Source organism: Mya arenaria, chromosome 8, assembly GCF_026914265.1.
Source record: "Mya arenaria isolate MELC-2E11 chromosome 8, ASM2691426v1".
Lineage (NCBI taxonomy): Eukaryota > Metazoa > Mollusca > Bivalvia > Myida > Myidae > Mya > Mya arenaria.
In genome coordinates, this window is record NC_069129.1 from 39,542,115 (window position 1) to 39,668,002 (window position 125,888).

At 35.7% G+C, this 125,888-nt stretch overlaps 3 protein-coding genes across 7 annotated transcripts; 2 read left to right on the top strand and 1 right to left on the bottom strand.

Moving 5' to 3' along the window:
* The first annotated feature begins 7,094 nt into the window (after positions 1-7,094).
* Positions 7,095-14,927, top strand: LOC128242189 (uncharacterized). Its single transcript, XM_052959261.1, has 4 exons — positions 7,095-7,316; positions 10,985-11,119; positions 12,047-12,178; positions 14,609-14,927. The coding sequence occupies exons 1-4, from the start codon at positions 7,175-7,177 to the stop codon at positions 14,782-14,784; spliced, it is 585 nt and encodes a 194-aa protein (XP_052815221.1). The 5' UTR covers positions 7,095-7,174; the 3' UTR covers positions 14,785-14,927.
* A 7,368-nt stretch (positions 14,928-22,295) lies between these two features.
* LOC128243377 (low-density lipoprotein receptor-related protein 12-like) lies at positions 22,296-40,705 on the bottom strand. The gene is made up of 13 exons (XM_052961130.1): positions 40,484-40,705; positions 38,321-38,347; positions 37,510-37,651; positions 36,810-37,027; positions 36,559-36,693; positions 34,268-34,450; positions 33,203-33,337; positions 31,599-31,711; positions 31,155-31,398; positions 29,145-29,264; positions 27,235-27,348; positions 26,685-26,810; positions 22,296-26,227 (listed from the first exon to the last, which is right to left on the bottom strand). Exons 1-13 carry the CDS (start codon positions 40,521-40,523, stop codon positions 25,107-25,109), a joined length of 2,718 nt encoding a protein of 905 aa, XP_052817090.1. The 5' UTR covers positions 40,524-40,705; the 3' UTR covers positions 22,296-25,106.
* Positions 40,706-42,898: 2,193 nt separating this feature from the next.
* Positions 42,899-117,847, top strand: LOC128242569 (uncharacterized). 5 transcript variants are annotated; one of them, XM_052959770.1, is made up of 19 exons: positions 42,899-42,985; positions 55,208-55,314; positions 69,434-69,531; positions 70,007-70,107; positions 78,168-79,638; positions 80,867-80,979; positions 87,569-87,679; positions 97,670-97,771; positions 98,511-98,616; positions 99,100-99,307; positions 101,630-101,758; positions 102,286-102,376; positions 103,217-103,388; positions 104,115-104,138; positions 105,427-105,495; positions 106,030-106,120; positions 107,141-107,245; positions 107,607-107,808; positions 113,634-117,847. In XM_052959770.1, the coding sequence occupies exons 3-19, from the start codon at positions 69,441-69,443 to the stop codon at positions 113,880-113,882; spliced, it is 3,435 nt and encodes a 1,144-aa protein (XP_052815730.1). In that variant the 5' UTR covers positions 42,899-42,985; positions 55,208-55,314; positions 69,434-69,440; the 3' UTR covers positions 113,883-117,847. The 5 variants fall into 5 exon arrangements, with proteins under 5 accessions (XP_052815730.1, XP_052815734.1, XP_052815732.1 ...); XM_052959771.1 differs by lacking the exons at positions 42,899-42,985; positions 55,208-55,314 and adding an exon at positions 67,164-67,302; XM_052959772.1 differs by lacking the exons at positions 42,899-42,985; positions 55,208-55,314; positions 105,427-105,495 and adding an exon at positions 62,353-62,376.
* The last annotated feature ends 8,041 nt before the right edge of the window (positions 117,848-125,888 follow it).

The following is a 125,888-nucleotide window of genomic DNA, read 5'->3' on the forward strand; positions in this document are numbered from 1 at the left end:
ACTGGCGTGAATGAGATTCAGGGCCTGTACTGGTGTGATTGAGATTCTGATCCTGAACTGGCGTGAATGAGATTCTGGATCTTAACTGGCGTGACTGAGATTCTGGGCCTGAACTTGTGTGACTGAGATTCTGGATCTGAACTGGCGTGAATGAGATTCTGATCCTGAACAGGCGTGAATGAGATTCTGATCCTGTACTGGTGTGACTGAGATTCTTATCCTGAACTGGCGTGAATGAGATTCTTATCCTGAACTGGCGTGACTGAGATTCTGGATCTTAACTGGCGTGAATGAGATTCTGGATCTGAAATGGCGTGAATGAGATTCTGATCCTGAACTGGCGTGAATGAGATTCTGATCCTGTACTAGTGTGACTAAGATTCTTATCCTGAACTGGCGTGAATGAGATTCTGATCCTGATCTCGCGTGAATGAGATTCTGGGCCTGAACTGGCGTGAATGAAATTCTGGATCTGAACTGGCGTGAATGAGATTCTGGATCTGAACTGGTGTGAATGAGATTCTGATCCTGAACTGGCGTGAATGAGATTCTGATCCTGAACTGGCGTGAATGAGATTCTGATACTGAACTGGCGTGAATGAGATTCTGGATCTTAACTGGCGTGACTGAGATTCTGATCCTGAACTGGCGTGAATGAGATTCTGTGCCTGAACTGGCGTGAATGAGATTCTGGATCTTAACTGGCGTGAATGAGATTCTGATCCTGTACTGGTGTGAATGAGATTCTGATCCTGAACTGGCGTGAATGAGATTCTGATCCTGAACTGGCGTGAATGAGATTCTGATATTGAACTGGCGTGAATGAGATTCTGGATCTGAACTGGCGTGAATGAGCTTCTGGGCCTGAACTGGCGTGAATGAGATTCTGGATCTGAACTGGCGTAACTGAGATTCTGATCCTGTACTGGTGTGACTGAGATTCTGATCCTGTACTGGTGTGAATGAGATTCTGGATCTGAACTGGCGTGAATGAGATTCTTATCCTGAACTGGCGTGACTGAGATTCTGGATCTTAACTGGCGTGAATGAGATTCTGGATCTGAACTGGCGTGAATGAGATTCTGATCCTGAACTGGCGTGAATGAGATTCTGGATCTTAACTGGCGTGACTGAGATTCTGATCCTGAACTGGCGTGAATGAGATTCTGGGCCTGAACTGGCGTGAATGAGATTCTGGATCTTAACTGGCGTGAATGGGATTCTGATCTTGTACTGGTGTGAATGAGATTCTGATCCTGAACTGGCGTGAATGAGATTCTGATCCTGAACTGGCGTGAATGAGATTCTGATCCTGAACTGGCGTGAATGAGATTCTGGATCTGAACTGGCGTGAATGAGCTTCTGGGCCTGAACTTGCGTGAATGAGATTCTGGATCTGAACTGGCGTGAATGAGATTCTGAATCTGAACAGGCGTGAATGAGATTCTGATCCTGAACTGGCGTGAATGAGATTCAGGGCCTGTACTGGTGTGATTGAGATTCTGATCCTGAACTGGCGTGAATGAGATTCTGGATCTTAACTGGCGTGAATGAGATTCTGGATCTGAACTGGCGTGAATGAGATTCTGATCCTGAACTGGCGTGAATGAGATTCTGATCCTGTACTGGTGTGACTGAGATTCTTATCCTGAACTGGCGTGAATGAGATTCTGATCCTGAACTGGCGTGAATGAGATTCTGGATCTGAACTGGCGTGAATGAGATTCTGATCCTGAACAGGCGTGAATGAGATTCTGATCCTGTACTGGTGTGACTGAGATTCTGATCCTGAACTGGCGTGAATGAGATTCTGATCCTGAACTGGCGTGAATGAGATTCTGGATCTTAACTGGCGTGACTGAGATTCTGATCCTGAACTGGCGTGAATGAGATTCTGGGCCTGAACTGGCGTGAATGAGATTCTGGATCTTAACTGGCGTGAATGGGATTCTGATCCTGTACTGGTGTGAATGAGATTCTGATCCTGAACTGGCGTGAATGAGATTCTGATCCTGAACTGGCGTGAATGAGATTCTGATCCTGAACTGGCGTGAATGAGATTCTGGATCTGAACTGGCGTGAATGAGCTTCTGGGCCTGAACTTGCGTGAATGAGATTCTGGATCTGAACTGGCGTGAATGAGATTCTGGATCTGAACTGGCGTGAATGAGATTCTGATCCTGAACTGGCGTGAATGAGATTCAGGGCCTGTACTGGTGTGATTGAGATTCTGATCCTGAACTGGCGTGAATGAGATTCTGGATCTTAACTGGCGTGAATGAGATTCTGGGCCTGAACTTGTGTGACTGAGATTCTGGATCTGAACTGGCGTGAATGAGATTCTGATCCTGAACAGGCGTGAATGAGATTCTGATCCTGTACTGGTGTGACTGAGATTCTTATCCTGAACTGGCGTGAATGAGATTCTTATCCTGAACTGGCGTGACTGAGATTCTGGATCTTAACTGGCGTGAATGAGATTCTGGATCTGAAATGGCGTGAATGAGATTCTGATCCTGAACTGGCGTGAATGAGATTCTGATCCTGTACTAGTGTGACTAAGATTCTTATCCTGAACTGGCGTGAATGAGATTCTGATCCTGATCTCGCGTGAATGAGATTCTGGGCCTGAACTGGCGTGACTGAGATTCTGGATCTGAACTGGCGTGAATGAGATTCTGGATCTTATCTGGCGTGAATGAGATTCTGATCCTGTACTGGTGTGAATGAGATTCTGATCCTGAACTGGCGTGAATGAGATTCTGATCCTGAACTGGCGTGAATGAGATTCTGGATCTTAACTGGCGTGACTGAGATTCTGATCCTGTACTGGTGTGAATGAGATTCTGGGCCTGAACTGGCGTTAATGAAATTCTGATCCTGAACTCGCGTGAATGAGATTCTGGGCCTGAACTGGCGTGACTGAGATTCTGGATCTGAACTGGCGTGAATGAGATTCTGGATCTGAACTGGCGTGACTGAGATTCTTGACCAGAATTGGCGTGCACGTGATCTCGGGTCTGAACTGGCGTGAATGCGATTCTTGATCTGAACTTGTGTGACTGAGATTCTGATCCTGAACTGGCGTGAATGAGATTCTGATCCTGAACTGGCGTGACTGAGATTCTGATCCTGAACTGGCGTGAATGAGATTCTGGATCTTAACTGGCGCGACTGAGATTCTGGGCCTGAACTTGTGTGACTGAGATTCTGGATCTGAACTGGGTGACTGAGATTCTGATCCTGAACTGGCGTGACTGAGATTCTGGGCCTGAATTGGCGTGCACGTGATCTCGGGTCTGAACTGGCGTGAATGTGATTATCGGCCTGTACTAGCGTGACTGAGATTCTGAATCTGAATTGGCGTGCACGTGATCTCGGGTCTGAACTGGCGTGAATGTGATTATCGGCCTGTACAAGCGTGACTGAGATTCTGGATCTGAATTGGCGTGCACGTGATCTCGGGTCTGAACTGGCGTGAATGTGATTATCGGCCTGTACTAGCGTGACTGAGATTCTTGATCTGACCTGGCGTGACTGAGATTCTGGGCCTGAACTGGCGTGAACTGTGGTCTTTAGGAAAACACGAATTATTGGGCAACATCATGGTTCATTCTGGTATAATGTATACTTAGTTTTTCTAAAATAATGTCATTTCTTTCATGCTTTTTGATGAAATATTGAGTTTTATCAGTGAAATAACAACAGTAAAAATATCAATTTAATATTTTCACTGCAACATAAGGAGTGAAAATATCAACTTCAGAACTTAAAATCCATTTAGTTACGTTCCCTTAATAATAATAATAATAATAATAATAATAATAATAATAATAATAATAACTTTATTTAACGAAGGTTACATACTAAGTGTACAGTCATTACAGACATACTACTAATTTCCAGTATGCCTTTCACACAAAAGTATTACAAACACGCATATACTAACTTACATATTAAGCAACATACAAAACATACAATCACACTTTCACTAGCAGACGTTTCTCATGTAATTCAACATAATTATACATGTATTCAACATTTCTTCGACAAACACAACTCAGTTTAATATGATGATTATAAATTACAATAATTTCATACTGTAAATAATGTAGATATATTCAGTAAAACCACATTCAATCAATATATTTTCAACATTTACACATTTGGTAGTATCCATTACAAGTTGTTGCAAGAATGTCATATACGTACAATAACACAATTCATGTAAACAATTCATTATAATGTGAATTAAATAAAGTGTCAAGATTTTTTTTTCATAAGTGACAATATTATTCTGCCAATAAGTAGCCTTTTAATGCATGTTTAAAGGCTGGTAGCTTATCTTGACTTTTAATGTAAGTAGGAAGAGAATTCCATATGTTCATTGCTTTATAGGCAAATGTATTTTTGATATAGTTTGTTCTAGGTTTTACAACAAAAAGATCCTTGTTATTTGAAGAACGCAAGCTATAGTGCTCATTTTGGGCAAATGATAACAATTCTGTGAAGGAGTCAAACATTTCATGCTTTTGAAAACAAGTAATGAAAGATGATAATAGCACCTGTCTTCAAAAGATAGCAACCCTGACTGTTTCAATATGTTTCCACAGTGGCTAGTTCCCGACTTCATTATTAGCTTAATCGCTCTTTTCTGAATATTAGTGATTTTTGTGGTATCTGAGGAATGTGTAAGTCCCCAGACACTACAACAGTACTCCATGTTTGACATGATATATGCATTATCATACAATAATTTCATCTCGTCTGTAAGATAATATGCTATTCTTCTTAGAAGTTCCAATTTTGAATTAAGCTTATTCACTACAGTCTTAACATGTGTATGCCATGACAATGTCTGATCAACATGCACCCCGAGGACCTTTTGACATTTCACGTTTTCTACTGACAATCCATCTATTGATAGTTCAAGTTGCATTGCATGTTTTGCCTTATAATTAGAACATAGAATCATACATTTGGTTTTTGATGGATGGATTGACATATTATTTGTCTTACACCAACAGTTCACATTCTTAAGGCTTTTCTGAAGATCTGATTGAATGCTCAATATACTTAGACCTATTTTGTATAACCAGGAATCATCTGCATATAAGTCAATACATGAATTGGAAAAAAATTAAAGGCATATCATTGATGTATATGAGAAAAAGTAAGGGACCGAGTATTGATCCTTGAGGGACACCCGACATAGTTTTCATTTTCTCAGAATTAATGTTGTTCCCTTTCACAAATTGCATCCTGTTAGTCAGATAGGACCTAAATAATTTCATAGACCTTTCTGTGAAGTGATAACGTTTAAGTTTGTGTAAGAGTATTTCATGGTCAACTAAGTCAAATGCTTGATCAAAACTCTTCAATTTGAAACAGAAAATGTTGGCAAATAAAACATTTAAATTTTAAAGAAATGTTACATAAGTTTAAATAAAGATAAATTTGGAAATTAACAATTTACCGTTTATTTAAAAAAATGGTTATCCCGTTTTTCAAACCTTTTCCTGATATTGAAGCTGAATGTTCGAACACCTGCTTTCATACCAAACAAATTACAGACGAAAACAACTGTTCGAACAAAAATAGAATGTTATATCATCGTTCAAATGTATTTTGAACTGTTTGTCGTTGTAATTCAAAGTTCCCGAAAAATTCATACAACAATTTACATATTTACTGAAAAAGAAATTTTTACCCCACCAACGCATCAAAATTTGTCCATAAACTAGCGTGGTCTTCACCATTACCTGGAAATCAACCTGTTTAAGCAAAACAGACTGGTGTCTGATAGTAAGATGACTGAATACCCATGTATCATGAAACAAACTCTAAAACTAAGAAAACTGTTTTATATCCAATGATTATCCGATATTGTTTTGCTAACACATTCGACATTTCAAATGTTCATTCAATATATGGCGGCGTAGTAATTTGGTAATGTATTCATGCCCCGCTTAAAATAAAAGTGTTTTTGTAATCTTTTGGAACATGGATGCACTAATAAAACTTCATCGATTACTGTTCATAAAATATTTGCACTAATAATAATTAACTCGTGATCACAGAAAAACTATATATTCACGAGTGGCTTCCGTTAAAATATGTATTTCTATGACACTCGTGAAATAAAATACGACACTGAAATAAACAAATATCCTCTATTTACCTTAATTTTACAATGCCCCCCTGTATCAGCTTGTGCTATCTGTGTGTCATACGACACGTGTGTGAATAGGGTTTTAACACTCCCAATTATTCATTTTTCTATTTCACATGCTAATAACGTCAATGCACATGAATTTAGTTAACATGCACATGCATCACTGGTGAGAAGGGCAACGCCCTCACAACATGTGACTCTTCAGCATCAACACATCTTTAAAATCGCTATTTCTGAATATGTTTAAGTACGAGGACGGTAATTGTACGTGCAAAGATACTTCATTCTACAAACATTGTTATGTGGGTTTCACAGCTCTATATAAGCGTGTATAACAATACGACTAAAACACTGGAAACATACGTTTTACACTTTAGGTGCCTTATTTCTTCGTGGTATATAAGTTACTAGTACTTGTAAAACACGAGCGCCGCGGAGCGAACGACGTTGCTCGCCCGATGGTTCGAAGTACGGACGTTTTTCAACAACCTAGAAAGCTGTACATGAGTGTGTGACTTGTCTCTGGCAACATCAGTACCACGTTTCAGTTGATTATCTGATGTTGAGTTATGGCCAAGTTTAACGTGTTTGCATTACGGTGACCAGGACAACGACGCCACTGCTACTACACTACCCCGATCTGTCTCCTCGAAATACCGACGAGCGAAATATGATCTTCAACATGCAAAGAAAATTTATGATTGAATTATGTTTAATGAATCTCGTTCACAATGTATGATGTCGTGTAAAAGTTGATTGTTGTTGATAGATGACAGGAGTATGGAACAGTATAAATTTGATTGATTACGATAAAGTTTAAGGGCTAAAATTGAATAGGCCTATCTGCTCTCCTATTTTAATTTTACTTACAATATTAACGCTTCCATCCATTTTCTGTGCGTTTAGCAACTACGTCAGCTAACTTAACAGCTTCATTATATTTTGTACAAACACTCCTCGTTCCGTGTAGACTTGTTACTATTGCATGTCTATATCACGATGGAAATTACAGTTAGTGTAGCTTTCTTTGTTCTGTATTTATGTTCAGTAAACGCGCATGCTACTAAGAGCAATGGATATGGATACCATTTACCAAGAGGAGGAAACAACATCATCATCATCAACAACAACATCAACAGATGTAAGTTTTACAGCTTTGGAGGAAAACAAAGATTATTTGAAAGTTATTTCAATTGTTGTGAACTGTCGTCAGTTGTTGTCACCAAACGTTCTTATTATGCGCCGTTAAATAATTTACTAATTACACCAGACCTCTCACTTGAACTGTTTTAGATTGCCAACCCGATGGGAAATACCGAGTCATTTTCGCCCTGTAAGCTTCTTAAGTTAGACATCCATGCTTTTCAAGTCTCTTCTTCAAATTTCGAGCTTTCGTTGTCATCATCGTGCTGTCGTATTATCGCGATTTTATCGTCGTACGATCGCGTTTTCATCATCGTACTGTCGCTTCTGAGTGAAAAAAATGCTTATTAAGTACAATTTATTTATCATTGTTTTAGAAGAAAACGCATATAAAAGTGCTTTGAAATAGAGTCAAGTTTAGGCCGCTTTATTATGTTAATGTATAAATAAAAAAACATTGATTTATCATTGTTTTTTTAAGAAATGCATGAACAATTGCTTTGATATAGAGAAGAAATTTAGACCGTAAAGCCGCTGGGCCGCTGGGCCGCTAGGCCACCAGACTTCAAAACCACGCCCCAATGCCGCTATCTTCACGCCGCTAGGTCGCTAGACCGCTTACTTCACGACATCTTTGCATACCACCTTAATAACATATTGGCTTAATGGAAGAGCCTGTTCTCCGACAATTCGTTACCCAGCGCCAAATCTACTAATCGCCGCAAGTATGTTTATTAAATATGTAACAAAAATAATTTTCCGTATAGGGTGTTAAATATAATAAAATATTGAAAAAGCAAATATAACTAAAAATAATACTTAATTTTGAAGAATGTAAAATCGTCTAGACTGACAGCGTTAACATATCGATATTATAAACAAAGCTAGAAAATCTACACGGTCTTAATAAAACATGAATTCGCGATGTTTTTTTTTCTTTGGAGAAGATATAAATTATATAGCCTTGTTGAAAATGGAGGTCCGCGCAATTTTAACAAATGCCTGGACGAAGCCTGTAGCGCATACACGCCCTCAAAATACAACGTACTTCATGTTATGACCTCATATGCACACATTTACGGTCAAATTCCAACGTTTTTCTCGCTCGCTCGTATGAATATTTAATCATATTTATTTATTATACCCCCTGTGAATTGTGGGTTCTATAAGAATCACGCGCGTCGTCACATCCGTCCGTTCCATTTTTGGTCCGGCCTAATCAGATTTTAAAATCATTTGGCGGAAGTGACCTACATAGTATAAGGATGTGTCGCGCACAAGATCTTCAAAGTCAAGGTCACAGCGACCTGCTGAACACAGTACGTGTTCGTCCATCCCGTTTTTTGACGTCCCGTTTTTCCGGTCCAATGTTATATTTCATGGTCGGATTAAAAAAACCATATCTGGCAGAATTGACCACCATAGCATTAGGAAATGTCACTCATAAGAACCGTGTCCCTACCTGAAAGGTCATTGTCATAGCAACTTTCTGAACCTGGTATGTATCCGTCCGTTCCGTGTTTGTCCGGTCCATCTTTCTCATTAATGGTGGCATTTTAAAATCATTTCGCAAAAATGACCACCATAGCATGAAGATATGTCGCGCACAAGACCCATGTCCATACCTTCAAGGTCAAGGCCGCAGTAACCTTCAAAGCGTAGTATGTTTTGCTACATAAGCCTTACTGATAAAAGTTTGTGTTTGTTCCATATCTCTCTCAGTCATGGTCGGATTTTAAAAATATTATGACCACCATAGCATGAGAATGTGTCGCGTACAAGACCCGTGTGCCTTCAAGGTCAAGGTCACAGTAACTATGAACCTTATATGTTTCCGTCGGTCCGTCCCGTTTTTGTCCGGTCCATATCTTCCCATGCATGGTCGGATATTTATCGGACACACAGTGCTCAGGGTGAGCTTTTCCCATTGCTCACATTCCGGCATCCGTCCGGCGTCCGTCAATAATTGCCTCAAACGACATTTTCTCCTTAACTGCTAGTTCAATTCAGACAAAACTTCACTGAGACGTTCCTTAAATGGTGCTCTTTCAAAAAAAATCAAAGACATTAATTCCATGCATAACCCACAAGGGTGCCAAGGCAACCAAAAGGGAATGCCATGCAGCCTAGAGCTTAGGTATTTGGTGTCTTACATCGTACAGTGGTTCCCTATCAAGGCTGTTCAAACTGGCCCCGTTCCTGGGTCACAAGTTTCTTACATACTTATACAGGGAACTCTTTGAAAATCTTCCTGTTTGAAACTGCTAGGCGCACACCCGTGAAATTTTGCATTTATCATCATACAGTAGTCCTCCACCAAGGTTGTTCAAATTTTACCCGGGGACAAAACTGGCCATGCAAGTTCACACGTTTCTTATAGATTTATAAAAAATATAAAATTGCTTTATCGAGAACAAGAGTATTATCTACACACAGGCTACAAGTAAAGGCAGGTAGATGGTATAAGCCAGTAGCTAATCGTTATACAGAAAGAAAATGTCTAATGTGCTCGAAGAAGAGAATCATTTTGTTTTTCCATGTAAACTCTTTACTGATAAAAGAAAAAAAAACATACAGAAATAAGATAATGTTTATATACATATTCAACCGTGGTTGTGTATTAAGCAGCTGACAGAAAATAAAAAGACACGAGCTATTTGTTAGTAAAACAGACTGTATTTTATTAAATAACCCGGCAATAAGTATTTTAGTCTGTAGATGACCCGGCTAAATACATGTCTTTTAATTGGTAGATGACCAGGCCATATTTCTTAAAGTCGATAAATAAACGGGTCATAAGTCTTTTTTGTTGGTAACTGACCTGGTCATATGAGTCTTTGAGTCGGTAGATAACCCAAGATTTTTAGTCGATGGATACCTAGCCATAAGTGTTTTTAGTCGGTAGATTATCCGGCCATAAGGCTTTTTGTCTGTGCATAACATAAGTCTTTAAGTGGGAAGATAACCAAGCCATATGTCCTTTAGTCGGTAGATAACCCAGTCATTAGTCTTTTAGTCGGTAGATAACCCAGTCATTAGTCTTTTAGTCGGTAGATAATCTAGTCATTAGTCTTTTAGTCGGTATATAACCCAGTCATAAGTCCTTTAGTCGGTAGATAACCCAGTCATTAGTCGTTAAGTCGCTAGATTAGCCAGCCATACGTCTTTAAGTCGGTGGATAACCCAGCCATAAGTCTTTTAGTCGGTAGATAACCCAGTCATTAGTCGCTTAGTCGGTAGATAACCAAGCCATAAGTCTTTTAGTCGGTAGATAACCCAGCCATAAGTCTTTTAGTTGGTAGATAACCCAGCCATAAGTATTTTAGTCGGTAGATAACCCAGCCATGAGTCTTTTAGTCGGTAGATAACCCAGCCATGTGTCTTTTAGTCTGTAGATAACCTAAACATGTGTCTTTTAGTCGGTAGATAACCCAGCCATAAACCTTTTAGTCGGTAGATAACCATAAGTCTTTGAGTCGGTAGATAACCAAGCCATAAGTCTTTTAGTCGGTAGATAACCCAGTCATATGTCTTTTAGTCGGTAGATAACCCAGCCATAAGTCTTAAAGTCGGTAGATAACCCAGCCGTAAGTCTTTTAGTCGGTAAATAACTCAGCCATAAGTCTTTTAATTGGTTGATAACCCAAAAATGCTCATCTTTAACAGACGGTTACGGAGGTGTTACATCAATGGCACAGATGTACTGCTCCTACTGCCAAGCCAGGGGCTGGACCACGTGCATGCAGCGTTTCTGTTTCGCTGGCTTCGGCCCACCCCCAACTGATGTCTCTGGTTATGGAGGTAAGATACCACCATTCGTCAAGGCTCAAAACGTTACCCCACTCGCTCTCTCTGGGTTTTGTCGTTATTCGTACTGCACGGCACAACGCTTGCGTGTCTGCAGCGAGCGGTTCTCTGGCTTAAAATCACTGCATATGTCACTTGCAATGTTGAGAAGGTGAACAGTGTGCATATATGTTAAAATGTTACCCAGTCTTATTCTGAGGTGTGACAGCACAGCGCTTAGTCGTGGGTTGGAGTATCTGAGATGAGCGGTTCTGTTTCTTTGACTTCAACCAATCCACCACTGATGCTCCTCGTTTTGGATACATGAATAATAGTGATCTCCATTTTGTCAAAATGGTACTATTACTCTCCGGGGATGACAAATATCCTTCAAACTTTTCATTCTGCCAAGCCACTGGCTGGAAAATCTGCTTGGAGCGTTTGCGGTTCGTATTTTCGAGAAACACCCCACCACCACTGATATCAATCATGGTTCAACTTATAGGAGTAACAATATTGGCCAAAATGTTACTCTGCGCACCTTGGATATGACAATTTGTCCAGACGTACTGTTTGTTATTGAGACAGATGGTACTTTTAAATGTCAAAATGTAACGCCGTTACACAATGTCAAAAATCGAGGTGAAATGGTATGGAATGGTACGGTATGGAATGGTATGGTATGGAGATCGTAAGGACTTGAGAGATCCGCCATATGTCAAATCTCACCCAACAAACATGTTGAGATTGATTAAATGGTCGAGATGGATTGGTTATTGAGCTAACCTCCAGATTTATGTCAACATGTTTCTTGTCGGTATATAACCCAGCCAAATGTATTTTAGTCGGTAAATAACCCGGCCATATGTATTTTAGTCGGTATATAACCCGGCCATATGTATTTTAATTGGTAGAGTACCTACTAATGCTCATTGTTTACAGGTTACGGAGGTGTGACATCAATGGCTCAGATGTACTGCTCCTACTGCCAAGCCAGGGGCTGGAGCACGTGCGTGCAGCGTTTCTGTTTCGCTGGCTACGGTCCACCCCCAACTGATGTCGCTGGTTATGGAGGTTAGTATAGTGAGATACCTCCATTCGTCAAAGCTTAAAACGTTACCCCCCCCCCCCCACACACACACACACTTTCTCTCTCTGTGTTGTGCCGTTATTCATACTGCACGGCATCGGGCTTGCTTGTCTGCAGCGAGCGGTTCTGTTTCTCTGGCTTAAAATCACTGCATAAGTCGACTTATTTATATTATAAGCTTTCCGTGATTAGTGTTATTACTTATTACTCATTATGCCCCGCCCCCCTTGAGCGCCATGTTGTCAGGGTTTGGGCTATTGAATGAAATTTGCATGGACCGAAATGGCAGCTGAGTTGTCATTGACATTGGATGCCTTTGAGGCAGTTTTAAGTTTGTGGGCGATGGGTGCAGGCATTGTCGTGTTATCACACAGACATTTTTTGCGTTCAAGGTTACTGTGACCTTGACCTTCGCCCGATGACCCCTAAATACAAAATGTGTCATCTACTGGTCATGCCAAACCTTCATGTTGATGAACTTAGGTCCAGGAATTGTCACTGTGACCTTGATCTTTGACTCTATGACCCCTTAAATCAATAGGGGTCATCTACTTGGTAGGCGCAACCACCTCCAAGTCGAGTTAGAGGGCCATGGGTGCAGGCAATGTCGAGTTATCACTCGGACAACCATTAAGCATTCAAGGTCACCGTGACCTTGACCTTTGACCCGATGACCCTATAAATCAAAAGGGGTCATATACTAGTCAAGCCCAGCCTCCATATCAAGTTTGATGACCATAGTTCTAAGCATTGTTGAGATATCACTCGGACAATCTTTGACAACTTTTTACCATTAAAGGTCACTGTGACCGTGACCTTTAACCCGATGATCCCGAAAAGCAATAGGGTCATCTTCTGGTCAGGCCCAACCTTCATGTCAAGTTTGATGACCGTACGTCCAGGAATTGTCGAGTTATCACTAGGACTAGCTTTGGTCTTCCGACGGAACGACCGACCGACCTACCGAACGGCCGACCGACATATGCAAAGCAATATACCCCCTCTTCTTCGAAGGGGGAATACTTATTGAGGAATACTCGCGTATTAGACCGCGGGGGATTTCGCAATGATTCCTTGTCGACACTGTTCAGATTAAACACGAATTCCTCGTGCTATTCCTGCTACCATTTAGGATGACGGGTTGGATTTCGCGAGGAAGAGGTATTGTTTACATTTGTTTGTGTACTGGAAATTTCGATAATGATAGTTGTTGACAGTAAGCTATGACCATCCGAAAAAAGTTTTTCATCATTTTTATTGTATTGGAAATATCGATACTGATAGTTGTTGACAGTAAGCTACAAGGGATGATCAATAATTACGTAGACCACAGACATTCGTCGCCTGAAAAGGTGCCCGCATCGAACGGCACTTGCAGTGAAGACATCACCGGCGGTTGAGCGGTTGAGGGGGTGGCTGTGACACATACGATGTCGCCGACCCGACCTGTCAATGAGCTGACGGGCGGATAGACGTTCACTTACATGAGCTATATTGTTGGCATTCCTCGAGCCCCGAAGAATATCTCCGTTGACTTTAAGAGCGGCAGTAAAAAGCATTTGAACATTTCTAGCACCACATTTTTTCTGTGCGTCCTTAAAATCCGCTCATAGCTATTGCTTGGCAGTGCTTATTTCAAACGGGTAGTCCGGGGTCCGCAATACTATTGTCTATTAAGTTTCCTTTCATCGACTTGGCTTTGTTTTCTATTCTTTTGTACACAAAAGGCGACGAAGGCGGCTCTCAATGACATCGGCGGACGCCTTGGAATAAAACAGACATTGTTCAACATTAGCCAGTCTGTTGTGTATTGGGCTGGTGTAAGTTATAAGATCAAATAAACAATCCAGTTAATCGGCCAACGACATTCGTGTGATATCCCTAAGCGAAGGTACCGTCTCGGAGAACACTGACCATGTCCGCCATGATGGACGATTATACTTGCCGATATCCGGACAAGTGTCCGGACATGAGCAAGCGCTTGTCGCTCTACGTTTGCGTTTCTTTTCATTTTGCCAGAAAGGAGAAAATCTGTTTGAAGTGCTAGCCGTTGTGTGATCAACCCACAAAGAAACCACACTTGATAAATCCTGTTGAACACTAAATAATAAATAATTTGCCTGGGGGAGACACCAGTGGCCGCCAGTAACCACGGCCGATAACTACACCCTTATATATTATTATGGAAGAGCATTTAAGCACAAATTACATCTTGCTTTATTACTTTTACATCTTGCATTCTGACTTTTACACTTGCATTATGACTTGAAAATCTTGCTTTCTCACATGTACATATTGCTTCGTGACATCCTCTTATTTGACCAAACCAAAGAAATTACCAGTTGTATACCGGCCATTGGCAACATATATCCAATCATTCATGCAGTTATTCTCTCTCATTTGCTTCTTTCCAGGTGGCTTCTTATCCAAACATATAACGATTGGAATCTGCAACTATTGCCGAAACTTTGGTATCTGGGACTGCGTAAACCTCTTCTGCTATGGCATCCCCGTGTATAGCCGGCATTATGCCGCCAGCAAACACAGTGGACGCCATTCACAATCATACTATGGACATCTGGCTGGTTGACCACTTTAACATGTGTATTCTTCTCCAACATGTAATGACCGATACCATTTTACCATAGAACAAGAAACCCCCAAAACGGCAAAGATAAAATACTGTTTAACATTGTAAACGTAATGTGTTTTTCAAATAAAGAAGCTTTTGTTAAAAAAGGATTTTCGTTTATTGAACTAAATGTATTACATTCAAATGCAAATTATGCATACAAGTAGTCAGGAAATATGTCACAAATTTTGGAGTGGTATCGGGCTGTTTTCAATATGCAGAAATACCAAAACAAAAAATGGTCAGTAATTAGGACAACAGCATCTGAACAGCATCTGCTAATTTGCTAAAGTAAATACCAAAAGTGATAAGAAAAAAATATAATATATAGCTTTATATAAAGGTCTCGCTTTCGGAAGGTCTTTCACAATGGACAGACTCTGGTCACGTTAAAGTAAATCTCGCTTTGAAAATGCCTATTACCGGCGGTAAAATTTAAATTGACCTTGAAAGGTACAAAAACCAATCGCATGTTTTAAGGATAAAAACTATGAAAGAAAATGATTGATTCATAAATCTGAAGTCATAATGTGACTCATTACGGATTTCTATGTTCATATAGATTTTCTTTTATAGTAAGTATTTTTGTTGTTGTTGCTGTGGGTTTTTTTTGTTTTTTTTTGTTATTTGGTGTTTTGTAAAATAATTTTGTCTAATTTTCTACCTTTAAAATTACTTTCATCAATCAAAATGAATGGTTATTTATGTTAAATGTCGCTAAGTACTATCCAAGCAGGATATGAACACATAACAAACATGTTAAATGTAGTACAGATTGGTATGAAAAAAGACATGAAGATTGATACAAATAGAAACCATAAAAAGAGATAATTCAACAACATATCGACACTTAAAAAGAAACAATTCGTTATTATTCGCAGGTATACATACATACACACACACGCACACGCACACGCACACGCACACACACACACACACACACACACATACAAACATACACACATACATACATACATATACTTTTTAAAAAAGGTGAGCATTTTCTAGAGGCGTGAACTGTACAGACCATTAGAGTTAAAGTACTCAATTTTACAGGCATTTCTTATTTCTTTAATGAATTATAAATACATTATTATAACATAAACATATAGATTGTAGTTATTCAGCATGAAACCACTTCAGAGTAGAAAATGATATTCATCTTCATTAGTATTAGTTAAACATGCTTCGCAATATATATCTACAATGAATATTTGGTAACTAACATGGATTAAACAGTACTATTTGGCCATATTGACGTGGATTAATAACCATAAATGGTGTTCAATGTTGATCTAAATAAGATCACAGAACGTTGTAGCGAATCGGATAACGTGTTATAAATGAAGAATCTGTATAGTGAATAAGTCCAATATATTTGTCCATACAATTGACTGACGCACTACAGTCAAACCTGTATTAAGTGGCCACCCGTGGGAAATGATCAAAGTGGCTGCTTAAGACAGGTGGCCACTTAATCCAGGTTTGACGTTTCCGCCACTTAAGCTATATTCAGAGATGGAGTATGTATCTTAACCACCACCTCACACCACAATCAGTAACATCTGTATCAATACAGTGTAAGGTTGAATACAAATACATTTGTATAGACTTTATTGATAAATAACTTAATTTCAAATTTATAAATGCATTAGATAAATGTCGAAACAAGGCATAAACAAAACACACCACATATCAGTCTACACATGTACACAATTACATGTACATACACATGTTTGAGTTCATTTTTTTAAGAAGTCCGTACATTATATAAATGTTGATGCAAAGCATAAACAAAACACACCACAGTCAGTCTATCAGTCTACACATTTACCCAACTACATGTACATACACATTTTAGTTAACTTTTTCCGAACTTTCGCAGTCAAATTCCTTGGGAACACTTCTTGCATTACGGCCGTTTTCTAATAACTTTATACACTCGACACATTCTTTTAGAGTCAAACACTCTCGATAAGTCTTATTTCCAGCCATAATCAACGTTCATCAAGAACAATGCATTGTAAATATACGTTCATAGAAATTTAAATCCGTGCACTTGAAAAATAATATTGAAGTGAATAAAATTAGTAACTCGTTTCAGGCCTTAGAATGACAATGCAAACTGTGAATTCATAATAACCGGTGTTTTTGTCGGTATTTAATAAATAACTTCGTAATCATTTAATTATCTTATTTATTGTGTCATTAATTGTGTCAATTCTGATCAAAACATTCGCCGACGTGTTATAAACATGATTTCTCGATGAGTAAACACGCATGGCAATGGTGTGATGCAATATTCATTTTCATTGGATGACGGAGATACCCGAGGCGGTCGTTCTTTTCCGTAAACTTCTACACGCAATTAAAGCTGTGTATTGGAAAAGTTTATAAGCGGAAGTGTCAGTGACAAGGAATTAGTGGCCGCTAATTAGTGTTTATATGGCTTCATGGGGACAAAAATTAGTGGCCGTGGCCGCGTTAGACAGTTGGCCGCTTAATGCACGTACATTATATAGTAAAAACGTACGGGGGGAATTTGGAGTGGCCCGTTAAGGCAGGTGGCCATTTAAAGCAGGTGACCGTTCAACCAGGTTTGACTGTAAGTTGTTTACTGCATCCAAACCTCATGTTATGGTGTTTGTCAAATCGTAAGATTATTATGAACGTTCTTAAAATTGTTGGCCATGTTTTATTGACTAACAAGGAAACGATTTGAGCACTCAACCTGAAGGGCGGTGACAGGGCAAAGTACAAGAACGGACTGGCATTAAGATGTTTATAAGGCACTGTACTGTTGAATCTCTGTTTTAAGTACGATTACCGCACCGAGGAGTCTTTCAAGGAAACGGACAAAGATGTTGCGTTTATATTCCGGTAACGAGACGTTGACGCTGTTTTAACCGATGTTGCGTTGCATCTATTAATAGTATTATGTGATATCAGTTTCACATAAAGAGGTCATTGCCAACTTTGGAGAAATCCGCTGAAGCGAAAGTGCCTATAGAGTTATATAGGGAAAATATGGTTAAACAGTTCTCACGACTTAGTCTTTCAACAGATCAACTTACTTCCTACATATATGTTAGGATAATTCTTGCCCTTGAAGATGATGGTTTTGTATTAATTGTATGATTTTTACATTTTGGTCATTTTTAAGGGTTTTGTTGGTCATTAAAAGTTACATTGAAATAAGAAGGAGCTAAAAATTGTTTTGCTATTTAAAGTTTTTATAGACAACCGATCGCTTAGCTTCCAGCGGATTATGATGCAGATTTTTTCTCTCTTTCAAATGCACTTTTCGAAAAAATGATTTTTTAAATATATTTTGGTCCTTTTTGAACAATTATGTAAAATTTGTAGAAAATCGATGCTCCAAAATTGTGTATTCAACTGTACGATAATGGTTTTATAGCCCTCCCCGCGGCGTATTCACAGCAGGATAGAAATAATCCATCGGCACGGTTATGACACTGGGTATGACATGTGCAACGAAGTTTGTCATTTATAGCAATAAAATTATTCCATAAGTATTTCGGATTTTTTTTTTCCTTTTATCATTATTATATAATTGAAGTTATATATGATACTCGATTATTCATTTACATTAGTAGTTAAGAAATGTCATTTAACGTTTTTGTGTAAAAAAGTAAGTAATATATTTATCAAAAATTATTCCCATTTTCATTTTTTCATTTTCATCGCAATCACTATTAAAGACAGTTAAAACGTAACACTTTCCTTATAAAATTTTAATGTTTCAAGTTTCCGATTGGCAATTTTGAAAATACATTTGGGCTACAAAACATAATAAATAAGGGTATACAAAGATAATAATTTAAATATCTACATCGAGTCAACATGTTCGTAAGTAATGCTTATTAAGTTCTATTAAACATTTTGGTCCACCATTTTGCACTCAACCAAACATGTTTGTAATTTAGCGTAAATATAATTATTTTGATTAGGCAAGAAATGTGTTACATGGAATTTTGTCAGCATAGTTTTAGTAACGAGTGCTCTAGGTTTTCATTATGTGTCAAAATGCCATTAAATCAACGTGTTGTTATGGAATAAAAGGGTATACCTCCTTATTGTCAATACAACATTAATGACATTTATACTTGTATCGTTAAAGACCGGTACTAAATGATAGCAACTGCAGTTATTATTTCATTTCAGCTGTTCCTTTCCGAAATTTCACACCCAATTTTGTGTTACTCTGCTATTAGAAAAATTACCACACTGTTAAATTAAAGCTGTGGAAATGGCCCAAATTAAATGTCTTGATAAACGATCCATTATACACTTTAACAAAAATACACGGAATATAATATGTAAAGGAAGTAAGTTTATCAGAGATGATTTGATATTTCACTTTATCAACTAACGTTTCCCCCTATAGAACATCTCCACCTAATTATGGCTAAATCTAAAATCGCCCAAAACTGAAATTTTCTATCGCAATTTAAAATAAAAAGACGGGTCGACTTTATGACCCTCATAGATTATAACAAATACATAACCATGTTATTTGAAATAAATAAGGCAAATAAAAAGTGAATTTAATTTTATTTTTTTAAATTATAATGAAGAAAGTATAAAAAAATGTTGTTGTTTTGTGTGTAAATGTGTTTTTTTTTTCGTTCTTAAACGCACTTTTAAAGCTGCACCCTCACAGATTGACATTTTTTATATTTTCTTTAGCTTCTGTCTCAGAATCAACCTAGTTTTTGGTATCAATGCCTTCAATTCAGTCATATAATGTAACTTACAACAGATCTCAATTGTAAAGAAAACTGCCGGAAATTTCATTTTTAAGCTATTAAACATTGCTTTTCGAACATAAATATGATAAACGGTGATCTAATATTTTGTCAGCAGTCTTGTATCACTGGTTTCCAGACATTTACGCAAACAATTGGCTCATTCCAACACAAAAGAAGTTGCCGAAAGGGTCATTCTGTGCGAGTGCAGCTGTAAGTGCCATAGTGGCTTTCTAGAACTCCGTGATAGTTAAACATGGCGGAAGACAAGCACTTTGAACAATTTTGGTGGACGACCACATTACATGCTAAATATCTTAGGCCTACTCAATCGCCGTGGTACAACTGTTTTTCATACAGCTCTCGATTACATAAACTGTTTTGAATTAGAGACACCTAAAAACCATTCTGATGAAATTATTTCAAAATTGGAATCTTTTCTGACAAGACATTAGCAACTTTTCATTATTTAAAGACATGTTGAGAAAACAAGCACCCCATGACAGACTCAATTATTATTAAAGGAACGATAAACAAATTCGGTAGATGGTAACACCGGGAATATGAATAAGTTCAATGCTGTACCAATATGTTCTTTTTTTCGGACTAACTGGCTTGAATTCACAGAAAAAGGAAAACGTTTTCGTAGATCTACTTTCTGATAAACGATGTTTTTTTTGTCAGAAAACCCACTTTTAACAGCATAAAAATTAATAAAACCCTTAGGCGGACTGTCGGGTACCTGTGCCTGGCTGTCTACTTTCAAAATACAATCCAATCTAAATATTATTAACATTAATAAAACCCTTAGACGATGTGTCAAGTACCTGTGCCTGGCTGTCTTTCAAAATACAATCCAATCTAAATAGAATTAACATTAATAAAACCCTTAGACGATGTGTCAAGTACCTGTGCCTGGCTTTCTACTTTCAAAATACAATCCAATCTAAATAGAATTAACATTAATAAAACCCTTAGACGGCGTGTCAAGTACCTGTGCCTGGCTGTCTTCTTTCATAATAAAATCCAATCTAAATAGAATTAACATTAATAAAACCCTTAGACGGTGTGTCAAGTACCTGTGCCTGGCTGTCTTCTTTCATAATACAATCCAATCTAAATAGAATTAACATTAATAAAACCCTTAGACGATGTGTCAAGTACCTGTGCCTGGCTGTCTTCTTTTAAAATACAATTCAATCTAAATAGAATTAACATTAATAAAACCCTTAGACGGCGTGTCAAGTACCTGTGCCTGGCTGTCTACTTTCAAAATACAATCCAATCTAAATAGAATTAACATTAATAAAACCCTTAGACGATGTGTCAAGTACCTGTGCCTGGCTGTCTTCTTTCAAAATACAATCCAATCTAAATAGAATTAACATTAATAAAACCCTTAGACGATCTGTCAAGTACCTGTGCCTGGCTGTCTACTTTCAAAATACAATCCAATCTAAATAGAATTAACATTAATAAAACCCTTAGACGATCTGTCAAGTACCTGTGCCTGGCTGTCTACTTTCAAAATGCAATCCAATCTAAATAGAATTAACATTAATAAAACCCTTAGACGATGTGTCAAGTACCTGTGCCTGGCTGTCTTCTTTCAAAATACAATCCAATCTAAATAGAATTAACATTAATAAAACCCTTAGACGATCTGTCAAGTACCTGTGCCTGGCTGTCTTCTTTCATAATACAATCCAATCTAAATAGAATTAACATTAATAAAACCCTTAGACGATGTGTCAAGTACCTGTGCCTGGCTGTCTTCTTTCATAATACAATCCAATCTAAATAGAATTAACATTAATAAAACCCTTAGACGATGTGTCAAGTACCTGTGCCTGGCTGTCTTCTTTCAAAATACAATCCAATCTAAATAGAATTAACATTAATAAAACCATTAGACGATGTGTCAAGTACCTGTGCCTGGCTGTCTTCTTTCATAATACAATCCAATCTAAATAGAATTAACATTAATAAAACCCTTAGACGATGTGTCAAGTACCTGTGCCTGGCTGTCTTCTTTCAAAATACAATCCAATCTAAATAGAATTAACATTAATAAAACCCTTAGACGATGTGTCAAGTACCTGTGCCTGGCTGTCTTCTTTCATAATACAATCCAATCTAAATAGAATTAACATTAATAAAACCCTTAGACGATGTGTCAAGTACCTGTGCCTGGCTGTCTTCTTTCAAAATACAATCCAATCTAAATAGAATTAACATTAATAAAACCCTTAGACGATGTGTCAAGTACCTGTGCCTGGCTGTCTACTTTCAAAATACAATTCAATCTAAATAGAATTAACATTAATAAAACCCTTAGACGGCGTGTCAAGTACCTGTGCCTGGCTGTCTTCTTTCATAATACAATCCAATCTAAATAGAATTAACATTAATAAAACCCTTAGACGATATGTCAAGTACCTGTGCCTGGCTGTCTTCTTTCATAATACAATCCAATCTAAATAGAATTAACATTAATAAAACCCTTAGACGATGTGTCAAGTACCTGTGCCTGGCTGTCTACTTTAGTGTCCTGTATTATACTGTTTAAATTGTGGCACGTGATCTGACTGCTATACGTGGTGCTAATTGAAAGGTCTCAACATACATATCAATCCTATGGGCTAACCCAAGTACCGTAAGTGTTCAGGTCAGCTAAAAAATGATATAAGCAAACAGACCAATTTTTTTAAAGCACTGTTTAATCATGAAGGTAACACATTTGAGCACTTGGGTATATTCCAAGCAATTTGATAAAATAGTAATAATAAACATAGTAAAGTATATAAACAAACAAGACAACAAAATAAAACATGTACATTGTAACAAGATGGGCTAAACAAAACACAGTGGGGGAAAACTAGTTATTTCTTTCAGGTTGTTTTCATTTATAACTGCTCTAGTTTCTGCTCTACGACACCATAGTGGTACATTTGATAAGAATTTGTTCATAAAAAGTTTGAATTGTTTTAACAGTAACCACAGCTGTCATTTAGTTCTACCAGATGTGTACATCTACTTTTCATTCTATTTTTTTTTCAACATAGAGTGATATGCATGTTAATCCAATCTCATTCACAGTGATCTCCCTTGAAGAACTAAATTACTGTACAACAAAGGGAAGTTTGATGTAAGAGCCATTCTGATTTTTGCGAATTAAATCTATGATCTTGTATAAAACACATTGAATAAACAATAAGAAGAAATGTTAATATGTAGGAACATGATTCTTTACAATCACTTTGGCCTATTGATATCAATAATTAGTTAGCAACACAAAAGATAAAGAAATAGAGGATAATTATTTGTTTCAGTATCATAATGTAATATAATTCATCAAGTGAGCATCAAAAAAAACATACATGTGTCACTGGATAGCCACAAGTGAAATATTCATTTTTTGGTGTTCAGTAGGTGAAATATATTGCGATCTTGCACTGAAGCAATTTTTCTTGGTATCATATGCCCAATACTGGTATTTAGACATTTAATTGCATTCATTTAATCAAAAATGTGTCAAACTACATGCACAAGTAACATGGTTTCAGAAATGACATGGTTAAAATTATGTCCCAGTCCTGTGCGAGTTTGTAAGTGAGTGCAGGCCAAAATTGCAAAATGGTGAAAAATACCAAATTGATATTTATACTGTTCGATAAATCTGTATAAACCACTGGAAAGCATAAAGCCATACATTTTGTTAAGGGCATGAAGTCATGTCCTTTCCATTAGAAAAACTGTAAGGGCATGTACATATAAAACATCACATAACAATGTTACGGGTAAAAAATCCCCATATTTTACACATAAAAGTTCACATTCATGGCATGTTTTGAATATAGAAGTTTTTGACCATCTGAGGATATGATGGTTAAATGCATATTGATATGATGAGATTTATAAATCTTCAAAATGTTGGCAAGTATGATATAAATAATTTACATTACTTTATCCAATTTAATTTCCTTTAACATGATTGTGATGAAAGCCAATGCTCCGAATGATTTCCTGTACAATCAGTTCAAGTGTTCATTGTGAAAGCCATGAGAAAGATGCCCTGGTGGTATGAAACCCTGAACCTCTTGAGTGAGAGGTGGACACATATACCACTACACATATTTGAAACATTTACATGATGAAAGAGAAAGAATGTCCAGATCAATTTAAAGGAATGTTAGATTTGTTTTACTGACCTGAATATTTTAGAGAAGGACTTCAAAGGCGTAAACACAATGATAACATTTTAACTTTAAAACAAATTAGGTCTCAATAGATAAATATGTTAATTATAAAACATTACTAAAGACATTATTTTGTACAACTAGAAATTATGTCAATATATATAATCTTATAACACATATTGGTAACCATGTCAAGTGCAATCAAGAAACAAATGGAAAGCTGTAACTTTAGTAGAGGAAAAACATACACAAGGCAAAACAGATGACAAACAAGAGCGCCACACAGAGAAAGCCAAATGCTCATCTGTTCAGGGTTTTTTCACAAAAAGGGCTTTACTGAACAATTATTCAAGGCCTTGTGCTATACCAAGATGCACATTGTCACTAACAACATGTGTACCTAGTTTCATTCGAATATCTTAAAAGATTGTAAGTTATAGCCACACTTTAAGACACCGATGAAAATGACACTTTTTTTCTTGAAAAATACAGACGGGCTAAAAATGACTTTTAACCTGTGAACAGCATTACCATGATTTGTAGGATAAGGTAACAAAAATAAAACATTCAGGGGCGGTATTCACAAAGCAATTTTAGGGTGAAATACATCTTAGATTATATATCAGAAAAAAGTTCTTGTAAAATCTTATTTTTTTTTCTAATAACAAGTCAAAAATGCTTTATGAATAAAAAAATATTTCTATGCATTATGATAAAGAACAAGTAACCATGGGAAGTGGCAACTGAAGTGTTAGTTTTTATATTATAATAATTATATTACTGGTCAGGGACACCTTCTTGCCTGGAAATGGATAAGAGGTAAGAGTATGCTAAAAGTTATGGTGAATGCTTATTTCTAACACAAGTTCACATGCTTAACATGCTCATTGAAATCCAGTGAAGCAACAGTGAACTGTACCGATAATTCCCCCACTATCTAAAAATATATATCAAAAAAATGTTTTCAACTAAACAATTACATATTTTATTTCTTTTTATTTCCTATAAATCTGAACATGTTGCTATTTTTAATGAGTAATTTTGGATGAAATATACTCCATTCTGTTGTGTAAAAAAGATTTGATAATCCCCCCAAAAAATATGGCACAACCTGGTGCAATTTCAATTTTGAGGATAAATTGCTGGTTTTCAAGGAAATTTTTTCTGTCTTGAAACTTCATTTAAACACACACTTTCATTTGTATAAAAAACAACAAATAATAATGCAATTGTTAAACACAGGATTAACAAGATAGGCGAATAATTGGTATGGGTAAAATGGTCCCTAACCAGTAAACAGAAAACAGTGATTCTAAGAGTGAGAAGTTTGGTCCATTGGCTGCATAGGGACATCATTTTCACTGAATGTCTCGGAACCAATGGAATCCAAGGAGTTGCGTGAGATATTCCTCATCAGCATTGATCCAGAAGGGACAGATATAAGGGGATTTGTGTGACGAGTGTCTGGTTTAGGAGTCGAATTCCTGGAATTGTCATGGTCATCATTATCAGAGTCCGAGGAATCATCGTCATCATCATCACTGCTGTCTTTCACCATCAGGTCTGTCGGTGAGCCATCTTGGTTTTCCCCACTCGTTATGGAAGCACTAGCATCAGTGTCTAAACTGGCATTATCACAGTGACTTTGGTGCCTTAGACCCCTGTCAAGTTCATTTCTATGTAAAGGATCTCCAAGTATACAAACATCATCTGATTCTTCCTCACTCTCACTCACTCTCTCCCACTGTGCTGATAACCTCTCACTCACTAAAATATTCTCATCGTCATCATCAACAGCAGCATTTGTGTCATTCATTTCCACCATTTCATGCCCTTCAGCAGAGTAACCTTGACCTTGAATACCGTTATCAACATCAAGGTCATTTTCAGTGTCAGATGAGTCAGATTCACTTTCAGAGGGCAGTAAGTGAGTTGTAGACGAAGAGTCTGTAACATCTATATTATTCTCATTCAGATTTTCCTCATCAATCACAATCAGCTGTGGGCCATTTTCATGAATAATATGGTTGCCATTTCTATCCCCATTGTTATTGCTATCTGCATCATTTTGGTCCACTAAGCCAGCATCTGGATTATCTCTAGTTGGCTGGTTCCTAGACCTTCTTCTATTTCCTCTACCACTTCGTCTGGATCTTCTACTAGAATTTCTCAGCTGATCTAAATATTCTTGTTGCACCTCGTCAAAATTCCTTGAGGTCAACATTGCCTCATGGTAGGGAGGTGGGGCACGTCGTCTCACAAGCTCGGCGTATAGTCGTCCCATGGGATTTTCTATCCTGTGATGGGGGGAGATGTCAATGGCTCGGAGAGAGTACAGCTTGCAGGAACAGCCCACTAGGATCACTAGTAACAGTGCACAGATCATGGACCCACAGATGGCTGCAATTATCACCCGCTTGGTTGTTACCACACCTAGATAAAACATTCAAGGTTAGATTTTTGCTCAATACCATTCATCATATAAATTTATTTTAGCTTGACTGTGATGAAAGCCTTACTTGAAGCAGTTGAGATTATTTTCAGGGTAGAAATAAGTACTGGTGTCCATTTATAGAGGCCATGAGAAAGTACCCTTGGTGGGAATCAAACCCACAACCTCTTCGGTCAAGGCAGACACCTATGTCAACTCTCACTTATTTACCAATACCTTTTGAATACATTATATAAATATTTTACTCATCAATCATATGGTATCATTTACAGTAATCAATAACTCAAAATCAGGACCAGTCTAATCCATAGCAAAAAAAATCAATGAAAATGTAATTTTACTGGAATTGCAATGTCAAAATCAGTACATGCCAAAAGACAAGAATGGCATAAAAAAGATACACAAGAAAAACAGTAATTAAAACAAAGTTTCACTTACGCGGACACTCCTCTTCATCGCTGCCATCTCCGCAGTCATCATGGTGATCACATGTCCAGTTCTGGTAGATACATCGACCATTCCGGCACAGGAACGTGCCATTCTGACTACCACACTGGGTTGGAGCTGAAATATGGGAGGTACCATTTTAAGAGAACTTGCAAGGGGATGCTAACAATTGCCTGTTTCTACTAGTTGGACCTAGAAAAAAAAGGAAATATAATATGTCATGAAAAAATATCTTTGAATACCAAGTTTATATTGTAAAAATCTTGAATAAACATCAAGGTGGCAAAAAGTTTTCAACACTTTCATGCTTCTATGCTCATACAGGTTTTGTAAACAAAAGTAGCCTGATACAGATTTTTCAATAACCCTTCCTGTTTTATCACTGTTGGATATGGAAAAAAGAATTTATAGGCATATCAAAAAAAATTAAAACTCTTATAATTGGTAATGAATTGGGTCAAATAGTACTACACACAGTCTCAAAGAAATATACATGCTGTCTACACTTGCATTGGAATACAAATGAATTCTATGTACTTACAACAGTTGTTTTCATCCGCATAGTTTTGGCACTTGGCTATTCCGTTACATCTTTCAGAGGGGTGGTAGCACTGACTGATGATTCCACAGAAATAATAATCAGGTTTGCATGTGTCTGAAAAAAATCATGATTTAAAACTCTTTGTATAAAACTGAATGATAGCATCCATAATATAACTTACATATAGGAACTCATTTCTTTTCCATTACTCTTCTTATCCTTAACAAATTTATGCAACTTAAAATCCATTACAATTTGACCTTAACACTGCCATTCTATATATAATTCTAACAAATGAAGATGTTGATCAAAAATATTATTGAAGAGGAAGACTACCACAACTCTTCTGGCAGACATATACTGTTATAATATAGCCAGCAGTCATATACTGTTATAATATAGCCAGCAGGCATATACTGTTATAATATAGCCAGCAGTCATATACTGTTACAATATAGCCAGCAGTCATATACTGTTATAATATAGCCAGCAGTCATATACTGTTACAATATAGCCAGCAGTCATATACTGTTATAATATAGCCAGCAGGCATATACCGTTATAATATAGCCAGCAGTCATATACTGTTATAATATAGCCAGCAGTCATATACTGTTATAATATAGCCAGCAGTCATATACTGTTATAATATAGCCAGCAGGCATATACTGTTATAATATAGCCAGCAGTCATATACTGTTATAATATAGCCAGCAGGCATATACTGTTACAATATAGCCAGCAGTCATATACTGTTATAATATAGCCAGCAGTCATATACTGTTACAATATAGCCAGCAGGCATATACTGTTATAATATAGCCAGCAGGCATATACTGTTATAATATAGCCAGCAGGCATATACTGTTACAATATAGCCAGCAGTCATATACTGTTACAATATAGCCAGCAGTCATAAACTGTTATAATATAGCCAGCAGTCATATACTGTTATAATATAGCCAGCAGGCATATACTGTTATAATATAGCCAGCAGGCATATACCGTTATAATATAGCCAGCAGTCATATACTGTTATAATATAGCCAGCAGTCATATACTGTTATAATATAGCCAGCAGTCATATACTGTTATAATATAGCCAGCAGGCATATACCGTTATAATATAGCCAGCAGTCATATACTGTTATAATATAGCCAGCAGTCATATACCGTTATAATATAGCCAGCAGTCATATACTGTTATAATATAGCCAGCAGGCATATACTGTTATAATATAGCCAGCAGTCATATACTGTTATAATATAGCCAGCAGGCATATACTGTTACAATATAGCCAGCAGTCATATACTGTTATAATATAGCCAGCAGTCATATACTGTTACAATATAGCCAGCAGTCATATACTGTTATGTATAGCCAGCAGTCATATACTGTTATATATAGCCAGCAGTCATATACTGTTATGTATAGCCAGCAGGCATATACTGTTATATATAGCCAGCAGTCATATACTGTTATATATAGCCAGCAGTCATATACTGTTATGTATAGCCAGACTTATTTCAGGTTTGATCAAAATTTCAATTGAAATAATATGTCACATCCCACAATCATGGCTCAATGTCAATGTTTAATAACAGGATTGGCGTGGAGGGAAGATCATCACTGCTCAGTTATTTACAGTTGAAAAAAGGGCAGAATTCATCAATTATTAAAACCAGAGTTATGTGTCTTGCTGTACATGTGCATTTTGGTTCTGGCAACATATGTACCAATTTTCAAAGACAGACAAACTTAAAATGAGTAAATGAAATATTTATTTACTTTATTCCAAAGGAAACAGTGATTTTCTCTGATGGCTTTTGTCTATCGGCCAAAATTCCATGGTACCACACTTACAGTAAGTTTCCAGTTGATAGAGTTTAGATTTTAAGAAATGTCATACCACAGTCCAATTCATCAGAACCCTTGAGAGGACAGTCCCACACGCCATTACAATGTTGGTGGGCCTGGTCGTAACACTCACTTTCCCCGAAACATTCGTGCTGGGTTGGCAGGCATGTCCCTGTGTTCAGTAATCAGTAATTATACTTATATTGCTATTGCTACAATTTTGTAAATCTATGAGGACCAAGTCCCTACCCTTGTGCTGTGTTGGCAGGCATGTCTGTGTTAAATAATCAATAACTGGTGGACCAAGTCTCTACCCTTGTGCTGTGCTGGCTGGCATGTCTGTGTTAAATAATCAATAACTGGTGGACACAGTCATAACATTCATGCTGGGTAGGCAGGCATGTCTTTGTGTTCAATAATTGGTCGACCAAGTCGTAACATTGAACAGTCCTAAACATACCGTAAATCAAATTGCATCATTGAAGAATAAAGTACTAAGAATACACTTCTGTTAAAAATAGAGGGAAAACAGCATTATCCTGACCCCTTCAACTATTACAATGGGGAAATACTGTTCTTTACCTTTGCATTAAAATCCTAACCATGTTTTCACCAGACAACAAAAACATTAACATATATAATCTTATAACTCATACTTTCATAGGCCATCCCCGTTATTACACACTAAACTTAAGTTGAGCATTTTGTACATCGTTTCTATGGTATATTTTAAAGTAGTTTTAAGCTATATTCTAATGTCAACATTTAACCTACTTTAGTATGTGTACTTTAGTGTATATTAGGTGTGTTGTTTTAACCTCAATAAACAAGAGCCGTCGTAAGACAGCGCGCTCGACTACGCCGCTTTGACTTAGAATACAATAACGATGAAATAATACCAAGTTTGGTCTCTTTATGTCAAACCTAACTAAAATCATTCGATACATAAGGTGACTTTGATGCTGCCCTCCCACCAGCCCGCCAAAACAATGATGCAAGTCATTCAAATAACTTGATTTCCCATTATGAAAATGTGGTTAAGAATATACAAATATGCCTTTCAAAGGAAATTAAAGAAAAAAATATCAAAAAAATTCAAGAACCACAATTTGTATTTGGGCTTAAAACAGAGTTATGTTTCTTGTTGTTTCTTGTTGTAAGATGGTCGTAAATAATTTTTAATTTTGTTTAGTGCATTTAATGAACGGTATAGAAGTTTTTTTTATTAAAATCCCAACTTCCCCTTAACTTTTACTTGCCTAAAACTTTAACCTAAGTCAATCAGGGGCCATAACTTGTAATAAGGATATGGAGTTATGTAACCTCATTGGGTGATGGTCCTGAACAATTGTGTGAAGTATTAAGTCAATTGAATGAAGGGTATAAAAGTTATTAAACAATATCCCAACCTGCCCTAAAACTTTAACCTAAGTTCCATAGTCAATCAGGGGCCATAATTTGTATAAAAGATAATATGCAGTTATCTAACCTCATTATGTGATGGCTCTGAACATCTGTGTTAAGTATTAAGTCAATTGAATGAATGGTATAGGAGTTTTACGTGAAAATTCCAACTTGCCCTAAAACTTTAACCTGCCTTAAAACTTTAACCTAAGACAATCAGGGGCCATAACTTGTATTTAGGATAATATGGAGTTATGTAACCTCATTGTGTGATGGTCCTGAACAACTGTGTGAAGTATTAAGTCAATTGAACAAAGGATATAGAAGTTATTAATAAATATTCCAACTTGCCCTAAAACTTTAACCGAAGTTCCATAGTCAATCAGGGGCCATAATCTGTGTAAAGAATAATATGGAGTTATCTAACCTCATCATGTGATGACCCTGAACAACTGCGTGAAGTATTAAGTCAATTGAATGTAGGGTTTTGGACTTATAAGTGAAAATCCCAACTTGCCCTAAAACTTTAACCGAATGACGACACTGGGGCGAGTAGTATAGCCCACCCATTCTTCGAATAGTCGAGCTAAAAACAATCAATCATGCAGTAAAACATCCAGAAATGACATGTATAAACTTAAATAAAAAAATCAGTCACCTTTCATCTGATAGGTGAAATTAAATCCTTTGGCGAGTAATGGAAGGTTTCCAGACTTGAACACAATGTTAAGCCATGAGGATGTGCTAACGATGACAGCGGGTGGGGGAACCTGGCTTGTGAACGTTCCTATCTCATCGTAGGTAAAGTCCGGCCCATCGTAGATAGTCACTGATGTGTGGTCAGACATGTCAAGGTCAAACATCACTTTTCGCAACTGGATTTTAGAGCTCATTGGAGCTCCCTAAAAGAGTAACTTTTCTTGTACATGTATACGATATTTTCTGTGAATATCTTTAATAGTTTCTGAAGTTTTGCCAGTATTAAAGCTATGGGAGCTACTCTTCCTATGACCATGCTTATGCTTGCTGACAATTCCAAAATGTTTTCCCATGAAACAGAGAAGCCATTAAATAAAACTCCAAAATAAAAGGTTTTCCCTACCAGCTGGTGGATGACCCATGAGCAGTTGGAGTTGGGCAGATATCGATCTGGAAAGTGAGGGGAGGAAAACCAGCCGATTCTTTCCTCTAGACGACGGTTACACAAGCTTGATGCTGAAATACAGATTACTTTCTACTAACAGATGTGGTAATGATTAGGTGTTTTCTCTGCATAGTTTATCCTTTAATATGAGTCTATTATTCTGAAAATGTCCTTGAAATCATAAATTTTTCTTCAAATTTAAAAGTTACATCATTCCCCAAATAAATTTTCTAGTTCATATTTTGTGGGGGCTAAGGCAATTTCTCCAAATAATACAATTAAGCACATGCTATACATTGTTTTCAGGTTTAAATAGCCATCACGTATGATTCTTTCTTGCATACCCGACGTGTGTTTCCGGTCATGTGACCAGTGCTGGAAAAACCCATCTTACATACCCCATGTAAGATGAGTCATGCGCATCAACGCGCCACTTCTTATTTCTTTTATTGTATGGTTTATGAAAAATATATTATGCCATTTCAATAAAGCGCAATCAAATATATATGTTTGCAAGACTTTTAATTCAAATTGAAAATAAATAATCATAAAAAAAACGCTATTTTTAGTTATTTAAAATTTCTGCGCTCTATGACGTCAGTAAACAACGTCGCACGCGCTTTTTGGTGTAATTGTACCAAAGTTCGTTTTCTACGTCATTTTTTCCACAAATTGATAAATTAAAATATGCAAGAAAAAATATCAATCATGTTTTTCCGGTCCGGATCGAAAAATCCGACCCTCGGGCATGCGTGGCCGGTAACTCGGCAAGCCTTGTTACCGGCTTACGGCTTATTTTGTTGTAACTCTTACTTGATATCATCTTAGTATGAATTCTACTTATAAACAAATTTAAAATGATCAGAAGTATCTGTGATTTTAAATAGTTCCAGGTACTACATTTCTGCAATACAATTCGGGAAATGGCATTGCTTTGTGGTATTGGGCTCATCACTAGAGCAGGACTGGTGAAATAGGTTGGTCATTTTTTGCTTTTTTTACTGGAAAAATGTGATAAAAAGAATCTGACACTGATCATCAAATAATACGCAATTATTTTCAATCATTTATTCATTTATTTTAGTGACATTAATTATTTACCATTTCTTTTTCTTTCAATGACAGGAGCGATGCTATGACCAAACACAAGTGAATGAGCATCTACAATATCGTAACTTACTTAAATACTACATGTATCAATTGTCACTGACGTATAGAGCATGCTTGATGACATGCCGTTATGACATAGACATCACTTCCATCATATTGATGTTCTTCACAACTAATGAAAACATTCAGCCAAAACTTCAAAGGTTTAAATCAGCCAATAATTCACTATTTGTGAGGAAAATGAGTTTTGCGGATGAAAAAGTGATATCATCATTTTGGTGAAGTATTGTGCTTTATAAGAAGGCAATAATTGCTATCGGTATATTTATAATAAAAATGCATTGCAATCATTTCTTTTTTAATCCAATCACATGGAACAAATACTTGCTGACTAGATCACCCTCATCCCTATCCCATCAGATCATACTGATAAAACACCATCACCCACTTACAGCAGATACTAGGGTCTTCATCCTCCTGGTGTTTACAGTCTGCGTGCCCATCACATTTTAGTGTGTTGTGAAGACAGCTGTATTTTTGTAGTCCTGGCTGGTAACAGTAGATCTCCCCATAACCACACTGGTGATCTGATGGAAAACATTTATTTTATTGGTTAGGGAACACTGTTTGCCCGTACAAATTATTCACCCACACTGTAAAACCCATGTTAAACAATTTAAATTTGATTGAATATCATACAAATGATATTCTCTGTTCAAATGAAGCTCAATTGGGAAATTAACATTTTTCTCTGAAAATAATAAACTTATCATCAATATTGAAATTGGACCAGCTTGCAGTCTGTTCCTTTCAGCGGGGAATATCCATTTTTAACATTTCAACAAAATGGAAAATATTTCCCCTGCATATTTGTTTTAACAGAGCAAAATGTTCAGAATCTTAGAAAATAGATAGTACCGTAGTTATTGTAGGCAATTGTTTAAGATTTGTTTTTAAAAAGTAACATTTTCTAGTTAGTGAATTTTTATTGGTCATTTCAGTGGATTTTAATGGGTATGTTTGTCACATGATATTGTTCTTAAATAAACCTTCATTAAAAATCTTAATTTGCTGATTTCTAGATCAAGAGCTGAACTTTTTCAATGTAAAATTTCATTTGAACTTATTCAGTTTTTCTGTAGTAATTAAAGAAAAACACATCAATTTCTGGGCAAAAAGGGGTTCCTAACAAGAACATTAATAACAAAATTTCACAAACGTTTTTTAGAGTCTGAGCGCCCATCACATTTCACTAGATCTCACTGTGAATCACAAGCATATTGTAAACTTAATCTTATACTTAATGAGTAACTATTTATTTACTATGTAATGAAATGGGCCTTACCAAGAAATTTGTTTACTCGCTAATCACATTGAAAATTTAGGTGCTCCAGTGGCCCATATTGACCAGTGTTAGCTTTGATATATTTCCGTATAATCCACATATAAGAAATATTCCTTTCGAATATGTAAATAAATATTTCAGAATAAGATACCCTCTAAACTTGTTGACCTACCACAGTTGTTGTGTTCATCGGCCTCGTTGATGCAGTCAATATTTCCATCACACAACATGGCCGTGGGGACGCATGTGTAACGTTGGATCTTTAAGATAAAACACTTCACACACACCTGGTAGCCATGCTGGGGAGGCGGGGTCTGTGGACTAATAACATTGAAAAGCCCACCGACAGGCTTCTCTGGAAAGTGTAACAAAGTACATGTAGTTCAAGCATTACGTGGAAAATAGTGTCTCTAAAATTAAACTAGAATGTGGTCTAAAGGCACAAATATCAATGCTGAACAAACACAAAGCAAGAGACATAGTGCTTTAAAACAATAACATTGCCCTTATATCAAATTACCCTCATTGGTAATAAAAAAATCTGAGACTGAAAAAAGATTTTCAGATTTAAACAAGAGGGCTTTAATGGCCCTGAATGGCTCACCTGAGATGAGAAGAAAAACACAGCCTTTAAACATTAGTTGGGTAATACGCCCAGTTGACATAAAGTAGGTGATAAGTTGGCTCTGCGCCCCAGTATGGAGTTGAGATTATTTGAAATTGACAAAGATATAGTCTAAGATCACTACTTACCAAACACCTACTTTCTAAGATCAGTACATACCAAAAAACCTAAATCTAAACCATACTGGTTGAGAAGCAGTTTCCGACAGTTTTTATACGTTTTTATTGAATTATTTATACGTGTTTAAATACCTACTAAAATTGTTCACATTTAAGATAACTACAGCTCAAGCTGCTATTGTCGATATATTTTTCACATGTGTGACGTCACACATAGTGTATCTAATAGGGGCGCAAAGAGGGTACTTGCACTGTTCTGATTAGCTTGTGATGAGAAGCAGTTTCCGACAAATCGAATGCGGGGCGGATTTATGTGCCTATTGTGTGTTTTTATTATCCGTTTATTTGATATACTAAATATAAGACTTTAATAAGAGAAATATTATTTAATTTTTCAGGATTTACGAAAAATTTAAACCTTAAAATATACGACAGTCAATTCATACTCGAAATCAGGCTGACACTGAATATCAATGATATTTTGATTCATTTCTGATATAAACTTTTGTTTGTATACATTTAAGTGAATGTAGGTGCGAAACAAGCATGACACCAGTGTTCACAAATATGTACACAATGATCATCGTTTGTATAAGTCAATTAAGGAAAACCTTGTAGCTATTCATAGATATGCAAATTAGGTTCACACGCATGCGCATTACGCGGCGCGTGCTGATCCCCCACGTGCAAGTTTGTGTACAAAATGATAAATAAACATTAAACATTAAATAATAATAAAAGTTACTTACGTGTCTCGGTAAGAATTTCAACTTTTGATAACCTAGTTACCACATTGTTGAATTACAGTACCTTCTTTATGAAGATCTAAAGAAAGTACGCGAAAAAGCGATTTGTCGGAAACTGCTTTCCGTCGGAAACTGCTTCTCAACCAGTACACATACTGTGGAACAGTTTTTCAGAATTTCTAGAAGCTTAAGTATGTGAAATTAAGTTTCCTGTATCTAAAATACAACTGAAGAAAAAGTGTACTTCAGAGAGATTTTTAAAATGTATAACAGATAGTCAGCCATTTTTTGTTGTTGTTAAAGGTCAATCAAGACTCCTTGTTGTATTTTCGTAGATGGTCACCCAAGCCATCCTGTTAAATTTCAATAAATTTGACTTTAAGAGTATTCAAGGAAATGTTTTCGGAAAAACAGGAAGTTGGTCCAAGGGAATAATTTTAACAAACTTGATGGTGGACTACTACATGATGCTACATACAAATTATCAATGGTCAGGGCCTAGCAGTTTCAAACAAGAAGTTTTTCCTATATAAATATGAAAGAAAATTGTCAGCCAGGGTTTTGACTCCAGGGCCATAATTTGAACAAACTTTGTAGACCACTAGACAATGTAACACACACAAAATCTAAGCCTTAGACCTCTTTGTTTTGTCAAGAATATTATGAAGTTTTTCCTTTCGGTTGTCATGGCAACAAGAGTTTTGAATGGAATTCATTTTCTTCAACAAATTTGAAAGGGTTTGAAAGTTTCATCAGGCAGTAGAGGTGTTGTTTAAAGCAATTGTTTACGCTGGACAAACACCAACCACAATAGTTCACCTAGAGCTATAAAGTTGTTTATCTGAAAACAAAAGTCTAATAGCACATTTATAAAAGGCGTTCATTTGATTTTGCTAAAATTTTCATCTAAAAGCAAAAGGCTATAAAGACAAGGGACAGGGACCTCAAAAAGTGAGAAACCTGTGTTCTATACCTGTGGCTGTGGAATAAGGCAGGTCACAATTGAGCTCATCTTCCATGTCCCTGCACTCTGCGATGTAGTTACACCTCCAGGCCTCCATGTAGCATGCACCGTCTGAACATCGGTACTGACACTTCTCACTCTCACCTGCGGAAAAATTGGCTTCATTTTCAACATATTTTTAACAAATTGAAGAGTATGTTCTGTACTCCAAGTATTTATATCAACTTAATAGTACAAATATTTTCTTCCTTGTGACTCACTTGTGACAAATTCCAAGTTAAAAGATGGAGCAATATGGTCAGTCTTGTTGTCCCTTGTATACCGGACCCAGACATGATCACGGATAGACTGGTACAAGATTGGAGTGCTAGTGTGGTCAAACCCTGCAGACTGGTTACACACAAAGTACTCTGGCATTGGTCCTAGGTAAAGGTTGTAGCCAGACTCGCAGGCGCTCTTCCCAAAGAAGTGTTGAATCCTAAAATAGAAACAAATGCTCGTTAGTAGTATTATATACATTACAAGTCCTTATGGATGTGCCAAATGTGTATCATTTAAACATCCCTACGTTGGCCAAAACAAAATAGATTTGTTTCCAGTTACAGCTTGATAAAAATATGGGTTGGTAGGTAGGGGTTTTTAAATTTTTATATTTTGTACTAGTTCTTCTCATTTCATGTCAGATAACCATTCATGTTTGGTTTAAATGCTGCATTTCCCTGTGGTACCTATCAGTCACTGGTTATTCAAATCAAACAAACTAATTGCCCAGCATTAAAGAGAAGGGTCAGTAGGTAAATGCAAAACAAACCTATTTTTGTTATGAAATAAAGGATAAATTTGATGTAAAGATAAGATAATTCTCTCTTAGTTTCCTGAAGATAATGGAAAGATACAAACTTTTAATTAAACAAAGTGCAAAAGGACTGTTAATTAATAACTGTATATTATGATGCCAACCTTATAGTAATACTGCTTCCATATGGTGCCTGTATTCTCCATAGCTGGCAGAGATGGGTGTTGGTGAGGTTAGCTTGTGTTGAACTGATAAGCCCATGGTCTTCCTGTAGCTCTACAATCCTATCCCCATCACAATGTAGATCTGATGTTTGCAAAATAACATAAGCTGGTTACCATTTTTGCAATAAAAAACATGTTTACTTCTTGCTGTGTTGTCAAAGTGCTCTGTGCCAATAAACATGTTTGCACACAGAGAGACTTCCGATCTATAGTTTTTAATGGAATTATTTAATACTTCTTTAAAGTTCATCACAAAATTATGACCAACAATTCTTATATTGTTTACATTTACAATTTGTGGTATACATTATGCAATTTCACCCAGCAGTCATCTAAATTAAACTTTTGGATGAACAAGCCCGAATTCTTATACTCTTGCTTATTGGCATCAAATTTTTTAACAAACCCTTGAACAAGCCCTACTATATATAATTCAGAACTTAAGCAAGCGCAGATAAGCAGAGCTTGTGGGCTTGTGTTAATTTCGACTACTAACCCAGTGAGTCCACAAACTTTACAGTCCTTGAATTCATCATATAGGAACAAAATATGAAATGTACCATACACAGTTTTGTAATGAATGCATCAATAATTTTTATCTTGCAAGCAAGTTGGCAATAGTCAAACAACAGCAACGTTTTATACTCATGATGATTTGTTCCTTAGTTTGGGTCAACCTTTTTCTTACCTGTATTTTAAGTGTGAATCGTTTATAATTACTAGGTAGAATTTTCAAATAACATGTAATTACCTGTAGATTCTGATATAACAGCACCAACTGAAAATAAATAAATTATAATCATTCAGTAATTTTTATAGTAAAAAATATTTATTTTATTATTTTTAAAAATTGTAAATAAAACTTTAACAAATTGTTTTATAAACATTCATGTTATAATAAACTGATTTGATATTATATCATAATTAACAGTAGTAAACTTGATCAGGGTTCCCCCTGGGTTCTAAAAAGTTGTCGCCACTTTTTCGCGGGGGGGGGGGGGGGGGGGGGGGGGTAAGGGGGCCGCGAAAGGGTCAAGGGCAGCGCCCTTGTGGGGGTTCCGACGGGGCGAAGCCCCATGAAGCTCATGGGTTTTAAGCATTTTAAGAGCCTTAAATTGCATTTAATTAGCACATTGTCGTGCAGAACATAATATAATATTGTTGTACATGAAGCACAAGATATTGTTATTGTTATTCTATTGATAAAATATATGGACAAGTATATAAATTAAAAAAAAAGAAACATTGCCAAAAAAGCGACATATACATATACATTTTTGTATGTTGATTTCAATCAAATGCCTGCATACAAAAGTGTCATAGAATTAAAGAATACAATTATGAAATTATGAGATAAACTTAAATTAAATGGAAACTTTAAAGAAATATACATTGTCAAACTAAGGCCATACTGTCCGAATAAAATAGTGTCTACTCTTTACTCCAGCCAAGTTATTATCAAATGGGATGTAGTTATATTTATTTGTAAGCATACCCAATGACTTCTGTAAATCTTTTTAACACTTTTCAAACTGCTTAATTGCTGCATTTATAGCAATTACATATTGCGACATTTGCATATCACGTGTCTTTCCGACAACCGAAAATTGCATTTTTAAAACTAACCCGTTAATTACGCAACAACAAAACTGTTGAGCTAAATCTTAAAATTGTTTGCTAATAAGAGACATACTTGTTAAAGGATGGCATTGTTAATCCGTGAAAGCAATATATTTCCGCAATAATTAGTGAGGTGTTGACTGGGCCGTGACTGCTTGCCCTAATTATCGGATTTGTTGTCGCACCAGCAGATGCGCTTGATTTATGACAGTGACAGAATTGATTATCAATGCAGGCTGCATGTGCTCTGCTTACGTCAATTTAAGAAAATATTTAGAAAAAAAATATCCTTGTCTCCATAAATTCGCCAAATTTGAAAAGTTGTCGTCACTTTTGCAATTTTGTCACGAATGGCGATCGCCAGCGGGAACCCTGCTTGATTCCTGTATAATATAATGAGATCCCTTTAGTCCTAACTTTGCTAAATTGCTTACATATTTGGCAGACATGTGACCTCTACTGGCAATTGGATAAAATTACGTTTGGAGACCAACATATTGCCATATCACTGTCCTGATAAAATATATCGCTTTCAAAATAAAATGTTAACAAATTTGGCCTTCATATTCAATTTTTATATTTACAAAAGGGCCATGAACCTGTGACTGCAGTCGTCTCATTCAAGGGATATTTATGACGATGACAAACTGTTACACACTGTGTGTAATAAGTACATTGTAGATGATGTTTCAATCTTGTTAATTGCACCATGACATGCCTCATGTCGCTTATAATGACTCTATCATTTGACAAACTTTCCCACAAAGCATAATATCCTTAATGGGTGGAGCAAAAATTTTGTCATCAAATCAAATGATTAGGGCTAGCAGAAACTTGAAGGTTAACATTACTGCATGGCCTCAAAGATGCACATGCATCCTGTGACGTCATTCACTTGTATGCTACATTTCGATCATTAAGCGTATTAGAACAGCATTTTTTAGAAAACTACACAACAATTGAAGATGACTTTGCAACTACTTTGTGTTACTAAGGCATGCCTGATTATCAAATTATCAATCACTGTAAAGAAACAAGAGTTTGAAAAGTGTTAGTTATTTGTATCTTGTGCTGGTTTGTGACATCAACAAGTTAACAAAGCAATTTTCAACTTATTCCAGAAAAATACCGTTTTTAATGGGCTGCCTAGTTCAACAAAACCACTTCAGAGAGACACACCTCAAAAACAGATACTTTAGTACAAATAAAGCAATTAGAGACAATCTCCTCAATCTTTAACTTTAATATTTGAATATGTATTTAATGCCTTTTAAAATGCCCGACCATGAATTACCTGTCAACACCCATACTGTCACAATGACAATAAAAGGCATCCTGAAATTGTATTTAGTGATACTCTAAACCCGGACATAAGGGAATCACATTTCAACAAGGAAATATAAGTTAATGGTCAACATATAGAAATAAATATCTTGACATTATAACGACTTAAAATACAAATATTGTCACATTAATAATGAAAATGTTGTTTCTATTATGTTTTTTCTTAATTTAATTTCCGGGATCAATTAACCCAAAGGAGACTAAATTACCAAAAAGAAAAAGGTACGTGACTGGACAATTTTGTGCTGAAGCTGGGAGTTACATATTTTGTATTACATATTTTGTATTATTGGTCCCAGGTTGATGCGAGAAATAGTGAAAAACAACTGTTAGTTTTAAAAGTAATAATTTAAAAGAAATTATTAATACGGCTGTACATAATGAGGTATACCACCCCTAACATATTAGTTGGAATGTAATGCTGGTTACCCATATAACGGACCTATATAATTCATGGATTGGTTGAAACTTTCAACGTACGGAACCATTTTCCAATTGAGATATTCAATACTCACTGATATCAATTATCAGATTGCAAAAAAGTAAATTGTCAAAGACTAACATAAAATTAATATAGTTGTGTAAGGCGCATTGAACCTTACTTACTGCGTAATGTATCACATCGCTTACGACACAGCACGGACCTGTAGATATGGTTAATAGGTCCGTGGACACATGTATCTTTTGCAGTTTTTACGTATTTTTGCAATAAGAAATTTACTGTTTTTGGCTAACACTTAATTCCCAGTTAATCAAGTTAAAAATAGCGTCATTTTGTCAAGGTTTTCTCAATAGCATGTATCAATTTGCTTTTAAATCACTCTCAAATAATTCATTTTATATGAAACCAAACGTGCCACTTAAAATGCATAGTTATAAGCTTACAAGGACTATATATATATGTGTGTGTGTGCGTGTGCGTGTGCGTGTGCGTGTGTGTGTGTGTAACTCGTAATAGTGACAAATGGTTTTATATAATGATGTTCCGCTTGAAACTATTGAGAATTTAACTTATTTTCGTTATGTTTTACCTCAGACCAATAACAACCCTACCCACATAGTATACTGCATGAAACTTTTTGAATCACCCTACAATACCTGGAAAAGGCTTAACGCTTAAAGTGGAGTGTGACACAAAACAATTGTATTTAAAACCAAATTCAGCCAGTCAACTGTCATTCTCGTACCAAAGAGCGACGATGCTATGCGTTAGATTTATAATTATCAAACCTCTGATAAATGAGAATGGTCAACTCCTTGATGCTTTCGTTATTTATATGTTTATCTATGCTTGTGAAGTCTGGACATTCATAATGTACTAAGTATAAGAGAGAGCACATCATGAATAAGTGAATAATCTATTTTTTCAGTGGCTGTTTGCGGGGAGTGACAAATACTTCGATCTCAATACTATTTAATACTGATTTAATATTTTAAACATTAAAAAATATTGTTAGTGTTCTGTATAAGTATTTACTATCTGATACAGACAACTCTGCTGCAAATGCTATTCAATAAAATTTTGCTGTGCAAAGGTTTGTTAAAACGCTTATTAGTGTACATTTGAAGAATGCCCATATTGCTCTCTTTAATTCAGCCCTTCAGTATCTCTGTTAAAGTTAATAAACACTGATTTCGAATATTTAACTTATTTTGACTGTATATATAGTTGTGCTGTGTTTATGTCTTGCAACTTGGATAGTTCGTATGAACATGGCCGTTATGGTAACAATCGTGTATTTATCAAAGGTCTTGTTTGATATGCAATTGTTGATCTATTTAAAATGAATACCACTTTTAATGTATATGCAGGGCTTATACACACTCACGATGGAATTATTAAAATAAAAAGCATTATATTCATCATGTTGTTAATTCATTTACTTATGACTAATATTCCCTTTACAATGTATCATATTCCATAGTCCCAAAATTAACATTTATCATTTCACGCACAAATAAAGGTATACACATTATGTCCTCATTTTTTGTTGAATGGTAATAATTAATTAATTGCACGTAACATACGTTTAAAACTGGATGAAAATAAAACTATACTGTACAAAGATCCGTACGATAAATATATCTATTTATCTTCCATAAATGTCAACCCCTACTGGGGACCTAGACATTTGCGCGTCAAGCTGCAAGAATGTTAGTAATGGTTGTGAAAGAAGTAGAACTGATAAAAGCAAAGTTATTAATTAGAATAGGAGGTACAGATTAGGCTAAAAGGTAAAAAGAAGTTTTATAGCCCTCCTATGGCGAGACATGTTCAATAAATGAAATGGAGCATGCATTGATCACGTAAATATCTCATAGGAGTGTGTCACCTTGATTTTCTTTTTGGTAAAATTATCTTAGCCATCAATGTTTGACAATTGTGTTTACTGGAATCTTAGAAGTCTTAATTTTGTAGATGTTATTTTTTGTATCAACAATTATACAGAGAGTAAGTGCGCTTGTATATTCGTAGACATAATTTATGGAATCACAAATGTTGTTTAAATATGCATATGTTTTATTGAATGTTTGGTAATAACTGTTACATGATTCATTTCACTCGAATCGTTCTCAATCGTTCTCAATTTATTCACACTGTTACAACTTACAAGGGATTTTTTCGTGCTATTTAGGGAAAAGGACCCCGTGGTCAAATTTGTATAATACTGCGTTTTCACGTCCATCTCTAAATTCCCATACCACATTACTTTCATATAAAATGCCTAAAGTTTGGTAAAGTTAAGAAAAAATGATAATGGAGTGTGGTATTGTTTTTTGTTTGAGCAAAAAGCTGATCCTATTTTCTTTAAATTGAAAACGAAATACTCTCTTCTTTTATTGCTCTTACATGGCCCTCAAGAAACTGGCTGCATTTTGCCCCCCAGTCCAAATAATTGTACATTTACGGATTTTTTTTACGTTTTTTGATATGGCAAATCCTTGAATTACGGACACTACGGACCATGGACATTACGGACCAGACATTACGGACCAGATTTAGGGACACTACGGACCAGATTTAGGGACATTACGGACCATGTTCGGAATCTTACGGACCATGATTTAAACATATTTTTTTTTTTAATTATTCACTCATTAGTTTTTAATTTGTTAATAAATACTTGAATATGAGTGCTCAGTGTGACGTTATATCTTCCATATAACTGTGAAAAATCCCGTGAAGTTCGAATAGATCAATGGTTCAATATAAAATCTTGTGAAATTCCAAAAGGTGTTAAAGACCTACATGTATGTATTTATAACAATTATTTGAAAAATAATGACCAAATTTGAAAGATTGGCAGTAAAATCAGTTAAAAGCAACAGAAGAAATATTTTCCAAAACAGTTTATTTCCCAAAATAAATCGAGCAGAAATATTTTCCAAAACAGTTTATTTCCCAAAATGAATCGAGCACATATAAGAACATATCAGTGTTTGTTGCAATTCTTGCAAACTGATGTTTAAAACTGGCAATTTCTGTTGCCTTAATTAGTGTTTATTAGTTATAATTGTACCCGTAATTATCGGCGGTATATTACAAAAGAAACAAACATTATACTGACAACCTTTAATTGGCAATCATAAATGTGTGAAAACCCATTGTGACTGCGCACTTTCACTGAACCTTTCAATTAAAACAGATGAAACGGAAAACAAACAAATATGACGATCGAAAGTTTATTTCAGAAAGCAATCGATCACATATGAAAACATTAATATTCAAATTTACAATTATAAGATAAACACATATTTCGTTCGTTATTATTCACATTATTATAATATTTTATTAAAAATACATTGATGTTTAACATTGGAATTTCATGGGATTTTTCAGTTACATTAAAGATAATTGTCATACTGAGCAATTATATTAAAGTATTTATTAACAAATTTAAGACCAATGAGTGAATAAATTAAAAAAAAATGTTTAAAAACATTATAAATCATGGTCCGTAAGTTTTTGAAGATGGTCCGTAATGTCCCTAAATCTGGTCCGTAATGTCTGGTCCGTAGTGTCCGTGACCCAAATCCTTCACATACAAATTGTTTAGTATCAAAAGTGGGTAGTTATTCCGATTGGGATTCCGGGTTAAAGCTATTAACATCTAAAAAATATCATTAAAACAAGAAATATTACCAGATTATGTTATTTTATATCAGTTCCATACATAAAAATGTCATATCCTACGAATAATTGAGTTTAATTTTTTTTTTCATTTCTTCCTGTCACAACATAGCGATATATACATGAAGGGCACCTGCAAGGCTTCAGGGCACAATTTTTAAACAATCGGAACATTTCGGCCATGGCCGAGTTGTTACGATTGTATTTACGAGGTCTATCTCGAAGCTTGTCGGAGGTGGCCGAGTTATTACGATTGGGTCGAGTTGTTCCGCTTGGCATAATTGATGTCTGTGTCAGTCAACTTTCGTTTTGTTGGAAAGGTAAATAATGTGTTTCAATGCATTAAATGCTTGTTTTGTGCAAAATAACTTTTCACTTACATGAAAAATATGAATATAAACCTTTATGATCAATTTAAACTATTAAATACTTAACTTAATACAATTTCAATATTTTTCAAAACACCCCCGGTTTTTGCACCCCCCACCCCCCTTCTATTACCACATTGTTTGGATTTTAATTGAGAATCAACAAAGAACAATTATCTTTTATTAGTTTGATATGGAACAATAACAGGTACAAACTTAATAATGCAAAATGAGTGTTTAAAATTGTTGTATAGTTTACATTCCAAAAAAACTAGAATATCTACAATATCAAAACACATATTATCAGCTAATAATGACTAGGACAACCTTGACAGAAAGCCTCATGGTGGTCTGTTTATTTTCAGTCTGCTTCCAAAAAATGATATGATAATCTTTTTAGCTCACCTGTCACGTAGTGACAAGGTGAGCTTTTGTGATCACTCTTCGTCCGTCGTCCGTCCGTCCGTCCGTCCGTTCACAATTGCTTGTGAACACAATAGAGGTCACAATTTTGACCTAATCTTTATGAAACTTGGTCAGACTGATCATCTCTATAAAATCTAGGTCAAGTTCGATATTGGGTCATCTGGGGTCAAAAACTAGGTCACTAGGTCAATTAGTAGAAAAACCTTGTGAACACAATAGAGGTCACAATTTTAGCATAATCTCAATGCAACTTGGTTAGAATGGTCATCTCTATAAAATCTAGGTCAAGTTCGATATTGGGTCATACGCGGTCAATAATTAGGTCACTAGGTCAATTAGTAGAAAAACCTTGTGAACACAATAGAGGTCACAATTTTAGCCTAATCTCAATGCAACTTGGTCAGAATGATCATCTCTATAAAATGTAGGTCAAGTTCGATATTGGGTCATCCGCGGTCAACAACTAGGTCACTAGGTCAGTTAGTACAAAAACCTTGTGAACACAATAGAGGTCACAATTTTAGCCTAATCTCAATGCAAGTTGGTCAGAATAATCATCTCTATAAAATCTAGGTCAAGTTCGATATTGGGTCATCCGCAGTCAATAACTAGGTCACTAGGTCAATTATTAGAAAAACCTTGTGAACACAACAGAGGTCACAATTTTGACCTAATCTTTATGAAACTTGGTCAGACTGATCATCTCTATGAAATCTAGGCCAAGTTCGATATTGGGTCATCTGGGGTCAAAAACTAGGTCAGTAGGTCAATTAGTAGAAATACCTTGTGAACACATTAGAGGTCACAATTTTAGCCTAATCTCAATGCAACTTGGTCAGAATTATCATCTCTATAAAATCTAGGTCAAGTTCGATCAGACAACGCGAAAACTTTTTCTTCTTCACAGGACATTGCGACAGGTAAACACTGAAAGTTTACCTGTCGCAACAAATTTTTACCTGTCGCAATGTTACTAACAGTATTCAGTTACATCAGCCTAAACCTTGATTTTAAGCCTCTTTTTTAAATAAGATTTGTAATTCCCCATTATAACAGGTTTAGATCTTTTTGGTTAGATTTGTCCTACAGTACTATAATAAATTACAAACAAAAGCTAAACATCATGTAAAAATATCAATATTCGGATTTTATGTCATAATTATGCCCCCTTTTGAAAAAAGTGGGGTATATTGTTTTGCACATGTCGGTCGGTCGGTCGGTCGGTCTGTCTGTCTGTCGGTCGGTCGGTCGGAATACCAAATGGTTTCCGATCAATAACTTGAGAACGCTTTGACCGAGGGACCTCATACTTGGTATGTGTATTGGTCATCACCAGCAGATGAACCCTATTGATTTTGAGGTCAGTGGGTCAAAGGTCAAGGTCAGTGTGACCTTTACATGAAAAACGGTTTCCGATCAATAACTTGAGAACGCTTTGACCGAGGGACCTCATACTTGGTATGTGTATTGGTCATCACCAGCAGATGAACCCTATTGATTTTGAGGTCAGTGGGTCAAAGGTCAAGGTCAGTGTGACCTTTACATGAAAAACGGTTTCCGATCAATAACTTGAGAACGCTTTGACCCAGGAACCTCATACTTGGTAGGTGTATTGGTCATGACCAGCAGATGAACCCTATTGATTTTGAGGTCAGTGGGTCAAAGGTCAAGGTCAGTGTGACCTTAACATGAAAAACGGTTTCCGATCAATAACTTGAGAACGCTTTGACCCAGGGACCTCATACTAGGTAGGCTTATTGGTCATGACCAGCAGATGAACCCTATTGATTTTGAGGTCAAAGGTCAAGGTCAGTGTGACCTTAACATGAAAAACGGTTTCCGATCAATAACTTGAGAACGCTTTGACCCAGGGACCTCATACTAGGTAGGCTTATTGGTCATGACCAGCAGATGAACCCTATTGATTTTGAGGTCAGTGGGTCAAAGGTCAAGGTCAGTGTGACTGTAAGCTGAAAAAAGGTTTTCTGATTGTCCATATTTTATTTCCTTATATAGTAGACAGTAGAAATTTATATGTCACTAAATGCATGAGTTGAAGTATCAGTTTTCAGTGAACATCTAGTTTAATTATGCCCCCCTTCGAAGCAGAGGGGTTATATAATTGCTTTGCACATGTCGGTCGGTCTGTTGGAAGACCAAAGCTTGTCCGAGTGATAACTCAACAATTCCCGGACCTATGGTCATCAAACTTGACATGAAGATTAGGTATGACCAGTAGATGACCTGCCTCATATGCATCCAATGACAAATCAGCTGTCATTTCAGTCCATGCATATTTCATTCAATTGTCCAAATATTTCTGGCAACTTGGCGCTCAGGGGGCATAATGTTTGACAAACATCTCTTGTTTTTTTCTTCCCTTGCCTCCCCAAAAAAAATCATATCTGGTTCGTCTACCCATGGAACAGCTAGATCTTACTCTTTTAATTCATCTTTAAATTAAAGATACAGTACGGTTATAAAATGTAACGAATTGTACTACAAGTCAACTCAGGCACAACATTTATGCAAAAAGAAAGTAGTGTTCTCGTTATTGGCAATGTTAAACAGAGCGGAAAGAAAGTCAGCTCGGTATATTAATCATCATATTTAAATTAACACGATTGCCGGGAACCACTTCGCCGAAAAAAAATACATACGAAATTTTGTAATTTCCGAACATTTCCGTAAAATAACAGTATTAGAGTACGAGCTGAAATCGGAACCTTACGCGTTTTATCGGCTTTTACGGAAACATGTCGAAACGGGGTTTACAAATAGTGATACACGGATTAACACGCTGAATGATCATGATACAGTATAATAGTTAAAAATAACTCTGAACATTTATTTAGAAACTGAAAGTAAATTTTCCGAAAATTAAACGGTGCTGACTGTAATTTTTCACCGGACATTGTGACCGACCAAAACAAAAGTTTCGTCGGTCAAAATGAAAATATACCGAACATGTCCGACTGTCCGACGGACATTCGCATTGTCTGTTCGATATTGGGTCATCCGCGGTCAATAACTAGGTCACTAGGTCAATTAGTACAAAAACCTTGTGAACACAATAGAGGTCACAATTTTAGGCTAATCTTAATGCAACTTGGTCAGAATGATCATCTGTATAAAATCTGGGTCAAGTTCGATATTGGGTCATCCGCAGTCAATAACTAGGTCACTAGGTCAATTATTAGAAAAACCTTGTGAACAAAATAGAGGTCACAATTTTAGCCTTATCTTAATGAAACTTGGTCAGAATGATCATCTTAACATAAGCTAGGTCAAGTTCCATATTGGGTCAACCCAGGTCAAAAACTAGGTCACTAGGTCAATTAGTAGAAAAACCTTGTGAACACAATAGAGGTCACAATTTTAGCCTAATCTCAATGCAACTTGGTCAGAATGATCATCTCTATAAAATGTAGGTCATGTTCGATATTGGGTCATCCGCGGTCAACAACTAGGTCACTAGGTCAATTAGTACAAAAACCTTGTGAACACAATAGAGGTCACAATTTTAGCCTAATCTTAATGCAAGTTGGTCAGAATAATCATCTTTATAAAATCTAGGTCAAGTTCGATATTGGGTCATCCGCAGTCAATAACTAGGTCACTAGGTCAATTATTAGAAAAACCTTGTGAACACAACAGAGGTCACAATTTTGACCTAATCTTTATGAAACTTGGTCAGACTGATCATCTCTATGAAATCTAGGTCAAGTTCGATATTGGGTCATCTGGGGTCAAAAACTAGGTCAGTAGGTCAATTAGTAGAAATACCTTGTGAACACATTAGAGGTCACAATTTTAGCCTAATCTCAATGCAACTTGGTCAGAATGATCATCTCTATAAAATTTAGGTCAAGTTCGATATTGGGTCATCCGCGGTCAATAACTAGGTCACTAGGTCAATTAGTAGAAAAACCTTGTGAACACAATAGAGGTCACAATTTTAGCCTAATCTCAATGCAACTTGGTCAGAATGATCATCGCTTTAAAATGTAGGTCAAGTTTGATATTGGGTCATTCACGGTCAATAACTAGGTCACTAGGTCAATTAGTACAAAAACCTTGTGAGCACAATAGAGGTCACAATTTTAGCCTAATCTCAATGCAACTTGGTCAGAATGATCATCTCTATAAAATCTAGGTCAAGTTCGATATTGGGTCATCTGCGGTCAATAACTAGGTCACTAGGTCAATTAGTACAAAAACCTTGTGAACACAATAGAGGTCACAATTTTAGGCTAATCTTAATGCAACTTGGTCAGAATGATCATCTCTATAAAATCTGGGTCAAGTTCGATATTGGGTCATACGCCGTCAATAACTAGGTCACTAGGTCAATTATTAGAAAAACCTTGTGAACAAAATAGAGGTCACAATTTTAGCCTTATCTTAATGAAACTTGGTCAGAATGATCATCTTAACATAAGCTAGGTCAAGTTCCATATTGGGTCAACCCAGGTCAAAAACTAGGTCACTAGGTCAATTAGTAGAAAAACCTTGTGAACACAATAGAGGTCACAATTTTAGGCTTAACTCAATTCAACTTGGTCAGAATGATCATCTCTAGAAAAATATAGGTCAAGTTTGATATTGGGTCATTCGCGGTCAATAACTAGGTCACTAGGTCAATTAGTATAAAAACCTTGTGAACACAATAGAGGTCACAACTTAAGCCTAATCTAAATGTAACTTGGTCAGAATGATCATCTCTATAAAATCTAGGTCAAGTTCGATATTGGGTCATTTACCGTCAATAACTAGGTCAATAGGTCAATTAGTAGAAAAACCTTGTGAACACAATAGAGGTCACAATTTTAGCCTAATGTTAATGCAACTTGGTCAGAATGATCATCTCTATAAAATCTGGGTCATGTTCGATATTGGGTCATCCGCAGTCAATAACTAGGTCACTAGGTCAGATATTAGAAAAACCTTATGAACACAATAGAGGTCACAATTTTAGCCTAATCTTTATGAAACTTGGTCAGACTGATCATCTTTATAAAATCTAGGTCAAGTTCCACATTGGGTCATCCGCGGTCAACAACTAGGTCACTAGGTTAGATAGTAAAAAACCTTGTGAACACAATAGAGGTCACAATTTTAGCCTAATCTTAATGAAACTTGGTCAGAATGATCATCTTAACATAAGCTAGGTCAAGTTCCATATTGGGTCAACCCAGGTCAAAAACTAGGTCACTAGGTCAATTAGTAGAAAAACCTTGTGAACACAATAGAGGTCACAATTTTAGGCTTATCTCAATTCAACTTGGTCAGAATGATCATCTCTAGAACAATATAGGTCAAGTTCGATATTGGGTCATTCGCGGTCAATAACTAGGTCACTAGGTCAATTAGTAGAAAAACCTTGTGAACACAACAGAGGTCACAACTTAAGCCTAATCTTAATGTTACTTGGTCAGAATGATCATCTCTATAAAATCTAGGTCAAGTTCGATATTGGGTCAATTACCGTCAATAACTAGGTCACTAGGTCAATTAGTAGAAAAACCTTGTGAACACAATAGAGGTCACAATTTTAGCCTAATGTTAATGCAACTTGGTCAGAATGATCATCTCTATAAAATCTGGGTCATGTTCGATATTGGGTCATCCGCGGTCAATAACTAGGTCACTAGGTCAGATATTAGAAAAACCTTTTGAACACAATAGAGGTCACAATTTTAGCCTAATCCTAATGCAACTTGGTCAGAATGATCATTTCTATAACATCTAGGTCAAGTTCGACATTGGTTCATCCGCGATCAATAACTAGGTCACTAGGTCAATTAGTAAAAAAACCTTGTGAACACAATAGAGATCACAATTTTAGCCTAATCTTAATGAAACTTGGACAGAATGATCATCTTAACATATGCTAGGTCAGGTTCGATATTGGGTCAACCCGGGTCAAGTGGCCTCTAGGGGCCATACTTTTCATTGGATCTTTATGATAATAGGTCAGAATGTTCACTTTATTTAGCAAAGCTACAGGTGAGCGATACAGGGCCATCATGGCCCTCTTGTTTTTAACTGTGGTTAATAAGTTTACCGAATCAAAATCACAGATGATGCAGTTTTCCAAATTTTAATTTTACGCCATTACAGTCCATTTCAATTTATTTGTGTATTCTGCCTTCACAGATTTTTAAAATAATTGCGTTTTCTATGATTTTGATTGCTGTTTACGAAAATTTACACCTTATCAGTTACTTTGTAAATATAAAAAAATCTCTATCAGAAGATTTGTTGATTAATTGTGCAGGAAACAATAATGTGTAGGGACTTGGTGTTGGACCCATAATATATAAATAGAAATAATTAGATGGATATCTCAATTAATTATTGATTTAATAATCATGTATAATTGTCGCTAAAGCGGAGTCACCAAAATTGCTAACTGATATCATGAATGATAGAAAATGGCATTCAGTCAATCAGAAATTTTACCTATGCTTTTAAAATAACACTAATTGGTTGTCAAATCCTTTTTGGTTCTAAAGCAAATTCTATGATTTTGAAAAAGAAACAATGAGATATTATTATGTAAATTTACGTAAAATATGATATGATATAATTTTATTCGAGTGATAGTTGGTTGTTGAAAATCACCAACTTCTGGAACAAAAGATCGCTTTATGATGATCCTAATCATTGTTTTATCCCAGAAGAGGTGTGTTTGTTTTTTCTCATTATGTTCACCAGACAGTACTTTAATTGTTTTTGTTTTTTTACCAAACAACAGAAAATTTTATTTCAATTTTAATCCCTAATAATTTGTTTGATAAAACATGCTATATTAGGTCCACAAGGAAACAGCTTAACTTTGTGTTTAAAAGCTGTCAGAACTTCTCAGAAGTTGTATTGATTCATCATCTGTCTTCCAGAGAGAAGTGAATATTTCAAATGGTAATCAATAGTTAAATTTCATTTGGATGTTTTGGCATTTATTGCTTAATATTCACTGAATCAAAGATCAGTTCAAGCAAGCTGTAACAGATGTTTTTGTTGATGAAGACAGATCATAATGTAAGTTTTAAAATTAGGCCATACTAAAATGATTCTGTGTTAAACGTCCACCGTCCAGTTCGAATTTCAAATACATGTATACCTACTTGGCAGGAAAAAACAAATGTTCAATTGCTATAAAAATACAAACTTACTTTTTATAATGACAGATGTCATTGATAGATGATTTTTCATTTGAAAAAAATATACAAAGAAAGCACAATATACATTTACAAAGTTAATGGATCTAGAAAAACGGAATTATGTCTCCCCTATTCATGGGGAGACATATTGTTTTTGCCCTGTCCATCACTCAGTCAGTCCGTCAGTCCGTATGTCAAACTTCGTTTCCGCTCAATAAATAAAGAACGCTTAGACCCAGAAACTTCATACTTGGTATGCTAGTTGGTCATGACTAGTAGATGACCTCTAATGTTTTTGAGATCACTAGGTCAAAGGTCAAGGTCACCGTGACCTTGAGGTGAAGAAACGGTTTCCGCTCAATAACTAAAGATCCTTTGGGTCTTGGAACTTTATACTTGGTATACTAGTTGTTCATGACTAGTAGATGACCGCTTTTAATTTTGATAGGTCAAGAGGTCAAGGTTTAGGTAAAAAACGATATGTTGGCATTGACCTTAGGCTTAAAAATGTTTTCTGCTCAATAACTTAAGAACGCTTGTACCGAGGAACTTAATACTTGGGTCACCATGACCTTGAGGTGAAGAAACAGTTTCCGCTCAATAACTAAAGAAGGCTTGCCCCCAGGAATTTCATACTTGGTATGCTAGTTGGTCATGACTAGTTGATGAACCCAATTGATTTAGTGATCAAAAGGTCAAAGGTCAATGTTACCTTCAGATAAAGAACGATGTTGGTGGTGACGTTTTGTTTAAAAATGGTTTCTGCTCAATAACTAAAGACCACTTGCACCCAGGAACTTCATACTTGGTATTCTTGTTGGTCATGAATAGTAGATGACCCCAATAGATTTTGAGATCAGTAGATCAAAGGTCAAGGTCAGCATGACCTTGAGGTGAAGAATCGGTTTCTGCTCAATAACTAAAGATCCTTTGGGTCCAGGAACTTCATACTTGGTATGCTAGTTGGTCATGACTAGTAGATGACTCCTATTGATTTTGAGATCAGTAGTTGAAAGGTCAAGGTCACCGTGACCTTGAAGTGAAGAAATCGTTTCGCTCAATAACTAAATTAGCTTGCACCCAGGAACTTCATACTAGGTATGCTAGCTGGTCATGACTTGTAGAAGACCCCTATTGACTTTTAGATCAGTAGGTCAAAGGTCAAGGTCACTGTGACCTTGAGGTGAAGAAACGGTTACTGCTCAGTTACTAAAGAACGCTTGCACCCAGGATCTTATGCAGTAGATGTTCACTATTTAATACGGTTGAATAAACCAAACTTCACTGTTGGTTTGTCTCCAGTCCAAAATTACAAATTTCATGTCCATCAATTATTTTTTCTCAGCTACGACCACACAATAGGGGAGACAAGCGCTTTTTCAAAAAAGCAATCTCTAGTTTATCACTGTATCAGACAATACATGACTTGGGTCATTTTAATTATAGATATTTAGCTCTTGAAAATCATATATGTTAAAGTTCTTCGCCTGATTTAGATTTTGGTAAATGCTTATATTGTTTTTTATATTTAAAAGACTAAAAATCTACCGTTATTTTTTTCAGTTTTGAAGGGGTCTGGTCAGTTCTACTAATGTTTTTTGTAATAATATCTATTTAATCAAGATTAAATTTGGATAACATTTACAGTCAATATTTGAACAACTAATTACTTATTAAAAAAATAGTTTTTTGGTCATTTGTTGTCTTATATCTCACTATTTTCATAGTGTAGAACACCTAGTTAGTTAGATCTAGACCAAGTACCTATTTTGGTCTTGTTATCTTAAACATCACCATTAATGCACCTGCTATGCTTAAATGGTGATACCATTTTGTACATGTATCTAATTATTTCAGTAGGCTATAGACAGACTTTAAGATAAGTAAGGCTTAAGCCTTAAGAAAAAAAGAATACCAAATTTTATTTATTTAAAAAAAACCATTTAATAAAGTGATGATTGCACCCAAAGTCCTTGATAAAACTTGACCATAACAAGCTATTTCATTTCACTAAATTACTAACTTGAATTTGATAAAACTCGTTTTTATCTTAAATAAAACATCCTTTATAACTTTCAAATCCCTTTAAAAGGACTGATATTCACAATTTATACTGAAACTTAGCTTGATCCTGTCATTAAGGAAAATTAACATACAAAAGTGCTTGTTTGAGAATTTTTGGTGAAATCGTTAAGAAATACGTTCATTGTGTCTCTGGTGCCATATTTTATAAACTATCTGTACTGCAGTTATAAAGCCAGTCACTAAGACTATGGAGTACTGCTTTACCAAATAGAGAAGATCAATTCAGTATGCTCACAGCCTGTGTGGCTAACTAGCTGTACTAATTATAGGGGAAGGAGTAGGAAGTTAATTGGACTCAGGTTTTTAAACTTCATAGTGTCTTTTGGGCTGAAATTTTTAATACTTAAAAGTGCTGTCTCTTTTGGACTGAGGATTTTCAAACTTTGAAAGTGCTGTGTCTCTTGGACTGTTAAAAAACTTTATCATGCACTTCAGACTAATGTTTTTAAACTTTATCGCGTCTTTAGGACTTAAAAGTTTTGCTTTTTTTCAAACAGGACTAATGAGGATGTGGTCATCAAACTTGTCCAACGAATAGAGATAAAAACGTGGCATATTCGTGTATCTTTCTACATGCTGACTGATATCAAGCTAGGTGTTTAAGGTAAGAGACATTTCAAATTTGAAAGGTCATTGAGAGTTAGAATAAGGATTTTACGAAAAAGGTACATATCATTCCTAGTATATAGTTTTTTTGGCAAATTAAACTTGTACCCTGTTTGAGAGCTTTTGCCTTTGTTTTTTCATCTATGTATACGTCAATTCTCATGTCGAAATGGGAACCAGTTGGTTGAGCTATGACTGTGCTTTTTGATGTTGTTTTTTACCAGATCGACCAAAACAATTAATTCCCCACTCTCCTTTTGTTACTATTACATACGCACAAAGATTTGTGACAAATTATCAAAAAGCCAAATTAAGAGTACCTTATGTTGATATCATTTTGGTTAAGGTTATTTATTTGAATGCTTATTATTGCCGTAAATGTCCTATAAGACGCACATGCCCTAATGGGAGTCTTTTGGAAAGTTCAAATTTTTCCTATTCGGCTCTAAACTTATATAAAATTCAATTTCTTTTGATGAGAAGCCATTTCTTGATATCCCACCTGCTCAGGATGCTGACATTGTGCAGTTAAACCCATCATATCCTATCATATAATCTAGGTAATACACCATCTACATGGATAAAGGAGTGAATAATTTCTTGTTCTTGTAGAAAGTATTCTGTCAATCTATTGGTGCCACATGTTTAGTGGACCATTTTATTGATTTGCAGAAGAGTCACAGGCTTTCAACTCCGCCTACCATCTAGGTGATGGGTAATTGTGACAAGCATTGACAGTATTTCATATTAATGACTGTATACATGACTGATCATTGCTGTCAGCAGGTCTTAAAATGTTTAAAGAATTATAAAAATCATTCTTATTTACGCGCAGGGTTCTCAGAAAAACACGCTCCCGCTGCATCTAATTGGACATTTACATTATTCTAGAATTTTACTTTTTATTGCAATATTCAATGTCTATTTTTTTATTAGTAAAATGTAGGTTTTCTGTCACTTGTATTATGTGAGCAAATTACAAACTGTAAATGTGAGTCAAGTTAACTACAGCTAGGTCATTTCAAGTGGCAACCTAAAGGTTGATGGTGATGAAAATACTGCCTTGTCCAATGAATGGGCAATGCAGACAAATTGTAAATGTTTGGTCTGGATATGTGGCCTCTGGAATATAATAAATCAGTGGGCTTAATTTGATTTATGTAACAAGTGCATATTTATGTCAGTTTTTTCAAGATAAAATGTCTCCAAAGTGTTGTCCTTCTTAAAGGCCTAGTTTATGCCTTCTATAAGTGCCCCCCCCCCCAAAAAAAAACCCTGTGTATTTGTACACAACCTCTGTGTATTGATCTTTATCTAATTGCCTTATTGTCTTATCAGGTCTCTGATCTGAATGTCCTGCTGTGCAGATTTAGAGGTTTTATTTATAGAAATGGACCCTAAATGGCCTTGAGCCAATAAACGGATAAACAGGTAATTGGCCCCTACTATGACACCACCACAATTTGCAGTAGATGCACAGCAGGGGATTGTCAAGCCAAACATTCCTTAAACTAGGCCTTTAATCATCAAGAAGACCAATAATAATTGCTAACTTTCTTAGTGTTGAGCGCGTAATGCCTTTATACTATATATATATATAGCCACAGCGCATGCATATACTTCTAAACTACCGACATGAAAACAAAAATGATGAAATAAGTACTATATTGGCCTTTTTGCACTTTAAATTCGGCATTCATTTAAAATGTTTGAAAGTAGAGAAAAATGTTTCAGGATTGATGACCTTTTCGTCAGATTCTCTTTAATATTTTGCTAGATGTGTGTTTATTATACTAGGTACAGTTAAATAAACCAATGAATTATTGTAACTTTCACTTTTGTTGTTATTAATGTTTGAATAAAGATGTCCTACTTCTCAAAATGAAATCTTGGCTTTGTTTTGGCGGCCGGGCCTCCATCATACATTAGTTTCCGCCCAAAAACTTCAGCTAGCATTGATGGATCAGTGCTCCAGCCAGGATTTGAAAAGGGCAGGGTGGAGTTTTGATACGGTCAAGCTAAATGAGTCGTGTAGGGGTTATTGGGGTGGTTGTGGGAGGGGTCCACCCCTGTCACAATGTGTGTTTTTTTTTTGGGGGGGGGGGGGGGGTCTCCCCCTAGAATTTGTTTTGTTTTCATACTCAATTTAAATCATTTTCCATGATTTCAGACTTATACAAAATAGTGTTGTTGTTTTTCTCAAAATTTAGAAGGGTGTGTTTTAATATCGAAATTAAAATTTTATCTTTTTGTCTGTGGTAGTATGATTGTACTTGTTTGGCATCTTCTTTAGTGCAATGTCACATATTTCTTTTAAAAGTTTGTAAAAAGAAGACAAAAACAAACACAGTTAAACATCAAATAAATAGATACACACAAAAAAAACAACACATGTGTTGGGGACGAATCTTAGTTTGGTACGATCGGGTTTGGGTACGAATGTTACATTCAGCCTGTTTGCTATTTAATTGTCTTTGGTAAAATAATGTTTAATATGCTGATGTTTTAGAAATAAATGACAATAAAAATCACTACCCTGGTTTAAAAAATCACTTATTAAACATAGAACATTGATAAAATAACTCCAAAAATCGTTCTGACAAAATGGCGGTTTAGGCGAATTTTGACAAGATCGTGGACATGATAAGTAAATACTACATAAAGCATCAACATAATTTTGTGGGCTACAAAGAAATGTTCATCATTAATATTTTATAAATAAACTTTCAAAACATTTACTGAAAAGGTGATGTATTTGATTGTATTAGCGCCACCTTTCTGATGTTTACAAATCGGCAGTGGCCGTCTGCTTCAAATCAACAATGTTTAATAAAAATAGCAAGTATCGTATGTACGATACATTAACAAATATTTTAAAAGATTTAATTGTGCTTGACAACTTTTTTCACCATCCCTTCGCATTTTCTATCGCATTTTACGAACTTTCATGAATAAATGAACGAGATCTCAACGTTTATTCTGATTGACTGACATTCAATAGCCCCGCCTCCTGCCGATGTTTCCTTATTTGGCTCATCCTAATTATTGGATTAAAAGATGACCGATTATGAATACACAGGTCGTCTGCTCACTACACAAATACACAATTAGCTGTCAAATGACTTGGACAAGGCACATGGGAAGATGAAAGGGCAGTACAGCATATTTTAAGCAGTCATGGGAGCATGGAGACACCTAACGGGAACACTATTGTCATAAGTATTACGTAATTTGTCTCAATTATGACAGAGGATTAAGGGCTGCCGCTCTTTCGTAACTATTTCAATAGTAAAAAGGGCACAAACGGAATAATTTGCGATAGTAAGTAGAGCATTTGTGAAAAGGTCACTTCTTAAAAAGGGGGCAGGGTGGTAAGAAAAGGGGCACGGGCGCTGCACCATTGAAAAACGGGCTAGCTGGAGCACTGTGGATGGTAATGAAAGTTTTTTTGTGAATATATATGCAAAAAGTTACAGAAAGGCAGCTTATGTGAAGAGCTAACTTGGGATTGCTTGGAGGTGGGGGGGGGGGGGGGGGGGGGGTTCAAGGTTTAACTGTTTAGTGTTACAACAAATAGAAAATGTTTTCAACCTAATAATTTAAGAGTATTGATGGATAGTAATAAGTTGATGTGCAGTTAGGTTATGTGAAGGACTAGCTTGGGATTGAGGCCGGGTGGGGTCAAGGTCACTGTTACTGAAAGTGGAAAAATGGTTTCCCCCAAAATAACTTAAGTAAAGATTGATTGATAGTGATGCAAGTTGGTGTGCAGGTAGCTTATAAATGAGACCAGCTAGCTTGAGATTGTTTTTGATGGGTCAAGGTCAAGGCCACTGTTACTTAAAATAGATAAATGGTTTCTGGCCAACAGTTAAAATTAATGGAAACTCAACATATTAGATACTTGACCAGAGGAATTTTCTTATTTTTGAGAAAAGTAAAGATAAAGGCTGCTTCTTTTCCCTAACTTGTACAAGAAATTGTTTGGCTGTAATTTCTGATTGCCTATTTTCATCCCATTGCGGTGCTTCTAGTTTTCTCATTGAAAAGCATTATAAATAGAAACTTAAATCTTTATGACTTGTCTTCAAACATATAGAATGAACTTCAAGTATCAACATACAATCCTTTTGCCAGTTTTTTCCTCGTGCAGGATTTGAAGAAAACTCGACAGGGAGTATGCATGAAAGCTGTTGACTGTTTTCAATGCTTTTTAGCTCACCAGAGTACGAAGTGCTCAAGTTGAGCTATTGTGATCGGTCTTTGTCCAGCGTTCGTCCGTCCGTCAACAATTGCTTAAAAAACATCTCCTCTGAAACTACCAGTCCAAATTCAATGAAACTTTACAGGAAGCTTCCTTGGGTGACCATCTACAAAAATACATCAAGGGGTCATGATTGATCAACAACAACAACAACAACAACAACAACAAAATGGCCGATTTACTATTTTGCTTTAAAAAACATCTCTAAAACTACCAGCCCAAATTCAATTAAACTTTACAAAAAGCTTCCTTGGGTGACCCTCTACAAAAATACAACAAAGGGTCATGATTGATCAACAACAACAACAACAACAAAATGGCCAAAATGTTAAAATCTGATATTTATGTAAAGTTTACTGTTGAAACAAGGGCAGCAATTCTTGCTTTATGGTCTCCCTTTCTGTTGGAGATTCCATTACTTTCTATTTTTAGTAACATGGGAAAAGATTTAAAAAAAAAAAAAGCCTTCAACATAGTCACTTCAAAAGTAATTATTGTTCTTTTTTAGGTTCATAGATTCAAATTATTATTATACACTTTATTCTTTAGAGGAAATTTCATTTTTACTTAATGATAAATTTAATAATCAGACTTTTCCATTGAACTTTATGTAGATTATTCTAAGCTACAATTTTATCTTCTGTGTGGATAGTGAATAAGCCTTAATGTATTTCAAGCAAATTATGGTTTTGAAAATGTGAAGGAAGGTGATGTTGTCCTAGATGGAAAAAGCAATGATATTAGTGGAAGGTGCTGAAGGTGTTCTGATATTTGATTTTTAGACTTTAAGGCAGTTTGTTGATTTTATTGGATGGTGCACTGTTTGTTGTTTGTGTATCTATACTAAAAGTTTCAGTGTGCAAGCAATTTAACATAGTTTTGTCAGTGTGCAGGCAATTGAACGAAGTCCTGTGTGTGTGCAGGCAATTGAACAAAATCCAGTCAGTGTGCAGGCAACTGAAAAAAGTCCTGTCACTGTGCAGGTATGGGTACCAAGTGCTGTCAGTGTGCAGTCAATTATCAAGTCCTGTCAGTGTGCAGGCAACTGAAAAAAGTCCTGTCAGTGTGCAGGTATGAGAATCAAATTCTGTCAGTGTGCAGTCTATTGTCAAGTCCTGTCAGTGTGCAGGCAACTGAACAAAATCCTGTCAGTGTGCAGTCAATCACCAAGTCCTGTCAGTGTGCAGGCAACTGTGACAAGTCCTGTTAGTGTGCAGGCAACTGTGACAAGTCCTGTCAGTTATTATCCAGGCAACATGTTTGACCTGTATGTTTTTCGATATTCTTTGACACATATATCAAGCTATTTTGATTACAAAGGTTGAGCTCTTTTTCTCAGGTGAGTGATTTAGGGCCATTATGGCCCACTTGTTAAGATTGTGGTCCTTTTGATAAAAAGATTGTTTGATTTCACTTTTTTTAAATTTTTTGTACATTCATAGAACGGACTCAAAAGTACAATGGTTTGCCTAGGCCTCATCAAGACCTGATATTATACATGTTTTTTTAATGTTTTAATTTTGATTAAAAAGTCAATTACAGATTGTCATAATCCTTTGTACAGAAGCTGATGTTGGGCCCCCAGCGATGATTATTCAATTATATTGGATTAACCCACCATTGCTACTTTTAACTGTGTCCTTGGGCCATAATACGAACCCTGTCTGTAATAGTGTTTATTGCCAAAGAATCATGTTATGATGATGTGTTTATGAAAGTTGACTGTATACCAGCTATTTCTGTATATCATGTCTTATACACAATCAAACATTATGAGATGTGTGTTATCTCTCTATTCTTAGGAAAATTCCAGGAAAATCATATTTTTATTTTATTGTAATATTTTTGTATGATTTTATCATAGACTTGAACTTCATGGTGCTTTTAACTGAGAAGTTGAAATGTTTCTAAGCAATTTACTGATTACTTTTAAGTGTGGTTTAACTTTTCTTGCTGTGGATTAAGCTGTGAAGGATTTTTTTCTGCTGGTCTCAAAACAAAATTCAATATGGGTGCTAGATTTCACTATTTATTACTCAATAAATACCATGGAATGGCTTAATGCTTAGAAATAACCCAGACAGGGGGAAAATTCAGTTAAACCAAGTTTGGTCCAAGGAGAAATAGCATACAACAGGGAGAAATAATGGTCAGAGATACAGTTAACAGTGAAAGGTCCCGGGAGGAAGTTCTTATAAGTAGGAAATAATGTCTGGATCAGTTTAAGGTAACACCTTCTATCTGATAAAGAAAATCTATGTGTGTACTTTAAATGGTCTATTTGGGTAATAGACTTGATATTTATGAGGAAGTGAATGTTTTCTCCATGCAAAATTTATAGTTCGGAAGTTTTCAGTTTCTGAATTTTTTTTTAACCAGAAAGTATGTGTCATTTATATAAACATTTTCCTCATGCATTTTTTAGTTGTAAGATTTTTAAAAGTCTATTAATTTTTCCTGCAAAAGGTTAGATATATTTTACATCCCATTGATGATAAGCTAGATGTGAGGCTTACATAGTGATGAACATACAAGATAAGTGTTCAGGCTCATGTCTCTGCCAATGGGATCGTCAGACAAATTCACATTTAATCTTTTACAGCTCTGACAACCAAAAACTAGAACATTAAGCAGATTTCAGCTGCCAAATCTCAATTTAGTAATGAAAACAACATTCAAATTTCCATAAAGTCATGAAATGGTTTTGCTAATTGAATGAGAGATTTAGAAGCTTTCACCTGTGCACTGGATAGTATAGAGGCATTAGATAGGCATTTTGCGCGGAACACTAAGAATGTTAGTATTTGTTTTTGATCTTTTAAAGTGACACTATTATTCAAAATCAAAACATAAAAATGTATAACAAACATAGATTTTGACTGATAAACCTTTCACTACTAACTAGATCATGCATTTATGGAAAATATTAGTTGCTGATAACAAGATTGTAACTTTGTATTTAAAAGAAGAAAGCGCAAAAATATTAAATGATTGGTGAATGCAAAAAGATTTACTGTGGTCTACTATAGTTCTATATGGTAGAAATACCGTCTTTTATGCTCATTTCTTTCAAATTCATATCGGTATCCTTCATAATAACCATTGTTTTCGACATTTGTTCATCCTTTTTGGAATATTTTAAAACAATATTATTAATTGTGGAAAATCTTATTTGGGAGTAAGAGTGCATCTTTAAACGATAAGTCAGTGCTATATATACATGTGATATTGAACCATAAAACATTCATGGCTGATATGATAACCAGTAGTCATCCTTGACGAAGCTCCAAGTAAGGCTTGGACTTTGGACCCTTTGATGAAGACTACTCAGTGTGGGGTTCATTTTGTTTGAAAGTAGCAAGAAAATTGATTGAGAGGTAGGTTGGGATTTCGGGGACCTCCCTATCAGGTCTCTAAGGGGCAGCAAAAAAAGGAGCCGCTTGGGCTTACACTTATTGCCAGGTATTTTACTCGACTACCAGAAGCCTGTTGTATATCACTAGATCTACACAGGTTATTTTTGTCTAGTTTGCTTATCATAATTAACAATTTGATTATAGTTAGTAGTTATTATTGGACCAATTGATGAACATTTTTGACCGAACCAAAAATTTGACCAGTATTTCACATAAAGCTGTTGGTCTATCAGCCATTGCCTATTGTAATTCCTCTCATGAAAGATATCATTTCATTTCTCTGTGTCTTGAAACACTTTCACTTAGTTCTGGGTTTTGCACTGAAATTACAAAAAAAACAGCATATTATTTATGTAGAAACGCTTGATAACCTAGCCAGTGGGTATTGTGTCACTGTGCAGCCCGGATTGTGTTAGTGCAGCCAGGATTATCTGATAACATAAAAATGCACATTTCAGTCTGTTTGCATTGCAGGTTCGGTTTAGAACGTTTCATTAATTATTTGTTATCTATAAAAACATTGAAGTCTGCAATTCTAATGTGTTTTATGGCCTCATTGATAGAGTTGCCATAAGAGACATGTATATATAAAGCACAAAAAAACTCATGACAGGAATGATTTAAGCATTCTGTATTTGGAAGACATTTCTGTTTCTTATCAAAGTATTTGGCTTTTATTTTCTGCAGTTTTTTTTAGCTCTACTGGCCAAAGGCCAGAAGAGCTTATGCGATGGTAATGTGTACGTAATATGTTCGTCCGTGCGTCCTTGCGTTCGTGCGTCTGTAAACAATTGCTTGTGAACATGATACAGTCTTCATTTTTGATTGTATCTCGATGAAACTTGTACAGTATCTAGATATCCATTAGAGCTCGGTTCCTTTCGAAAACCAGCCAGATCTGCCCATGCATGCCTAGATTATGGCCCTTGATAGTATAAAAAAGTGCTATTGTGTAAACAATTGGTTGTGAACACGATACAGTCTTCAGTTTTGATTGTATCTCGATGAAACTTGTACAGTATTTAGATATCCATTAGAGCTCGGTTCCTTTCGAAAACCAGCCAGATCTGACCATGCATGCCTAGATTATGGGCCTTGAAAATATTAAAAAATCAGTTCGTCTGTAAACAATTACTTGTGAACATGATACAGTCTTCAGTTTTGATTGTATCTTGATGAAACTTGTACAGTATTTAGATATCCATTAGAACTTGGTGCCTTTTGAAAACCAGCCAGACCTGCCCATGCATGCCTGGATTATTGGTCTTGAAAGTATAAAAAATGCTATTTTAAGCTAAGTCTATTTTTAGCCAAGTCTACATGAGCGAGGTCTATTTTTAGCCAAGTTTACATGTAAAGTCACAATTGCTTGTGAAGGTTTGTTCAAATTATGCCCATGGGGTCATTACTGGTCATTACCAGTGCGGCAAATGCAAACGACCTGGGCGGAGGCCCAGGGAAGAGTTCTCTTTTCTTTGTAAGGGACAGACTCCCCCCCCCTTAAATAAGTAAATATTAAAAACCTTTTTGTCTGAAACCACTATGCAAATCCTTGCTATTTTGAACAAGGCTTTATTTAGTGGTCCACTACCATGGTTGTTCAAATTATGCCCATTGGGTCAAAACTGGCACTGCCCTTGGTGTCACAATTTTCCTTATTTTACTTATTTAAGATTTTTTTTTCAAAATCTTCTTGTTTCAAACCACAAGGCCCATACCTTTGATATTTGTTGTGGAGCATCATATGATGCAATTGAAAACATTTGAAATAATGCCCCTTGGGAAAAAGCTGGCCCCACCCCTTTTGACTTATTTATTAATTTTTAAAGCTACAGTAATGAAATTTTGACCATGTGAACTGTTTTGCAAACAAGCATAAATGTTGTCCTCGGATGTCCTTGACTTTGACCTTTGACCGACTTTTTATTTTAAAGCTACAGAAATGAAATTTTGAGGATGAGTACAGTTTTGAAAGTAAATATTTTTTACCCTCAGATTACCTTTACTTGGCACAGATTAAAATAGCTCATGCAACTAATCTGCTTACAACACTTCCTGTCCTCAGATGTTGAACGTGCAGCGTTTTCAGCTAACCCAAACACTAAAAGTGGGCTATATATCTGTTGCCTTTTACTCAAACGTACATACTCTGGATTGAAAATGACCACAAGAGCCATGCCAGTAGAGCATAGGCCCTTTTGGGCCTCTTGTTTTTGAAGATTAGATACTGTGTTGTATGCAAAAACCTTACACTAGCCTGATCATTAGCCTGATAACTAGAAAGACATTCAATTTATCAAGGGACACAGAGTACACATTTTACATGTGTATCAAGGTCCATATCAGTGGCTTTAATAATCATCAACTTGTGCCCCTTGATAATGTGTTACAGGGTTAGTAGGTGACCTGATATGGTCACATATTGCCAGTGACAATGCGCACATATTAATCAAGGCCCATAACTCTTGAAAGAATATATGTCCATTTAGTGCCCTTGTTGGACTGCACAACAATAGATGAGCATTGGCATTATCTGTGTGGCAGTCATGTTAAACCAATGAAATAAAAGGGAAAGAAGGTTTTGTGATAGGTTTAAAGATAAAGTAGCATTTGAGTTATGTGTATCAGGCATGTTTATGTTCAGTCAACTTGCCCTTATCTGAACTGCCATGCATTTGTGCAAGGATTGTGTTAAGTAACTAATTCGGCAATCATTATCTAATGGTTTGATAGATTATGTTCACACAGGTTAAACCTATTAAAAGGGCTTTTAGTTTGAAACAATTTCATTTAGGTTGCTGATTGAGGTTTTTCTTATTTTTATTTATCCTGAGCTGTGTTATAAATGTTGACTGAATAATTAAAGGATATGAATTGAGTTTGTATGTTCAACGATTCATTTATTGGGAAAATGATACTTGTACTTAAAATATATGTTCACACTAAATGTATTTGATTGTAGAATAGTGTGTAAAACTGTATATATATATATATATGTATATAATATATATATATATATATATATATATATATATATTATTTGACAATGCTTAAGTATGGTATGTATTTTTAATTCATTTCCTCTCAGAAATGTGTCATTATAAAATTGATGATACTAACTATATGATCGAGCAGTTGTTTATTATAGAATTTAATGTATAAACAAATTGAGTTCAATATATATGTAAACAAATTGAGTTCAATATATATATATATACAAATTTAGTTCAAAATAATTATGTACATACAAATTTAGCTCAATATATAAAAAATTTCATATATATACAAATTTAGTTCAATTAATATACACACAAATTGAGTTCAATATATATTTATATACAAATTGAGTTCAATATATATACAAATTGAGTTCAAAATATATTTATATACAAATTGAGTTCAATATATATACAAATTGAGTTCAATATATATTTATATACAAATTGAGTTCAAATTTAAATACATATAAATTTAGTTCAATATATTTATATACAAATTGAGTTCAACATATAAGTTACTGGTTTAGTAGGTGACCCGATATGGGATATAGGGGACAAAGGGAACTATATCCTGTGGTTTCCTGCATCCCGTATATCCCATATTGGGTCACCTACTAACCCCATATTATATATCACCTCAACAACCTGTTTACATGTTTCATTTATTCATCGGAATATTCATTGGAATCGGAAAATAGACGCCATTTTGGTACGATATAAATTTGGTGACCCAATATGGAAAAATACAGTTTAATATTTATACAAATTGAGGAAAAAGGGAATTTTTTGCACCTAGATTACAATAGTTATTAAATACATTAAAAGCTCAAAGATGAAATATAATCATAAATTTATTTAATTGATTGTAAAATTTCATTGCAAAATATATTGCAAAATATATAGATTCTTGTATTGTCTTGTTTCTCTTTGTGGTATGGTCATAAGGTCTTCCTTTTCATTTACCTGTAAATAGCTACTTAATGGGTATGCTAATATTTACCCGATAGTGGCTACCAGCCATCAGGATATAGGACTTAATGGTTTGTTTTGCATTCGTTTGTTCCACTTAACTCTTAAAATTAGAGGTATGGTAAACATCCAAATGACCTCAGATGTATATGGTATGAAAATTTTATGCTCAGTCAGTTTCGTTCTATAGAATACTACAGTGTGGTATCGCCTTACATGTTTACGTTTGATTTGTTTTCCGCTTCTGTGGTTTATTTTGTATAGTGATATATTTCTATAATTTTTCTGAATGGATTATGCTATTGTTTAAAAGTTAAAACATTGATATTACAATTTTGGTAAGTGGACATTATGGTCAGACTATTGTGAAAGTAAATAGGTAACTTAGGACATTTTGGGGGATAAAAAACCCATTTTGAAATCTAATATTTTTCACAGTATTTTAAATTTAAAGACAATTACACTTTAATGGAATGCCTTTTTGCCTTATTCCACTCTAAAAATTGCATGGTGTAAAATTCCCAGAGTCAAAGCTAGAAAATAGCATTTGAGTGTAACAGGAATTCTGCATGTAATGTTTGTTCTGTAAACTAATGCATCCAGAATTGGTGCAGGAAGTAAACAAAACAATCAACGATCCTATTGCCTATATTTCTACGTTGTTCTTTTAATATTTACTTTTGTCTAGTCCTTTGTAAAGATAAAAAGTTGACGTTCATATTGTATAACACGTAAGGAGTTATGATGTCATTTGTTTATTTCAATGTTATGTTCCGATTTGATTAGCGCCACATCATTAAACCAATGGTAACAATGTTACTTATGTCAGCTTTTCTTTTATACAATTTAATGTATGTTGTCTGTTATATTTCATTAAGAACAAATACACAATTGCAGAAGATAATTTTTAATCGTAAAAAATAATTATATAAAATGTAAATAGAAGTATAAATCAGCAAAAAGACAAACGTTTTTGCATACGTTTGCGCTTTTAGGTACCTTTTTTCACTAATTAGTAGTCTCAACATATGTTGGTCATCTGGACTGTATTTTACGAAAGAGCTGCTGGACCGGTACAAAATTTGCCTGACGTGTCCGGCGGACATGCACGTTTCGGGAAGACTGACTTTAAACCATGTGCTACAAAAACCATTTATTCTTCTGTCACACATTAAAACTTTATCTCTTAATTTTAGATGATAAACAAACAAAAAAATTGATAAAAAATATGATTTTTATATTTTTAATATGTTGTTTATTAAAGCTGTTGCTGCGTAAGCGAAAACTTCGAAAGATGTCCTATAACTTATATAATGGGTGGAGTTATTTACATCATTTAGTTTGACTGCTGCTATAAATCGATGCAGTGACCTGTCAGATCGAGATAGATGATCACTGCACTTTCGGTGTTAACTGCACATATGTTATTATTTGAATAAACACATGGCATGCACCTCCTTTTATCTTATGGCTACCAACTTGCTTTGACTGAAATTCCTAGGGTCAAAGTTGATGCCTTAATTCTACAATCTGGGGTCATTTACATTTGATTTCCATGCATCTATTGAAAGCCTTGAATTATCCTTGTCATTCATTCTAGTTCCATGCAGCAACAGTATTAAATTATAGGTGTCCATTATTCTGCTGTTATTTTGACATCTGTGGTATAATAGTTTATGTTGCAATTAATTGTATGACAGTTTACATTATGTCATAGGTATTGTTTGATTATGCAAAATTTGTCAGACTGATATAAAGGTTTGTTTGTCTAGCTTGACCTTTGCAGTTGACATTCATGTTTTTATGAGGAGTAGCTGTGAGCTAGCCAAGTCAAATTCATTTATTTGTTCCTTTTTAAAATAAAAGTAGGTTGTTTAGCTGGTCTGGGCTTTTTTGTAAAGAAAATGATATAAACGAATTATCAGTGTTTTGGTGTCATCGTTTACTGCAAAAACATTTGACCCTGGCCATAATTAAAAAAACATTCAAGATATTTAAGGCAACAGAGACAATTCACACATGTATAGCAAGGTCCATAACTCTGTCTTAAATAATTGTTGAGTTATGCCCTTTATTCGACTGAAAACAACAGACAAGCATTGGGTTTCACTTCGCGGCCACCTTGTTGTACTGGTGCTTCTCATAAATAGACTTGTAGTTTCTTCAAAAAGTAGTGTACACATTCTTTTATCTTTGATTCATGAGTGAAATGTTTGTGCCAAGCCTTTTTTGACAATAATTTTTGTCGATTTTCAGCGGTGTTTCCATATAAATTAAAGGTTAATATATGAACTGAATTGGATGTCATTATAAATGTGTTAAAAAAGGTAAAATACTATGTCACCGAAATTAGACTTTTGATATAATACTTCTAAGATTATTACTTGGCTTAAGAAATTGTATTAAGCCAGACTTAATGAATTTCAGCATATAACCATACAGTTACATATCCATGTTGTATGTTTTCAGGCCAGTGATGATGGGGAAGGGTATTGAAAGGGAGGTAATTACGGCCCTGGTTCTCTCCTGTCTCACTGTGGTGGTACAAGCAGACATAGGAAAGGGTTGTAAGTACATTTAACACCTTAAACCTTATTCATAACTCAAAAATATGTTTAAGATAATCACATGAAACATTGTATACATGTAACAATTGACAGTTTGTAGCAAAGCCCGTAACTAGAACAATTGCTGAGTTATGTCCCTTGATTTTCTGAAATCTTCACACAAAATCTTTAACCTGGTGGTACTACACACCTGTATAGCAAGGCTAACTACTCTGAATTTAATAATTGTTGAATTATGCTCTTTCATTATCTTAACGTAATGCAAAAGGTTAACCTTGGCCATATCTCCAAAATCATTCAATATATATGCATGAAACTTGGCATACATGTACCAAGTAGCAAGTTTTAAGCTCATTTAAGTAGTATACGGTTATTTCTTCATACTAGAACTCTCTGCTACTTCTTAAACATCCAAAGTGACTTTTTTCTTAAGTTTCAGTAAAGATGTAACCACACTATTTTGCTTGAATTTTAGTTGTGAATAAAGGGCCTCCGGACCTGAAGTTTCAACCTGCGGGGCCTGACTCCAAGAATGCAGCAGAGCGATTGGATACACTTCAAAATGGAGCGGTTCAGGTATAATGAAATATCAAGGTTTGCCTCTCACTCAAAAGATTTTTGGATTTGAGCCCCATTATGTGAAAGTTCTCAGGTCTCTTAAAAGGACGCAAGAATTGGTTTCATCTTGGATAACTTTTCCAATACATGACTGAAATAATTTTACATGTCAAATTATTTTGGATTAGCTTAAAAGTGTTCCTTTATGTACTCCCAGCCACTTACTGCTGCTGTAAAAACATTTTTATAATTAATTTAATGGTAATGAAATAATTTAACAATTAATCATTTGTTTTCTTTGATTTCTCTGAAGAATTATCTACAACATACAATATATAATCAATAAAACAGACTCTACATTGGACCATGTGCATTCGATAAAAAATAAATACTTAACTACTTGCCCATCATGACGTCACATTTCCGGTTTCGATTTTACTTCTGGTAATTTATTAGCTTACTTTATCGCAATCATTTCACTTTGGAAAATAAACATGATTAATATTTGAACCTGAAGAATCTTACTCGCCCGGGCAACGAGTGTAATTTAATATTTTTTCACACCCAACATCGATATTCAACTGCAAAATTGAGCTGGCGAGTGGACTTGTCGAGTGGACTTGTCGAGGCCTTCACAAGTGATTTATAACTGCTGTTACCTGTCTTCAAAAATTAAGTTTAACTATATTTGTATAAACTGAGAGGTTAATCATGGTTCAACATCTAGAAGGGATTCTTTTTCATTGTGGAACCTGACCTGTGGAATTCTGTGTAGTTAGAAATCATTAAATAAATAGTTTTAGCTCTAATTGGTATTTAATCAAATATATTAAGGCAAGTTTCCATACAAATAAGTTGAGTATACCATTTTCAGCCTTATCTTTTAAAGCTAATTTAATTTTAATGTTAAACCATACCATGTATTTATGATTTTATAGAGTGTTTACCCAGGTTTCTCTGATGTTCTGGTCAGCTTGTCAAACTGTTAACCTAACATCCTACAAATTATCGAAACATTCAATCTTAAACCTTAACGCAAGAACTCAGTTACTTCTTCTATTTCTATATGCAGTTATTGAGTTTTTGCAATAGGGTGACGATTAATGTTGTTTGTATTTCAGTGCCGCCACTAAAATGTCAGTAAACCAGTGTACTACAGTTTGTTGGGGTAATGAACTGTAGAAATACAGCCAAACCTCCTGTCCAACAGGAGTTCAAAGACAAGAAACAAAATCGCTTTGGCATTTAAGGTTAAAAACACTCAATGATATTTGAAATTACTTAAGGAAGAATAAATCTGGATATGTGATGATTAAAAAAGGTCCTATCGGCCTCTAAAACATTTATCATGCTGCAACAGTGTTTTCACAACAGCTGAATTGTTATTTAAGCAGATTTAAGATTAAGAGGATGTAAAGGAAATGATCCGTGTTGATTGGTTTATAGTTAAGACTGTTAGCCTACCAGAGGCATTATAAGATGAAGTTTTGAGATGATTTTTTTCTGGATACTGACTTCCAGTTGCTTTCCTTAAGCAATAATGGTCTGAAACACATGAAATGTTATATTTAAAGGCAAACTTTTACATTATTTTTTAAATATAATATTTTTACAGTTATTTAATGTCAATAGAGATATTTTAACCCACTTGCGAGCCTTTTTTTAATCTCCAGTTATGTGATGCAGGCTTGTAATGGAATGTCTTTGGTATTTATTTATGAAAAACAAGCAATGGGGTCCATGTATATACGTTTTTTTTCGTTTTTCGTTTTTTACAATTGAAAGTAAAAAACGAAAAAGGAACATACATATCCTTTTTCTTTTTTCTAATGATTGAAGAGAAAACCAAAATTGATTGATTTTTCCTTTTCCGTTTTTTAATTATAATCACGGAATACAAAACAAGGAAACTATTTATACTGTTTTCTGTTTTTTCGTTTTACAAAGTTTAAAGTGAAAAACACGTTATCCTTTATATACCGTTTTTTCTTTTTTCTTTTTTTATGATTGAAAGTAAAAAAAGAAGAAGGAATATTCAAATCATTTTTCGTTTCAATTGTGAAAAACGAATAGATAGATTGCCCAATAATCACTACCTTGCAGCCTCGCTATCTTTCTTTGATTGTATATTTAGATGCATTTTGTACAAGAGTATGTATTATGCAGTTGTTGTTCATGAGTGTGAAGGTCAGTCAAGAAGGTAAACACAGACTATGCCAGAGTTATGGGAACTGCTGTTTCTTTTCATTACCAACAATAATTACCAACTGGTCTGATTTAAATAAAAGGCCAATTACTTTAAACAAGAGCAAATGTTAACTTTTTTTTTTTTATTCCTGTGTGAGTGTATTTCCACTTATATATCTTATTTAACAGATATGTTCACTGTATCCATACACGCTATTTATATAAATTACCACGACAACCAAACTCCTCCTATAGTTTCTTCTTAGACATATTATGACAATACTCTTGTTTTCAACATCATTATTATTTGTTCAAATTGAATTGGTATAATGTCACTTAAAGCCTTCTTGCTCTCACCTGGCGTTGTACTGTAGTATTTTCAGCTGAGTAGACAATAATAAAGTGTCATCGGTTACATTTTGAGTGATTGTAAATTTACTTTGGCAACTTTTACCCTGTACAGTATTGTAAGGTGATATAGAAAAATGACTGTCGTCTTGAATTGAAATAGGTTTTTACCTATTTATTAAATTTAGTTCTTCATTTATTTGATTTTAGAAATAGCTGTTTGCTGAAATAGCTGTTTAATTGCTAAATATCTTTTAAACTTCAAAGTTGAAATCACTTGAGCTTGAGTTTCATATTTTCTTATATAAAACTAATAAATCTTTATTGTCACCATGAGTTATATTTTCTTGAAAATTCTGAAAGACAAATTAACAGATTTACATAATAATGATAGAAGGTATAATAATTTGAAATAGACTTGAAGCATACGACCATGTAATCGTCATTGTCTTGATTTGTTCTTGCATATATTATGAAGCAATTTTGTGTCGAATTGTCTTCATATATTTGTTATCTTTTATTTAATATTTCTTAATGTTTTTGTCCCAGAAGTTAGATGTACATTCTTCTGCTATTCAGATGTAAATCTTTTATTCATATGAAATATATTATATTTGGTATGAAAATTATTGTTATCTTATGAGGAATTCATTTATATTCTTAATAATATAGAACCTTTGAATTATATGCAATATTTCATACATTTTATTTATTTCCTTTTACATCTGAAGGGTTTCATAATGGTTTTTAATTCTTCAACAAACTGTTATTTCTTGTGTCTACATGTTTCCTTTAATTTTAGCACCTTCATTATTTTATGTTCTAACTAATCTTTATGCAACAGGCTAAGCTAGACAAGTTTTGATAGCTAAGCCTGAGTGAGACATTTCAGACATTCTTGTTATTTCTTAACCTTTTAAAACAACAATATGTTTCATATAAAAGCTAAAGGATCACTTTTATTAAGGACTTCGAATTGTATGGTGTTCCATAACATTACTTTATACTTTGTGTGTTACCAAAGTCAGGACATTGTGTTACAAATATTATTTTAGACTTTGTGTGTGTTACCAAAGTTATAATAAAGGACATTGTGTTACATATATTTCTAGGAACAGTTTAATAAGTGTGTTTAATAATTTGTGTTACAAATTTAAAATACTTAAACATTTGTGCTACAAGAATTATTGATGACACTGTATAAATTTCTTCTACTGGTGTTCCATAGAACTGTATGCATGTGATTATATTCTGGACATTATTAAACCTTAAATACATTCATTGTGAGTTGCGTCAGGATTTGAATCCACACATTCACGTCATTATAGTTTGGTGGATGAATCTGGGGCACAGCACTGTTTAGCTGCTGTGACTTTCCTGGTACCTCTGAGTGTGTGGACATATCAACAGCCAAGCGAGAAATTCCCATTATCAAAGAAACTGACGGACTCTACAATGAATTTCAACAATTTCCAAAAGGGTAACCATCATCTATTTTACCCTGTAATCATGATGTGCCAGCCATGCCGCAGTCATTCTCACCAACACTGCAATCGAACCAATTCCCCTGGTACTCCACACCAAGCCAGGTCAACTTCTATTCGCAAAAACCAGATGCAGCTGCGGGACCATGTAAGAATGACTGCCTTCATGAACAGAAAAGACTCCCAAAACATGCCATTTCACAACCTTGAGGATGCTGACCTGCAGAAGTTTCGCTTCAACTCTTTAACTAAAATAACATCAAACTGTAAGGCAAACTCTAAAAAACTTCAAGAAAAATTTCAGGCAACTATTGAAGGTCATTGTGCAGCAATCTCCGTCCTCAAGCTCCAAAACAATGACCTCAAAGTTAGTGACCGTGTGCTTAGTAACAAAAACATAGAATTATCAAAGCAGCTAGACCGCCAATCTGAAATACACACAAAGGCTATGTCAAAACAAATTAAGATAAATAAGGACCTCACCAAGAAGCTTGACCACATGGTATCCGAATCAAAAAGGGCTACTAATACAGAAGAGATTGCCCCACTAAAACTGCTCAACTCAAAGCTTGTTGAGAGACTCAACAAGGCACAAAAACTACTACAAGATCTAAACCTACGTAACAACCAGGCCTCACAGACACGACACAAAATATTTCACAAGGCCAGACAGGAATTCAAAGATGTAGTAAGTGAAGCCACTCTACAACGTTATGACTATATGGAAGATGTTGAAGATTTCAATTGCCGGCAATGTGGAAGTGATTCATACCATCATAAAAATGTGTGCCTTGCCATGGAAGAGACATGTGGGTGCTGCAAAAGAGATGGCCACTTCACACTTTTGTGTAGACAGTTACAAAAACATCTGTAACATGCATAGATTTATATTCTTAACTTTTAAGATAATTGATGTAACGTTTGGGGTCCAAACTTAAATGTATTCGGGGGGAACTATTATGAAGCAATTTTGTGTCGAATTGTCTTCATATATTTGTTATCTTTTATTTAATATTTCTTAATGTTTTTGTCCCAGAAGTTAGATGTACATTCTTCTGCTATTCAGATGTAAATCTTTTATTCATATGAAATATATTATATTTGGTATGAAAATTATTGTTATCTTATGAGGAATTCATTTATATTCTTAATAATATAGAACCTTTGAATTATATGCAATATTTCATACATTTTATTTATTTCCTTTTACATCTGAAGGGTTTCATAATGGTTTTTAATTCTTCAACAAACTGTTATTTCTTGTGTCTACATGTTTCCTTTAATTTTAGCACCTTCATTATTTTATGTTCTAACTAATCTTTATGCAACAGGCTAAGCTAGACAAGTTTTGATAGCTAAGCCTGAGTGAGACATTTCAGACATTCTTGTTATTTCTTAACCTTTTAAAACAACAATATGTTTCATATAAAAGCTAAAGGATCACTTTTATTAAGGACTTCGAATTGTATGGTGTTCCATAACATTACTTTATACTTTGTGTGTTACCAAAGTCAGGACATTGTGTTACAAATATTATTTTAGACTTTGTGTGTGTTACCAAAGTTATAATAAAGGACATTGTGTTACATATATTTCTAGGAACAGTTTAATAAGTGTGTTTAATAATTTGTGTTACAAATTTAAAATACTTAAACACTTGTGCTACAAGAATTATTGATGACACTGTATAAATTTCTTCTACTGGTGTTCCATAGAACTGTATGCATGTGATTATATTCTGGACATTATTAAACCTTAAATACATTCATTGTGAGTTGCGTCAGGATTTGAACCCACACATTCACGTCATTATACATATTAAGCAGTTAGTAACTGAAAGTGCACCCCTACCCAAAGGTTAAATATTTGCAATTTTATTTCATACCATTTATTTGTCTGTTTATCTCTGTATATTTGGCTAAGGTAGATTGACTTCTGAATTATTTATTCCATGCTCGTATGATTACCTTGCGGACAACAAAGGAATTCTTCCCCTCTTTTGGCTTGAGAAAGTGAGAGTTGCCTTAATGCATTGTTTGCACAGAGGAGACCTTGATCTAAAAATCAAGAAACTTTGTATCTCTGTTGGATCAGTTTGAAGTAGGTTATATACAAATTCAAATTATACAAATATGTTCTAAATGGTTTGTTGGTCAAAGGCTTGGCATAGAATCAACTCTGAAATGAAATTAATCAGATCGTAATTGTTGATAATTAAGGTTTTGCCTGTAAATATTATACTCATCGTGCAATTTTTTTTGAAATTATCTTTTAATGGTTACACAGCAAGTTCTACTATTTACAAATAAACTTAGTGTTTTAAGTATTTGATGCAATGAATGATGAAAGCTTTAGGTCTGCCAAAATCCGACAAGTGAATTTCAAATCAAGTGCAACATCTATAGCCTGTCAAACAAATGCCCACTCAAAGAAAACTGATTGCAGTAATCAACTATTTGGCATAATTTTTACTTTGACTTATACAGGAGTAAAATAATACTGAGGTGGGCTCATACGCATGCAATGCTTCCATACATGTACAGTCTGCATAGGTTTTACATGTTCTGACCAATTTAATCCTAGCTTTAAATAACTCACACAAGGACAGCATGGTTAGAAATGAATATCTTTGAATTGCCAAAAACTTATTGTTTGAAATCACTTTTAGGGTGTTACAAATTGTCTTTTTGTTGCAAAAAGACATTGTGAACATTATTTTATTAACAGATTCACAAGTATGCTTCGCTACATTCATTTGCAAACTGTTAAGTATTTCTCTATAGCATTAAAGAACAAAGCTAACACATATGAAGTATTATGTATGTATGATCTGGTGAATTTGCCATGATGGTTTTAAATAATTCATAAGTTGAGATCTTGAGTACAATTGATTCGGGCATCGTGTCTTATCTTTCATGATCATGCCATATTTGTAGTGTCAGTGAGTGTAAAGTGGAGAGGGATTGTTGTTACTACTTATTGACATTTAGCGCTAGCTAATGATCATCCAACTAAGCCTGTATGTGGCAAACGGAAACCACAATGATTGCCCCTTATTTGTTAATTTTCTCAAAATTTCAAATGTCCTCAATGTCATTGTTGCTGCTATTTTCGGTTCAAATAAACCAGTTAGAGAGTAGATCTCAGACACTTAGAAGCTTTTTCAAGATACCTTCCTGATCTGTTGAGATAGCCGATATTTTTTTCTAAACAGAAAACTTTTTCAGAAACTTTGTCAGAAACAAAAAATGGCTGATATTAAATAACAAATCTTTCTTTGTATATGGTTTTGAAATAGGTGTTAAAAGGGGGACAGATTCTAGTTTGAAAGTATTATTTCTCGGATATTTTCTGGTTATGACGTCATATTTTTTATTTTTTTGTTAAATGTTTGAATATTTTGAGCATTTAATAGAAAATTCCAAGCCTTCCATTTCCATTCAATAATATTGTTAAAAAAATATACAGCTCCCTTTAACCAAGTCCTAGCTTGATGTTCCATGACATATGACATACCTTGTTTGTTGCATATACACAGCATTGCTTCTAAGAAATATAAGCAAAGTGTTACTTTTTCTGAACAATTGATACATCACAAAAATCTGACTGATTTCAACAGGCACTTGATATGTTTCTTTCAAAACAAAGCCAAAATCATGATTGTCCGAGATCTTGACCTGACTGAGATCTATCCCCCTACGTTTAAACAAAAGCCACAATTTTTTCACATTTTTTTAGGTAGAAGTTTTGGAAATAGATGAAACAGGGTCTGTACAGTAAATTAATTGTGTTTCGGTTGAGTATTTATTTAAAGGATGTATATGAACTAAATTTCAAAATAAAGGTCATGTGCATTCAAGCATGTATATCATTATATAGGCCTTATTGCAGATACAGTTTTAGGCAGATTTTGCACCTATCCATTGTCAGATAGTTCAAATTGCAATTTCATTTTTTTGAATTGTGAGATGAACTATCCAAGCGATACTGCGCAACAACCAGTATACAGGGAAAGGACCAATATATTCCATGATTGATCTGTTTTGCCTATCTTTTCAGGATAAAAACCAAGAGGCCCCAAAGCTACAGAAAATAGGTGATAAAGTCTACACTGCTCAACAGCTGGACAATTTACAGCAGGAATTGCAGGGATCTCATTTCAAACGCATTGATTCACCTAATGCTTTAAACAATAATGCAAATGAAAGAAACAGTAACACTAACATAGTGAATAATTTGAACAATAATGTTAACAACATCAATAACAATGTTAACCAGGTCCAGAATGGATTACCTCAGATAAATAAGAATAATGTTGATGTAAATAATCACTATGTGGTTGGTGGTCTTCCTAATGAAGTAAATAATGACCTTAACGAAAGAGTTGACTTAGGTGCTAGTAATGTTCATGATCTGGATAAGTATAAGGAAGATGACACTGATACTGTAAACGTGCTTAAAAGAGGTAATAAAAATGTTTCAAGTGATGCGAATGATGCCGTTCCTGCCCAAGATGTAAATGGCAAGAGAAGGGAACAGGTTCAGCAAAATGCTCTTCAGAATAGAGTAGTTAATGCTCAGGATGATGTGGTCAAGGAAGAAAATTTCAAACAACCTGCTAATAACAATGTCCAGAGTGATATGGCAGCAGGTATAAAGGAGGAGGTTGCTCTCAGAGCAGAGAGAGAAAGCTTGGATAGTAATGCAAAGCCGGTAGAACATAACCAAGATGGACTTGTTCAGAATCCTGACCTTCAAGGTAATAATGGTCAAAGAGAAGGAGCAAGAGTAGTTCGTAAAGAGAGTGCTAATGATGAGAATGCTAATGAAAGAAGTGACAATAAGGACAAACCAGCTGTTCTAGATGAAACAAGCAAAGGAGTATTTGATGTGGCCAATCAGCCTGTTAAGGTAAATCCAGATACATTTGACACAAACCAGCAAGGTGGTGCAGAACCTAACAATGTTAAGTTTATCAATGGAGAAGTTGGGAATAACTTTAATGAAGTTCCAAGGAATCCTGAGATAGTAGGTCAGAACAATAACAATGGTCTTGCCAACAATAATAACAAAGTCCTTTCAAATGAAGATGAAGAAAAGCCAGGTAGTATGAAAGTTGTTTGGGATTGGAGTGATTTTGCTGTGAACTTTGAGCAGTATGTAATGCCTGAGCAAAAAATTCGTCGGGCTCCACACGCGACAACAGGGGAACCCTGGCCTTTGCCACAATATTACATAGCAAAGAAGGACAAAATTTACCGAGTGGATAAATTCAATTTCCGATTTGATATCTCAAAGGTGAGGTGTGATATCATTGAGAAGGCAATAGAACGATACAAGCCGTACATTCTGGAAGACGCAATTGAGGATATGTACGATAACTTCCAGCATTCGCAGAGCACAATGTTTGAGGATCCGGCCCTCAAGTATGATACCCCATTGTTCCTCAATGCTCCTGTGGTGTCAAAGGTGCTCGTGAAGATACAAAACCCGTGTACGAAGTTTCCACACGCCAAGATGGATGAGTCTTGTAAGTAAAGCTTACAATGGCAACACAAATACATGCTAGCATGTAGTAACATGAGCCTTGGTTCTGGGTAATACAAAAAAAATAAGCATGCACTGTTAAAACTAATGAAAAGTATTATTTTGTGCAATTTATGAAGCAGAGTTTGAATTTATTGGCTATGGGCAAATCATAGCTTTGTATTACAAAATGCTCCCTCAAATTCTCCTGGCATTGATTCATTTACACCATGCAAAACAAAAAACAGTGATTAATCATGGTGTTTTTTACCCTGTGAGCCTAAAACACTTGTATGCGTTATTCCATTGTTTTGCAAGTTTCATTTCCGATGGATTGCGTAGGTCATTGGATGTAATAACTATAAACATGCCTCTTTCAATTGGAGTGCTTCCACTTTTAAAAGGAAATTTTGGAAATCTTAAAACGGCACATATATCATTCTTTTGAAAGCCGACATTTAGGTTGGCTAAAGGAAGAATAAAATTTCTTGTGCAGCAATTATTTTGTGAGAGTAGATACTTATTATATGAATTAATAGAATTACAAAAACCTGCATTATTAATGGTTCAGGTTTGTGATAACAAAGACAAGTTGAATCATATTTCTACAAGCATAAATCAGGCAAAACAAATAATTTTTTCTTACAATAAAACTACTGCTGCAGGAATCAAAATGCACAAGCTCCAATTCTTATGTGTATTATATAACAAGCCCTGCTATAAAAAATCCAGAATTTGAGCAAGCCCGGAAAACATTATCAGCCACTGCTGCTGCATTTGACACGGATACTTGTTCAAGGACAAGAGAGAGGGAGCAAATTATATGATTGTTTACAATTAAACTATGTCAATAAGTATACATAAAAACATACATTATTTTCAAGAAATTCTTGGCTAATGGCATTAAAATTTACAAAAAAAATCCTCTATGCTATCAACCATAAACTTGAAGGTCTACAAGAACTTTCACATATTAATCTTATTCAATTGTTACCATCAGTAACAAAAACAGGAAAACTGAATGAGTTCCTTATGATTTACATTCATCCTATATTGATTAATCCCTCAAGCATGACAAAATAGGTGTTATCCCTAAATTTCAAGATGGTCAGATTTGGCATGTGTAATATGTTGGTCATTCTATTTTCAGTCACAAGAAATGACCCATTTTCTGCTGTTTGTGGTTTACATGGATGTATGTAAATAATTATGTCACAATGATTCTGTTCCAGATGACTTGTTTGTGAAACGTACAGGGATCCATATCTGGGCGAACGAGGTTTGGGGGGCTCTCCGGGGCCTTGAGACACTCAGTCAAATCATCTTCAAGGGCTCAAACCAGCTGGTAAGGGATGTTACATTTGTTAGTTAGCTAGACTGTCTGAATCATACAATGCTGGTATTGTCCAAGCCTTGGTGATACGACAGTGGCGGCCATATTGTGCAAAAACTCCAACACTGTTGAAGAAAATTAGAATGGAACTTGATTCAAATGTGTAGAAAATATGATTAAAAAAAGTGTTGCACTATTTCTTCAAGTGACCAAAATGAATGAAATTGACTGTGTCAAACTCTTGCTAGCTTTGTGCCGAAAGTTTCCGTATAAATTACATGCTGGCAGGGTCATATACCTGCATACGCCCTCTCTTATAAGATGTACCTGGATTAACATTATAATCCTAAGTTTGTTAAGAAATCTTAACATATTTATGCTTAAACATACATTCTGTTGTGCTATGGTACACTTTGGATGAACATTTGAAGGAGGAAAAGAATGTTGATTGTATTAAAGGAATCCTTTCGTTGAGAACTTGATGTTCTTGTTTTGAAATAAAAACAGTTTAGGGGGCATGTGTTATTCACTGTTTTCTTCCTGATATAGAAACACTCTTGATAAATGGCAGCCAAACTTGGATGTTTTTTTCTGCTTTGCCTTTTTGTATGTTAAACATGATTATAGTGTCCTCACAAGGGCTTGTAATGGCTTGTTTTCACTTTAAAGTGTTTTAATCTCGCTATCCTTATACCTTTGAGTGATTTTTTTATATATTTTTTACTGGAAGAGAAATCCCCCGCAGGAAGATGTAGGGTGTGCGTGCGTTATTACGTGCATGTTTGTGTGTGTGTGTGTGTGCGTGTGCGTGTGCATGTGTGTGTGCGTGAAACCTTTAAACTTATAATTAAAAAACTGGTCACCATATTAAAGCGTTTAATATTCACTCTATAGCATTCATTGACAATATGCATATATTTATAACTTACTGCAAAGAATATCTCTGAGACTGCCATAATTGTCAAATTATTCTCCTTGACCAGCTGAGGGAAGACCAACGAGTTACGGCACACTTATTAAGCTATATTTAAGTCATTGGTTAACAGCTGTATATGGTATGTCAGAGTGGCTGTGCTCTTGTTTACAGTTAGACCAACTTTCCTGACCATGCATACTTTAATGTGACAACCAAGCTAATTGATATTCATCAGCATTGTTGGATGACTGATTGTATGTGTTATTACATGAACATTAGCGAAACTATTGTCGCATTAGATGGTTGAAGTACTTTTTATATGGTCATGTTACTAGCTAAGTTATTGGGCATCCATTGATTAAAATGTCTCAGAAGATAGATACTAGGCTACTTATCACTAATTAATTGATGTTGCATAAACACACAGTATGTTAAGATAAATAGCTACCCTGAAATGTAAGTTAATTATTCATTTCAGTGGTGGAAACTTGCACAAGTCCGCAATTAAAGATTTTATGTAGCAGGGCTTGTTGACGTTTTTAATGCCAAGCACTATTATTTATGTAAGAATTTGGGCTTAGAGTCTCCTTATTAACACTTAACCGTTCATATATTTCCATATTTGGACACACATGCATACAAATATCCCATATTTCTTCCGTATTGAATGATTCAAACATCCCATGTTAAACGTTAAGACTGAAATTTGTGACAAAGGTATAGATACTTAAAAGGAAATGATGTAAATAATACTTCAGTGAATAAAACTAAAACACTTTTTAGCATATTTATTTGCAACATTATAATAAATCACCACAAATGTTCCCCAGATTAAGAAGATGTGCAGAGCACATTTTACAACTCGGTTGGTTCAAGGTCAAGTTCACACTAAGAGGTCAAGGGTCATATGACTATAATATGACTATTTTTTGTGTCCTATGTTCAGCATATTGAGACTATGTGCAAAGCACCTGTGACAACCAGCTCAGTTCAAGGTCAAGGTCACACTTATGAGGTCAAAGGTCATGACTTCATTTAGGGTCCACTCCATATCTCGTGAAGAATTTGACTTGCCACAAATGTTCACCATATTGAGATGATGTGCAGAGGGGGAGACATCATTTTTTTTTTTTTACAAAAACAACTGTTTAGTTTAATATTTTTCTTCACACAAAACGAGATATTTTTGGATTCATAAACAGCTGGGAATGTACAAATAAATCTTTCTGTATTGTAAAAAACAATGTTAAATAACCTACAAGTATCTGATAGAAAATTTACAGGAGCAAAGTTTACAGGAGCAATCAATGTTGTTGTTTTTTTTATAAACAACAAGTGTCCAATTTCAAGATCATTGGATCTGCTTTCAAGTAATTTGATGGACTTTGATAATTAATGTGTATTGTTTTCTTCATTTAATACAGTAGAATTTATCCCTGGAGGAATTGCTTTAGTTTCAGATATGCTTTTGTGGTTTAGAGTTACAGAATATAGTTGAATAGAATTCTACTTCTAATTGTGTCATACAAAAATAAAATATCTCTTTATAAGGCGAGCAAAAAAATATTTAGTTACTCAGATTCGCCAATGTGTTTATTCGCAATTTTTGGGAGAAAAAATAAAAACGAAATTCTGACACGTTTTAAAAAAAAAAATCCCTCCTCATATATTTTTGAAAGTTTGAATAACAAAGAAGCAACAACTTAATACCTTTCCCCTTAACATGATTTTAATTGATTTATTATTGGTGTGAGTGAGTTTGAACTATTATACTGTGAAATCATTTATATTCGTTGGCATGAAATTTTGTGGTTTGTCGAAAAATTACAATTTCGTGGGTACTTGAATTCGTGGTTTTTCATTTTTGAAAAAAAAACACAAAAAAACTGCAATTGGCCTAGATCGACTGCATAATCTCCATGCGCTTGCCCGTGATTTCCGTCTTCTACGTCACTTGGTTTATGACACTCGCTAAAGTGGTATGACATGCCAATTAGTGCATATATCCACGTCAATTATCGATTTAATTGGAAATTAAGGTCATAAAAGAAGATATACCCTGATCCTAAATACAGATAGGTGAAGCCATTGAATGCCAATTAAGAATTTTGCAAACTGTGAAAACACCGAGAAGGTCTGTATATTTGAGTAAACAATCCCTAAAGATAGCTGATGTTTACAAATTCAATCACTTTTGAAATTCATCTCATTTCAATATTTATTCACACGTTTTTTGTTTAAGGCCACACCAAATTAATGTTTAGTTCCTCGGATTTTTGCCAAAAAAAATTGGAGCGAGCGAGCGAAAAAAATAAATAAATAAAAGTTTGTCAGTTTTCATAAAAACCGAAGCGAGCGAAGAGCGAAAAATATATTTTTCCTTATATTCAATATAAATAAGAAAGATTGTTCCAAATAATTGCCCTTAAACCCATTTTAATGCCATCTTGAACTGAACCTCTAATGGACATTGGGAAAATGTCGGAATACATACTATTTATTCATCCGTGTTTAGTACAAACATTATATGAATAAATCTAATTTCTTATATAATTAAAACATACTTTAATATGACAATCATTCATAATAATAAATAACCCTGCTTTTGTAAAAAGTTTGAAACGACTTCAATAAATCTACCTGAATCAGTTTAACATCATATGCAACTGTATTTAGACATAACGTAGGATTGATTTGGGATTTGAAAAAATGATCACTTACACAGGCATCATCAAACATCAGACTCCATATAACATAGACTAAATTTTGTTTTTATTATCACAGGAAATGCAATGACATGTGATTATTAAAACAAAAAGAACAAGGGTATTTTTTTTCACAGTACTTTTTTGGTTATTTAGATGTTTTTATGCACCAGCCAATTGTATATGCCCCCCCCCCCCCCCCCCCCCCCCTAAGTCCGTTAAATAGCAGGGACTTTGACTTCAGGTCTCTCAAAACCCGGGTAAAATACCCGACCTGCAGGGACACACTGCTGGTAAAATCCCTGCCAAATGGCCCCGCAACCCCGAATACCTATGTGAGGCCCATTCCTGACTATTTTCAATATGAAGACAAAACCACATTCACTAGGCACTGCGGGCCACCTGAAAGGTAAAAACACAGCCCATTTCCTCTGCTGTCCCCCGTATACCCCTGGAACAAGGGCGAGGGGTGGGCGGGGCAGTGGTTACAATTGACAAGTGCATTACAATCCCGGATTATGCTGCAAATAAAAACAAAATATAAGGTGATAGACTTAGGCTTACTTATGTTGAGGTATATCCAGACCAGTGTTTATATCGCTATTTGTGAAAAGATATTTGTTCAAAACTGTTGTTTTGTCAGAATTTGATCAAAATTGAGCTTGATACATCAATTTGGACCAAACAATGACACATGTTGCAGTTAAGTTGACCTGTCCGATTTCCATTCAAAACGAGTCACTAATTACGCAATATAATCGCTACCAGTCTTAGATACCAGTACACATTCTTTATTGCATAATGATTGCTTTAAATAATGATCCTTTAGTGCATGAGGCGATCAACAATGACTTCAAGCATGCTCAAAACATATTTATTGTCAAAAATAAGATTTTATTTCCAAACTTCGAGCCACATTGTTTGTACCGGAAGCCGCCATTTTGATTGAATTTTTTGAAACCCATGCTAAACCGATAGATATACAGTATAAAAACACTACGCATCGGTAACTTCCCTTTACAAAAACACGAAAACTAGCGTAGAAAAATTATACTTGATTATTTTTAGCCTTTTAATAAATTATTACCTGAAAAAAATCTGCTTGGCAATCAAAATGGAGGTGCGGGCGCACAAAAAAAATAAAAATTTTTTTTTTACATTTTCAAAAAAATAGGAGCGGTAAATCCGCGGAACGAAATATCAATTTGGTTTGGCCTAATAAGTATATTGAACGCGTTGTTTTGTACATTGTCACGTTGGGTGCTCAGTGACCTCCAATGTAATTGATTAATTATTTCATTACAGAAAAAAATCGAGAACCGACACTCATCACTCACATCTTGTAAACCTGGATATTTTTATGAACAGCACATGTTATGGCACATTCTTCTGTCATTTGGTTCATAAAAACACATTAAAATAATTTGGTTTGCTATTTGTTAAAGGCAGATATAATATATTAACAAAACAATGATAGTATGATATACAGTGAGACGGATATTTACAATGTATACTGCGGCCTCTGTAAGGAATAAACTAAAGTATGTACATAACATGGCAATTGAAAAAGTGAATAAAGGGTCTATATTTCGTGGGATCTTGAAATCGTGGATCACCCAACCCACGAAAACAACGAACATTAATGCCCCACGAACATTAATGAATTCACAGTAGTTAGTGTCTAGCACTATAAGAGTTTTCTGTCAGAGATGGTGTGTTGAAGGTTTCATAAAAAATACTTTATATTTGGAAGAAATGACAGTTATTTAGTATAATATTTAAATCATATAAGCTTACATAAGCGTTCTCTGAAAATGATTATACATAGCAGTGATATTTCTTAGCATTAGGCCACCATTACAACAAAAAAATAAACAAATGGTTTCACTTCTTAAAGGCAGGTAGATTTTTTAGTCAGTCTGGAAACCCGAAGCACACTATTTATTAATTGTTGCCTAAAGCATACATGGCCACTAATTATTTATCCGTTTGCTTTATTTGCTTGTAATTTTTCTCAGTGATATCTAGATTGTGTTATATTGATTCTGGCTGACAATGAAAGGCTTAGCTATTATTTGATATGTATGATGCAATGAAATATTGGAAGAAACCTGTAACAGTAATTGCTTTTTTTACTATAGGAAATGTAGACAGTGAAAAGCATTGACTTTTATACTCCCATGAATAAATGAATTAAAGGCAACATTAATAATATTCTGGTTTTGGTTTTGACACCTGGTAAAACTTGAATGCTTGGTTCTGGTTACCTGAGCAACCCTTTTTTGCTCAAATATTTGAAGAATAAGTAGGCCGTACTTCTTGCCCTGGCTTTGGTGTCCGGCTAAAGTTTTAGGGCTAGCGTGCTAGTTGGCATTTTCACTTCTAACTCCAATACCCTTCATACAATTTACTTATTACTTTACACAGTTGTTCAGGACCATCGCACAATGAAGTTACATAACTCCGTACTATCCTAAATACAAATTATGGCTCCTGACTTAAAATGGTTGATGTTTTAGGGCAGGTTGTCTTCATACTTTTCACAGTAGCCATCACGCAATTTAATGACATAAATCTCTATAATTATTGCCCTTGGTTGTCTTTTTTGATTGTGACAGGCACATTTTTATATTTTAAACCAGATTTACACAAAGTACTTAAAAACAAAAAAAATGTTATTTTTCATTTATTTTTACCTAATTGTTTTACAATCATTTATGATATCAACTTCAAACTACATGGACTTGCTCACAGTAACAGTGTGCTCTTTTATGACAAGTTATATAACTCCAACTTGTCAAGGTCAATGCCTTTCAATGCTTTTACAAAATTGCAGGTTCAAGCTCCATTTTGGGCATTAAAAAGCCGAAGGCATTATGAATTCTAACTGAAATGTGTAATAAAGCATATATATAGTAAAATGAGCAAATGATGTATAAATAATTGATAGGTTGTACAATGTATACTATATTATTTTCAGTTGTACATTCGGGACACTGTGATCAACGATTACCCGAGGTTCTCGCATCGAGGGATGATGATCGACACATCACGTCACTTTCTCTTCAAGGAAACCATCCTTGATGTCTTGGTAAGAATTCTTAACTATTAGTATAAATGCTCATGCATTATTTTACAAATTTCCACAAGATATGCTGACAAGCTTCATGAACTTGCCAAAATTGATGCAAATCTCTCCTTGCATGTATAGTTTTAAGTGTCTACTTAAACTTGAAATTCTTAGAACTTTACTTGGAAAATTTTCAGGTAATTAAATTATTTTTGTTCTCCGTTCAGTAGTATTAAAATATTTCAATGAAAATTTTCAGGAATTGAAAGTGGCATTTATTTCATCTTTGAAATGAGACAGAAATGGCCTAGCCCATTATTATAAATAAAATCTTGATATGTTTTAGAAATTCTCTTTAATTGTCTTTAACACCCTGAAATAAACTTAAGTTATGTATTTGCTTCCAAATTATTATTCATTCTCAGCTTTCTTGGGATTTTTCTCAAAGAAAAAGATTTTTCTCAAAGAAAAAAGTCAAGGTATGGTCGTAGCCTTAGTGTTGTTTTCGGTCTTTGTGGTTGTCATGTATTTTTATTATGGCATAACTAAAAAACTGAAAAGATATTCATTTGAAACTTGGTACATAATTATGTTACCAATGACAATACCCCTTTGTCATATGCCCATATCTTGAGTACTTGTGAAGTGGTGCTTGTTGATTGCCTCAGAAAACTACAACGTATGAGTGTTGTTATCCACTTGCATTTCACCTTTTTTTTCAGTGACTTTTGTGATTTATGACATTTTTTGAAATATTGTTGTTTGTATGAAGACTTTCCTTACAGAGTCTATTAAAACTATAGAAGTACTGTATTATATGTATGACGCATTTTCATAGAATGATTCAGCACATGTATATAATTTTATTAAACATAATTAGATGTAATACGATCACAAATAAGGAAGTCCTTGAAAACCATCAATGAGAACAGCAAGCCTCTTATTATGGAACTTATAATCACTTAGGTTTAATAGGTTTTGTATTGTTCTTCCTTGACATGCTAGCAAAACATGAAATGTGTTCAAGGACTGTCACCTCAGCTTATTAGTCTCAGTTTAATATATAGTTCCTCATATGTTTAAAGATGAAACAGTATGTCAAAAACCTAATTGTTCTGAAAAGTCAGTAGTAAAAATCAGCACAGGTCCGCATTTGGCTTGCACTGGTAAAGCACTTTCCAAGCTTGCTGAAAGTCTGGATTTTAGATAACAAGGCTTGTTAACGAAAGAATGCTAAGCACTAGTGTAAGAATTCTGCCTGGTTCATCCAATGTCTTATTTTGATGACTCCAATTGTTCATTAGTTAATATTTGCACGAGGCACTTCACTTCTGAACCAGTAGCATCTCTCCAGAGTTGAAGAACGAGGACATTTGAAACTGCTGGTTTTCCCAAATTTGGTGGTTCCCCTTGAAAATTCCATCACGCTCAAAGGAAGGGTGTGTTTTTCTCCAGTATTTTTCATTGTATCAGAAATTATAGCTAAACATGTCCTTTTCCCGAGCCGAAGATGTCTTCCTTAAGTTGTTAAGTCTCAATCACCATAAAAACCATGTAGTTCTTGAGGTCCGGCTGATTCTTTCATGATCTTTTTTTTATTTATAAACCTTTTCTTTCTTTAGCCAAAAGCAGTTTTGGTCATTGCCCTTGTCTATTACCCAAATCAGTAAAATCTTGTTTGGTACTTACTTAAAAAATCATTTGCAAGTGCCCATTTTAGCAACAAGGGGGGGGGGGGCAGAAGTTGAAATTACCCATTCCCTGTCACCCATATATGTCTCATCTGCCTCGTAATTGTCAAAAAAGAAAGTGTTTGCTTAGGTCAAAAGATATAGTACACTGTAGCCTACTACTGTCAGCTCTTTTCCATTATTTGTGTCTGGTCACATGATTTTTGGCCCAGAGTTCATTTTCCCCCAAAAATTGAGAGTTCATTTTCCCCCAAAAATTGATTGATCTATTTTTATTTATTTTTTAGTTTCATTTATTCTGAGTGATTTATTTACTTAAACAAGGTATTTTGACTTTGAGAAAAAATAGTGATATAACACATTCCTATTTTAAAGAATTTCTTGTTAAATGCATATACCTGTAAGCATTTTTGTTAAAGCCTTTATTGTTATGCTTTGACAACCTTTTTGGAAAATGACACAGAAGTTTCAGATGGTCAAATATGATACTTATTCTAATTTTTGTATTATAAGATTGAACTTGATTTCAATGATAATTGGTTTGTCAGATTGAGCTTGGCTGTTAGAAGTGGACAGACACCTGTCTGTAGGGATACATGTTTATAGTTTCTAATGGACAACTTTTTAGATTGTAAAAAAGAGAATACTTATTTATTACACATTTCTTACAGCTTTCCTTAAACTATGTTGTAAAGGAACAGTGTTGATGTCGGTGAATACTTAAAACCCTGATATCAAATATCTTTAATAAAGAAATGTTAGCCAGATAGCTATACAAAAATCAATAAACTATTCACTCCCTTTTTGCTTATACTGGTCGCTGGTCAGACACTGTGATTATTTTTTTTGTCAAGGGAAAGAACTGTGATTGAAAATCACCCATATCTGTAGTACATTTTAATGCTTAAGAAGCACAGGGTACAAGTCACGGGTTTACCGCAATACGCCCATAGAAATCCACCTTACATATATGGAACTTTTACCACATATCTCCTAAATTGCCTCCTTGGACATTTAATGTGATTTCTTGCTTTTTAGCAGCCATTTAGGTGGTGGGGGAAACATGCTTTATTTAATCTTAAAAAGATCTTTTCCCCAAGCCAAGGAAAAGTTTAAGTTGCTTAAGTTGTTGCACTTCATGGTGCTCATCTTCATTTATTATGTTTTACCGGGGTACATTAATTCATGCCACCCCTGCTTATTCCCATCGCTTATTAGAAATGTTTCAATTAATGTTTACCCTCAATCGAATTATGATTAAAAAAAATACATATTCATACTTGAACTTATTCAGCTGCATCTTTGATGTATCGGTTAAATAATCATATTGTCAAGGTTTTGTCATAGCCTTGGTTCCTCGCCTTGGCTATTACTTTCCTTGTACAAACATTTTTTACACCTTGGGTATAGCACAATTTCTTTTCAGAATATTAACATGAAACTTAGTCCACATGTTACCTGAGTGACAATAATGCACATTGCATCATGTGTTTGAATGTGAAGAAGTGAACCTAGCTGATGGTGTGTCAAGATAACGCAACAGCTATCGTGACATTTGAAGTGATATGTTATCAACTTCTTCGACTCTCCTTGTGTTCTAAAAACGTCTGCAAACCTAATTACTTGAATCTTAAGCTCCTATGAGAAGTCCATATGGTAGTGCATTCATCACTAAAATGTCTTAAAGAATGTAATAAATGTCAATGGCTGTAAACGGGTTATTCATCTTGGGCAAATGTACTCTGAGACCATTTTTTGTAGCATTATATCTGATGATAAAGGTCAAGAATGGCTCCATTCCATTACCTCTACACCTTGAATGTATAAAGCTAAATATGGGCATGTTTTACTGTAGAGTTGGCCTGTATTTGCTTTTAAAGGCAAGTGTCCCTATTAAAGATGTTCCTTCTAATGATGTCGTTGTATACCAAGTAGCTATTCAAAATCCTTGACTTCAACGGCAAAATTTGAGGCCTCTTCCAAATTGTCTGTTACTCTATATAAATAGAAGACAAGCAATGCCACATTGGCCTTGTACAATAGTGTAGCATTTCCTATTTAGAAAGGTTCTGTCATAAACTGTTAATTATTTAAGAATTGTTGCTCCTGAATAGTATTAATGATCCACCGAAATTACACTGTTGTGGGTTTGAATTATACCTGCAAGGCCAATTGACGCTATAATCAGGATCATTCTTGATTTTATTATATGTTCTTATTCTAAGTGTCATTATACCTAAAGGCATATTTTTATGTCCAAGTTGTGTCAAGGAAGGAGAACAGCCTCATGGATTTGCTATACAGTAAAACTGCGGTCAGCCCAGACATTGGGGTAAGAGAGCCAAGACATTGGGGTCAGAGAGCGAGCCCAGACATTGGGTCAGAGAGCCCAGACATTGGGGTCAGAGAGCCCAGACATTGGGTCAGAGAGCCCAGACATTGGGGTCAGAGAGCCCAGACATTGGGGTCAGAGAGCCCAGACATTGGGGTCAGAGAGCCTAGACATTGGGGTCAGAGAGCCCAGACATTGGGTCAGAGAGCCTAGACATTGGGGTCAGAGAGCCCAGATATTGTGGTCAGAGAGCCTAGACATTGGGGTCAGAGAGCCTAGACATTGGGGTCAGAGAGCCCAGACATTGGGTCAGAGAGCCTAGACATTGGGGTCAGAGAGCCCAGACATTGTTGTCAGAGAGCCTAGACATTGGGGTCAGAGATCCAAGACATTGTGGTCAGAGAGCCTAGACATTGTGGTCAGAGAGCCCAGACATTGGGGTCAGAGAGCCCAGACATTGGGGTCAGAGAGCCTAGACATTGGGGTCAGATAGCAGAGACATTGGGGTCAGAGAGCCCAGATATTGTGTCAGAGAGGCTAGACATTGGAATCAGAGAGCCCAGACATTGGGTCAGAGAGCCCAGACATTGGGTCAGAGATCCAAGACATTGGGGTCAGAGATCCAAGACATTGTGGTGAGAGAGCCTAGACATTGTGGTCAGAGAGCCTAGACATTGGGGTCAATGAGCCCAGACATTGGGGTAAGAGAGCCAAGACATTGGGGTCAGTGAGTCCAGACATTGGGGTCAGAGAGCCCAGACATTGGGGTCAGAGAGCCCACACATTGGGGTCAGAGAGCCCAGACATTGGGGTCAGTGAGCCCAGACATTGTGTCAGAGAACCTAGACATTGGGGTCAGAGATCCAAGACATTGTGGTCAGAGAGCCTAGACATTGGGGTCAGAGAGCCCAGACATTGGGGTCAGTGAGCCCAGACATTGGGTCAGAGAGCCTAGACATTGGGGTCAGAGATCCAAGACATTGTGGTCAGAGAGCCTAGACATTGGGGTCAGAGAGCCCAAACATTGGGTCAGAGAGCCTAGACATTGGGGTCAGGGATCCAAGACATTGGGGTCAGAGAGCCTAGACATTGGGGTCAGAGATCCAAGACATTGTGGTCAGAGAGCCTAGACATTGGGGTCAGAGAGCCCAAACATTGTGGTCAGAGAGCCTAGACATTGGGGTCAGAGAGCCCAGACATTGTGTCAGAGAGCCTAGACATTGGGGTCAGAGATCCCAAACATTGGGGTCAGAGATCCCAGACATTGGGGTCAGAGAGCCTAGACATTGGGGTCAGAGAGCTCAGACATTGGGGTCAGAGATCCCAGACATTGGGGTCAGAGATCCCAGACTTAGGTGTGTGTCAGAAAGCCCAGACTTTGTGTCAGAAAACACAGACTTTGATGTCAGAAAGCTCAGACTTTGGTGTCAGAAAACACAGACTTTGGTGTCAAAAAGCACAGATTTTCAAAAGCTCAGACTCATCATTTTGAACATCGATCAAGTACTGGGGACAAATTTGATCTACACATAAATATGTAAATTACGTTCTTAAATTTACTGATATATCAGTCTGTTTTATATGGATTACGTCTTTCTTGACCTCTATTCCATATATGCATATATACCTCCTGTCAGAGTGCTGTCCTAAATACCACTAAGTATTGTATGACTCTTGTTCTGGGTGAAAGATATTCCATTCAAACATTGTCAGTCACCTAGGTTCGTGTTTATAAATTCTGTATTGAATGACTACTTATATAATATCGTATGGCAATAGTTGTCAAATATAAGTTGCCTGATCTTTTAGATTAACAGGGTTGGATAATCTGCAGAAATAGCACAAGCTTTTACAGAATAGCATTTGAAATTTGTTGCAAATGTGGCCAGCTTCCTGTATATTCTGCATGGTCAGAGGATTAGCAAGTGTTGCCTGTCAAGGAATCATTTCTCACTTGTCCTGGGTCCTGGCAGGTTAATTTCTCATATTGTCTGTCTGCCTAGGGTTGGTTATTTCAAGGGATTAAATACTAAGGCTTGAAATGATTATTTCATGGCATCGTGACAATCATAGGTTGGTTTAATTGCTAACATTGGTTTTTATTTTTTTTCCAAATTAATCAGCGCCATCATAAGTTTTTACCAGTGGTGCAAATGGTCACATGATCAATACCCACTTGTTGGAGATAAAAACTATAAAAAGACATAAGATCCAGGCACGTTTGTTTAAATAAATCTTGTTGAAGAAAGCGTTAGTTATTGAAATGCCAAACCATCAAGGTGACATCCCAGTGTTTTTTTTTCCACTATGGAGGGAGTTCATATTTATTTTCCTCTAACTCAGCTTCTTTTCAACCATGTTTGGCTCAATAGCTTTGATTGATTGCAGGGCAAGCTGTGAAAAAACTGCAACCTACAAACCAAAATGGAAAAGGTCAAATGTCTGCATATATTCTAAGATTTTGAAGCCTTCAGGATGCTGTTATCACATGAGTAATCAAGTTTGAGTTTTTGCATACAGGAAATTATTCCCTAGCCGGTATTAAATGCCAAAACATTTTTCTGTCAGTTGATGTTTGTTGACTAGACAATCTATTTTCAGGAATCTGCAATTCTTTTCAAGGATTGATTTACAGATATTAAAGGATGAAAATCTATAGATTTGATAAGCTTTGCAACTTATGTTGTCATGTTTAGCGGGGGATGATCACACAATTGTGCCCACATGTTGTCATGAATAGCCAGGGATGAATGCTCCATTATGCCAACATGTTGTCATGCATAGCATGGGATGAATGCTCCATTATGCCAACATATTGCCATGAATAGCCAGGGATAAAAGTACCATAGATGCCAACTTGTTGTCATGAATAGCTAGGCATAAGACACTATTATTGCCCACATGTTGTCATGAATATCCAAGGATAAAAGTACCATAAATGCCAACATGTTGTCATGAATAGCCAGGTATAAAAGAACCATTAATGCCAACATGTTGTGATGAATAGCCAGGGATAAAAACACCAATAATGCCAACATGTTGTGATGAATATCCAGGGATAAAAGCACCAATAATGCCAACATGTTATGATGAATATCTAGGGATAAAAGCACCATCAATGCCCACATGTTGTCATGAATATCCAGCGATAAAAGCACCAATAATGCCAACATGTTGTGATGAATAGCGAGGGATAAAAGCACCAATAATGCCAACATGTTGTGATGAATAGCCAGGGATGAACTCACCATTATTGCCCACATGTGTTCATGAATATCCAGGGATGAACTCAACATTATTGCCCACATGTTGTCATGAATATCCAGGGATGAACTCACCATAAATGCCCACATGTTGTCCTGAATAACCAGTGATGAACTCAACATTATTGCCCACATGTTGTCCTGAATATCCAGGGATGAACTCACCATAAATGCCCACATGTTGTCATGAATATCCAGGGATGAACTCACCATAAATGCCCACATGTTGTCCTGAATAGCCAGGGATAAAAGCACCATTATTGCCCACATGTGTTCATGAATAACCAGTGATGAACTCAACATTATTGCCCACATGTTGTCCTGAATATCCAGGGATGAACTCACCATAAATGCCCACATGTTGTCATGAATATCCAGGGATGAACTCACCATTATTGCCCACATGTTGTCCTGAATATCCAGGGATGAACTCACCATTATTGCCCACATGTGTTCATGAATAGCCAGAGATGAACTCAACATTATTGCCCACATGTTGTCCTGAATATCCAGGGATGAACTCACCATAAATGCCCACATGTTGTCATGAATATCCAGGGATGAACTCACCATTATTGCCCACATGTTGTCCTGAATATCCAGGGATGAACTCAACATTATTGCCCACATGTTGTCCTGAATATCCAGGGATGAACTCAACATTATTGCCCACATGTTGTCCTGAATATCCAGTGATGAACTCAACATTATTGCCCACATGTTGTCCTGAATATCCAGGGATGAACTCACCATAAATGCCCACATGTTGTCATGAATATCCAGGGATGAACTCACCATTATTGCCCACATGTTGTCCTGAATATCCAGGGATGAACTCAACATTATTGCCCACATGTTGTCATGAATATCCAGGGATAAAAGCACCAATAATGCCAACATGTTGTGATGAATAGCCAGGGATGAACTCAACATTATTGCCCACATGTTGTCATGAATATCCAGGGATGAACTCAACATTATTGCCCACATGTTGTCCTGAATATCCAGGGATGAACTCAACATTATTGCCCACATGTTGTCATGAATATCCAGGGATAAAAGCACCAATAATGCCAACATGTTGTGATGAATAGCCAGGGATGAACTCAACATTATTGCCCACATGTTGTCATGAATATCCAGGGATGAAAGCACCAATAATGCCAACATGTTGTGATGAATAGCCAGAGATGAACTCAACATTATTGCCCACATGTTGTCATGAATATCCAGGGATAAAAGCACCAATAATGCCAACATGTTGTGATGAATAGCCAGGGATGAACTCAACATTATTGCCCACATGTGTTCATGAATAGCCAGAGATGAACTCAACATTATTGCCCACATGTTGTCCTGAATAGCCAGGGATGAACTCACCATAAATGCCCACATGTTGTCCTGAATATCCAGGGATGAACTCACCATAAATGCCCACATGTTGTCATGGATATCCAGGGATGAACTCACCATAAATGCCCACATGTTGTCCTGAATATCCAGGGATGAACTCACCATTATTGCCCACATGTGTTCATGAATAGCCAGAGATGAACTCAACATTATTGCCCACATGTTGTCATGAATATCCAGGGATAAAAGCACCAATAATGCCAACATGTTGTCCTGAATAGCCAGGGATGAACTCACCATAAATGCCCACATGTTGTCCTGAATAACCAGTGATGAACTCAACATTATTGCCCACATGTTGTCCTGAATAGCCAGGGATGAACTCACCATAAATGCCCACATGTTGTCCTGAATATCCAGGGATGAACTCACCATAAATGCCCACATGTTGTCCTGAATAACCAGGGATAAAAGCACCAATAATGCCAACATGTTGTGATGAATAGCCAGGGATGAACTCACCATTATTGCCCACATGTGTTCATGAATAGCCAGAGATGAACTCAACATTATTGCCCACATGTGTTCATGAATAGCCAGAGATGAACTCAACATTATTGCCCACATGTTGTCATGAATATCCAGGGATGAACTCACCATTATTGCCCACATGTTGTCCTGAATATCCAGGGATGAACTCACCATAAATGCCCACATGTTGTCCTGAATAACCAGGGATAAAAGCACCAATAATGCCAACATGTTGTCATGAATATCCAGGGATGAACTCACCATTATTGCCCACATGTGTTCATGAATAGCCAGAGATGAACTCAACATTATTGCCCACATGTGTTCATGAATAGCCAGAGATGAACTCAACATTATTGCCCACATGTTGTCATGAATATCCAGGGATGAACTCACCATAATGCCCACATGTTGTCCTGAATAGCCAGGGATGAACACACTAATTTGCGCACATGTGATGTATAGCCAGGGCCATCATTAATGCTCACACCTGAATAACTAGGGATGAGTATGCCATGGATACCCATACAGTAGAATAAATAGCCAGGGATGAACATTTGAGTATGCCTAGCCAAGGACAGAGTTTTTTTCACTAGAATTTTCAGCTCAGGGTTTACAAATCAGTGTTCTCTGGTAATTATATAGGGTATGGTAAATATGGTTTGCACTCAATGAAAAATTATTTTGGGGAGTCCAAGGGATGCACAGTGAGTTTAAAATGGGAGTTCCAAGCTTGAAAATTGATCGAAGAACTCAAGTTTTCTGTGTCAGGATAATCCCTGCAGGGATGAATAGCCAGGGTTGAATTCACCATTAATGCCCACGCTTAATGTATTTGCAGGAGGCAATGTCACAGAACAAGATGAACACTCTACACTGGCACATGGTGGATGACCAATCATTTCCCTTCTACAGCCAGGCATACCCTGATCTCAGCCACAAGGTGGGACCCCTGACTGTGCAGTTACAGTTATCATTAGCTTGTTTTAATGTTGATGTTTTTCATAGAAAAATGATAGTTATAAGTATCTTCCATGGCCAAGAGTGTAAAATAGGTCATCCTGACCCGAGCGTAGGGTGTTTCATCTTACACAAGCGGCTATGGTAGATGCTTTTTCTCCCACCTCAGTTAAACAAAATTAAGTAAAAATGTATTTTTTACTTGAACTTTTTTGTGCGTATTTAAAATAAATGTGTATGAATGTATGATAGATCGTAGTTGTCATGGATAAGCGCGCAGTGTTTCAGATTATGTTAATAGTCAAATTGGTCTTTAAATAGTTCTGAGAAGAGTTAAGCATTATCTCTTGAAAGGTGCGTGAAAACTTTTTTATGGTGACAACTGAAGCGAGAAATAAATTAATTAGCATTCTAAATATTGCCACAAGACAAGGTTTCCATGATGCTACAGACGACTGTCTTCAACAAGGGAGGTAATTACAATGTGATGACCATAACTGGTACTTGTTTTATCTTTGCCCATGGGCAAGATGAGAATTTCTAGCATGGTTAATTTTTTGGATCTACTTATCTAAGGTGGGAGAAAATTTCATCTATCATTTTAAAGGATTTAACTTTAGTAAATTTACTGAGCCGCTCATAGAACATGCACTTTTCTTAGAACGTTTTGTCTTATCAGTCTTTCAGTTGAGTATAAATATTGAAATATGGAATGTTTTCAGGGCGCTTTCCATCCAACATTTGTGTATATGACGGAGGATATAGCTGAGATTATAGAGTTTGCCCGGTTGAGGGGAATCCGCGTGGAACCAGAGTTTGACACACCAGGTAAGAATTGAAAAGTTACAAAATATGATAAACAGCTCCAATGTTTTTTATTTGAGAAGTTGAGGGTTTGTCAAAGCTTTAGTGTCCTAGACGTCATCTTCATTTATTGTGTAATTACTAATTAATGTAGAAACTTGATTGTTGGCCATAACTTGAAAATCATTCAAGATATTTATTCAAAAGCTTGAGTGATACCAATGGGAATATGTACATGTGTAGACAGTTCCATCACTCACTATTTCTGAAGTACTTGAGTTGTAGACAAAATCAACTGCAACAGACGACTGCAGAGGAGTCTCAGCACCTGCTTGTGGTCCTCTTGTTTATCACATTAAATTTCAATTTGGTCAGTTGCTGTTAAGGTACTTGTTTTAACATTCCAGTGTTCAAGCTTAAAAGAGAGAAATGGGGTCGAATATTGGCAATGATTTTCTGTAAATGTGTTTTTAAGACCATTGGTAAATTCTTTTTCTTTCCCCATAGGTCACACCTACTCATGGGGCCTGAGTCGCCCGGATCTGTTAACCCAGTGTTACCAAGGTGACCACCCTGTGGATGGTTACTTGGGCCCGCTTGACCCAAGCAAGAATGAGACATTCCGATTCCTCAAGAATTTCTTCAAGGACGTTCTTACAACATTCAAAGACCAGTACCTGCACATCGGAGGAGACGAGGTTCCTATGACATGCTGGTAGGTAGTTTGAAACTGGGTAATCAGAGGCCAAAAACCAGGCCACTAGGTCATATCATAGAAAAACTTTGTAAACACTGTGGAGGTTACATTCTCTCTTTGATCACCATGAAACTATGTCAGAATGTTTGTGTGTATGAAGTCTATGTCACACTTGAATTGGATCAGGTGAGCGATACAGGGCCTTCAGGGCCCTCTTGTTTTGTAAAATCCCTGTGTTTGATTTCAGTACTGTAGAAGGAAATTTTGATTTACGTGAATTTATTAGGTCATAAACTTTAAGCATAGCAAAGTATTTGTCTGCTGGTGTTTGATGACGATTTAATAATGATGTCACAATTATTTAACTACTCGAAATTGACCAAACTCTAAAATTTAGGAAAAAAGAACCTTGCTGAAATTTAAAAATCTTAAGTAATATTTAACTAAAAAAAATGGTTTTTGCACCATCAAATGAATGTAGATAACTTTTAAACATTTTTTCAACATGAGCACAAAATGATTGAGTGTACTTGTGGAATACCAATTTATTAGCTGAGGTGTTTTTCGAGGAATATAAGTTGAGGTTTTGTCATAGTTGATGTCATTGTCACGAACACCACCATAGTTCAGAAAACTTTATTCTTGGCCACAACTCAAAAACTGTTCAAGATATTCAAATAACTCTGTGACCCTCCCTAGCAGATGTGTGGCAATTGTTCTTCAAGCAGATTCCAGAAATTGTTATTTTGATTATATGTTGTAGAATCTAATTTCTCCTTTCCTTTAATAACTAACTTTATGCTTAGTGTCATGTGCTATAAACAGAATATGTCTTCATTTTATTTTTGTGAAATGGTTTAAATACTTCAAAAAATAACACATTATGAAATTGAATTGTCAGCCTTGGTGTCACCCACAGTATCTGTGTGATAAAACTTTAACATTGGTCATTACTCTTCAACTGAAACTTGGTACACATGTTTCAAGAACCAAAAGGCACATGTATAGCAAGGCCCTCAACTCTGCCTTTAGGAATTGTTAAGTCATGCCCCTTTTGCAACAGATAACTAACCAGCATTGGTGTTCACTGCACAGCACGCTTGATAAATGCCTATTGTCGATTTGTTTAAATATTTTACAGACAAGTTAGTTAAATAGTTTGGTAAGTGCTGGGTTCACAAATTGGATTTGAAGTTAAATATGGGTTCTTATTTCAGCACAGTGATTAAAGAGCTTTTATACTTATATATTTTGTTTTGCTTAGGTTTTAGCCTGAAAATATAATTTGACATTATACTGCTCTTTGTAACATGAATGAAACAATGAACTTGTTAAATATTGTTACAATGTAGCCAGTTAAGAAGAAAAACAAAACAAATGAATCTGGCCATATGATATAAAACTTATATTTCTTATTTTCTTTTCCTGGTTATTGAAAAATAACAGTTGATTATTACATGATAGACTTAATGCTTCAAATACGGAGTTTTATCGAAATTTCTAATATTTTAGTCAATGCAATGTATGAAATGTATATAAAGAGCTGGGAAGAAAAATCAATGACGCATCATTTCTGGCATGACCTCATTCAGCTATACTTTTGTGCGCTTTTCCAATTAAATGCAATTTAAACACTGTTGCTAATGATTTACAAAATATTTTTTTTTTATTTGTTTCAGTGTAAGATTTCGATATATTTTTCCTTGTGAACACCAAAATTAAATATTTCACTTTTGACTCAACGCTTTGACAAAAAATAAGTGCTAGCTTAGGTGAAATATATTGCTGTCCTACTGTAAAACAAACAACTCTCCTCTTATCTATTTCAAGTTTTTATGTTTAGGAAGTGAAAACAGCCCAAACCCATCTTTACATATGAAGATGATGGACCTGTTTATTTTCTCTTTATTGTGGAACGTCACTTAAAGTGAATTATAGTGTTTGATGTGGGAAAACATCATTTTGCATGTATCGGTGGGACCATTTAATGATACAAGATTGTTATTTATAACTTTCCTGGTTTGGTAAAAATCAACCTCTGTTTTAACCTCTTTGACCTTGCATGCTATTTTATGTAAAACCTTGAATTATCAATATCAGTGTTATCATTATTGGCTAATTTAATCTCATTCAAACTCAAATGCTTTGAACATGAAGTTTGTTAAATAGCTTGAACTTCCTGCATAAGCATATTTTGAGTACTAGAAGTAAAACTGCTAATTATAAAAAAGTTTGTATCAAGTCTGAAAAACTTATTCTATGCATGTTATTGTTTATGACATTGTTGCGAATGAAAATTAATCTGGTGATATATCATTACCTAAAATTCATATTTTACAGGCAGTCGAATCCGGAGGTGACAAAATTTCTGGCAAAGTTAGAAGGCAAGACAGAGGTGGAAACTCGGCAAACCGACCCATACTACTACAGCTACGATATTCGCAAAGTGCTAGAGTACTATGTCACACGGTATGTAATGTCGTATAATAATTATTTATATCATAAATGATGTCGCCATCATAAAAAAAACATAATTTTTTATTTACATTTATAAATAGATGTGTAAAACTTTTGACCGGCCCTCATAAATTAATTGCATTATAAATTGTGTGTGATAGAAATTTAAATGCATATGGTAAAAAAGAATTGAGCAAAATGGCATAAAACGAGCAATTAACATATACATTTTCACTCAATTAAAGAGCCCACCAAACCACCAAACTGCTGGACTGCTCTGGTAACTATGTTCCAAATGAGTTCATGGTGCTGTTGATATAATTAACAGGGCACCCCAAGCAACAAACATGCATGCTAAACAAGGCATTTACTTCAGGTCATTTAAAAGAAATCAACTTTTTAGCATTCGCCTGCTAAGGATGGTTATATAACTTCCTATTTAGTGCGAAATTGCATTGCAGGTGTAAGTCGGCTGATGACAAGCACAATTTGTTTAAATGACAAGAAGTATAGTAGTATTGTAATTTCTACTTTGCTAGGTTGATCAAGGACTTGAAGAGCATGACAGTCAAGCGTCCTGCAGGTCTGCGGCTCGTCTTCTGGCAGGAGATCATGAACAATAACATTCAGGTACTATAAAAGTTTAGTTTATTCCATATGAACAATAACTTTCAGGTACTATGAACGTTTAGTTTATTCCATATGAACAATAACCTTCAGGTACTATGAAAGTTTAGTTTATTCCATATGAACAATAACTTTCAGGTACTATGAACGTTTAGTTTATTCCATATGAACAATAACTTTCAGGTACTATGAACGTTTAGTTTATTCCATATGAACAATAACTTTCAGGTACTATGAAAGTTTAGTTTATTCCATATGAACAATAACTTTCAGGTACTATGAACGTTTAGTTTATTCTAATGAACAATAACCTTCAGGTTCTGTGATAGTTATGTCTTCCCCCAATAAATGGGGAGACATATTGTTTTTGCTCGAGTTGTATGTCTGTTCATAATGTTTCAACCAGCTCAGATCAAGGCCAAGGCCACTCTTTGAGGTCAAACGTCATATAACTATATTTCTATATATATATATAGTCCACTCCATATCTTTTGAACTGCTTTAACAGTTCAAATGTTCATCACATGGAGAAAACGTGCAGTGCCCATGTTGCAACCAGCTGAGTTCAAGGTCAAGGTTACACTTAAAGGCTTCATAACATTACATTTCCCTATTTCACAACCATTTATGGGGAGACATCTGCTTTTATTGTGTTATACCAATATCATTATCAGTTCTGTATTGTTTAAGTTGTCCGGTTTTTGGTAATTTTAGCTGCCAAATGACTTGATCATCCCAGTCTGGGCGGAATGGAGGAAGTTGAGCGTGTGATATTGCTTGGCCTGAATGTGATATATTGTGATTGCTGATACACTATCTATATTGTCATCATTTGTATTTCAGCTCCCGAATGACTCGATCATCCAGGTCTGGCTGGGTGGTATGGAGGAAGTTGAGCGTGCCATATCCCTTGGCATGAATGTGATATATTCTACATGCTGGTATATTAACTACATAGAGTATGGAACCAAGTGGATCAAATATTACCAGTGTGACCCTGCTGATGCTTCATATGGTTAGTTTATAGGTCCATCAAAAACAACAAAAAGTCAATCACATCCCTATTATTACACATATAAGGATCCTGGTTAAAAGTACATCAAAATTTCCCATGGGTCTGTTCAATTTAATTTCAGGCTCTCGTATAGTTGTATTTCGGGGGCAGGTGGGGTCGGGGGTCCCTTGAAATGGATATGGATGGCTTTGAAAACAATCCTGCTTGGGGCCTGATGTTTCGTCAAAGCCCTGGCATCATTGTTGTCATTATTGGTATTGTTATTATTGGCATGCAATATGTAAACCATGGCCATAACTCAAAAAAATGTTGTTCAAATGAAACTTGGTACACATGTTGTTAGAGTAATATTTCTGTCTTTTTAGGAAGTGATGATATAACAATGGTAGACAGTTTTACTGACAAACATTTTTCCAGACTGTCAAGATTTTGATTTAAATTCCGAATTGAATCTGAATCTATTCTATTGGTTGGCAAAAAGTTATCATTTTAAATAAATACTAATAGCAGCAGAATTTTTTATTTTTTTGTTAAATCTTATTTGTTGACCTATCTATCCTTAAGGTTTTTATATCATTAGAAAGGTCTTATGATTCATATTTCAAAAATGCAAGCAGATCTTTGAACTTAGGGATCAGAAAAAAAACCCTAAACAAAATAGTAATCGGAATTCAAGGTTCATATGTTCAATTCAAGGTTCATATGTTCATACTGTTCATATTTCAGGAAAATTCAGCCCAGTAAATGTTGGTAATGTCACCATACAAGCCAGTAAGAAAGCTTGGGTTATAGACATATGTGCTTCACAATATAGCATAACTACAGACTCAAGAGTTTAGCCTTGTTATAATTATTGCAAGGAATCAGGTTCTAGTCCTTGAGAATAAGTGCACAATGTTTTATCTTCAGTTTTTGGCAGGCCCGCTGACATGAGCTCCACATTGCTGCCACAGTGGCAGAACTGTTTCATGATTGTGGCAGTGATGGGCTCATAAGTGTTGGCGTTTAGCCCATAAACCTCTAGTGTTGTGTAGGTTTTTTCCAGCAGCATCATAAAACTTGCCATATAAGCCTTGTTGATGTGAATTCCTTCCGTGGTATCAATACTTCTGATAGTAGTTAAATACTAGTTAGCAAGGTAAAACAGGGAGGATAAAGGCTTAATGGTTATATATGGTGATATAATAAAAAGACATCAGAGCGGTTGTTTTCTTTGAATCTTTAATTCTAACATCAATTCACTATACCAACACAAAGGAATGCAGTTACAAAATCAGTAAAAATCTCTTAATGAATGTCTTTGAAGTTCTTCCTGCTCACTCATTAGGAGTGATCTAGTAATTAATATTGGCAGAAATCAACAAGGATGTGCTGTGTTATTCTAGGAGATTAAAGATACCTTGCTTTTACGTCAACTTTCAACCATTCAGAATATTTAAAAAAGAGAGAATCTATATATTGATAAAACCTGTGTTCTGATTTGTAAAATTGTGTAATAAAGAAAAGACTAAAAAATAAAAATACTAAGTTATAAAGGTAGCCTCATTTTAGCATAATAATCAAAGGATGTGAATTTTGATTGTAGTTTATATGTAGGATATTGATGGGTTCTGTTATTAGATTGTGCAGTTTTGTGAAAATATGAACTATGGCTGGTTTTGGAAAATAAGTTAGCTTATAAATGTAAACTGTAAACAAATGTATGTTTATATATTCAAAGAAATAAACTATAGTATGTTTGGTTATGAAGTTAATTGATAAAGATGATTTCACTCACGAAACTTAATAAGTTTGCCTTGTTTAGCATAATCTGGATGAAATATAGTATATGTCAAATAATAAATATCTGAAATAATTGAAAAAAGATATAAGAATTTAATTTCTACAATTTAATATAGGCATGAAGGTCTTGCATTCAAATATATAGCAAACATTAACATTGACATGACTTTTGAGTTTCACTTATACAGTCAGCAGGTCGAGATGCAGATGTACATGTATTGGAGAGGTCAGGAAGAACTAGTGTGACTCTTTTCAGTTTCAGTTCCCACTGACCTTGACATAAACGCTGACAGGCCTAAAAGTAAACATACCCATGCATCTGAGGGTAATCTCTTCTTTAAAACTTTCTTGATAGCATGAATGCATTTGCTTTGCTTCATGAACAAGGTGAAGGTGGGATGGATCATTTCAAGAGAACCATCTATTTTCAGCATCCTGTGTTTATTTTAATAGGCCACAGTTAATGAAAAGTTTGTTTGGCATTGTCAACACCATGTTTATTTGTGGGCAGGTACGCAGGTTGTTGTTGTGTTGTTGTTATTTTTACTTTGTAAACCCCTTAATTCCTACCTCAATTTTATTGAGTTGTGCAGAAAAAAATGTGACCACTGGAGAGGCTGAAGACATTTGGGATGCAGGTATTTTTGTAAGCCATTCAAGTAAATACAAACTGTGGCCTTAGCTTTCTCAATTATCCTCTTTTCTCTCCTGTTTGTTTCATTATTTGTAGTTGCCATATCTTAATTTTTGTGATGCCATAACTGCCAGCTTCATTTTCATCTTGATAAGTTTGGTTGAAAATGATCATCATTTAGTTAATTTACAGCAGTAACCACCCTCTTTGTATTGTGTATTTCAGGGTTCACCATAGATGAGAGCAAGGTTCTGGGCGGGGAGGCGGCTCTCTGGGGAGAGTACCTGGATAACGAGAATTACATGACTACCATGTGGTATGTACTTCTTCACAATGGTAACTTTGCGGTTACTGCCTCAATGGCATACAGGCTTAATCTCCATGGCGGTGTGTAATGTAATAGTAGGTAATTTCTATTGGTTATGACAAGTAAGTGCATTCTGAATGGCTACTTTGTATAATGATGAGTAAGAGCAATTTCCATAGCAACTGATAATGATGAGTAAGAGCAAACTCAATAGCAACTGATAATGATGAGTAAGAGCAAACTCAATAGCAACTGATAATGATGAGGAAGAGCAAACTCCAAAGCATCTGATAACGATGAGGAAGAGCAAACTCCATAGCAACTAATAATGATGAGTAAAAGCAAACTCCATAGCAGCTGATAATGATGAGTAAGAGCAAACTTCATAGCAACTGATAATGATGAGTAAAAGAGAACTCCATACCAACTGATAATGATGAGTAAAAGCAAACTCCATAGCAACTGATAATGATTAGTAAGAGCAAACTCCATAGCAACTGATAACGGTGAGTAAAACCAAACTCCATAGCGACTGATAATGGTGAGTAAGAGCAAACTCCATAGCAACTGGGAATGATGAGTAAGTCGGAACTCCATAGCAACTGGCAATGATGAGTAAGAGCAAACTCCATAGCAACTGGCAAAAATAAGTCTGTTCAAACTCCATAGCAACTGGTAATGATGATTTAGTGCAGATTCCATAGCAACTGGCAATGATGAGTAAAAGCAAACTCCATAGCAACTGGTCACAATCAATATGTGCAGTCTCCATAGCAACTGGCAATGATGAGTAAGTGCAATCTCAATAGTCAGTGGCAATAATAAGGTCAATGTCCACAGTTAATAGTAGTGCCAAGTTATTTTCATGGGAACTAGAAATCAGTACGTTCAACTTCTTTTGCAACTAATATTCGTTATTGAAATGGAGCAGCTGTAGATTTCTGTTTCAAAGCTTTTTTATTTCAGTTGAGTTTATTGAATACATACTTAAATTAGTTTTCTAATGTCCTTTGTTTTGTGCTTATTCAGGCCAGCAGGATCAGCGACAGCAGAGCGTCTGTGGAGTCACAAGGATGTGCGAGATATCGAGAGTGCTGCAGCCAGACTGCAGGAACACAGGTGTCGTATGCTCAGGTATGTGCAGAGGGATCAAAAATGGTGGCATAAATTAGTGTATCACGTATAGTTTCAGGTTTAAATTACAAAAAGGAGAAGTTTATGCTCGTCTGTTTTTCAAAGTAAAAACGTGGCGGTATTGTCATAGCCTTTGTTTCTTTGCCTTTGTCAGCGCCGTTATAGTTGTGCAAAAACTTTCACCTTTGGCCATTACTCAAAATCTGTACAAGATGTTCAAATAAAACTAGGAACACATGTTGCTAGAGACAATACACACATGTTTAGCAAGGTCCATAGCATTGACTCTAATAATTGTCCAGCTATGCGCCATTCTTGTTATTACTTTGCGAACATTTGCATATTTTTTCTACATTTACAGCCGAGGTTTGCCAGTAAGCCAGATGAGTGGGTCAGACTATTGTCTTCGTCGAGGCCGCAAACGGCACCTAGAAAATGAGACAATGGCCAGTAACTGCACCAACAACCAGTGTGGAGTTGCGGCCCCTGAGAAAAGATACGAGGTGGAGAATATTAAAGTGGAGTTTGAGCAGAAAGGAGGCTCTATGGCCGACTGTTCACAGGTATTGCCAGGCGGTTTGAGTACTTGGCCACCACTGTGTTGTTGTAGTTTGTTTCTATAACATTGTACAACACTAAAGTAGCTTACTAATAGGACTGACTATTCATGTACTTATTTACAGAGCATGAAGTGGGGTCAGGTTATCTTTTCTCTTCTTCACATAGCATGAAGCAGGGTTGGATAATCTTTCCTGTCATTCCAAAATCATACAACAGGTTCCAGTTATCTTTCTTTTTTATTCACACAGCATAAAACAGGTTCGGGTTATCTTTCTTCTTATTCATATAGCATACAACAGGTTCGGGTTATCGTTCTTCTTATTCACATAGCATACAACAGGTTCGGGTTATCTTTCTTCTTATTCACATAGCATACAACAGGTTCAGGTTATCGTTCTTTTTATTCACACAGCATAAAACAGGTTCGGGTTATCTTTTTTTTTCTTCATATAGCATACAACAGGTTCGGGTTATCTTTCTTCTTGTTCATATAGCATACAACAGGTTCGGGTTATCTTTCTTCTTATTCACATAGCATACAACAGGTTCGGGTTATCTTTCTTCTTATTCACATAGCATACAACAGGTTCGGGTTATCTTTTTTCTTATTCACATAGCATACAACAGGTTCGGGTTATCGTTCTTCTTATTCACATAGCATACAACAGGTTCGGGTTATCTTTTTTCTTATTCACATAGCATACAACAGGTTCCAGTATTGCTTCCTATGTTTGTTAAAGAGTTTCACACAGCATGAAACACAGGCTTTTCTCATGTAGATACTACCAAATTGCTTAGCGTAATTTGTATCCTATATTGGTGTGCATTATTGCAGTTATGCATTGGATTTAAGGTATTCGGTGTACAAATAAGCATGTCATTTCACCGAGCCAGTGGCAATAATGTTCCAGTTTGATGCCTGGTGACTCCATATAATTATGGTATCATTTGAAAGGGTGTTGATGGTTGCTTAGTAATAGGCAAAATAAATGACCTGGAATACATTATAGATAATATTACCTCAGTTTGTATACTAAAGTTGTTCTGTCAACTGAAATGAGATATGTAACAATCAGATTTTCCTCGTCTCTCTCTCAGGGCACACTTAACTTGGTATGTAATATCATTTTTAATATAAATTTCACATATTCTTGTTGCGCACATAAAGCCCTTTCAAATGATAAAAGTATGATATGGGGTCATCAGGCATCCAACATTCACATATTTGTACCCTGGATGCCTAACATCATTGATACCTGTGAATTTTTTTGGCCGTCTTGCAAAGTATTTTTAAAATGCTTCATTTCTTCCAGCATAATGTTTTTATTGAGCCTTTTTTATGCCTTTACAGGATGAAAAAGACATTTTAATAGCTAATGGTGAATCATACAGTCTACAGAATTAAAAACACTTCCATGTATATTGTCGTGATTTAATTTCTTTTGTAGACAATTTGTTATGTTTTGCTTGTAAGTAACCGGTGTTATGAAATATCAGGGATTTTCTTCTTTGCATTTCTTTACTTGATGCATTCTCTGCAATTGTTAATTTTCAGTGGCTGGTATTAAACACGAGTTCTGTAGATTTAAAACAAACTTTGGTGTGGTTCCTTTGCATGATGGTCTGTGAGCCAAATTTAAAACTGTTTAAATCTTGTATGGTGGTAATCAATTATGCATGCATGCTTTGAACTTAATATTGGTATAGAACAATCTTAGTAGAAAGCTTAGGCCCAAGAACAATAATTGATTGATTTTCATCCCCTGACCAAAACCCTGGCCAGAATTGGTATAAGCTTGTCTGTTTTTGGAAGTAAAATAGTGGTGGTATTGTCATAGCCTTGTTGTCATTGTCAACAGTGTCAGCGGCATTGCCATCGGTGTCAGCCACATTGTCATCGGTGTCAGGGGCATTGCCATCGGTGTCAGCCACATTGTCATCGGTGTCAGTGGCATTGTCATCAGTGTCAGCAGCATTGCCATCGGTGTCAGCCACATTGTCATCGGTGTCAGTGGCATTGTCATCGGTGTCAACAGCATTGCCATCGGTGTCAGCCACATTGCCATCGGTGTCAGTGGCATTGTCATCGGTGTCAGCGGCATTGCCATCGGTGTCAGCCACATTGCCATCGGTGTCAGCCACATTGTCATCGGTGTCAGTGGCATTGTCATCAGTGTAAGGAGCATTGCCATCGGTGTCAGCGACATTGCTATTGGTGTCACAGGATTGTCATCAGTGTCAGCAGCATTGTTATCCTCCAAACACCTGGCCATAACTCTAAAACAGTTGATCAAATGACGGGTGGTCCAGATGTTCCCAGTGACAGTATGCACACATCCAGCAGGGCTCATAACTCTGGTTCCAATCATTGTTGACCTCTGTCCCATGATGTTCTTGTTTCACAAGAATTTGACCTCTGCCAGAAGTGGCTTGTATTTTAGAAAACAACACCAAACTTTAAACATTCTGATTCTGGATGAGAATCTAAAAAACATTTTTCTTTGGCCTAAGCTGAATAAAAAGAATATGAGACCTTGTTCTTGCAGAGTCTGAGAGACTGCATGTTTCGCTTACTTTGGGGCTCCTCTGATGTAAGATGTATATCATAAACAAATATAAACAGTAGATACTGCATTGATGAAACAGTGTATGAAGGCCACACAACCGCTTGACAATACTGTTAACACTTCATATACCCAGTAGCACATATTACCTTAACCATTTTCTTACTCCCCTGTAGTTATAAGAAACCCACCAGCTTGTTTTCAGTGTTTATCTTATTAACAGAGATAAATAAATAAGTGAACAATTAAGCCATTAATTTCGAAATCAAATACTTGTTATGAAGTGTATCGTGTCTGTTCCTTTAGAAATATACAATATGAAGATATTATAACATGATATTCATGTGTGATTTTTATAAAAGTTGTCATCATAAAACGATTGTGATATAAAGATATACTGAAACAAAACCAAATTATAATCATATAGCGTACCTTGCATAGAATTGCTCCCTTTTTTAGCAGTTTATAAATGAGTATATTTTCATCAAATAAAGAGCAGCCATGTGTTACATTTTAAGTGACTTATCTGACCATACCTATTACCATGTAAATAAGAATTTGTTTTGCCTAGAATATTGAAAATAAAACTTTGGAAAAGGTCAGTATGTATTTAAAGACACCAAATGTTGGTATAATATAAGAAATAGTAAACACGACTTCAGGCCATATGGCATTATACGGATGGGCCAATCAGAAAGTGAGCAGACCTCTGCATATATACATTTTGGGGGTTGACTGGCCGTCCTCATAATGCCATATGACTGGCAGTGATGCTTTATATTTCTTCAATGCTGTACCCTTTTATGTTTAACTCTATTATATGTCTACTATTCGGCATCTCAATTGCAAAGTATATAAACTGTAAAATTGAGCACTTTTCACTTGAGAATAGATGATTGCCCATGTATGTTGATATTGTTTTCCTGTGATATAAACAATGTTCACAGGGTGGCAATACAGCACCAGTGGTTTTTTACCATAGTAGATTTTCTCTATTTATTATTCTTGCATTTGATAGACTTTTGAACGGAGTAAGATATAGTGTGTGTTTTTATGCCCCCTAAGGTGGGCATATTAAAATTGCACCGTCCGTCCGTCCATCCGTCCGGCTCTGTAACTTTCCCTTGTATGGACAGATTTTAAAATAACTTGCCACATGTGTACCACAGACCAAGACGATGTGTCGCGTGCAAGACCCGTGTCCCTACCTCAAAGGTCAAGGTCACACTTAGTGTTTATTCACAATGGAGTGCTGCATATAAGGACATAGAGTATAGGTTGTCGTGTCCGGGCTGTAACTTTCCCTTGTATGGACAGATTTTAAAATAACTTGCCACATGTATTCCACATACCAAGACGACGTGTCGCGTGCAAGACCCGTGTCCCTACCTCAAAGGTCAAGGTCACACTTAGTGTTTATTCACAATGGAGTGCTGCATATAAGGACATAGAGTATAGGTTGTTGTGTCCGGGCTGTAACTTTCTCTTGTATGGACAGATTTTAAAATAACTTGCCACATGTGTGTCACATACCAAGACGACGTGTTGCCTGCAAGACCCGTGTCCCTACCTAAAAGGTCAAGGTCACACTTAGTGTTTATTCACAATGGAGTGCTGCATATAAGGACATAGAGTATAGGTTGTCGTGTCCGGCTGTAACTTTCCCTTGTATGGACAGATTTTAAAATAATTTGCCACATGTGTTCCACATATCAAGACGACGTGTCGCGTGCAAGACCGGTGTCCCTACCTCAAAGTTCAAGGTCACACTTAGTGTTTATTCACAATGGAGTGCTGCATATAAGGACATAGAGTATAGGTTGTCGTGTCCGGGCTGTAACTTTCTCTTGTATGGACAGATTTTAAAATAACTTGCTACATATGTTCCACATACGAAGACGACGTGTCGTGTGCAAGACCCATGTCCCTACCTCTAAGGTGAAAGATACACTAAGTGTTTATTCACAAGGGAATTCTGAATATAAGGACATAACAGTGTAGGTTGTCAAGTATGGGTGGTATTTTTTTATGTTCAGAGGCAATTTAAAATAACTTGCCATATGTATTTGACACGTAAAGGCAAGATCAACTTTTCATGTACTGACCTTGTTCGTAGGTCAATGTCACATTCGGGGGCATTCGTCACATACTGTGACAGCTCTTGTTTATATTAGTTTTAAGCAGTAATATGTTTCATTTTGATGTTCTGTTCAAGTACAAGCCGATAGTTTTAAGCATTATATTTTTTCATGAACATAATTATATTGAAACAAGACATAATATACATATATCATATGGAAGGATTAAACAGCTATTAAAAAGCTGATATTATTAATACCTTTCTCTTAGTGCAACCCATTATGCTTTACTATTGACTGATATGCACGATTAAGGCACAGTGTTTCTTAATAAAAGTACCATAAATCACTGTGTTAGGAGAGCATAGATAGGATGCAGGCAAAAAATATGAGAAAAATCAGGAGAAAAAAAATATTACCATTAATACCATAGATAGGACTATTGTGAGAAAATATGATTTTTTTTATTGAATCGTAAAAATGGCTTATTAAATAGTACAGTACATGTACATATATGATGAAACAAATTGAAATAACAATAGCACAAGTGGTATAAAGCATAGTTTTACAAAGTTGTACATAGTTAACTGCAATACTGTAATTCTATGTACATAATCAATGAACAACAATTTCATGCTGTCATCCTGATATCACGTGTTATGGATAAAAAAACACTTATCACAACAGTTTGAACATATTGGTTTGTACAGCAGCTGTTAGGCAGGGAGAGTTTTTCTCACCTATGAACGATCGTTCATTGACAGTGCACAATGACATCTTACTGTATGCATGTCTATTTTTTCAATACAAAATCTACTGTACAATTTTTAAAACTATGTTTATTTGTTTTCTTCTGCTGATGCTATCGGCACCCGATTTTCCACCACTGATAAAACTAAATCCTCAATTGATGTAACATAAATAGGAAGTGAAATGTAAACAAACACCTTTTATTTCATTTATTTCTCTATTAAAGCAATTTTGGACAAAAATGGACTTCAAAAAATATGGGCAAAAGCCTAATACTTTAGATAAGGTGCAGACATTTTTTTATTGGGGGGGGGGGGGGGGGGGGGGGGGCGGGGGATTCTGGGGGCAAAAAATGTGTTCTATACACAGTGATTTACGGTAGTTTATATCTTTACAAAGTGATCAATTATAATAGAAACCTTTGTATATTTTCAGGCATGGGTTCAAGTAGGTAGTCAGCTGACGATGGCGCTCCTATTTCTAGTCCTTGTTGCTGTGGTGATAACATTGTCATTCACTCGGAAAAAGATTCCCCAAGTTAGAGTGTGCAAGAACAAGACAATACTCATGGTGTTTATAACGCTAATACTGCTATATTTCATGTGTTCAACATCCATATGGATGCAGGCTATGGAGTTCAAAGGCTCTATAGAAAAACGTAAAAGCTCAAATGTTCAGACCTGAGGAGATGTCAAGTTGTTATTTAGTTTAGAGAAGATGGTTTACCTGCCATTTTCACATTGACTGGCTAAAGATGGTTGAAACCGTTTTCATACTTGTATATTGACGATGGTTTACCTGCCATTATCACGCATAATGAGGGAAAGGTGGTTTCTATACCAAATTAAATGTTGGAAGATAGTTTTCGTATTTATGCCATGTTCAAACTGATTTGTGAATATCATGGTGTGTGTGCCATTTTCACACTGTCCATTTTCACACTAATCACAGCTTGAGTTGTACGGTTTACCTTTTCAAACTAAAAGAGAGGAAAATGGTTTGTTTGTGTGTGTGTGTGTGCGTGGTATTATCTCGCCATCCTCTGCTTGAGTTTTCCATTTTCACACTAATTATGGGGCAAATTGCACTTATGCCGTGTTCACACTGATTGCCACTGGATATCATCATGTTCATCAATCTTATCGTTTTTCACATTTATCAGAGCTATAATGGTTCCAACAAGTCCCTATGTGCCAACATCACGTATCAATGAGACAGACCCCTCCATAGGACAAGCATTGACAATTTATAAAACACAAAGGGACTTGTCACATTTTTCAACGCCAGACTAAAGTTGGTAAGAGAAATTAAATTGCAACAAAGTTTGAGAAAATAGTCACCATTATAAACCCTGTGAACAAGTACCTTAAAGATTGTTTAACGAGTCATTAACCACCAAGTCCTACTGCTTAAAAATAAACTGCATAACTAAAGATATTTTAGAGGGCTGAGGCATCTAGCAATGTTTGATCTTGTTGATAAAAAGTGTAAAAATAGAATGAGACCCTATCAATATGCAGATTGTAATTATTAAGAACAGAGAATCTGTTTTCATAATATTACAAGTATATATATATATTTAGTTTGTCATCAGCATGAACCTGGTGTTTATATAACTACATTGAGATGTTGTATGACCCCTCAATAACTCCTTAATTGTAAACATGTACAAAATGCAAACATCATAACTTTGTCATTTTACTTGACCCTTTCCTTCTTAGATACATGTCTTTTTCTCTTCTATCAATAGCCTCATAGACACGACTTTTTACCTTAAAGTTATATAAGGAAGTGATGAAGGAGGGGCAGCTGATGTGGTCACTTCTATGAAATCATTTTGCCTGTCAACAAGACCAAAAGTTGTAAGGTGTGGCTCATTCACTCATTGTGTTAATTAAATGGCTTCATATTTGAATCTATCCAACATCATTTCAATTAAAAAGTCCCATTTTGGTATTCATTATTTTGATCTTTATTATAATTGTGCGGGTTAATAATGAAAACCAAAATAGAAGTACATTATAGTACTAAATATTCTATCTTCAGTATATAAGATGGATGTGCTCTGCTTGTATCCTCACATTGATAGGCTGAGGCATTACAAAAATAAATGTGCATAATTTTGGTTTCCCGACCAACCTTAAATTTTTGCACCAGACCCTAATTTATTATTGTCCTACTGGACATTTATTTTAGGTGTATTTTGGGGTAGTATATTGTATACATACAAGCTTGAAATGTATGGCAGCTGACACCCTAAACTACTTAAATGAAGCAAAAAAATCTTTATTTTTCTGTCAAGTTTATAGTATCTAAGTTCCTCACAGTCGATACAAATATAATGTGCCCTTTTCACCTTCATCACTTTTCCACTTTTCTGCAACATCCCGCCCTTTTTAAGTTCTGCTTAAGAACCCTAATTTATTAATTATTATTATACGTTGTGAGGTCAGATAGCATTATACTGTACCAGGCTCTTTCTGTACAAGTGTTTTGTGTTTTCTCTGCATAATTTCATGTAACTGAGGTTTTTTATGTTTAGAAATATTATCTTTGTTGCTTTAAATGACTGATACAGAATACTTTGGTAAGCAGTTTCAACCCACAGAAAATGTGTTATAGTCCAGTATTGTACATGTATATTTTTACTTGTGCTTGCATATACCGGTTGTGAAATTAAAACAATTATATTGGTTACATGAGATACATATGTATGTTGATTCAATTTTTGATACTTTACTCAACAAAATTAATAAAGAATAAGTTATTAAAAGAAATGTTTTCTCATATTTAGATTGGAATTAAACTACCGCATATACCAGCAACCTCCGAATAGGCTTTTGTCAGATGTTGATTTATGATCTATATTTCAACAATTGTATGTTGACCCTTAATTATTTTTTTGTGAGCATATTAGAAACATTATTTCAGATAACTTGATTTTTTCACTTTTGAAAGAGGTTTTATTCCTGCAGTGAACAGTAAGTGTACCTTTGATATATTGTATGTGGTATAAGATAGGCATTGCATAAAAATCAATAGACAGGGAAACAATGTACATTCATGTAGATCTTGATTAAAAAAGGTCAAATATTGTTGCCTGTATTTTGTTTGAAATTTTTACTAGAATGTCATGCAGTTCAGTCAGTCATTTCACCATGTTATAGATCTGTTTCCCAGAATCAGTTTGACTGGCTCAGGTTCTTAGCTGAGTAATAAAGAGCTTTAAAATAACATCTAAATTCTGGATCATATTATGTCTTGAATGCAGTAAAAGAAAAGAGCTAATGCATTTTCATGAACAATTATCTTTTTAATACATGTATTTCTGACTACCTTAAAGGTAATTAAAATTAAAATTGAAAATGCAGACCATTAAAGAGATAATGTGTCGGCTGACAAATAATTTCTGTGCATTAGAAGGTTAAATATTTATTTCATCATTAACTGTGTAGGAATGTAACAATGTTGCTGACTCAAATACTAATGTTGGTACTTGTATGGAAAATGTTCATGAGACATATAGTAATAATATATATAATATAGTTTTTATAATGCATAAACATTTTCAAATTGAAAATTTTTAGAAACTGGTTGTAACATGAATGTTCATTACTATGCATACCACAGACCCGGTAACTTCCTACATATTTCCTTGTATTAGGATTGTTTCTATAGATATTATTTCCCATACTTGTGTTTGATGTTCTTACTCTATGCAAACTAGTTCAGTGTTTATACCAACTATAAAACAGTTAAAATATTGTTGAAGAAAAGGTTGAAAGGAAGAGTTCTATTCAATATGCTTTAAATGTTTAATTAATTTCAATAAAAACAAGAATGGTTTCTATGACATGTACTAGTAAATTCACGTTCCAGGGCTGTTCCTTTAGTTGTCATAGTATTTCTCATTTGGATGATTATGCATTTTCATTTCAGTAACTTGGACAATCGCTCGATATTTTAGTTGTATGCAGATTTTGGTTGTTTAGTGTGTTCTGTGTTTATTATTTATTAAGTATGCTTCATGATTTTACCTTTACTAACTTCAATTTTATTTTTTTGATACGTTTGTTATCCAGTATTGCCTATATGTAGTGCATTGATTTCACTCTATGTATATTGCCCCATTTTGTTACAAGCTTATGCATATATACAAATATTTAACCTACATAGCTTTTACCATGCATGTACATGTGTATTAAAATACCTTTACCATGCATGTACACAAGTATTTTAATAGATTTTAACAGGCAGGTACACTGGTATTTAAATAGATTTAATCTTGCATGTACAAGTATTTATTTCTTGGCATTTTCATTTCTCCTTTATTTATCATCTTCTGTCCATTCGAAAAATGAAATAAATTGAATTATTTTTATTATTAATGTCTGCTCTTATGAACTGTAAATGATCAGTAAAACTTCACCCCATTGTTTCATACATTCATTCATTACTCAAAGTTGTAACTTGCATTGAATTTGACTATGTTACTGTTTGTTCATATCATTGTTATTCTGCCCAAGTTGCGTTGTAGCAACATTTTATGCCAGATGTATTTGTGCTATGTACAATCTTGATTTAATATGTACTGTGTACATCAATGTTATGTATATAGGCATGACTGGCAATAAACCTGTTGAATTTCATTCCAGTCGTCTGTTTTTCTTCCCAGGCCATGGCAATGTGGTTAACTTAATAGATTCTAGATCTGAGGGTTACAGGTTTGATACTCACTGCTAAGAGTGTACTAGTTATCACTGCTAAGAGTGTACTAGTTATCACTGCTAAGAGGGTACTAGTTATCACTGCTAAGAGTGTACTGGTTATCACTGCTAAGAGTGTACTGGTTATCACTGCTAAGAGCGTACTCGTTATCACAGCAAAGAGTGCACTAGTAATCATTGCTAAGAGTGTACTGGTTATCACTGCTAAGAGGGTACTAGTTATCACTGCTAAGAGTGTACTCGTTATCACTGCTAAGAGCGTACTCGTTATCACCGCAAAGAGTGCACTAGTAATCATTGCTAAGAGTGTACTGGTTATCACTGCTAAGAGGGTACTAGTTATCACTGCTAAGAGTGTACTCGTTATCACCGCAAGAGTGCACTAGTAATCATTGCTAAGAGTGTACTGGTTATCACTGCTAAGAGGGTACTAGTTATCACTGCTAAGAGTGTACTCGTTATCACCGCAAGAGTGCACTAGTAGTCATTGCTAAGAGTGTACTGGTTATCACCGCAAGAGTGCACTAGTAGTCATTGCTAAGAGTGTACTGGTTATCACTGCTAAGAGTGTACTCGTTATCACCGCAAGAGTGCACTATTAGTCATTGCTAAGAGTGTACTGGTTATCACTGCTAAGAGAGTACTCGTTATCACCGCAAGAGAGCACTAGTAATCATTGCTAAGAGTGTACTGGTTATCACTGCTAAGAGGGTACTAGTTATCACTGCTCAGAGTGTACTCGTTATCACCGCAAGAGTGCACTAGTAGTCATTGCTAAGAGTGTACTGGTTATCACTGTTAAGAGTGTACTAGTTTTAACCTAGTTATCATCACTAGTGCGTACTAGGTATCACCCTAAGAGTGTACTAGTGATCAACCTAAGAGTGTACTGGTTATCACCCTAAGAGTGTACTAGTTATTACGGCAAAGGGTGTACTAGTTACTCCGACTTGGAGTGTACTAGTTATCACCTAGTTATCTCCATTACAAGTGTACCAGTTATCACCCTGAAGAGTGTAGTAATTATCACTGCTAAGAGTGTTCTAGTTATGACCACTATGAGTGTACTAGTTATAAAGGCAAAGGGTGTACTTGTTACTCCCACTTGGAGTGTACTAGTTATCACCTAGTTATCTCCATTAAGAGTGTACCAGTTATCACCCTGAAGAGTGTAGTAATTATCACTGCTAAGAGTGTTCTAGTTATGACCACTATGAGTGTACTAATTATAACCCATAAGAGTATGCTAGTTATCACTGATAAAAGTGTTCTAGATATCACCACTAAGAGTGTACTAGTTCAAACCTCTAAGTGTGTATTAGTTATCACCACTAGAGTGTACTAGTTATCACTGCTAAATGTGTACTAGTCAGCACTGCCAAGAGTGAACTACTTATCATTGCTAAGAGTGTACTGGTTATCACTGCTAAGACTGTACTAGTCAGCACTGCTAAGAGTGAACTACTTATCACTGCTAAGAGTGTACTAGTTATCACTGCTAAGAGTGTACAAAAGGCACTGCTAAGAGTGTACTAGTTATCACTGCTAAGAGTGTACTAGTTATCACTGCTAAGAGTGTACCAGTTATCACTGCTAAGAGTGTACTAGTTATCACTGCTAAGAGTGTACTAGTTATCACTGCTAAGAGTGTACTAGTTATCACTGCTAAGAGTGTACCAGTTATCACTGCTAAGAGTGAACTAGTTATCACTGCTAAGAGTGTACCGGTTATCACTGCTAAGAGTGAACTAGTTATCACTGCTAAGAGTGTACCGGTTATCACTGCTAAGAGGGTACTAGTCAGCACTGCTAAGAGTGTACCAGTTATCACTGCTAAGAGTGTACTAGTTATCACTGCTAAGAGTGTACCAGTTATAACTGCTAAGAGTGTACTAGTTATCACTGCTAAGAGTGTACTAGTTATCACTGCTAAGAGTGTACTAGTTATCACTGCTAAGAGTGTACCAGTTATCACTGCTAAGAGTGTACCAGTTATCACTGCTAAGAGTGTACTAGTTATCACTGCTAAGAGTGTACCAGTTATCACTGCTAAGAGTGTACTAGTTATCACTGCTAAGAGTGTACTAGTTATCACTGCTAAGAGTGTACTAGTTATCACTGCTAAGAGTGTACTAGTTATCACCATTAATTTGTACTAGTTATTACTGCTAAGAGTGTACTGGTTGTCTCCACCAAAAGTGTACTGGTTATCACCACTATTGTGTACTAGTTATCACTGCTAGAGTGTATTGGTTATCACCACTAGTGTGTACTAGTTATCACTGCTTAGAGTGTACTGGTTATCAACAGTAGCGTGTACTAGTTATCACTGCTAAGAGTGTACTGGTTATCACCACTAGTGTGTACAACTCATCACTACTAAGTGTGGACTAGTTATCACCACTAGTGTGTACTAGTTATCAATGATAAGAGTGTACTGGAGTGTACTGGTTGTCTCAGATAAGAATTTACTAGTAATCACCACCAGTGTGTACCAGTTATCACTGCTAGGAGTGTACTGGTTATGACCGCTTAGAGTATACTAGTTATCACTGCTAGGAGTGTTCTAGATATCACCACTAGTGTGTACTAGTTATCACTGCTGAGAGTGTAGTAGTTATCACCACTAGTGGGTACTTGTTATCACTGCTGAGAGTGTAGTAGTTATCACTGCTAAGAGTGTTCTAGTTATGACCACTATGAGTGTACTAGTTATAACGGCAAAGGGTGTACTTGTTACTCCCACTTGGAGTGTACTAGTTATCACCTAGTTATCTCCATTAAGAGTGTACCAGTTATCACCCTGAAGAGTGTAGTAATTATCACTGCTAAGAGTGTTCTAGTTATGACCACTATGAGTGTACTAATTATAACCCATAAGAGTGTACTAGTTATCACTGATAAGAGTGTTCTAGATATCACCACTAAGAGTGTACTAGTTCAAACCTCTAAGTGTGTATTAGTTATCACCACTAGAGTGTACTAGTCATCACTGCTAAATGTGTACTAGTCAGCACTGCTAAAAGTGAACTACTTATCATTGCTAAGAGTGTACTGGTTATCACTGCTAAGAGTGTACTAGTCAGCACTGCTAAGAGTGAACTACTTATCACTGCTAAGAGTGTACTAGTTATCACTGCTAAGAGTGTACAAAAGCCACTGCTAAGAGTGTACTAGTTATCACTGCTAAGAGTGTACTAGTTATCACTGCTAAGAGTGTACCAGTTATAACCTAGTTATCACCATTAATTTGTACTAGTTATTACTGCTAGAGTGTACTAGTTATCACTGCTAAGAGTGTACTGGTTGTCTCCACCAAAAGTGTACTGGTTATCACCACTATTGTGTACTAGTTATCACTGCTAGAGTGTATTGGTTATCACCACTAGTGTGTACTAGTTATCACTGCTTAGAGTGTACTGGTTATTAACAGTAGCGGGTACTAGTTATCACTGCTAAGAGTGTACTGGTTATCACCACTAGTGTGTACAACTCATCACTACTAAGTGTGGACTAGTTATCACCACTAGTGTGTACTAGTTATCAATGATAAGAGTGTACTGGAGTGTACTGGTTGTCTCAGATAAGAATTTACTAGTAATCACCACCAGTGTGTACCAGTTATCACTGCTAGGAGTGTACTGGTTATGACCGCTTAGAGTATACTAGTTATCACTGCTAGGAGTGTTCTAGATATCACCACTAGTGTGTACTAGTTATCACTGCTGAGAGTGTAGTAGTTATCACCACTAGTGGGTACTTGTTATCACTGCTGAGAGTGTAGTAGTTATCACCACTAGTGTGTTCTGGTTATCCCTGCTAAGAGTGTACTAGATATCACCACTTGTGTGTACTAGTTGTCACTGCTAAGAGTGTAGTAGTTATCAACACTAGTGTGTTCTGGTTATCCCTGCTAAGAGTGTACTAGATATCACCACTAGTGTGTACTAGTTATCACTGCTGAGAGTGTAGTAGTTATCAACACTAGTGTGTACTAGTTATCACTGCTGAGAGTGTAGTAGTTATCACCACTAGTGGGTACTTGTTATCACTGCTGAGAGTGTAGTAGTTATCAACACTAGTGTGTTCTGGTTATCCCTGCTAAGAGTGTACTAGATATCACCACTAGTGTGTACTAGTTGTCACTGCTAAGAGTGTAGTAGTTATCAACACTAGTGTGTTCTGTTTATCCCTGCTAAGAGTGTACTAGATATCACCACTAGTGTGTACTAGTTATCACTGCTGAGAGTGTAGTAGTTATCACCACTAGTGGGTACTTGTTATCACTGCTGAGAGTGTAGTAGTTATCACCACTAGTGGGTACTTGGTATCACTTCTAAGAGTGTACTGGTTACCACTGCTAAGAGTGTACCAGTTTTCACTGCTAAGTGTGTACTAGTTTTCACTGCTAAGTGTGTACTAGTTATCACCGCTAAGAGTGTACTAGTTATTTCTGCTAAGAGTGTACTTGTTTCACAACTAGAGTGTACTAGTAATCACCACAAGAGTGTTATAGTTATCACCACTACATGTACTTGTTTAATACTGCTAAGAGTGTTCTAGATATCACCACTAGTGTGTACAAGTTATCACTGCTGAGAGTGTAGTAGTTATCACCACTAGTGTGTACTTGTTATCACTTCTAAGAGTGTACTAGATATCACCACTAGTGTGTACTAGTTATCACTGCTGAGAGTGTAGTAGTTATCAACACTAGTTTGTTTTGGTTATCCCTGCTAAGAGTGTACTAGATATCACCCTAAGTGTGTTCTGGTTATCACTGCTAAGAGTGTAGTAGTTATCAACACTAGTGTGTACTAGTTATCCCTGCTAAGAGTGTACTAGATATCACCACTAGTGTGTTCTGGTTATCACTGCTAAGAGTGTACTAGTTATCACCTCTAGTGTGTACTAGTTATCCCTGCTAAGAGTGTACTAGATATCACCACTAGTGTGTACTAGTTATCACTGCTGAGAGTGTAGTAGTTATCAACACTAGTTTGTTCTGGTTATCCGTGCTAAAAGTGTACTGGTTATCACTGCTAAGAGTGTACTAGTTATCACCACTAGTGTGTACTAGTTATCCCTACTAAGAGTGTACTAGATATCACTACTAGTGTGTACTAGTTATCACTGCTAAGAGTGTAGTAGTTATCAACACTAGTGTGTTCTGGTTATCCCTGCTAAGCAGTACTAGATATCACCACTTGTGTGTACTAGTTATCACTGCTAAGAGTGTAGTAGTTATCAACACTAGTGTGTTCTGGTTATCCCTGCTAGGAGTGTACTTGATATCACCACTAGTGTGTACTGGTTATCCCTGCTAAATGTGTACTGGTTATCAATGCTAAGAGTGTACTAGTTATCACCACTAGTGTGTACTAGTTATCCCTGCTAAGAGTGTACTAGATATCACCACTAGTGTGTTCTGGTTATCACTGCTAAGAGTGTAGTAGTTATCAACACTAGTGTGTATTAGTTATCCCTGCTAAGAGTGTACTAGATATCACCCTAAGTGTGTTCTGGTTATCACTGCTAAGAGTGTAGTAGTTATCAACACTAGTGTGTACTAGTTATCCCTGCTAAGAGTGTACTAGATATCACCACTAGTGTGTTCTGGTTATCACTGCTAAGAGTGTAGCAGTTATCAACACTAGTGTGTACTAGTTATCCCTGCTAAGAGTGTACTAGATATCACCACTAGTGTGTACTGGTTATCACTGCTAAGAGTGTAGTAGTTATCACCACTAGTGTGTACTAGCTGTCACTGCTAAGAGTGTAGTAGTTATCAACACTAGTGTGTTCTGGTTATCCCTGCTAAGAGTGTACTAGATATCACCACTAGTGTGTATTAGTTGTCACTGCTAAGAGTGTAGTAGTTATCAACACTAGTGTGTTCTGGTTATCCCTGCTAAGAGTGTACTAGATATCACCACTAGTGTGTACTAGTTATCACTGCTAAGAGTGTAGTAGTTATCAACACTAGTGTGTTCTGGTTATCCCTGCTAAGAGTGTACTAGATATCACCACTAGTGTGTACTAGTTGTCACTGCTAAGAGTGTAGTAGTTATCAACACTAGTGTGTTCTGGTTATCCCTGCTAAGAGTGTACTAGATATCACCACTAGTGTGTACTAGTTATCACTGCTAAGAGTGTAGTAGTTATCAACACTAGTGTGTTCTGGTTATCCCTGCTAAGCAGTACTAGATCTAGATATCACCTTTAGTGTGTACTAGTTGTCACTGCTAAGAGTGTACTAGATATCACCACTAGTGTGTACTAGTTATCCCTGCTAAGCAGTACTAGATATCACCACTAGTGTTTACTAGTTGTCCCTGCTAAGAGTGTACTAGATATCACCACTAGTGTGTACTAGTTGTCCCTGCTAAGAGTGTAGTAGTTATCAACACTAGTGTGTTCTGATTATCCCTGCTAAGAGTGTACTAGATATCACCACTAGTGTGTACTAGTTGTCCCTGCTAAGAGTGTAGTAGTTATCAACACTAGTGTGTTCTGGTTATCCCTGCTTAGAGTGTACTAGATATCACCACTAGTGTGTACTGGTTATCCCTGCTAAGAGTGTACTAGATATCACCACTAGTGTGTATTAGTTGTCACTGCTAAGAGAGCACTGGTTATCACCGCTGAGAGTGTAGTAGTTATCAACACTAGTGTGTTCTGGTTATCCCTGCTAAAAGTGTACTAGATATCACCACTAGTGTGTACTAGTTGTCACTGCTAAGAGACAACTGGTTATCACCGCTGAGAGTGTACTAGTTATAACCTATTTATCACTTCTAAGAGTGTACTAGTTATCACTGCTAAAAGTGTACTGGTTATCACTATGAGTGTTCGGGTCATTATCGCTATCATGCTGACTGAAATATGGCTGAAATTGGCTAAATAACAGAGGAGCGCAAAGAGTATATTGTAAGGTTTGCGGGTAACTGGGCTAGAAATAGGTATCTGTGTTTAAGGTAGGAGAAATGAGTGTTAACAAGTCTGGGCCTAGCAGGCCCATTTCAGCTGGTTCTGCTTAATGTATTGACACTTGATTTTCAAGAAAAAAAATCGAGGTTTTAGAATGTTGGATTCGCACTTGTTGACCCCAAAACAGAAGCTGGCATGTGATGAAAATACGCAAGGAAGCAAATTCTGTCTAAATTCAAGGACATAGACCTTCTGCTGTTTAGTAAGTTTGTCACACATAATAAAACATGGATCTTATTTGTTGAGCCCACCAGCAAACAAAATAAAATGTGGGTGTAAAAAGTTACCATTCTGTGTTGTCAGGTTGGTTACGTACGCTTTATTTTTAATAGCAACAGGATTGTAGCTGGAGTCCCAGTACCTGATCACAGTATTGTCACAGGCATGTTGTATAGTGTCCAAGTACTCTCTGCTGTTGTTAAGCCCTTCATCTGCATGCAACTGAATTAAGCATAAATTTTTTTAAGCATTAATTGATCATGGTTTTAACTGCGCCCCAATCCATCAGATACTTTTAAATGAAGACCAACATCTGAAGCCTGTTGATCACTTCACACATTAAAGAACCAGTCATCACAGATCTGGCATATACTTTTACATATCATGGTGAACTATCTACTGAAGAGGCTGGCTCATCTGTTCATGATTTGATCGACATCTTATTGTGATGACATCTAATTGTGACCGACATCTAATTGTGACTTTGAGCTAGGAACAATTATCTTACATGTAAACTTGTTTCAGTTTGTTAGAATCATGACAATCCTCAAAGTCCTCTCAGATCTTCATTATGTACAGTGGACAAATAATGTGTTCACAAGATTTGACCTCCAAATATTTACTTGGCCATTGAGGTAAGGACCTGTACTTACTATGCAACAAACTGTATCATAGCATTTTAATGTTTTTGCTAAGATTGTTTTGAAGGTGCCCTGAAACTTGACATTATTACAGAACTGCATTGAGTTTCACC

Bases quoted from the DNA above. Each gene is read 5' to 3' on its own strand.
- LOC128242189 (XM_052959261.1), top strand. From the start codon at position 7,175: ATGGAAATTACAGTTAGTGTAGCTTTCTTTGTTCTGTATTTATGTTCA. The intron at 11,120-12,046 runs GTAAGATACCAC...CATTGTTTACAG, and splicing joins TGATGTCTCTGGTTATGGAG to GTTACGGAGGTGTGACATCA. The intron at 12,179-14,608 runs GTTAGTATAGTG...GCTTCTTTCCAG, and splicing joins TGATGTCGCTGGTTATGGAG to GTGGCTTCTTATCCAAACAT.
- LOC128243377 (XM_052961130.1), bottom strand. From the start codon at position 40,523: ATGCCTTTTATTGTCATTGTGACAGTATGGGTGTTGACAG. The intron at 37,652-38,320 runs GTAATTACATGT...TGCAAACATCAG, and splicing joins TGTTATATCAGAATCTACAG to ATCTACATTGTGATGGGGAT. The intron at 26,228-26,684 runs GTAAGTGAAACT...TGTTTTATCTAG, and splicing joins CGATGAAGAGGAGTGTCCGC to GTGTGGTAACAACCAAGCGG.
- LOC128242569 (XM_052959770.1), top strand. From the start codon at position 69,441: ATGATGGGGAAGGGTATTGAAAGGGAGGTAATTACGGCCCTGGTTCTC. The intron at 101,759-102,285 runs GTATGTAATGTC...CTACTTTGCTAG, and splicing joins CTAGAGTACTATGTCACACG to GTTGATCAAGGACTTGAAGA. The intron at 106,121-107,140 runs GTATGTACTTCT...GTGCTTATTCAG, and splicing joins AATTACATGACTACCATGTG to GCCAGCAGGATCAGCGACAG.